Source organism: Myodes glareolus, chromosome 7 (genome assembly GCF_982192425.1).
Source record: "Myodes glareolus chromosome 7, mMyoGla1.1, whole genome shotgun sequence".
In the NCBI taxonomy this organism is placed as follows: domain Eukaryota; kingdom Metazoa; phylum Chordata; class Mammalia; order Rodentia; family Cricetidae; genus Myodes; species Myodes glareolus.
In genome coordinates, this window is record NC_142032.1 from 32,758,995 (window position 1) to 32,867,090 (window position 108,096).

General features: G+C 42.9%; 5 protein-coding genes and 2 long non-coding RNA genes across 10 annotated transcripts in view; 4 read left to right on the top strand and 3 right to left on the bottom strand.

Annotated features, from left to right (window-relative positions):
- Positions 1–22,936: 22,936 nt before the first annotated feature.
- On the bottom strand, positions 22,937–42,857 carry Cd274 (CD274 molecule). 4 transcript variants are annotated; one of them, XM_085693764.2, is made up of 7 exons: positions 42,837–42,857; positions 37,576–37,641; positions 36,279–36,614; positions 30,538–30,822; positions 28,374–28,475; positions 26,807–26,866; positions 22,937–25,727 (listed from the first exon to the last, which is right to left on the bottom strand). In XM_085693764.2, the coding sequence occupies exons 2-7, from the start codon at positions 37,625–37,627 to the stop codon at positions 25,705–25,707; spliced, it is 858 nt and encodes a 285-aa protein (XP_085549890.2). In that variant the 5' UTR covers positions 37,628–37,641; positions 42,837–42,857; the 3' UTR covers positions 22,937–25,704. The 4 variants fall into 4 exon arrangements, with proteins under 4 accessions (XP_085549890.2, XP_048294754.3, XP_048294755.3 ...); XM_048438797.3 differs by lacking the exon at positions 42,837–42,857 and adding an exon at positions 42,149–42,277; XM_048438798.3 differs by lacking the exon at positions 42,837–42,857 and adding an exon at positions 41,980–42,135.
- A 1,750-nt stretch (positions 42,858–44,607) lies between these two features.
- On the top strand, positions 44,608–47,004 carry LOC146893625 (uncharacterized). The gene is made up of 2 exons (XR_015003266.2): positions 44,608–44,742; positions 46,768–47,004. It is a non-coding gene; the product is annotated as an uncharacterized LOC146893625 (long non-coding RNA).
- Positions 45,203–48,672, bottom strand: LOC148121345 (uncharacterized). The gene is made up of 2 exons (XR_015738367.1): positions 48,511–48,672; positions 45,203–46,573 (listed from the first exon to the last, which is right to left on the bottom strand). It is a non-coding gene; the product is annotated as an uncharacterized LOC148121345 (long non-coding RNA).
- Positions 48,673–48,729: 57 nt separating this feature from the next.
- Positions 48,730–62,310, top strand: Plgrkt (plasminogen receptor with a C-terminal lysine). Its single transcript, XM_048438796.3, has 6 exons — positions 48,730–48,887; positions 49,726–49,792; positions 52,072–52,158; positions 59,828–59,958; positions 60,477–60,586; positions 61,907–62,310. Exons 3-6 carry the CDS (start codon positions 52,078–52,080, stop codon positions 62,026–62,028), a joined length of 444 nt encoding a protein of 147 aa, XP_048294753.1. The 5' UTR covers positions 48,730–48,887; positions 49,726–49,792; positions 52,072–52,077; the 3' UTR covers positions 62,029–62,310.
- An 18,385-nt stretch (positions 62,311–80,695) lies between these two features.
- On the top strand, positions 80,696–83,737 carry LOC125403368 (prorelaxin 1-like). Its single transcript, XM_048438674.3, has 2 exons — positions 80,696–80,897; positions 83,391–83,737. The coding sequence occupies exons 1-2, from the start codon at positions 80,696–80,698 to the stop codon at positions 83,735–83,737; spliced, it is 549 nt and encodes a 182-aa protein (XP_048294631.3).
- Positions 83,738–90,683: 6,946 nt separating this feature from the next.
- Positions 90,684–96,750, top strand: Insl6 (insulin like 6). Its single transcript, XM_048438795.3, has 2 exons — positions 90,684–90,993; positions 94,178–96,750. Exons 1-2 carry the CDS (start codon positions 90,720–90,722, stop codon positions 94,483–94,485), a joined length of 582 nt encoding a protein of 193 aa, XP_048294752.3. The 5' UTR covers positions 90,684–90,719; the 3' UTR covers positions 94,486–96,750.
- Positions 96,751–104,098: 7,348 nt separating this feature from the next.
- The window catches only part of Jak2 (Janus kinase 2), a 58,907-nt gene continuing 54,909 nt past the window's right edge, over positions 104,099–108,096 (bottom strand). The window contains exons 23-25 of the mRNA XM_048438791.3: positions 107,617–107,734; positions 106,037–106,150; positions 104,099–105,387 (exon numbers count right to left, since the gene is read on the bottom strand). Of these exons, the coding sequence (XP_048294748.3) occupies positions 105,280–105,387; positions 106,037–106,150; positions 107,617–107,734 (340 nt within the window). The 3' untranslated portion in view covers positions 104,099–105,279. The remainder of the gene's footprint in view (positions 105,388–106,036; positions 106,151–107,616; positions 107,735–108,096) is intronic.

Sequence of the window (108,096 nt, forward strand, 5' to 3'; positions counted from 1 at the left end):
TCAGTTGTAGAAAAACAGATTTAGAAAAATGTTTAAACTGCTAGTACTTCAAATACTGTGAGGGAGGCAATCTTGAGAGCGGTTTCTCAGGCTGATGAGATGGCTTGGTGGTAAAGGCACTGGCCTTCTGAGCTCCCTTCCTGTGATGTAAAAGTAGGAAGACAGAACTGACACCATGGGCTGGCCTCTGACCTCAGCACACATTCTATGACACCCCTCAACTCCTGCACAACATTAATAAAAAAAAAATCTAAACCCAAAATAAGAATGGTTTTCTCTCCAGTGAAACTTCTTTTTTTAATGCTTTGCCATTAAAAATTCTTTGCCACATAAAGAGGTTCAACAACAACAGCAAACACTGAAGGAGTAGGAGAACCCTGAGTTTGGGGTTTCCCTGTAAGCATAATTTCTCAGATGGAACTTGATTTTAAAAAAAAAATGTACCCACCGTCCCCCCACCATGGCAGACTCACCTACACAAACAAGATAGGAGTCATTCTCAATGCACTGCCCTGGGTCCTCCTAGCAGGCCTCGGCACAGCTCCCCAAGCAGGGAGGCTAGAAACAGCGTCAAAGAGCAGCTCTTGGCCTCAGACTCCCTTGAATCAAAACTGTCTGCAATGGGAATAGCAAGTGGATTCTCTCTAGTTGTAAGACAGGAAGGTGCAGTAAAACCATGCCCACATTTGAGATTCAGATAAATTCAGCAAGGGAAGAAATGTGCCGTTGTGATCCTTGAAGTTCTGTTTTCCTGTTAAACAGATTTAAAAAAAAAAAAAAAAAAGGAGGGCTGGGCGGGTTGTCGTTCAACCAGAATAACCATTCTGGGGAACTGAAGGATACTGCCTGCAAGCAAGATTAGGTTTTGCTTTCTGCACCATTGCTTCCTCTGTAGGGCTCTCAAGTCACAGCCCTGTCAGTCCCCTGGAGCTACTGCTGTGCCCCTGGTCCTCAGACAAACGGGGATTCTCCACAGCAAGCTGGGGGAATAGCTTCGAGACTGGCCTTATCACAAGCTCCGGGTCTGAATGAGAGACCCTGCCTCAGTGAATCAGGTGATAGAGCCATCAATGATGGTTCCCAACATCAACCTCAGGCTTCCACATTCATAGCACAAGTACATGTGCATCCACACAAAAGGGTGCCCACATACATGCACACAAGTTCACGTACACACATACATACACACACAGAGAGAGAGAGAGAGAGAGAGAGAGAGAGAGAGAGAGAGAGAAAACGAGAGCACTTCCCACCAAGTAGCCACTTGGTAATCCTGAGCATCCCTTGCCATGTGTAGCATCCTCCTTCATACAGCCTTTGTCCCTTCTGTGTCTCTGTGTGTTTCCTGTTTTTACAACGGCATCGACTATTACATTAGTGTCCACCTTTATCCGTTATAATTTTATCTATAAATTCCCAAATTCCAAGTAAATTCTGAAGTTCTAGACCTAAGATATGACCCAGAGGTGATGTGGGGGGCACTAACTCAGTACAGCATCTAGGTGGGCATGACCGGGGGCACTAACTCATACAGCATCTAGGTGGATATGACCGGGGGCACTAACTCATCAACATCCAGGTGGGCATGACGGGAACACTAACTCACCACAGTATCTTATCCTATTCACAAAGTCACTTCTATCCTAGAAACTATTGAACTAAGAGGAAATGGCCAAGATACAGCAATGGTTTCTTAGGTGCATGGCTGAATTTGAACTCATGCCCCATTATTCTATAATGTTAGGAAGAGCAAGATTCAAAGAAAGTGAAAAGAAGCAAAGGTGGAGTAAGTCAAATGTGGGGGCAGTGGCCTTCTTTTTGCACCCTGGGGAAGGGATGGCTGTCAGAGATGTAGAGCTGCAGGCTCAGCCAGGTCATGGATTTTCTTGCACGCTGCTCCAGGCTCCCTACCTCTCTGACCTCTGGTTTTTCTTCTGAAGAGGCAGGCTCTTCTTTCATACTTGTCTGCATGCTTTTTAAATATTAAAAAATAAAACATTTATTCTACTCTCTCCTTTGAGTAAGAGGGAATGATTATAAAACAGAGCTGTTGCCTCAACTACAGAAATGGGGAAACATGACAAGGGGAAGCCTGTCTGGGAGCAGTCCTCAGTCCTTCCTCTAAGCACTGCCTCCCGATCCTGACTCTAAGGTGCACTCTCAGAGTGACTGGGAGTTTAGCATCTATAGAATCCCCAGCCCATTCCCCACCCTCAGCCCTGGGTGAAGCATGTATCAATCACTCTTCAGGTCTCCTTCTGAGTTTCCTCTAGCTGCCTGTGCATCCTCAGTCTTTTCTGGATAGGTCTGAAACAGGGAGAGCCCAGGTCTCTTCACAGCAGAGCCAAAGCGGCTCAAGCTGGCATCTTAGCACCCTGACCTGCTTCGTCAATCTCTATGTCAGAGGGGCAGACACTGAAGCCCCCACAGAGCATGGGGGAGGGGGACACATAGAGGCAGTTTTGCAGTTTGCTGTTTACAGTTGCTCCTTCATCCTGTTCTATTGGATTCTCTGCCTGCTATGAACACACATTACTTTTTAAACACACAGAAAGAACGTTTTACACAAAAGAATAATGGAAAGTACTGTTAGATTGCTGAACAAAAACAGGAAGACATTTTAAGAACTTCGCAAACAGCTCCTGTGTTCTCAATTATTTAATAAAGAAGACACAACTGTGGAAGCCCTTAAATTAGAAACACTTGTAAGCGCTGTGCTTCGTTCACATTCACAAAGGCCTCAGGCAGAGAGAGAAAAGACAGACAGACAGACAGACAGAGAAGGACATACACAGAGACAGAGAGACAGATTGGGATTAGATCTCTCCAACATTGTATGGATATTTGGTAATGGAAAAATGACAAATTAGGTCAGAAAACATGCCATGATAATCTGAATGTTAATGATCGCATCAGTGTACAAAACTTAGCACAGTTTTACACTCTGTACAGACAAAAGCTAGTACAGAACAGAGAGGCTGTGTCATAACCGTTTCTGCCCTTCCCTAAGACATCTTATTCTAAATGCATTGTCATAAAGATGCTGTTCAATGTATGGACTTGAAGCCACCTAACAAGCACGACACAGTGTGAAATGTATGTCAGCCACCCAGAATGGTGCCTGTCACACAGCAGGGGCTCGGCCAGCACTGCCACAGTTCCTGTAGGTCTGAATTAATCTATCCCACCCTGCCCACTCTGATTGGCCTAAGGGAGAAAACACATAGCATGAGGATGCGGAGAAAATGGCTTTGGGGAAGCAATCAAAGGGCACGTGCTGGGGGAGCCACCAGACCTGTGCGGAGCCACCTACTCTACAATTGTCTTCCCAGCATCCCCAAAGCCCATAACCGTATCTGGAACAAAACAGAAGGGAGCAAGGCTAGCCTCCTGTAGAAAATGGGGACTTGTGGGTGGGACAGGGAGAAGACGGAGGTTCATGCCTGGGAATCTGCCTGAAAACTGGCCTCTTGGATTACATACAGCCCAGGAACTGGAGGCCAGTTGCTTTCTGGATGCACACTGGCTTGGGAGTCTACTAGATCTCTACCGAGGGAGGCCTGATCTCGAGGGGAGGGAGATAGACGCGTAGATTGAAGCTCTGGCTAAGGCAGCTGAGATGTTCGCTTCAAAGCCAGAATCTAGGTTTGGCTCATCCACTGACAAGGGCTCTGAGAGTTAAGTGACCGGGTTGGTGCTGGGCACGAGTGAAGGGTTTTCCTGTCCCAACTTCACCGCACCTGTATGGTGAGCAGAGAATAAGGTGATGGCTCCTGGCTAAAAGGCAAGTCACAAAACTCCTGTCAAATGTAGGTTAAATCTGCTTCCTCCAGAGGTGTCTCAGGAGCAGGGGTCAGAGGTTAAGCAGAAAGTAAGGGAGAAGAGATGGAACTTGTCTTCTGGCCTTCAACCATGAAAAATGGTTGACTGAAAATGAGGGGACCCATGAAATAGATAGAAGTTTCTGGGAGCCTAGAAAGGACTTGTGCCATCCTATTTCCACTCATTCCTGGACAGAGAAGAGAATGCCGGATGCACTATCCCGAAGTTTGACAGAGAGCTGAAAAGGCTTGCTGCCTGAAGCTTCCAAAGCAGCGAGTTCCCCACCCTGTCCATGCTTGTAAAGGGATACGGGGCCGTTCATGGGGATGAAGGAATGGAAACACCTTTGGTCCCAGGCCTGGACCACAGGAACTATAAAGCCTCAATACCTCCTGCAACAGTGCAGAAGGGAGGAACCCCCATGGCACAGGAAGATGGGGCTGCAAGGCCACTAACAGTGGATGGGATGAACGATGGCCGTGTTACTCTTCTGCTCCGAGGCAGGAAAGCTAGAAACTTAACTTGCTTTGGGAGTAAGTGCAAGTTGGAAGGATATAGGATTGGGCCTTTAAATGAGACTGACTCTGTCAGTTCCTCAAACCATAATGCAGGGTTCACGTCTGACCTATGCACAGCAATGTATACATAACAAGAGAAGTGAAAATATGTATCCGCGCATTCTACGTCAATGCATCATTATTCATCATAGTCAAATGGAAACAACCTAAATATCCAGAAACACAGTGCTCCCCACAATGGAGCATAACTCAGTCCTCAAAATAAATGACATACTGACATATGGTGTGATGATATGATATGATATGATATGGATATGGTAGGGTAAACCTTTAAAGAAAACTATGACAAAGAAACTGGGTACTAAGGACCACATGTTATATAATTCCACAGCTATGAAGCATCCAGAGTAGACAAATTCACATAGAGACAGAATACTGAATGACGGCTTAATATAGGAACGTGTCCTGGGAACTGCTCAAGGGCACATGGTTTCATTTGGGGATGAAATGTTTGCACTTTGATTGCAATACAGGTCACACTATCCTGCACGTAACAGTAGAGCCATTTATGTGGGTGAACTGTGAGCGTATGTGAATCAGATTCCCAGGAGCTGATAGAAAACACAAGACTAGGCTGAGCTGTAACAAGTGCCCTGGAAATGATGGGCTCAGGATGGGACACGATGAAGGTCTCTACTCAACACATTAGGAGGATTTGACCAACTGCTAGTGGCCACTTAAAAAATAAAACATTTCAGTGAGCTGCGTCACCTCAAATTGTTGGTCATAGAGTAGGAAGGACCAGGTAGCAACCCCCTATGCCCACTGTTTTCCTTAGAGCCTCTCATAGTGAGCTCCCCCATACCCCCTACCCCCATCTCTCTCTCTCCTCTCTCTCCTTCACCTGTCTCTATTTGAGAGACTGAAGCAATAGCAGCTGGGGAAGAAAGACTACCTTGGCTAGAGCCCTGGTCCTCATCCTAATCCCTTCCACAGTCTGAGCTGTGTTCACAGTCACAGTTTTATGTGGATGCCTATGTGTGTTTATGAATTTTGATTCAAGTAGATTAAACAGAGCCAGAAGAACCCCCGACCTCCTGTACCACGCTGAGCCAGGCCTGAGTTTGCTTGTAGGGCTTAGGGAAAGACAGCCAATCTCTCCAGAGCATCCCTCACCAGAGCTAACCATGGCTATGACATGTTCCGGGACCACACTGAGAAGGGAGTATAGTTCCTGCTACCTGAGCCTATATCCCATAGCCTTTAGACCCGGAAGTGGATAAAGGCTGGGGTCAAGCAGAGAAATCCTTTAGACTTAGACTCAGGTAAATGGAATCAGATTCTCATAGTGACTCTAAGGTTTCAGTTCAACCAAAAAAAAAAAAAATGAAGTGTTGATTTACCTCTTCAAATGAAGTCAAAGGTGGAAGAGGGGACAGCTGACTCATATGTAAGTGTCAAGTCAGTAGCTTTTGGTTGCTCGTCAGAAGTCCCTCAGGGAACTTGAAATGCACAGAGGTACCTGGGTACCACCCAGACACCCCAGTGAACACTCAGGAGTCTCTGTAGTTCTCCAAAGTTCGCAGGTGTCTCTGGAGAAGCTAATTTGGTGGCTCGGTGTTGGGAAATTCATGCGGTTGATGTCCACTGACAGCAACCAATGAGTCAAAAAGAGGAAAGAAAAGTGAAGCTACAAGATTTCGAGATGCAGCTCGTGTCTGCCTTCTCTCTAAGATGGACTGGTGTAGCAATCTCTAACTCAGCCATGCAGGAGGGGAATGATACTTAAATGCTGATTGCTCTCTCCTGGCTGTAGGCCACAAAGTTGTAGGCCTGCTCTTCGAAGCGATGCAGTTCTAGAGGAGGGGGTCGTGTGGAAATCAGACAGCTCCCAGTAGAGCCAGTCAGCCTCCCAGCCGTGTGGACTGACTGCTCAGAGCTCTGGCTCACCACACATGGCTTTGTGGGTTATCACTCATAATGTATACAGAATCTCTTCCTCTGAGTGTCTCATGTAAAGGAGGATCTACTGTCCCCGCTGGTTGACAAAAATCAGCAATTTCTCAGTGTCAGAAGTCTGAAGTGGGCATGCAGAAAACAGAAAGTTTAAAAGGCAGACGGGCTCATTCACAAACGCCACATCATCTGCGATTTCACAGTTCAAGGCTTCTTGTGGCTAACTCCCAATTATTTGCTCAACAGAGGATGCTCACTTACTGAATGTTCTTTCCCGGAGACTGGGGCTACAGAGGTTCATGAGATACTGTGTCTGCCTCAGGGACTTGTGCCCAGATGAACAGAATCATCACAGGGTGGTGAGGGACACAGAATGTTTAGCTCCCAGCCGGCTCTGACGACTTGCTGACCTGAAGACCCTGGCATATGTGTCCCTCAGTGTGGAGTCGGCTCTGTTTGGGTCCCAGAACCCTGGCTAGGGACAGCAGGGAATGAAGAAGGGACACACACACACACACACACACAGGGAGGCTGGGATCTAAGCTACCACTATGGCCACAACAGGGAACTTCAGCATGTTCATGAGGTAAAAGCACAGGGCGGCGGGGCTAGTTGTCGGGTAGGAGGTCTCTGTAGCCAGCAGTCTCAGGATGTAAACATCCAGGAGGAGGAAGCCACAGTTGCTAGCCCCTTGCACACACTGTTCAATTGTCAATAAACACTCCTACTTGGGCTCCTGAGGAAAGCCTTGCCAGTTTCCTGTGGGCCAGTTGGTTTTGGAGTCCTTGACAGGCTGTGCCTGTGTTGAAATACACATTCACTTAGAACTTCTCTCACACAGGGCTGCCCTACATCTTGGCCTGAAAGGAGGTGTTAATGGTGACAGCAGGGGAGTGGAGTGGCCCAGAGCCACTTCTAAATGGGATACCTCAGAAGATGTCCTCAGCTAACAAAAGAAGAAGCAAAACTGGGAGTAACTGAGGAAACAAGTGGCCAGCTGGACCCCAAGAGCTCCCAGGAACAGCAGTTTAAACCCACGGATTCCATTTCTGCCTTTTCCCCACCCCGTGCCTCTAGGTCCCACTCAGGGCTCAGGCCTTCCATGCCCCATGAAGCACAGCAGGTGAACTGTTGCAGCGACCCAAAGACCCAGAGTTGTGACTGTTGATTTGAAAGCAGGCCTCTGACCAGATAGGTCAATCTCCTCTGTGATGACCAGCTTTGGGGGACACCCAGATTTGTTTGTTTGCAGGGTGGGGCGTGCTACCATCCAGCTCAGTGCCTGTCTTCTTTAGAAATTTCTATGTGGTCTGTTAGCAAGGGTAGTTGTAAATTTGATCGTTAGAACAAGGAGTGAATATTATCGCTCTAAGGCCCCACCGTGTGGGGGAATGTAGAAAGGTCATTCCATGCAGAAGAGGCTATACCGCTGAGGTATTTTGGGGGGGTGAATCCCCTTTTAAATGGGGAAGAGTCATATTTCTACAGAAATTTCCACAGAATGGACAGTGACCTTCTAAAAGACAAGTGCTCCCGTGGTTCTACAGACCAGCTTCTCCGTGTGGATGTGGACACATACCCTTCCCGTGGATCTGCTGTCTGTCAGCTGTGCATTCACTGTAGAGTCTTGTGGGCTTGTGACAGCTAGGGTAGCACATCCTGTCACAGAACTGTATGTCACAATGTGTCACTTGCAGTCCTTCCTAAGGAGAGCAGCAGCAACAAAGACTGAGCTCTGCCAAGGTGTAAACACTGCCAGAGAGTGGCAACTGCCCTGAATACACCCGCCATTTCGCTATCACAACCCAAAGAGAGAGGCACCCTCATCATTCCCATTTATAAGTAGGGAAACTGAGGCCCAGTGAACAGACTGTTGAAGGCTGCACCGAGAGCATCATTTAGCTCTGAGTTTCTTTTACTCATCCTTGCTTCTCTTCATTGTTAGGACGGTGCTGGCCAGAAAGGCCACCTGTGGTGCCTTCTATCGGCCTCTCCTAAGAGGGCAGAACAGTCCCAGCGACTCTAGAACAGCTAATCTTGAACTCAAAGTCAAACCTCAAGAGTGATGAAAAGCCTCTCAGGATAGTCGTGCATGGTAATCCCAGCCCTCAGCTTGCAAAGGTCTGCAGAAACAAAACATAAGAACAGGCAACAGCAAAAACTACCACCATTTTCAAAAGTGGCTCAAACAAGGGCCTTGAGTGGAGCCCACCAGGCCTGGGAGAGGAGTGGGGGAATGGGCCAGCAAGTGGATTTGGGGCGCTATCCGACATCTGGGTGCTTTGCATGAGAAGTGGGATTGTAGGAAGGACAGCTTTGCTTCCACTCTTCCTCAGCTCTAGCTTCCCTTTCTGCTTGTTTCTGCTGCTTCTCTTCTCAGGTGAGCTCCTGCACAGCCAACAGACAGAGAGACAGACAGACACACACACACACACACACACACACACACACACACACACACACTTCTCCTGCAGGCACATGTTCTCTGGATCACATAAACACTATTTGTCTGCACAAATTTTCTAGAAGTGTGAGAAAGTAACCCAATTTACTCTGCATTTTAAAACACATGTCCAAGTTCAACACTCGGGAAAACAACTGGGTCAAATGAGCCAGGGTCCCTAAAGATGCCCCTCGGAGTGATGTGCTAAGAATGAAGAGACACAATTGTTATGGTTCTTATGATGGTCTTCCCTGTCACCTGGGTATCCTGTCCCTTTAAGAGATAGGCTCCATCCACTCCCAATCTCCCCCTTCCTGCTGAGGCAGGATGATCTCTGCTCTCTTCCCTTCTCTTTCTCTTTGTCTACTGTTCTTCTGAAGAGGCAGCTTTCTGTCTCTCTCCTCCCCTTTCCTTCTTCTCTCTCCTCTTCCCTCTCTTTCTCTCTGTTGCTCTATTTCTCTCTTTTTCTCTCTCTTCCCCCCATACCCTTCCTACCCTTATTCCCTCCCAATACTGACTAAATAAACTCTCCCTACCCAAGCTCTCTCTGTATGATGGATCTGTCTGTCCCTTACCCGCCATAGTCTCCCACCTGCCCTGGGATCCACCAAGGGTCACTCGTGCCATAAATCATAACAGTTATGACTTCTCTTATATTTTGATGGTTCGTGTTTGTAATCTCAGTACTTTGAAGACTGAGACTGGAGGGTTGTTGATAGTCCAAGCCCAGCATGCAATATATATTAAGTTTTAGGCTAGCCTCAACTATCATGCAAGATCTTGTCTTAAATATAAACACAATACATCATCTCATATGTGTTTACCTGTATAAAACCTACACCTATGAAAATATCACCCTTGGTGGAGAAGCTACTGGTAATTGATGACTACTGAGGGAAGAAGAGTCACATTCCTTAGGTCACATAGGTGCTTGTATAGATTTCACACCCAAGGATGATGGCTTCCCATCACATCTATATGGGCAGGATGAAATGGACTCAAGATTAATAACAACAACAACAAAGTTGGAGAGGAGACAGAGCGGGGCTCATAGGGGAGTCAGAGAGATGTAGTGATGAATAGATCACTATACATGATCAAAATGCATGTATAAATGTATAAAACTATTATTTTATAAAAACAGAATGAAGAGGCAGAAAGGTGAGCAAAGGATAAAGTCAGAAAACCATCATGCAATGGCCGGGGAGAAGAGTGGTACAATTTGAGGGATGCCTACTCTAGAGACAGGGCGTAGCACCCTTCTCTTATGGATACAGTGGATTCATTCCCTGACCCTGTGCACACTGGCAGCCACCAGCCCCTTTCTAGCCCCTTTCTCCAAGCAAGAGATTTTTATTGGCAAGACATGGTATTTTAACAGAAAAAAAAGAGGTTTGCTATGTCTTTGCTATGTCATCTTCTTCTCTTTTTGTCGTTGTTTTTGATTTTTTTTTTCTTTTTTTGGTGTGCAGAGGTACAGTTTCTTTGTGCAACAGCCCCAGCTATCCTGGAACTCACTTTGTAGACCAAGTTGGCCTCAGACTCACAGAGATGCACCTGCCTCTGCCTCCCAAGTGCTGGGATTAAAGGTGTGCGCCACCACCGCCAACACTACCTCTTTCTGAGGGGTATGGATGCTGCGTGCACATGCATGTGCATGCAATTCCCATTTCCAGTAACCTGAAGTTCAAACCAGAGCGATTCTTAGAATCGTCTCGACATTTGAGGAAGTAGCCTCCTCCTGTACCTCACCTCTCCACACTCACCCTTTGTCTATGGTTTCATAATCAAACTTGAGTTTTCCCAGCCCTCAAATTCCACAGAATTCCCCAGGGTCTCCCTTTCGCACAATCTAGGTAAGTATCAAATAACCTTTTCCTTGGCTACATGATCTACATTTAACCATATTATGTAGCTGTCATGCCCAAATCTGCAAAGTCCCTGAAAAAGCCAACAAGGAGACCAAGTCCCATATGTGAAAGCAAAGAGCAAGGTAGATTTTATAGACCCATTTTCTTTACAGTTCCCATTGTCTATACAGCTTAAATCTTTGTATCCACCCACCTAGAAACATGGCCATGTCTTTCCAGGCTATGTTGTGAAATTCTTACTTTTGGAACAAATACAGAATACATGTTCTAGGATTCAGAAAGGACTTAAATCATTACAAGGGTCCATACCATCTAACAAGGAACAGAGGCCAGAAGTAGGGCTAGAGAGAAGAGAGAAATACCGAGTCTGAACCAAATCACTCTCTGAGGATACACCAGAAGGACAAACTCGACGTCAGGATCCATGGGTTTCCCAAGGTTGCCTCCCTAGTGTCAGTTTTCCCCAAGCTTTGACGGGAACACCACCGCCCCCTGCTTCCATGGCCCCGCAACATTGTTTCCATAGCAGAGCCAGTCTCGCAGCCCTGTTGATAATACACCTACATAAAAACCTCCAAATGTTTCTCATTGCATTTAGAACAGAATCAAACTGTACTATGTACTTTGGGGACCTGCATGGCAAGCTTTGAACTCCCACCTTGCACCCAAGCTTTGGACTCTCACCTTGCGCCCAAGCTTTGGACTCTCACCTTGCGCCCTCCACACCCTTGCCCATCACTCTCTGGCTTCCTATGAACTTGGTAAACTCAACTACCCTTTATTAATGCTTTGGTGAATATTGTGCTTCTAGGGCTCTATCAGGTTATGAATAGGGGGTCGATATAAATGTGCTGTTTACAAGAAGCCCCTGGCCTGCCCATCCTATTTAAAGTTGGCTCCCAACTCTGCTACCCATCAGCATGGCCCCTTATTGGTTAGTATTTTGCACTGATGTGGCTGCTCAATTTTTGCGTTATTTATCTGCACATTCATGTCTCACCTAGAATGTGAGTTTCCCAGAGAGCAGGAGCTTTGCTCTTTGATCCCTCCAGACCTTCCTTCTTTGTTCTCAGTATAGGATTGGAAGCCTGACATCTAGTAAATGTCCGATAAATGTTACTTGACTGAAAGAATGAAACTACTTCTGGTCTTTCTAAGCCAAACCTGACAATATTTCCAAGATTTGGGGCCAAAGCAAACCAATCCATTACCAGTATTTTTACTTTTAAACCCCCAAAGTAAAATTTTTCTATTAAATTCTAAAACTAATGAAATAAAAAAGTGAAGAATTCTTCATTTATAGGCCTAGACTATAGATAGAATAATTTCAAAAAAATGTTTTGAGGCTGGAGAGATGACTTAGCAGTCAAGAACACTGACTGCTCTTCCAGGGGACTCAGGTTCAATTCCCAACACCCACAATGTGACTCACAACCTTCTCTGATTCTAATCCCAGGGGATCCAATAGGCACTGCACACACATACTACAACATAAATACATGTTGGAAATACTCATAGCATAAAATGATAAATAAAACTTTCAAAACTGTTTAAAAACTGTTATTGACCAACTAAAAAGACTCAGTAGAGCCTAAATTCTATAAAAGATTTTACTGTGGGCATGCACCACTCTCTCCAGGGCAATTAAGCTATCTTTCAGCTTCCTTTGTTAATGGGCTCTGCCAGGTGTGGCTAAAATTCCTTCCCAAGGAGACATAAACTTCTACTGTTCTTTCTAAGTTCCCCGTGACAGAGGTGGGATGTCATCTTTCTAAGTTCCCGCGACAGAGGTGGGATGTCATCTTTCTAAGTTCCCGCAACAGAGGTGGGATGTTGTTAGTTCACGCTGGAGGAAGCAATGAGTGTATTACTCTCATCCACTGACAGCAAGTAAGCAGTTAAGGGCCTTCAAGGGAACACACGGTCACACCGGAACTTGTGAACTCAGTGTAGATGGCTGCCCCGTGACTGATGACGCCCCTTACCAAGCCACTGCCCTCTAGTTCTTTCCTGGGGCCATGAGCAATTATGGCAGAATTGCACACAGCTGGGTGGAAGGTGAGGCTAGAGGCGCCAGTGAGAGTCCCATGACCCTCCTTCCCTCCCCCTCCTTCTATGGGGAATGTCAACAGTCAACAAACCCAGCTGCCGGGAACTTGTGCAAGCAGGCACAGCTGGACTCATGAAGACGATGACACAAAAGATAGTCCAGTATACATCATGCACTGTCACCCAACGCAATGTGAGGAAATTCTGTGTGCCCTTGTGAAAATCTTCTGCTGAGATTTTCTGTGTGTGTGGTCCAGTTATATGGAGCACTTCCAAGAAGAACTCAAAACCCTGTGTTAAAGGAACTTGAGCCCTTGTTCACCTGTGTCCTTGAATGACTACACGGCCTGCCAAGGCGGGTGTATTGACTCTGTTTGCTGATGTGAACTTTAATGCATGTCTAAGACTGAACATACATATGCTTTTGACCCATTTATATATGCTCTAAACAATGTTTTCACATGTGTTAACTCCTGCAATTTGCCCTAGTAACTCTTCTAGCCAGATGCTACCACTGGCTCCTATATATAGACGTGGAGATCAAGATGCACGCTAAATAAATTAATAAATCCAAGTTCAGATACATAGGCAGAAGCGTAGCTGTAATTCAAACCAGATCTAACTCTGGTTCATGATCATTCCACTGTTAATGTTTTAGAGTTTTGTTACATTCATTGATGATGTAATTTTTTTTAAATGAGCAAAATAAATAAATAATAAATCCAACTTTAGTCTTTCTAACAGGTTTGGGTTTCCAAAGACCTTGGAAAATACTTTGACGTTTGACACATGGCTTCTAATCCATCTAATCCTCTTGCAGCGTTTTAGTATCTATAGATCCTCATATCCACAATCTTAATCGCATTGCTACCTGCAAGACTCTCGACATTTGGTGTCACATTTTAGAAGTGAGAGGATCAGAGATAAGATTTCGTGAGTAGGGTGGGCACCTGGGCGCAAGGGTGAAGAACCCAGGTTCGTGATTGGCATGATTAGGTGGGGAGGGAACAAGCCTTTGACCTTAGTTAGCAGAGATGCAGCCTAGCTATGTTAAGAAACAGCCCTAGAGAAAATCCCCATATATGAATCAGTTGATGGACCTAATTGATAACCTTACAAAGACTAATCAGTCCTATAAACCACAGCGGCCACTATGAGAAAACCCCTAAGGATGCAGGAATAGCACACATATTTTAGTGGTAGCCAACAGCTCTCTAATTAGACTTAAAACCCACTCAACAAGAGGGAAATCCTCTTTAGTCCCTGAAAGGCTCATGTGTTGGAAGCTTTTTCTATGCTTGCTGGGCTATTAATAAAAACACAGAAAGTGGAGGCCTATTTGGAGGAAGTATGTAATTGGAGCGATTGCATCAAAGGGTATAGTTTATCCTTTCTTTTTTTTCTTTCCCTCCTGGCCAGCATAGAACGAGCAGTTCTCCCACGCTAGGCCTCCTGTCAGGATGTTCTTCTCACTACAAGCCCAGAAACAACGAGCCAATGACTCATGGACCAAATTCTCTGACACTGTGAAACAAAGAAGATATTTCCTTACGTTGATTTTTTTCCCCTTAGCTATTTTGTTACAGTGACCCAAAGCTGACTGTCATGATATACATGGATGCTTTGCCCTACCAGGGCAGAGTTGAGCAATCAAGACCCTCAAGACTGAATATTCCCAGTCCGGCCTTCAGCAGAAAATGTCTGCCATCTGTGTTATAAGGAAGACCAAGCTGTGCAGTGTGGTTTGCATCTTTAGTACCAGCACTCAGGAGGCAGAGGCAGGCAGATCTCTGAGTTCAAGGCCAACCTGGTCTATGGAGCAAGTTCCAGGACAGCCTGAGCTACAGAGAGAAACCCTTTCTCGAAAAATCTAACAGAAAAAAGAAAGACAAGAAAAGGAAAAGAAAAGAAAGAATGAAGACTAAAGGATGGGTAGGAGTCTGATCGCGGGGGTCTTGAATAGAGGGGCTACAGTATTCACACTTGTCTCTCAGTCAACAAAACCACCTAGGTTCCCTGACCAAGAAGAAGCCAGGAAGACAGAAGAGTGGTTAAGGATGCTGCTGACCTTTTCACGAGTATTTAAAAATGGAACTAAAACCAGGAAGCAGAAATTAGTTAGAAGCTGGCTACAATTAGTCTACACAAGGCTATTAGAATCTGGAGAGGGTACCATTGTCATAGATAACACTCAGACCCCATTGCCCATGGTGACAAAACCAAGACTTCACTCAGATGTCCTTCTCCAGGTAGCTCAGTGGAAGATGGTCTCATTCTGGTTACAGGGTAAATCCTTACGTATCCCTAGAATCATATCAAAGCTAATGCTGGTTACCAGGTTTTCCCAGCATCCCTCAGTCCCTACCTGTTACAGGGTCCTCCTGGATGGCAACCCCACCTCCTACCCTAAACTTCTCCAGCCCAGAAACTGGGCTGGGTTGCTCTTCCTCCAGCTGCTCTTGCCTATGTAACCCAACCATTTTGGCTACGAAGGTCCTTTTTTCCCCCCTTTCTTTTCTTTTTTTGTCTCTTGCCCTTTTAATCTCTTGGTTACTGCTCTCCTGGCCCCTTGACTTCTGGCACTCCCCTCTCCTCACATGGCCAGGTTCTGTTTGCTGGTCCTGTTCACTCTGGACTCTCCCAAATGTCTCTGCCTCTGCTCTCCCTTAAGTCTCTAATAAAAACCTGAATCCCTTAGGAGCTGTCAGGTCCTCTTTTCTTTCTTTCTTTCTTTCTTTCTTTCTTTCTTTCTTTCTTTCTTTCTTTCTTTCTTCTTTTCGCCTGGTCCTTCATCCCTGCCTTCGGAAAGTCAAATCAGCAGCTTGGTTCAGAGTGGCAGAGTTCCTTGGGAGGGAGCTCATTTATACCACAGTTTCAGCCATGAACAGAAATGAAGGAACTTATAAGAAATGAATACTTATTTCAATGCTTAGAAGAAATGAACGACCCACAGTGCGCTCTCAGCAAGTGACAGCCCAGTGAGTCAGCCAGTATGAGGTCAAGAGAACAAGGTGTTCACTTTGCGTGCTTCTGCATGACCCTAATGTGTACTGATATGGTCTCCTACAATACTGAGGCTGTGCACACAATTTCTAGGGAGGGATAATTATAAACACATTTGTAGGTGTTTTATACTGAGGCACTGAAATAAAAAAATCACCTCCTTCCAGATCCTGAATACCCAGCAAGCAGATTCAGGGAAAGAGCAGACAATGATTTTCAAAAACCCAAAGCCACCAAATTTTTAGGAAGAAAAAGCTTCACTGAAAGTCACATGGGTAATCTTTAAAAAAACAAAACAGAACATGGCATGATCTACTTTCTGTTGCTTTCATAATGGGCAAAGAGGAGAAGTGTGAAACCAAAACCAAATGATGAATGGCTAATTTGTTCTTATGGAGAGATGGACACATTTGTTCTTTTGGAGAGATGGACACATAGGTGAGAAGGTGAGAGACTGAATAAACGGGGAGGGACAGCAGAGAGGGAGGGGGTCGTCCTGTGCACCATATAAAGACCCACGGTGGGTTCCCCTGGTGGGTGTCATGGCACATCTATGGCTATGGTTGAGAGCACCAGACCCTTAAACATTACCTAGTCCCAGAGAGAGAAAGTTAAAACTCGGAAGTACTGCTTTAATAGAATTTTCCAGACACAAAAATAAATGAGGTGATCAATGTCATAGACAAAAAGGTCTGTAAACAAATAAATGATATAGACATACCTTCTGTCTTTTGTCACTAAAATAAAATGGGGAAATGATATTTTCAACATATAGCAAGTGGTACAAGGACAATCGGAACCACACACAAAAATGTGTTTGATCCCTGTCTTATATTGTATACAGAGTTCTGGAAGGATTTCATCTAAATGTGAAGCAAAGCATGAGCAATTTTTTTTAAAGGGGGGAAATAAGTCTTCATAAACTTTGAGTAATCACAAGCCATTTACAGCAGTATGCAAAAAAAAGTGCTATCCATACAGAAAAGGCTGAGAAGCTGAAATATGTACAAGGAATTTCTGTTCACCAAGTAATTCCATCAAGACAGGTAACAGGCAATAAATAGAACAACAGTTGCAGGGGAAGACAGTCTCAGTTCACCTATCTGTCCAGGAGTTGTATCTACGACCTCTTAAGGATGTCAACAAAATCACATAGATAGACACTCTATCCTCTTGTGTCTTTTCTTTTTTTTTTGTTTTTTTATTTTTTATTATGTATATGCATGTGCTTCTGTGTGGGGGTATGTGATGTGGGATTCCTCTCTGTATGCTATGAATATGTTTTATTACCATTGGTTAATAAAGAAGCTGCTTTGGCCTATGGCAGGGCAGAATATAGTTCAATGGGATAACTAAACTGAATGCTGGCAGAAAGAAGGTGAAGTCAGGCAGACACTGTGTAGCGCCCAAGAAGTAAGAGGTAACAAACCACGAGCCTCGTGGTAAAATGTAAAATAATAGAAATTGGTTCATTTAGTATATAAAAACTAACTAGGACTATGCCTGAGCCATTGGCCAAACAGTGTTGTAATTAATACAGTTTTGTGTGATTATTCTGGTCTAGGTGGCTGGGAGATGAAGGCACAGTCTCTGTCTACAAGTATGTGCACAGGAGTGCAGATGCAAGCAGAGACCAAAAGCAGCGAATCTCCCCAAAGCTGGAGTTACAGGCAGTTGTCATCTGGCAGACATGGGTGCTATGAACCAAACTGAGGTCCTCCACATGAGCAGTACATGCTTTTAACTATTGAGTCATCTCCTTTGACTCTTACGCCTTTCATTTGTGGGCTTCATGCCAAGACTCCTGTGGATGCCAAGACAGTACGTAGTACCGAGCCTTACATACACTATGTTTTCTACATGCATGCACATATCTACATGGCATACACATACATATATGTAATATATATGACAAATGTTAATTTATAGATGCATATAATCTATAAGAAAGATTAAAACTATGAGAACAGAATAATTATAATAATATGCTATAGTAAAATATAGGAATAGTTTCTCTTTCTCAAAATGTCTTATTGTAAAGTAGATCTTAGCAGACTTGGGATATGTTTTTTTTTCCTTTTTGAGTCAAGAATTTTTACACTTAAACGGAAGCATACTATGACTTCTTATTGATCTATATCAGCTTCCACCACCACCACTAATAGGGACTTTAGGACCATTATTAAGTGAAATAAGGGTCACTTGGACCCAAGAACTGCAATCTTGTGACAGCTGACCTGGTGAACCATACTACTTCTAAGTGACCTGTGGGTAATTAGCTACACAAGGTTTCTCTCAGAAAATTTCATGGCCCAGTCATAACAGAGATGGACAAGTGATTATAGATTCCCATGGTTTATTTTTGACAGTTTTCTGTCTTTTATACTGCTCAGCTTTTGGAGGAGAAGAGGCTATGCCCATAAACCTGAGAGCATATTTTGGCCTTCATGTTGTTGAAAATGGACATCTAAATCATTTATGGATTTCTCAAAATGCCAAGTGGGTACAGTACACATCCAGTGAACAGAGAAGAGAGAAGGTAAATTATCATTTATTGTGTGTCAATACCCTACTCCAGGCAGAAACCAGGTGGGTCATTGTTGCGTTCTGTTTGCTTTCTGTTTGACTCAATAATGTGTTTAATTTGAGGTCGGAAAAGAGGGATAGCTTCCTGCCAAAAAAGAAAAGCTCGTTGTTGTAAAACAAAGAATGAAGCATCTTTCCTAAAAACAAAATGAAACACGGTTTATCCCAAATCAGAAACAAAATGAAACGCGGTTTATCCCAAATCAACATTCACTGAATTACCCTTAATATACTATCCTGTCTATGTTTAGTTTTGCCAAAATTCAACACTGACACGAAATACCCAAACGTTTCTAAAGAAATTGATGCCAGAATTTAAATGCACAAAGTAAAAATAAATTCCAGTTAATTTTGACATTATCCAAAGTCACTGTGTGTCAATTTACCTCTTCAGTCTGCCACAGCTTCAGTTAGCATGTATCCTAGTTAGAGGCAGGTATAAGAGCGAAACACTTTGTGGGGTGGGTGGAGAGAAGGTTCAGTTGCTAAAAGCAGGCACTGCTTTGTAGAGGACTTGGGTTCTGTGCCCAGCACCCACATGGTGGCTCACAACTATCCATGACTTGAGTTCCAGGGAATCTGATGTCTTCTACTGGCCTCTGTGGGTACAAGAGATGTATGTGGGGAATTTACATGCATACAGGCAAAACATTCCTACCCATAACATAAAATAAATAAAAAAACTTTTAAACACTAACCTTAAAAAACATTTTTAAAACTTAATAAATTTAAGCTACCTTTTAAGTACTTCACAGCTTACAGAGCTTTTGGATCTTAAAATAAGTTAATAAATCCCTCCCTGAAATCAACAATACCAATCAATATATAGGTTTCTTGCTGCCTGATAATGCCAAGCAGTCTGCAAAACACTTAGACATTAAGTGGTTAGCCCTGACTCCATTTACCACAAGAAAACAGGTTCAGGGAAGCTAGAGAACACACCTAAGGTCAGGAGCGGCCTGGGTTTTTAAGGCATTCTCCTGTTCTTCCCAAACACACAGAGGTTTCTTGGTACAGACCCGTGCTTCCCTTTCACAGTCAGAAGAGTCCTGACCTGTACAGAAAGGTTTTTGTTTTGTTTCGGTTTGGTTTTGCTTTTTTATTAGTTCATTGTTTTTTTTTTTCCCAGTTTTTCCCTAGATGCCTGGTTTATTAAAATCACTTTGAAGTCGTCAGCACCTTCAAGTGTCCTAGAAAGAGATCGTTTTATTTGGTTTTGTATACATTCACATTCATAACTAGCTCGTGCTTACTAAACTGTATTCAGAAAGATGAGATGGCTGACAGGAAGGCTTGCTCTCTACTGGGTGCCGCGGCGGGAAGGATTTTGTTTGGTTCATTGACAGCTACTGTGGCTTGCTTGCTTGTTTGTTTTGTTCTGTTACAGATGTGCCCTGGCATTTTCTTCCATTTTCAGCACCGCAGCAGAAGTAAACAAGGACTTCAGCGCCGTCTATGTCGCTATCCATTGATCAACATCTCATCGACTTTCTCTTTTCCTTTCTCTCCACATAACAAATTTTTGTGTCTTTTGAAGGTTGGATACCTAATCTCAAAGCAGACAGATAAATTTGCCAGGAAGAAACCCAGATATTAAGTGAGAGGGAAAGCCTAGTCCTAGGGGATTTCAAGATTCAACAAAGGCCCAAATTACTGCTCTAAAAAGCCCCATCTCTGATTTGCTAAAATTCACTTGCAAGAGTGTTAAAACTCATTTCTCAGACTTCACAGACAGAAGTGAGGACCAATCCTGCAAGCTGGCTGTGCGCTAGATCTCTCAATTATTTCATCCATGGGAACGTAAACAATGGGCCAATATGGTGCCTTATTCTTCTGTAACGACCCTTATCATGCAGATCCAACCCTACAGCTGCATCATAATTAGATCCTCTAAATAAACAATCTGCTTGGGTGTCCACAGGTCAGAGCCTGTGCTGGGAAGACTTGTCAAAAATAGAAAAAAAAAATTCTGAAAGAAAAATTAATCGATTCAGTTGCGCTCAGGGTCACGCTGAAGTTCAAATGTCAGCGAATTAAGTTTTGAAATTCTCTAGCTGCTGATTTCTGGATTATCCTTATATATTAACAGTGAAGAAAAGTTTTTCTTAAAAGTGAAGGAAAGGAAGACCCTGGAAGGTAAATAATTGAGCTCAGACTTTTAGTTAGTTAAGCTTAGTTATCTAAAATGACAATATGGTTACAGCGTTCAAAAGCAGCCAAACGGTGGTCTATAGCTTGAATCCCAGCACTTGGGAGGCAGAGGCAGGCGGATCTCTGTGAGTTTGAAGCCAGCCTAGTATACAGAGTTCCAGGACAGTCAGAGATACCCAGAGATACCCTGTCTTGAGAAACCGAGAGAGAGAGAGAGAGAGAGAGAGAGAGAGAAGGAGAAAAAGAAGATTCAAAATGAAAAAGATACAAGAGATAGTAGGCTTATCTCTATAATTTACATTTACCAACTACAGTCCCAATTTGCCACATAAGGCATTTTCTATCAAGTTCTCATTCATCCATCTAAGCATGTGCTTGTTGCAAACACAAGCAAAATGCACATTTTTTTTCTTTTCCCAAATTGCAAAATTGGTATTTTCTGGACAGACACAAAGAGCTCATCATGTATAGATTAAGAGCACAGATTATCTATCCATAGTTAGCACCTAGCATGCGAATGAATATTCATAGGCTGCATATTCTATATATAATTAATATAATGCCCCAAGTGCAGTGTAATTTACCATTTCTTCTACATTTTTCTTAACAATAGATCCATCTGGGAGATTGTTCCCATATCGGTCCAAAAAGGATTCCTTATTTGTTTTTGTGGCTGTCCACTAAAGTATTCTACTGTTGTGCGGTACCTGCATCTGCTTGATCCTCTCCCTGTTAACAGCTGTTGGGCCATGTTAAACGTTTGATCATTCTGAATAAAGGTACAATGGCTAAGTTTATGTGTATGTGACCTATCCCATGTGGGAAGCTTTAGAAGTGGGAAACACTAGATCATGTGTAATCTGACAGAAACTGCAGCTTATCTACCATGGGTAGTGCCTCCTGACCTCCTCACCGTTCGTGTAAGTAAGCACCAAGGTTCTTGTCCCATTTACACTGTCTGGAAGAAGTCGCTTTTCGTGGCCATGATGACTCAGCTGTCCTCTGAAAAGAACTCTAGGCCTTAGGATTCACTCTGAGTTTAAATTTGAGAGTGGTTGTTTGACAAGGAAAAGAAGTCTCTTTGGCTAACGTTTTCAGGGGCTTCACAGCCCAAGCTGGCCCTGCACACCTGGCAGAGGCCTCTGATAGCGTCCAAGCATGGTGGGGTAGCATCGTGTGTCAGGAACACACTTGAGAGCAGTGGGCAGTGTGCAAAGGGAATCGGAGAGGAAGAGATGAAAAAAGAGAGAGCCCGTGAAGGAAACTGAGATTTCACGAGAACAGCCGTGATATGAACTAATCCCATCCAAACCATTCAAGAAAGACGTCAGCTTCCCGCAGTAACCATATGGGCCTGACTCACTTTCCACAGAAAACCATTAATGCCTCTTCAGGACCAGTCATCAGCTCCTAAAGTTTTCATCCCAGCCACACCGCTGCCTTGGAGACCAAGCTTCCAGCTGATGACAGTCTGAGGGACAACCTAGAACCAAGTCACACTCGTCTGTTCAGAACTCGCCATCTTATCTTCTGGCTGGCCCCAGGCAGCACGAAACTCTCACATTCTAACACACGAATTACCTGTCACTAACGTTTTAAACGACTGTTTACATTGTGTCTTCAGCGAGACTGCAGGCCCCTTGAAGCCGGGGAGTGTTTCTTCACAATTCCCAGCACAATGTAATTGTGAGTCACTGAGATATTAGCAGAGGAAGTGGAAGATTGATTTCTGAAGCTAAATGTTACTTTGTATATCTCAGCTTTGGGGTAGGTTGACCCTGAGATTGCCAAAACAGGAACTGGAGGTGGAAGGAACCATTCAGAGAAAAGACATTAATCCACATGTTGTTGGCACATGATCTGATCACGGAGCCTTCTGCTGGTAAACCCGTTGATTGTTCCGAGACTGACATAGACGGTGGGTCATTATTACTATAAAGATATAGATCTTCCTCTAAAAACATCCAGAGTCTGTCCTCTGTTATTAGGAACAGTCACCATGTGTTGAGAGCATCTGATTTCAAGAAACTATCCAAGGAGCCAAAGCTTCTTCAAGCAGAATTGTGAGGAAGTGGCCAAGAGAGACAAGGCACTCCAAGAGTCACACTTTCTTTAGTGGTGCGTGTGGTGGTGCTTGTCTATAAAGACTGTAGACGTTCTTATGGTTCCAGAGAAGCCTTGGGTCCTAGTCCTGAACTTTGCTTAGTTCTAGATTCCTCGCTTCCTTTACAGAACCTGAAGACTCAAGGGCGTGCAGCTTCGCGGTGTGATGCCAGCGCACACCTGAGCGTGCTCTCCAAGCAAAGCCCCTTCACTTCCCTGGTTCTCCCTTCATTCCCTGGTTCTGGGGGTTCCACTTTATCCTCCCACCCCACCCCAGGTCTCCAGTTTGGATGGAAGACTTTTGACTGATAACATGCCACGTAAGCATAAAAGTTGTGTGTGTATGTGTGGGAAATAAAGACAGGCTCTCAGATATTCAAAGTGACTCCTTCCCACTGGAGGTTAAACTGGGAATGGTTTAAGAAACAAAAATGTTTAATAAATAAGAATATTTTATTAAATTAATGCAACACAATGACAATTAGATGCAAAATAAAATTTACATTTAGGGCAATCCACAACACAAAAGTATAAAGTATAAATTTACATTTAGGGCGATCCACAACACAAAAGTATAAAGTGCAGTTACAATCCAACGCCGTGAGACGGTGTTAAGATTTCAAATAAAGTGAGTAAGTGGAGTCTCGCTCGACTATATATTTTCTTAAACTTCATACAAACAGAACATTGTCATGAGAATCATCCTGCAAATAAACGTGTGAACAGGTAACAGAAGAGTTCCCTTGGGGGTTCTGATTCATCAGTCTTACCTCTGAGAGAGGATTTCACTATGTTGCCCTAGCTGGCTTGGACTCTATGTAGACCAGGCTGGCCTCAACTCACAGAGATCTGCCTGCCTCTCCTCCCGAAGGCTGGGATTAGAGACTTGTATGCACCACCGCACCTGGCCTGTTTCTTCAGCCCTGACATGGGACTAAGGAGGACTGGAAGAAAGCTCTGGGCTCTTTCTCCCCTCCTCCCCCAAGAAAACATTATCTTTGAGGCCCCTGTGGCAATGAGAGGCAGTGACCTTCAAGGGTTCAGGCAGAGCTAAGGGGCTTTTCCTGAAACAAGGGTAGGTCCAGGGCAACCAGCAGGAGGAGCAATGCTGGGATTTCCAGGGAGAACCTGTAATGAGCAAGCGGAGCATCTGTGTTTAAGAAAAGAAGCAGAGGGAAAACAGCAATGCCAGCCCTGCTCCAGATCTGCATCTCTCTGAGTGACGGAGAAGGCTACCGACTCCTTGGTGTCGGGTTGATTCAGTGCACCCTGGGGACTCATGGCCTCCCTTTGAGCAGACACAAAATAAACCAAACACAAACTCAGTCAGCAAGTAAGTAAGTGCTCTATAAATGGTATTTTACAGGTAGGGAGAGCAGACACAGTGCCTGGCCTAAGCAGTATGGAAGGATGGGAAGGAAAACCCTAGAAAGGAGGCAGTTCCCTTCTTGGATCTTTAAGTAGGTTCCAGCAGCTGCATAAGGATCAGTACATTAAATAAAAAGGGCAAATATAGCAAATACACAGTGAGCTACTATTTAGGAATTAGAAAAATATAGGTACTCTAACATATATGTCTACCTATTACCCGTCTTTGGGAAAATATATGTGCAAAGAACAACACCAGTTGCTTCTGGGAAGGGGTTAGCAGGGCTAGGGTGATGGAATAGAGTTTTATTTTGTCTTTGGGACCGTTCTGAGTCAGCACCCTGTTGATATGTATTTGGATTGTATGTGTGTTCATGTAAATGTATGGTACATGTGTGTGTGCATGTGTGGTGCATGCGTGTGCATGTGTGTTGCATGTGTGTGTGCAGGCATCATTTCTCAGGCACTGTCTACATCATTTTTTGAGGTATCAGCTCTCATAAGCCTGGCGCTTATCAAGCAGGCTAGATAGGCTAGCCAATGAGAGCTAAGGATCTGCCTGTCTCTGCCTCCCTGGTGCTGGGATGAAACGCATGCAGACATACCCAGCTGTTTTTGGATGTGGGTTCTGGGGGACAAACTTGAGGTTTTATACCTTGTGAGGAAAGTGTTTTACAACTGAGCTGTCTCCCAACCCTCAATATCATTTAGATAGAAAAAGAAAAAAGAATTTTTAAGCAATGCTAGATATTACAAGGAGGATGTGAGATTGTATGGCGAAAGTAACAAATCATATGTAAATCCAATGCTAGACAAGGAACTCAAGAGTTACTTCCAGAGTCTTTTAAATATAGACTCCTTGTTAATGAACATTGCTTTGAGTATTGAACTTAAGCATATGCATATCCAACCAGTACCCTGGCTTGCATCTCTATGCTCAGGGCCAGCATGGTACACAAGGCTGTGTGAAATCAATGCTACTTAAGCAGTTTTTAAATTCATTTCTTAGCTACAAACTGTATCCTGAAAGGACAGTGGCTGAAGGACAGAAATCTGATAGCTGTTATTCTGTGGGCAAGTTACTTAATTGCTCAGCTTCTTGGGCTAGGAAGGGAATATAACAGAGGTTACCCTGAGGGTTGTTGCTATGGAGATGAAATGAGACTGTTGCATGCAGTATCAGACACTTGTAAAGCTGACACTTCAACGGAACAATTGCTACCACAGAGCCTCAAGGACTGAGAATAAAGATGATTCAAGTCGAATAGCAAGAGCCCTGTGGAACCAAGCATGTGTTCTCCGTGTGTCCCGCTCACACCAGCAGTCACAGAGGACACCGAGCACCTCACACGTGCGCATGCTTTTCTGCCTGTGGACAGGATGATAATCAGCAGTAGAGTCTGGTGACGTATGTTAACATCTATTATGTCTTTAGAGCGCATCACGCACAGCCACACTCCCACAACAAGCATACACACACTCAAAATAAATAGGAACACTCATCCTTCAACACTTGTGACTCCGCCGCCCATCCAGGCACCGAGTGGAGGGAAAGGGCACTTCTGCAAGGGCCAGATGTTGAGCCAGGGGTTCTCAGCCCACTTTTCCAAGATGATTAATGGGTAACTTGCTTGTTGGTGTCTCCTGCAGAAATGTCCTTTGTCCCAGTTTCGCCTTTTTCTCTCTTCTCTTGTCTTCCCAGGTTCCCTTTTTCTCCGTTTTCTTCTCTTCCCAGGTTCCATTTCGAGTCCTTGGACCCACATCCCAAGGGCCCCTTCATTCACAGACCACAGACTGCCAATCCCGCCTCGAAGATCAGAGGATTCCGTGATGCTTACGTCTCCTCGAACTGTGTATCTGGAGAGGGACAATAGTATAGTCATCTCACAGGGGCAGGGAGTTTGCGGGGAAATGCATGAAGACATGCAAGACAAACAAATGGAATATTGCTAATCATATGATAAGGTTGTAATAAGACAGAGACAAGTCTGACAACACTTGCATGCTGAAGGATGACTAAACACCCTTGTTTGTCCGGGGTTGCCCTGGTTTTTAAAATGGAAAACCTGCTGGACTGAGAAACCCTCAAGCTGAGCAAGCTAGGCTGGTTCCTCGGGTAACTCAGCAGCATAAATGGTAGTGCACTCGAGGGAACCTGTCTGGGTCTGCTCAAGTTCATGAGCCAGCTTTAATCCTGCCTGGGCTCATTGGTACCCTTGGGTTCTAACCACAGTAGAGTGAATTAGAAAACTTAATATAGCTTATTTAAAAATTTAGGGCAGTGAGGGTTTTCTACTCCTATAAACATGGACACTAACAGCAGAATGAAATGGAGCACACAGGACGGGTCTGAAAGTTCATGGCGAGGCTGAGTGTTCCTGCCACCTTATTTTATATTCTCAGCTCTGGCGTTCTCTACTGTAAAATGGAGATGATTCTCATATTTATAAGAGTGCTTGAGGGGCGGGTGATGAAATGAAATACCATATCCCACACATGGAAGAGTTAACGGCTGACCGCACAGCAGAATCATTTGCTTAATTACACATTCATCTGACTCAGCACTCTCTCTGGTTGCAGGGCTACCAAGGTATCCGCAGCTTAGACAAAAGTGCCCCTCCCGTCCTGTTCCCAACTCTTTGCAGCCCTGGGCTGGGTTTTACTATGCAGGATCATCCCAGAATTTTCTCAGCTGTGGGAGTTGTGAGGCAGAGGAGCCCCCGGTCCTCACAAACAGGCTCCTTTGGAAGGAGGGGAGGTCATGACTAGTCGATTTCTCTTGTTATAATAGTCTTTTCTTCTTCCTGTTTATGTTGTTTGCTATGTGGTTCAGGAGGCTTGCAACTCACTATCTGCCTACAGAGTGCTGGAACTGCAGCCCTGAAGGACCAAACTGCATTGTCCTTCCGTTTACCCATCCCTTCTGTCACACTTACCGTTTTGGTGTTTTGACTTTGTGTCTTCAAAGCCACATTTCTCCACATCTAGAGTTTTCACTGAATGAGAAGAAATCGATCTTAATTCCATAGACCACAAAACAACGACCCAACCCACAGTGACTCAAGTTTCAACTCAAGGTTTTTATAAGGCACTACTCAGTCTTAATCGCCAGACTTTTAGTCCATAAGCTTCCTTATTCCAGGTACAAAACCCAAAAGCTAATTATTCAACAACTTAGGACAGATACTCTCTCTCTCTCTCTCTCTCTCTCTCTCTCTCTCTCTCTCTCTCCCCTCCCTTTCACCTTCCCTTCCACCCTCTCTGTCCTCTTTCTCTCTCTCTAGGGTTGTCTACTTTGTTTCCTGTCCTACCCTCAGAGCTGGCCGACACCCTGAACTACTCTATTATCTACTGAATCTCTACCACACTCATTCTCCATCAATCCTTTCCAGACCCAGTTTGGCAACAACCACTTCCTTGCGCAAGCCCAAGTCTAGTCCTAGTCCAGATGGGTCACTGAAACCTAATGTCACATCTTGGCCACCCTCTTGGTTCTGGTCAGGGCCTGTACTTTGGACACAGCTGGTTGCTACCCCCTCAGTTATATGGCTTTCCGCAGACACTCATCCTCCAAAGGACTGCAGGGGAATTCCTCTGAAGACTGAAGTTCATTTCCACATTTTACTTCCCTATTTGACTTCAGGCAAGTCCATACATCACTGGCTCTCTGGGTATGCACTTCAAAGTTTTCTCTAAGTCATCTTACAAGGGGATGTCACTATTTGAATGCACTCATTTTCCTAGATTTAAATCATTCTTATGGGTAAATGTTGAAATCAATATATGAAAATTATTTAAAACACTATGTCATATTGATTCCAGAAAGTTTGCAAAAAAAATGCTTTGTGGTAAAGATAGCAGTTTTAGACAGAAATGTTTCCCTACTTAGGGTACCCAGAACCCAGCTCAATAGGATGTTGCAAGGAATTCAACTTGAATTCAACTGAGACCAGTAGGCACGATGGGTCTCTTCAAAGTCTGTGGTCATTTGCTTGGAAAAAGAAACCTTACAGCTGTCTTCTTCAGCCTCCACTGCGACCCGCCCTACACCTCGCCTCTGCAATGTACACGGCAGTGCCGCCCGAAAGAACACAGTAGTTCTACCGTCAACCACTGAACGGTGGACGCCACAGGGCTGCCTCAAAAGCTAAATCTTTTAGCTTCCCTAAACCCCTGTCCAACTCACACCCCTCCAAAGTACAACACAGTTCAATGGCACACTCCCCGGGAGGAGATGCTGCGGAACGGCTGCGTGAGCAGGGCTGAAGGAAGACTCGGCTCACCAGAGTCACAGCTCAACCTTACTTTGTCTATCTGAAAGTGAAAGGCACAACCTTCAAGGTCAAGTGTTTCCCAGGAAGGCTCTGCTAGCCTGTTGGGTCAGGCAGCTCCCTGTGGTACGGGGCTGCCCTTATCAAGTTAGTAGGTACTATCTCTGACACTGCCTACTCAATATCGCGGTAAGAAGACCTTCACAGACTTCCCCAGCGGTGAAGGGAATACCTCGTTTTCTTACGCAGAAGAAGAGGAATACAAGGAACAGCGGAAGCGCTCCCAGAAGTCCCCAGTGCGTCCTCTTATTTGGGAGAAATTCTGCAGGTGGTTCTGAAAAAACAGAATTGAGAGATGCTGACTAAAGATAAGGTTTTGCTTGAAAATAGTCAGGAGAATGGCCATTCTTGAAATCTAGTTGGGCTTTAGGGTAATCTTAATTACTAAAAGTCAATGGCCGGTCAAGGCTTGCACACATGAAACAGACTGAATGCTACTCCCGCAAATGGAACCTCCAAGACTGAATTCTACTGCTGCGGATTGACGCTGAAACCTCCAAAGGTTTCGGCCTATCAAACAGAGATGCTAGGGATGACTTGTGTGGCTATCTGGGACCTGTTTAGCATAGTGCCCCAGAAAGTGACTGCAATATTAAACAAGGACCTCGATGAAGTAAGTTCCTTGTGCACTCTTTAATGTAGACACTAACAGCCAACATGGCATGGAAGGCCCACTCTAGAACATGGGCGACCACTGGGCACTGTTAAGCAGCTTCTGCCTTCCACACTTGTGGTCATGATCAAGGACCAGTGTGTGGTTTTTATTCCCCCATGTTTGAAACTCTCTTGGCATTCTAGTCATTGGCTTCTCATGTCAGTGTCTCTGTCTGAAGTTTTGGGAAAGGTAGGTCCCGGGGCACAAGGATGCTTTGGGGTTGCCCACTCCCATCTCTTGTTGTAAGTCAGTTCCTGTTCGTCCCCACTATGAATCAACTGAGATCCACAGTCCTTAACTACACGGTTTATAAGGCCTGTTCACAAATATTGCATTTGCATTTCAAAGTAACAGATGTTAAACCTACCAAATAGTTCTTATAAGAGCAAACAAACCCAAGTTACAGACAAGAAGACAGCGGGGCTAAGTAAGTTACTCCAGGATGCCCCACAAATAAATTGTCATCAAACCGCTTTTGTTGTCTCATTGTGATGATGTTTGCTTGTTTTGTTTCTGCAGCAGAGTCTCTTGTGATCCATGCTGGCTTTGAACTTGCTAAGTAGTTGAAGATGACCTTGAACTTCTGAGCCTCTTGCCTCCACCACCCAAGTGTTTGGATCACAGGTGAGCCCTACGTCACCAGGCTTATCTGGTGCTGGGTGTCAGCTCTTTGTGGATGCTAGGCAAGTATTTCCCAGCCTCATAAAACAGCACTGAATGGCAGGAACCCAGTAAGACAGCTTTCATGAGGGAGCCCAACTCAGTTAGCCTTGTTTTTTACACTTGTTTGCTCTTTCTGGTTCCAAGTTCATCCTGAGCTGAATTTTCATATTAGTTGACTTTTCTGCGTAGTTTTATTTCTTTTCTCTAAACTTTCTAGAGCACCACTGTGGATGGACAGTGGAGAGGAGATGAAGCAGAAACAACTCTCCTCAAAATACCTTGGATTTAAGTTCTCCTAACGCTCTGAGCCTCTCACCTGGCTGTCCCCCATCCCACCTATTTCTGTAAGGTAACAAGCTTAAAAAACAGCTGAACTTATACAGGGCAGGATCTCAAAGGATTTCCATACACTACAGCTCATTTTATCTGTACGATAGCCTTGCCAGGTGAGTTACAACCCTTACAGGGCACGTGAACTACACAGAACTCTAGTAGGCTGCCAAAAGACATCAGCCTCATGTTCTATGCACAAGGCAGACTTCCTGGAGTTGAAACATCAGAGAATGTCCTGAATAGCAACACAGGGGGGAAGGATCCTTCATACTGAGAATAACACAAAAGGACAAAGCATTTGTTTCCTACTACAGAAGCCCTGGAGAGAAGACGGCAGCTCTGGCACACATTGAGTCCTTATCTCATGCTCCCATGGTTCCCCAGCTGCGACGGTGTTTCCTACATTGCAGCTGTGCCCTGTTCTCCTGGGGCACGGTGACTTTTGTCCTACTCTTCTGCGAACACTCGATGCCTACCATACAGTTTGTCATGGGCGAATACTCAATCAACCCTTGCTGAATGTTTTTTAAGTAGCGCTATAGCTTGCGTGCAAGAAAAGGAGGAAATAGCGTACATTTAATAAACATAAGGGTTGTTTATTCATGCACTCGGTCAGCTGGCACTGGATGATTAGGACAGACAGCTATCATGCTAGGGGACAAAGGGACAGAGTTAGGCAGTTTACCTGGGATGATCAACTCAGCGGTGTAGTTTTCCCCTGACTGTAATCTCCAAAACGTACAGTAGAAAACATCCTTGGCTGTTGCGTTGATCCTCAGAGTACTGGTCACATTGAAAAACTTCTCTTCTGTCTGGGAAGTGGTGACAGTGGTCTTGCCACTCAGGGACTGGTTGTTACTGTTTGTCCAGATGACTTCAGCTTCTGGGTAGCCCTCAGCCTGACATGTCAGTTCGTGCTCAGACGTGGTTGGATCCATGGAAATTCTGTGGTTGATTTTGTGGTACGGGGCTAGGTCATAAGCAAAAAGAGGTCAGGGCTCTCTCCCACCGCAGGTGCTGTCTGCTTACAAATGCTATCAGCTTGAGCCAGTTCTTGGGGAGCTAGGTCTCCAGCTCAGCTCTGGGAGTGTGTGTTAGTCCTGCCCCAGGTTTTCTGTTCAAATCTGGGCCAAGTTTGGGCTTAGGGAACAGTCACATTGCAGGAATAATCACACCGGTGAGCTTATTGGGCTCAGACTAAATGTCTCAAATAAATCAAGTAAATTATCATCTTGAAACCAAAGGTCTTTCTACCTAAATAGAAATTATATCTATTAAATCAATAATCATTGTTCTGCCCTCAATGTTTCAGTGAGCCGTTTAGAGCCTAGGAGAGAGACTTTATTACCTACTCCCAGACAAAGGTATAACAAGAGCGTTGCAACATAGTTTCACGGAAGTTTGATACAGAGCAGCTAAGTATAAGACAAACTGAAACAATGATATGATGTCTTGTTGCCCTTAGTTCAAGAAAATGACCACCAATAAAATCGGTATAATTATGATTTCAAAACACCAAAGGGCTTTTATGAACACTTGAGCCCTTAGTCTCGTATTTGTCATATTTAAGAACAACTAGAAATGAAACCAGTGATTATACCTTATTAAATAGGCACTTCGTGAAATAATGTCACCACAATAGAGTCTATCCCACATTGCACAAGATTTAATTTTTCCGGGAATTAAAGGTTTACATTTGAAATCACTGTCAATGGTAAAACATTCGGAGTGAAACAGTTGCTTTCTATTCTCACTTTTCCTGGGCGTTAGTTGAAGGAGAACATGGTGAACCAAAGGGTTGATTCATCCACACTGATTCAACCCCCAAAAGCTTTTGTCTCTAAGACGGGCACATGCACGAAGACGCAACATTAAAATATAAGACCTTCTACTGATGTGTTTGCTATAGTACCCGTTAAAGTATTTATGCCTCATAGCCGTTGATGGTAGTCACTGTATGTCACTGTCGGCCACAGGAAGGAGGGTTACTGTGGATTTTTCAAATTCTTCTTTTTTTGCTTGTTTGGTTTTGAGAAAGAGTTTCTTTCATTTTTTTTTTTTTTGTTGTTTAGTTTTTGTTTTTGTTTTCCGAGACAGGGTTTCTCTGTGTAACAGCCCTAGATGTCCTGGAATTAGCTCTTATAGACCAGGCTAGCCTTGAACTCACAGATTCACCTGCCTCTACTAGGATTAAAGGTGTGTGCCACCATTGCCCGGCTGAGAGTTTCAAGTAGATCAGGCTAGCCTCTTGAACTTGCTATGTAGCGAAAGATAACTCCATCCCTCCTGAATGCTGGAATTACAGGCAAGTGTGTGCCACCACTTCTGGCTTTAAACGAGAACGTCATGAATGGTAGGCAAACACTCTACCAGCTGAACTACAGACCCATCCCCATGTCTACTTTTAACTGAACTGACTTTTTTTTTTTTAAATGAGCTCATTCAAAAGTCTCCTTTTAGAAACAGAGGTTTGAAGATAAGGCTAACAATTCTACACAAAGCAAAACAAAATGTCAGAAGTGACTTCATCAACCACTTTCTGAAGTTAAAAACAAATACTGAGTTAGATACGATAAAGCATTGGCTAAAATAAGCTTCAAGATTATTGAGGCCATCTCCATTTGTTAACGGTGAATTTCATCATAATATATACCGATGCTGTCACTATTGCAAGACATCACAAATACTGTTTATTCCATTTAGTTCTCCTTTGGATGTCTATTTTTGTCCATTTCAAGAATAGATCATGAATTATGTTGAGCCAACTATATGAAATCAATGACAGCTATCTTCTTTTGATCTTCAAAATGACAACTTCTTATGAAATAAACTATGTGTTGGTGCCAATTTTACATTTTATAATCACATACAAGTTTATGGTGCTTTACAGAAAGGCTAGACAAGCAAGTTTTGTTTTGTTTGTTTTGAAAACTCTGGCTCAGATCTACAACACTCCACTACCTAGTTGGCTGATCAAGACCAAGCAAAGTTCAGTTTAGTTTAAAGTCATTGTACAGTTTGATGTACACTCCAGAGGCCCAAAGCTAGGCAGCAAAGCACAGTTAACAAGGACACAGATTTCAGAAACGAGCTAGTTAGGTTTAGGACCTGGCTTTATAATTTTAGATGCATTATTTCTTTGGCTACATATCATTGAATCTAAGATGCCATCCATTGAAAGACACGTTCAGATTTGAAAGACAGTAAGTAGGGGGAAAAAAAAAAACCCAGCATGGCCATGATCAAGGGTCTCCTCCACGGAGTCGTGTTAAAGATTAGATGAATTCATAGGAGCGAAAAGCCCAGACTCATGACCCAACATGTGTTAGGAGTTGCATAAGCATTGTGCAACCGCTCCTGCTACCACCAGTCAGACGAGGAGGACCAGGAACACAGCTGTTTCTCCGCTTTCCATCACTGCTTCAGTGGGTCTTCAGGAAGTTCTTACAGCTCTTGGAAAACAGTCTTGGCAATCAATTTTCCCTTACTCAAGTCTGTTCAGAGAGCAAACACCTTAAGCTAATGGTTTTTGAAACAACCATTTCTTCCTTCAACAAATATTATTCTCTTTTCTTGTTACACAGGAACATCGTCATATGCCAAGGCGTAGAGGCCCAACAATGAATAAAACAGACCCAACCCCTGCCTCTCCCATTTGTGTTCTAGACGAAGGAAAGAGAGAATAAACATGATATTCTGAGACATATCAGATGGGGATAGATGACAGAGAAAAGATTTAAACAGGACTTGGGGGTCTGGTGGGCCCTAATCATCTCTCCATATCATTAAAATGTTTCCTACAGCTGTCATTTAAGGTCCCAGAAACATTAAATGAACATTTACTTTTTTCTGATATTAATTTCAGTGATTAAAGCTAAAGATTTCAATTGAAAGCCGAATACCTAAGGGTCTTCTGTGACCTTTTGAAAGTATAATAGCACCCGAAGAGAACATGGCAATTGAGTTAATACAAAACTACAGCCTTTCACATTTCAGTTTTGAAATGCTTCACCTTTAAAATCCCAGGGTGAGTGCCCACCCTCCCAGGGAGCTTTACTGCCACGCACTTGCAGTGATGGGAAGAGAAAAGGGGCAGCAGCCTTACTGTGAAATCATTTGCATGGGGGATGACTCAGGAGTTCTACTTCCTCTGCATGCAAAGCACCTATGTGCCAGCCACCAAGGTGCTAGGGATGGAACCCAGGGTTCCGCACACGCTGGGCAAGCATTCTACCGCTGAGCTATGTCCTATGTCCTCAGCCCTGTTCCTATTCTTAATCTTTTTTGTTTGCTTGTTTGAGAAAGGGTCTTGCTAAGTTTCTCAGGCTGACCTTGAACATGATGTGTGTGTGTGTGTGTGTATCCCAGACAAGGGGTATATATCCCATATATATGTACATATGTGTGTGTATGTATGTATGTATGTATACACACATATATTCCAGACAAGGCCCTATTTTGCCCTATTTTGTGATTCTCCTGTTTCAGCCGCTCAAATAGCTGGATTTGAGCCCAGACACCCACCAAAGCCACAAAGCCCAGGTTCAAATCCTTGGTCTAGCTCATCTAAGCTCCCAAACCACTGGCTGCAAATGACAAGATGAGATGGGAATAGAACGCCAAGGTAGCGATGTCTAAGAGAAAATGAAACGTTCACACAAGCAGACCTTCAAGTTTGCTTGGTCATCAGCTTTGCCCCGTTAAATCTTCCTCCACAGAGAAGGAGATCCATCAGTTCCAGAAGGTTGCCTTTTGCCTCAGAGATTTTGTGGAGTGGATAATCTAGAAGACAGGCTTCCTCACCACAAAGTCAGCTACTCCCAACAAGCCACAAGGGACGTCTGGACACAGAGACTTAAACTCTGGACACAGAGACTTAAATTCTTCCTGACTGCTGGGATTGTTCTTTTGCCTTACCTCAGGTTCAGCAACCTTAACTGATCATGACCTTCAGGCTTCATAATGCCTTTAAATGTCTTGGAACAAAATAGACACCTCATATCTGCTGATGAGCTAACACGTGCTCAAGATATGAACAATCACATCCCTTCATTCATGGATGTCACAAAAGACAATGAAAATAAAGACAAGTGATGTTTTCATAACAATGGTAGCTTTAAGAGATCCAGCATCAGAGACCCATTCATATGCCATCAGTTGGACACATTATCCTAACTTCTACGTAACATTTTAGGGAATAGTTATCTTGATGTCTTATAAAAGTGTGAACTTTTCCTATTTTTTTCATAATTCTGACCTTCACACTAATTTAGGAATAAAAAGATTCCAGGAGACTATCTAATTCTAGTCAAATGTTTAACAGCTTATTATGAAAACCAAAAGAAGCAGGCAGATCATCTCAAACATACGCCTGGGGAAGAGAGAGTTCAGCTCACTATCAATCAGGGAGAAGTTTTGGCAGACCATGGAAGGGGGTTCCAAATTGAAAGGACGCCACTTTGGGAAGTATATGAAGCAAGAAGCTTTGGGGAAATTCTGGTCCTGGCAGGCATTTGGACTGCCTGTGTGAACGCTAGGGAGGGGTGCATGCAACTCTCAGTTCTATGAAACCCAACAGCGAAAGCAGGGGTGGTTAGTAAGGTAATTTCCTTCCCTTAGCTAGTTCCAATCGAGAACCTTAAACTCAAGTGACCTGATGATATTTTCTGGGAGTCCTTTTCCAGGAACTTATACCGGTAGTGCCTTCTCAATGTCTCCAAGTGACCCTGTTACAAGCCCTGGATGTAAGACTGGTGAGCATGGCTTGTACCATCTCTGTGGAAGAATGGCTTTTTCCGTACTTAACATCATCCTTCATAGATTAACCTTGTCTTTTTGAATGTGAATCTTACAGCAAGCTGTGTGTGTGTGTGTGTGTGTGTGTGTGTGTGTGTATGTGTGTGTGTGTACATATAAACATATATATTGGATTTTGTTTGGAGATACTCAAAGGAAGAAAAATGTGCTAAGCTTGATAGAATTTTTAAAAAAAATCCAATAAAAAGGTTCTGGAGGGATACACAAATAGTATATGCATGCCATGGATGATGGTACTGAAGGGAGGAAGGGCATTTTTATGATTCTATTCCTTTCCATGATATCCAAATTATTGATAAGTGTATATATTGCATTTCCATTTCCAATAATAAGAAGCAAACACCTGGCACTTAACCTTTGAAAGCTCACAGTGCTGCAGAGCACAGTTGTGCATTATCTGGTACTGGATCTCAAGTTACTCTCAAACACGAGATGCTAGGAGTATTCAATGGTGGAAAGTATGAATGAATCAGTCAACCAATGAATGGACGAACAGGCTGCTATCGTTCTGTGAAAAGTAGGTGTGGATTTCCAACAATGAAAAGCTCTCAGCATTACAGAGGTATCTTAAACATAGGTCAAGACCTCCTCCTCGGGAGGAATTCTTACCATTGACTTTCAGTGTGATCCGCTTGTAATCTGCGCCGCCATAGCTGATCATGCAACAGTAAACACCGGCGTCCCGCAGCTTCACGTCCGCGATGTGAAGCCCAGCATTTCCCTTTAAAATCTGTTCCTTTGGCAACGAGGCTCTCCCCTGGAAGCTACTATCTTGCTGGTCTGTCTCTCCATCTACAAATTGAATAACTGGACGGTCTTCCTTCTCCCAGTAGACAACTAAGGCGAGCAGGTCCAGTTGGTGTTCTACCGGGAATCTGCATTCAATCGTGACATTGCTGCCATGTTCTACCACGTACAGGTCCTTGGGAGCCGTGATGGTGAATGCTGAAAAGAAAGCGGACCGGCCTTCAGAAGACAGAAAAGTCCTCCAAACACATTTGGAAAATGGGTAAAAGGTTACAATCACTTTATTTGTTGAATTGCGTGAACACTAAAAGTCTTCTTTAAAATATCTTCACTGGGAAGAGCACAAGCAACTTAGATAGTATAGTCCCAGCCTTGTTTATAAGAAATCAATAAATACAAATATCTTATCAGTGGGCCATTTCCCAGGGATCTTTAGGAGCTGTCCATGGGAAATGAACAATCTTTTTGTTTTGTAGTAACTATATTTTTATATTCACCCCCCCCCGCAAGTCTTTGTATTTTTTTTTTAATTTTTTTATGTTTGCTTTTGTTTGGCTTCAGTGCTGGGATATGGAATCCAGAGCTTTGTTTATGCTGGGCAAGTGTTCCACCACTAAATTCTACCTACAGCTCCTGTATTTTCCTTCATCTTTTCCAGTGATACAAGCAACTTATTTACGAAGAAGGAAAACTAGAGTGTGCTTTTAATAAGCAGAATACACTCCCTTAAACTATTTGGGGGACTTGGGTGACCGTCCAGCAAGTAAGCTACTTGCTATGTAACATGAGGATCCGAGTTCATTCCAAAACCTATGTTAAAAGCCAGCTACAACAGAATGTACCTGCGATCTTAATTTCAGTTCTCCTATAGTGGGATGGGAGGTAGAGACAGGAGAATCCCCAGAAGGTTTGAGGCCATCTGCCTGCAGTCCTCAGCAATGAACAACAAATAAGAGAACTTGTCTCACACAAGGTAGAAGATGAGGGCCAACACTCAAGGTTGCCCTTTGACCTCCACATGTGTGCCTAGCAAATGCATGTGTGCATTCGCCCCCACCACACACACTTCATATACATACACACACAAATTATTTCAATTTTTAACTCAAGGTTACAATGCCAAAAATGCAGAACCCACTGAAAAGATTTGGAGACTTACCTCTTAGCAAGTGACAGCAGACTGTGAATGTGGCAATGGTAAATATTCTCATGCTTCTGGAATTATCTAGAAACGGGAAACACAGGAGTGCTGCTTAAGTAAAATAGCCAAACAGTGTGCCATCGGTAGAAGATCTGTCCTTCTCATATAGAAATAACCCCCAAGAGCCAGGATGGAACGCACAGAGAAGCCAGCAGGAACCAAGCACACTCTGTGAGTGTGGAGACAACTGCAAAGCTGAAAGGTCAGTACTTTCCTTTCGTACTGAGGAAAGGCTCTATGGAACCAATTTCAACCAGAAGAGAAATTAGTCTGGTAAGACGAACATCTTCACATTGAGTATAAGCCCTCCAAATCGATAATGTACATTCAAAATAGGCCAAAGGAAAAATACCTCCCCAATACCTCCTGCTGCACCACGCTTTTCAACATTGAGAATTATCTGTAAAGTCTGCCTTAGGCAAAGCTTCAAAGCAAAGAAAATCTGATTTTCACTTTCACTTTTCAATGCTTAAATTGAATTTGAAATCTTAAAATCTTAAAAATCTCCCCTCTGCCTCTTACCTACTGCAAATTATAATTCTTCTTCCCAATAAAGAGGGTAAGTATACCAATAACAGGAGTGGGAAGGGAGGAGAACTCAATTTGGCCCGTTTACTAAGGCCTGGATGCCTCAGGACCACTCTCTGAGATGTAACTGTCTAGATCCTGGTCTCTATTCTGCTGACATTTTTCGAATTCACTCAGGAAACACTGAATATCTCTTCTTGAGTCTGGCACTGTTTGGGGCACTGAAGGAGCAGTGAGCAAGAAACAGAAGACATTCTTCCTTGGAACTGATGTCCAAAAAGGGTGGCCAAAGACAGTTAGTACTACACCCCAGCCAATCTCTTCGTTAACATCTTCTCTCTTCTGTGTTACTCACATTTACAGCTTCCATAGGAAGGTCAGTTCTCCTTCCTAGCGTCTCCTTGGCCTTTATGTCTACACACAATCTATTTGACAGGCATATAAAGTAGAAGACTAGGGCTGTGGGCATTCACTCTCTACAACTCAGTAAGAAAACTATACGTGGGTTGGAAGGAAAATAAGCAAAAGTCCTACATAGTTCAGAGAATAATAAATAGAGACATAGGAAAGGACGCTCTTTCTAAGAAAGTATATTGAAGACTTATGATAACATTTTTGACCTTTTGCTCTTCCAAAATTATAGCTTCCTCATAGTTAGTGTTAGTGAAATACAGGTAGACGGGATTTCTGGACTTTCATTGCAAAGGATGTGAAACTCTTTGTACACCTTTTTAAAGATCTGTTGTGGTAATCTCTGTTAAAACTTTAACTGTGTATGTCATATGATCTCTTTTGCCCTGTCTTAGAAATCCACCGTAGGAAGACAAATAAACACAGATATAGCAGAGATGACATGGCTAACAATGGCCCCAGACTTGAAACACCCCATGTAGCCTAAAGGCGAATAAACCTGTATATACTCCGAAGACCATGAGGGGCAGAATTTAGTACATGCATAGGGAATGAGTTTGCAGAGTCATAGGAAGGAACTTGGAGGGCAGTGTATAATGCAAAATATACTTGTGGTTTAAAGAAACCCTCAAGCCCGTCTGAAGATACTGCCTGACCATGGTTATCTGCAGTAAAACGTGACTTTTACAGGGAACACAGGCAATGTGTTTGTAATTTTAAAGGAAGAAAGACAGAAAAGGAAAGATGGAACCATGAATGGTTTCTTTGTCCTTCATGTGTGCACCCAACTTTCAAATGAGTGAATAAACGAATTCTTTACTTTTATGGTTAGAATAAAATGAATGATTTCACCTACCAAACTTCCAAGTGTTTGGCAGATGAAGTGATGGAATGGCAAAGACCCTGACCCTGGAAAGGGAGTCTAGACATCTTCACTGATGCGAAATGACCACATCAGTTTATTTTAATGCTCTGCCATTGTTAGAGAAACTACTGTTGAGTCCATCACATACACTCCCTTCAGGGAGCATTTGGTAATATTGGCTAACAGGTTTGGCTGCCAAAGTTGGCTTGGGAAGGAGGAGAGCTGCTTCTGATGTAATGATATAGAGGCCCGAAGGCTGCCAGGACCTCTCCCAAGACATGGGACAGCACCTGACAGCAGAAACAGAGCTGGCCCACAGAGCCAAGGGTGAAAGACGGAGAAACTGTGGCCACTCTGAGCGTGTCTGTAGATAGTTTCCTTTCCGCCTTTTCCCCTACAATGAGACAGCTTTCCTCTACATGTTTAAGATTGATTCATTTCATGTGTAGGAATGTTTTGCCTGTTTGTATGTATGCATACCACATGTGTACCTGGTGCCCACAGAGACCAAAAGAGGACATCAGATTCCCTGGAAAGAGAGTTACAAGGGGCTGTGGGTCCCCCAAGAAGAGCAGTAAGGGCTTTAAACCCCTGAGCCATCTCTGTAGCCCCAGTTCTTCTATACATTTACTATCCATGTTACAGTGTAAGATTGTAAAAAAAAAAACAGTGTAAGATTGTAACATAATTTCTGTAAGTCTTGTATCCAATGGGCCCTTAATATTTAACTCCTTTAATGCTAGGTGTTGGGGTGTTTTTTTTTTTTTGGTCCTTTTTTCAAAATCCTAAGTACTTGTGTATTTAGCCAATGTTTAATGAGTACCTATTGGGTGCCAAGTCCAAGGTTAGGCCTGGAAGATAGATTTCCCTAATGAGAATTGCTGATCAAGGGAGAAAGTACTTTCCCAATTCGTGACACATTCTGAAAATTGGTACCATTGCATCTTCCCGCCATGCCGACATTATTTTTTTTAACTTTTTTTCTAATTCAATTCTTGAAAAATGCAGCTTGAATTTTTTTTTGAAGAAATGTTAAGTTCATGCTAATTATCTGATCAATTATTTTGTCTCTTAAGGTCATAGGCTTCTTACTGACTATTATAAACCCTTGAGGTTAGGAAAGGGCAGGATGTAACAGCAGCTGAGAGGCTGAGACAGGAGGATCTTGAGTTTGAGGTCAGCCTGGGCTACATTGTGAGACACTGTCTTTAAAAAGGGGGGGACATTTATCAGAAGACCAAAATAGAATGATTCATTGTCCTCTTGCTAACACTGGGCACATATTTAAAATCTTTCTCTCCAGTCATCTGCCCAAGAAGATGAGACAAGATGACATACCGAAGGATGCTGGGTTAGGTCTGATATTCACCTAATTCAGTACCATACCCTCTCTTCCCTGGCTCTCAGAGCACAGCTGTCAGCTGTTGGTGAGGGGTGGAGGAGAGGAAGTCCAGGGGCGGCGTAAATAAGTGTGGTTTTGACCTCTGAGCCAGCACCTCTTAGTTGGTCTAAGAACATAGGATCATCTTCTTCCTCGGGCAAGAAACTGTACTCTTTGATGAATTCCCAGCCGAGAGCACAGACAGGGCACCAAAGTATGAACAGTGGAAGAAATGACAGCTCATTCAAGATGGGGAAATAAGTTTGTCCCCGGGAAGTCCAGAAGAGCACCCTGGAGCACAGCTTCTTTGTCTTCCCACGGGGCAGGAGGGGAGCAGCCGCAAGCTTCCTTTCTCACAAGTAAGAGTGAAGATTTACCGAAGTTTCTAATTCTATCAAATGATCCTAAAACCTGAACTCCTTCCCTCTCATTCCCACTTCAAGACTGTAACTGCTGCCATGACCTCCTGTCTACGCTGTTCAGCTGGAAAAGGCTAATATTTTCAGAGTATAAAGTTCTCCCTAAATACTGCCAGTCACTGTCATTGTCAGCTGCATATACTTTCTGGAACGCATCTTCAGTTTATTTTTTCCATATAAAGGTCTTTCAGATACCCAGACATAACCAGGTAGCTTTAAGAGTTTATCTAAAGGAAATACCCAGCTATATATAAGCACATAGTGATGGTCAGTGAACGACTGAGCTAGTAACCCGCTATAAATAACCTGTGCATCTATCAGTGATGCCTTTAGTTATCCAGCACAATGGAATACAGCAATAAAAAACTGGCTATTTAATTAATAGGAGAGCATCCGCAATCATTTACTCAGATTAAAAATAAGTAAGATAGAACACTGTACTTAGAATAACCCCAAGCTAAACCTTGATATTGCCAAGGTCCATGTGTCTAAGAAATGACTGGGCATTTTTATGTTAAGTTCTTCTGCTCCTCTTCCAAGACTCCTTTAGGTCCTCTGGGCAGATAGAGTAAAAGTCTTAGGCTCCAGCATCCTGAATCTTGGCAGAGTTAAGGGACCGCAGGAGATGCTTCAAGTGGGACGACTTACCCAGTCATTGCTAATGAACAATCAAAGCCGCGAACTCCTCTGACCCAGCTACCTACCCCAAGAACGGATTCATAAACACATTAACGCGGATTCACTAACGCTAACGGTACCTTGTCACCAGACAGATTCTGAGGTCTTAGCCGTGCAGGGCTCTACTGCCTTTTAACCCATCGTGTTTCCCTGTTGCCTTCTCTCTCCATCCTTAAAAGGTCTAGGACTCTGGCTCTAATGTGCCCTGGAAGCCGCGGTCCCGGGACTCGGCGTGAAGACGCTCCCTACCTGTAGGCGGGGAGACAGGCGGCGACCTGCAGGTGCAGTGTGACTTGTGTGGCCCGACGCCAGCAAGTCCCCCAACCTTATAGCTCAGGCCCCGCCCACTCAGGGCGGGGCGGGAACCCTGAGCACCTCCGCCCCGAAACCGAAATTCCGAGCCGCTCTCGAAGAGCCTATCCTTCTGGAATTCCTGCTGAAGGCTTCAGGGTCAACTTTGGGATAAGATATTGAATTTATAGAAAAACGAACTAGGGTCCGGCGTGGTGACGCACGCCTTAAATCCCAGTACTCCGGAGACAGAGGCAGGTGGATCTCTATGAATTGGAGGCCGGCCTGGTCTACACAGCGAGCTCCAGGACAACCAGGGCTGCAATAGTGAGACCCTATCGCGAGAAAGAAAGAAAAAAAAGCAAACAGAAAACTATTTTTTAAAAAAACGAAACTAAAAGTGAAAGTGAAACTTGCCTTCGCTTTCTTGTAAATCAGGTTTCCTAAAAGAACCGCTTGTGAATCAACAACTATGAGCTGTTATTTGGGTGGCGGCGGGAGGGGAGGGGTAGGGATAGGAAGTGGGGGGTACCTGTTAAGGTCAGAGATCCACCCTAGGTTGTCTTCCTCTACACCCCCCCCCACCTTGTTCTTTGAGAGAGGGTCTCTTTGATCCAACTTCGCATTTGCAGCTGAATAGACTCACCGGCCAGTGTGCTCGAGGGATCTCCGCCCCTCCCCCCACCACACCATCTCACTCCGGGGTTCGGTCTCTTATTTGTGGGTGCTGGACACCCGAGTTTAAATCTTCCGTACTTGAGCAGTAAGCGCCTTAAAAACAAAACATCTCAAGTCATAAGATCTCAGACCTCAATTTTATCTTCAAAATCCAAATACCTTAATTACTGTCTGATTCCCCACCCCTTTCAAGCCCTTTCTGGATTTGTGACCATCTTGACGTAACTTTACGTACAGAGTTACACAGCATAAAGAGTTAACAACAGAACGAATCTTGGGTTTTAATTCTAGAAAGTAGGTGTGTCTATATAATAGGAAACATATTTTTAAATCGTGGATTTGGTAACTTCCTCAAAGTTCCTCGACATAGTGAAACTTAAGCTGCCTTGCCATTCAAGAACTTGCCATGTCAAGCCATGCCCTTTATGAATCTACTTCACTGCGCTCTCGGGATCCAGGTGGGGGAAGTCTAGTCTAGGTAAAGTTGAGAAAGCTCTTCTGGGAACTGGAAATGTGGGCTTTTTCCAAGACGAAACAATGGGAACTCCATGGAGTATTGTGTCATTTAAGCCTCTCACTGTTGGACCTCAAGGGCCTTCTTCACAGTTTGCTTTTCCCAGTTATTCACTAAAACTACAATTCTAAAGCAGTGCACTCAGAGATTATCGGGGTGCCCACTGGCTTGGCTGTAACTGGATTTCCAGGTTCTCAAAGCATCTCTAGTCTCTGAAGATGGTGGAGGATCTATAGAGAAAGTGGAACTCATCAATAAAATTGGAACAGACTTTGAAGCCTCAGCTGAGCTTCTACTCCCTCTTCCAGATGTCTTCTGAACCCTAATAGTGGAATAAAGTAGTTTCCTCAACTTTAGTGACTGACTAAAAATAAAAAATAGACTTTATATGTAGAAATCCAATTTAAACATATATATATATATATATATATATATATGTACACAACCACAGACAAACACATTTCTAGTTAACAGTTCTTCTCTCTATAAACAATAGCCAAGTCCCAGGGCACATTTATGATACGTTAGTGTAGTCTTACAAAAACTCAGGCCTATAGAAATTCACTCTAGAGACTCACTATTTAGCTGAGTTCTTTAGCTAAATGATGATTTGACAAGTGAGGATTAAGTCATAGTCCCTGAGTAGTTTCTTACCACGTGAATCATTTTTAAAACGACAAAGGGGAGGTGTTTTGTTTTTGTTTGTTTTACAAAAGCATTGATGAGGTGGATGTGCAGAGTCAACAGAGAAGGCCGGAGGTAACTGGAACTCACCCTCCTCCAGAGCCACCCCTGGGAACTGCAGAAGGCTCAACCTGCTGCTCGTACTGATTTGCATGTGAGTCGTCCCCAAAAGTCCCCTCACCTCTCCACCTGCCCCACACCTCAGACACTCATTTTCCCATGAAGAGCTCACGCTCTTTAATGAATTTGGTATCCTCCAGAAGGAGAAAAACAGGACGTAATTTTAATTTTAAAAAATTATTTTATCGTTTCAAAACCTATTGAATAAGCCAAAATAACCTAAGTAAGGGAGAAACAGCCCGGAAAGTGATATCAGTTTCCTGATTTGGACAAAATAAAGAGAAACATTCAGACAAGAGAAAACCAGTGGCTAGCAAAGACTGAATAGTAGAACACGGTGGCCATCTCTCATGTCTCCATTTCCTGTTCCTGTCTCATCTACCCTGTTCATCTGGGGCAGACAAAAACCTCCTTACCGCTCATGTTCTGCTTAGTTGACGATGAAGACTAACCACCGATGGTGAGGAAATGCACAAAGTGAATTCTGGAGAGAACCATGAGCCACCTGCAGGAGGGACAGGCTCAACAGACAGAGGAACCGGTGTGTGCTGTGAAGGTGAGGAGTCTGGTGAATTCTGGGAGCGAGCATTGCTGTGGCTGGAGTCTAAACTGAAAGGTTGGCGCTCGTCCAGGGAAGGGTCTGGAAGGTTGAGGAGGAAGGCTGGATTCTGGTTGTATGCACATCCATGGGATAGCTTCAGCCAGAGGAGTCTATGATGGTGTTCTACAGACAGCACGCTAGCCAGCTGAAGAAGGCAGGCTGAGGAGCCTGTGTTCACGGAAGCCAGGAGCTTTGAGGAGACGGCGTTATACTTCAATTCAATTCCAACACTACCTGTGGAGAACAAAAGTCGCACCCCACATGTCAAAGGGGGAGCCCCACAGGATGGACCCTATGGCAGATGCCAATCTTCAGTCTAGGCATCTAGAGCTTCTGATGGTCTAGCGATGAATTAGGATTTCCATGGCTCCCTCTGGTTTGCTGAATTAAAGTAACTTACAAACTGGGAGAAACGTTTACCTGTGAGAATCAGTTTATTGTAAAGGCCATCACCACTGATAGAGAAAGAGTACACAGGGCAAAGTATGGTCAGGTGGGAGCTGGAGGGGGCTTCCGTGCTTCCCCTTGGGTCCACTACCCTCTAGGACCCTTCAGATGGTCTGCAGCCCAGCTGCTTGAAGCTCTAGCTCAGAGAATTTTCACAGAGACTTCATCAGCGATCAGTTCAGCTTCCAGCCCTTCTCCCTTCTGTGGAGGACAGGAATTGGGGCTGAAAGTGTCAGACTCTCTCTGCCCACAGTCTGGTCATTCTGGTGACAAGGTCAAAACCAGGAACTCGCCAAGAGTCACTTCACTGGAACCAAGGACATGTCCATCCCTCAGGAAATTCCAAAGAATTAGTAGCTCTGTGGGTCATATTTCAGAACAAAAGATTATCGAGCACCCTTATTAATCAGACAATTATAACTGGTTTCTAAGAATTGTATGCCAGAGAGTGGAATGGAAACCAAACACACACACACACACACACACACACACATATACATACATACCTATATGTATATACATACCTATATGTATGTATATATGTATATATGTATGTATATATGTGTGTGTGTGTGTCTCAGGATATCACATGTAATCGGGCAGACCATTTTATTTTACTTTTTAAATTTTGTTGACTTTATATGCATGGGTGTTTGGTCTGCATATATGTGTGTGCTGCAGAAGGCTGTCAGCCCTTCTGGGACCAGAGTGACAGATAGTTATAAGTTGCCATATGGGAGCTAGGAACCAAACCTTGGTCCTTTGGAAGAGCAACCAGTGCCCTTAACTGGATGAGCTATCTCTCCAGCTGTCATTCTTAGAGTTCAGAGACTATTTTCTGGGGGAGAAGGAGAAAAAAAGGGGAGGAGGTGGTGGTGGTTCTCAGAGGAGGGGACCAGGCTGCAGGTCTTGGGACAGGAGGCTGAGATGGACAGGTTGAGAACAGGGTCATGTGAATTGCACGGGTTCCAGAAGGGGAAGTTAGCAGGGGTTTAGTCAAATGTTACTGTGACGTCACAGCTGAAAAGCACCCAAAAGGAGAATCATCTATGAGCTTCCTGCTCAGCCTCGGTACAGAGTATTTACATACAGCTGAGGGAGAAGAGAGGCCACGCCCGTATCAATCTTCCCTCGCGCGTCCCCAGTCAGGCTTGTGACTCTTGGGATGCTATGCGATGCTTCGAGTGAAACACGTGAAGCCTCCTCTGACTCAGGTTACACTCTGAGCTGTGACGGCCCCTGCTCAGAACAGCTTTCCTCGACTTTCTGCCCCCTCTTCCACCTCTGTCCTCTTCAGTTACTGCATTTCAGTGACTAACCTTGACAAGCTGAGCATCATCTAAAAAAAAAAAAGCTATCAGATTAATGAGATGAAATTGATTCATAAGATGCCACAATCACATGATTAGAAGTATCAGTGATCGTAAAACAGGTAGTATTTCAAAATGTCAGACTCTCGTCTACATACGAGACTACCCAACTTGGAGAACAGTCCTAGGAGCTTTACTTCCTGAAGTTGGCTCTTCTGTACAGGTGCTGAAATGGAGACCTACAGCTCATGTACCGCGACATGGAAACGATACAAGTGGGATTCGAACCCGGAACTCTGGCTCTGGGGTCTGCTACCCAGAGAACACCAGTGAAACGAGTGTCCTTATCTATTGCCATCAGGCTGTAAGCACACTGAATGCTCTTCAGTCCACTCGAACTCTGACTTACTGTATGTCCCAGCAATTCTACCCCTACAAATACACCCAAGATAACTTAAAATATGTTCACAAAACTAACAATGTTTTTCATAAGAGGCCAAAATAGAACCATCCAAAAGCCCATCGTTTCTGAACGAACACACAAAATGTGCTATATCCATATATTGGGCTATTACTTAGCCCCAGCAAGAAGTGGAGCAATGATTCATGCTATAATTTATTTGTCTAATTTTTGTTTCAAATTTATTGTGTGTGTGTGTGTGTGTGTAAGTGTGTGCATGTGTGTGTGTGCGTGTGTACGTGTGTGTGTATGTGTGTGCGTGTGTGTGTGTGTGTGTGTGTGTACAAGTGCACACTCACGAATGGAACACCTATGGATGTCAAAGGACAATTTGCAACGATGGGTTCTTCTCTCTCACATGTGAATCCCAGGGGTAGAACTGGGTGTCAGGGCGGCAAGTCCATCAACCCACTGACCCATCTCACCAGTCCCACGAACACGGAAAATAGTGTCAAAGAAGCCGGTAAAAGCCATTTTGTTTACATGAACTGTCCAGAATAATCAAGTCTTTGAAAAGGTAGAAAATAAATTAAGATGGATTCTGCAGTTTACCTGCATGTGACATCATCCATAAAGATAGGTTCTATAGATTGACTGAGCAGAACAAGCTCATGATAGGGGTCTGGGGGAGGATCTGATGTGGTCTCAGTGACACAGATAAAACAAAGGTCACCAGGCTATTAACTACCTCCTCCGCTCCCAGCCTCTGGGCAGAAAACGGCTTATACATCTCTGCTTTGAAGATACAACCCTGCCTGCTTAAACCTCTCTGGTTCCTGTCAGGCATTCTTGCCTAAGGACCAGCTCTCACCTTAGTAACCACCCTCTCTTCCTGGGCCCTTCCAGACAAGAGGTGACAGAAGCTCCCACTGTTGCCGGCTATGAGCTATTGAACGCTATCCAAGAACTGAACACCTTGCCTGCATCTAAGTCTGTTATCTCATTCCGCACTTACTATGCAATAATCAGATGGCTTCAGTCCTAACTGCAGACCGGAAGGAATCAAGGCATGGTTTGTCTACACGCACAAACGTTATCAGGGATCTGCTGCTCAGCATCCCTTCAAAAGATTTTAGTCTTGGTAGTACACCTGCTCCCACAAACAGAAAGAAAAATATTGTTGCAATTTTCCTATCCGGCTACTGAACAAATCATGTTTGAAATGGAGAATCTAGAAGAGTCTAGAAGTCAGACTACAGAGAACTGAAGTCGAGGGCATCTACACAAGCCTGGGAGGTCTGGGCCTGGAAGAGGTTAGATGCCTTCTCTAAGGTGTGGTGTCAGCCAAGGTCAAGGCAGAGGGCTCTTTCTAAAGAGCCTGTGAGGCACTCGCTATTTCCACAAACCCTTGGGTAGCGAGGGTAAGAATGCTAATGGGTCCTCGGGTGTTTCTTCAGAGGTTGGAGAGCCTTACTCCAGACATTGCTGGCAGGAGTACGTAATATGGGAAGGGCAAAAGGTAACATGGAAATTCTGATCACTGTTTTACTTTTGTTTCCTGTTTACCTTTAAGCCATTTGATGGCGGCATTTTTGCAGGGTCGGGACTCAGAGGACTTAGGTGGCATTTCCATGCTGCTTCCTTGACTTTCCCTCAAAGTCATCCAATAGCTGCAGGACGCAATTTGCGACTCTGACCCGCCCCACCCACCTCTCTGCTCGAGGCGCCGGCGCCGGCGCCGGCACCGGAAGGACACCCCAGGCCTCGGGAACCCGAGCCCTTAAAAGATCCAAAGGCCACGCTGATTGGTTGAAAAGCTCAACCCGCTGTCATAATCAGCCAATCCCCTAGGCTCTGGCAAGCAAAGCACAGTCCTGCCCTGATCGATCAAGGAGCTCTGGCTAGGGGCCTCCGCTGTTGTCACCGTCCCAGCACCGTGTCGCGTGAGTGCATCTGCATCTGACCGCAGGGAGGGAGGGTTGGTTCGGCTGCCAGGCCCCTGCTGTAGCTTCAGTTGGGGCAGGAAAGGCCTGGGCTCTGGGTTCTGCTAATGCCCCCGAGGCTGACAGATATTGCCAATCCGGCCCTGTGAGCGAGAGTGAGCTCTCCGTAGCATTGTCACCAAGTTGGTAAAAGTCTACAGAGCGCGGTGGACAGGGACATGGTGTAACTCTAGGCGAAATACCTAAATGACAGGAAACTGGCTCTCAGGGCCAGAGTGGAAACAATGACAGGAAACACCCCCAGAGACTGCGTGCTTGAAAGCTTAAGTTTGCTAGGGACTATAGTTTGGAAGATTTATTGAGAATGATTGTGATGTTGTGACCAATTTAGTTAATAAAGCAGGGCAGAAATCTGGATGACAGAAGTCACGAATTCTTTCTCTTTCCAAATCAAATCTTGGTTCCCAGGGCCACCAGAGAAAATCTGTCTGGGATTTTTGCAATCAACATTCCCCCCAGAAACACATCTTTCCACAGTAATTTGAATCATGGCTGGCAAGCTGGAGCAATAATACGCCCCCACAAAGCCACCCCCACATCACACTCCTGTTTTCTGTGTTGCCAGTAATAACGTCAATTCGAGGTCACTCTTATTCATTTGTTGATAATATTTTGTCTCTAGGAGAGAAACAATTGAGGTATTTGGAACACCCAAGGGAAGGGGTGCCAAAGACTTTGATGGGTATAGGGGAGAAGGAATTTGAAACACTGTTCAAGGTGAAGTTACAAGGCTGGTACACTCATTTGGATGCTGTTCCTGCTTTCCCTCTGTCTTTAGCCCGTCTACCTGAGATTTCCCCGACACAGCCAAAATCCAAGTCCAAGAGTCCAAGGCCTGGAAAGAGGTAAGCCAGAACCCTAGCCTTCCTAAGAGTTTCTCCTCTCTAGAAGATTGACATGAGAATTGTCCCACCACTTCAAGGGAGAGCTCACCCCTTATAAATATGAGTGTGACAAGGGACTGGGATCTGTGTGTGTGTGTGTGTGTGTGTGTGTGTGTGTGCGTGTGTGTGAACCAGAGAACAGTCGAATACTTTGAAGATGTTTGCAGCAGGTATAAAAATTCCACCTTCCACTCCTACATGCAGAAGGCAAACAAGGGATGCCGGGTAGCCTGAGCCAAAGGTTTTCTTGGGTGAAATCATTCCTATTCTGTGCAAGTGTTTGTCAAGTAGAAGCCACAGAGCCTATCAAGATGGCTGACAGTCTTTCCCCTGCAAGCTCAGCTGGAAATGACTCACTTGGGCTGTCACTGCTGAGATAGCAGAGTAACCTGCTAGGTCCCCTGCCCTCACAAGTGTCCTCTGTCTGCTCACGGGGTGCCAAGTGGGACAATGGCTGGCAGGAAAGAATCCTCATGACCTCCCAGGCTTACTTAGGGCTCTGCCCTTCCTTCCTAGTTTGTAGTTCACCCTCTGCCCAGCTCTGCAGCTCATGGGTTCAAGGTCACATAATTCCAGGGTGTGTTCTTTGTCGGAATACACGGAAGTCACTGACCCTCAGCTCCCACTCCTAATAGGGGAACCATTCCAGCTGATGTGAACACACACACACACACACACACATACACACACACACACATCCTCCTCCCGCTCACTTCCTGCGTTACTCTAGACCCAGATTTCCTGATGAGGAAAAATGTGGAAATAGCTGTTGTCTGGGATCAGAATAGACATAAATCCTGGCTGGAAAGCATGGAGACTGTGGTGTATTCAACAGCCGATAAAACGGCATTGAAGAAAGTGGAGAAGTCGTGGTGTTCCCCTGAGCCTTCCAGTCTTCCGAGAGAAAAACTGATACCTAATGAAAATGTTTGCTGCACAGACTCACTTGGATTTAGAACACAATTCGGAGTTCTGACTCACCTCCAGTTTACAGCCCTCTTAGGTGGTTGTTCCTGACAATAAGATGCAAACTGCAGGTGGTTGATGTGGGTGTGCCTGTGTGGCTCAGGCACTGTTTTTAAGGCATCAATGAGACAAAGGTAACATGCCTTCATAAAAAAAAAACGAACTTCAAATTTTAATCATTTCAGGGCTAGTAAAACAGATCAACCATTCTGTTTTCAGCTTTACTGTAATACTAAATAATTATATTGAGCACTTTATTATTAAAAAAAGATGTCTGTACTTAGCTGTAGGCTACTGTAAGTGTTGTGAGTACATTTAAGGTAAACCACGATGTTCAGTATATTAGGTGTAGTAAATGCATTTTCCCCCATGATATTTCCGACTTACAATGATTTTATTGGGCTGTAAATTCCATTGGAAGGAGAGGAGAAAGTCTACAGTGTGGTCATTTTAAAAACGCATTTCTGGGCGGAGGAGATGGTTTAATGTGTAAAGCACTTGCCATATAATCACAAAGACCTGTAGTGGAAGCTCCCAAATCAATGAAATTCTGCAGTCCCAGGGGTGAGACGTGAGAACCCATGGAAGGCTCCCGGCCAGCTAGTCTGGTGTATACAGATGAGCAGCAATTGGAATAGTCTGTCCCAAACAAGGTGGAAAGCGAAGACCAACACCCGGGGTTATCATGGGCCGTGGTACCTGCAAGAGCATGCAAGCATCTTCACTTCCCTCCTTTTGAGAGCCTCGGTGGCATGGAAAGAAGGAGGGCAAGGCTGGGAGGGGAGAGCTAGGGGATACCAGCTGCAAGACGGCGGGAATGAGATGTGTGTCGAAGAGGGATAGGAACGTGAGACCTCAGGAAGAACACTGACACACTGACCGTGAGACATGCCACCCTGAAAGCCCAAGTTCCAGCAGGATAGACCAAAGTCCTTCTGCACACACATCCTCAGGTGCAAGGCCTTACTGTCTGCTGCGCAGATGGTAAGAAGGTGGATCGCCTTAGATTTATGGTGGGGAGAAACATGAGGAAACATGGCACCGTGTATTGACAGAGCAAGGAGAGATGGAAAATTATTTCGGTCCACTGGTCTTGCTAAATAAATGATGCCAGCCCGGGTAAGCATGCCTGAGGTTAAACACCTAGAAAGTATCTACACTAGTCTCTAAATCAATGTTTTTCTCTCCTTTTACCTTGTTGATCATAACTTAGGGCATGTGTAAGGACGCACAGAGTCAGTTATTTAAAACTGCCTTGTGTTTTTATGCTTTAGGTCAAGATGGGGTTTATATTCTCCAAATCTATGAATGAAAACATGAAAAACCAAAAGGAGTTCATGACCATGCAGAGCCAACTTCAGGTACGTGTTAGTTAAGCTGTTATGTTCCAATCACATAGAATTTCTAGAATGGAATGTATAAGTGCTCTTCAAGGTCTCCCCTTGACCCCTAACTAAAATGCTCTTGGGCACCATCCTCAAAGATGAAGTGGACAATTGCCTAGTTGGTGAATGACTCACACCCCCAATCCAGATACTTGTTTCAAAATTTCCACACCACACCCTCAAGGTATCCTGGATTCCTAGAACCTGTGGCTATGTTAGGAATATGATACCTTACACAGAAAGGGGCTTTACTGTGTGTTCCTATAAAGAGGTGCTATTCCGGTTATTTATCCAGATGGGTTCACTGTATTCTCAGAGTCTTTTTTTTTTTAAAGATTTATTTATTTATTACATATACAGTGTTCTGTTTGCATGTATACTTGCAGGCCAGAAGAGGGCACCAGATCTCATTACAGATGTTGTGAGCCACCATGTGGTTGCTGGGAATTGAACTCAGGACCTCTGAAAGAGCAGTTAGTGCTCTTAACCTCTGAGCCATCTCTCCAGCCCTTCCCAGAGCCTTTTTAAGGAGACTCTGTGTGTGTGTGTGTGTGTGTGTGTGTGTGGTGTGAGGACGGGAGGGAGGGAGAGAGAACTCAAAGCTGTCATATTGCGCTACACATAGAAATCTTAATCGCAAACCCAGACTGAGCAGCCCTCTACCGGCTTTGAAGATGGGAGTCAGGGCCAAAGAGGCAGGCAGCCTCAATAAGTTGAAAAAGACAAAGAAACCAATTCTCCCCTGCTACCTCCAGAGAGACAGAGCCTTGTCGGCCCGTTTAGGCCCTTTAACCTCAGATAATAATTTGGTAAAGTGCATTGGGAAACTGCTATAGACTGTACACTTGACCTTGGGTTGTACAGTAGATGTTTAGAAAAAAATCAAAGAGATTGCTGAATTGCCTAATGTGAGTTGTCAAAGTAATTTTAAAACTTTGTAACTCACAGCTGAAAGTTGAGAAATTAGTCCCAAATTGTTTTGCTAAGATTTTAGACAAAGATCATGAAGGTCCTGTAGTCTGTCATGGCTCTAAGAGCAGACAGCACTACTCTTGGGCAGTGCAAATGAGAGGTAAACCAGACTGTGATTGAATCCATATCAACCTGATGGCCTGCAGTCTGTCCTTGGTCTCCCGGTCTGTATCCTAGAGCCAATGCGCCCTCCAGAGAAGCTCCAGGAAGGAAAAATTACACACAGCACATAGAATGTACGCCCTATAGAGTGTATAATATAATGCCTCTTGCTTATATTGCTGTCATTGCTATTAAAATCTTTTTTTTTTTAAGTTAAGGTCTCATATAGCCCAGGCCAGCTTCAAACCGATAATGTAGACTAAGAAGGCCTTGAACTTCTTTTTTTGGTCCTCCTGCCTCTGTCTCCTCTGTCTCCTCAGTGCTAGGGTCATAGGTTTATCCACTATACCCAGATGCCATTAAAGACTTGTAAGAGTTTCTGTGTAGGACAATGATTTCTTTGGGGAAAATGGAAAAATTAAAAGAATAGGCAAGTGGTTTTTTTGTTTGGTTAGTTTTTTGGTTTTATTTGGGGGGGGGCAGGGAGGGGTTACTGTAACGGAGCAGTGACTAGAAGTGACCACAGGACAGGAATCGGCCCCGTATGTCAGGAACTTGGAGCCACCTGTGTGTGGAAACTACGGGAGTTTCATTCTTGATCGGCCCACACGACCTCAGGCTCTGTGAAGACTTGGGGAGTTTATTCCTCTTGGAAGTTACAGAGTCCTACGTCAGAGGACTTCATCACTGTGCCGACGCTGCAGGAGGGTAATGCTGGTGTCACTTCCCCATGCTGCTCAAAGTTCACAGAGGTGACGGCGATGGGCATGGGTGTAAGTGGGTGCGCTACACTCTGTGGATGTAGGTCACGCATGGGGAACAGCAAGTGGAGGGGAATCCACGGCTTTTACCGTGAACCAGGAGCAAGAGAAGCACGGAGGCCTCAGCCGTGTTTCATTCTGTGGGGCTGTTCACGGACACACAAGCAAAGATAGCTCCAGTAGTGAGCCCCTCAAGGATGTGCAGGGGTATTTGTGGTCCCTGGTAGTCACCCAACTGACCAGAGGCAAAGCAGCGTTAAGTCCTCCCCAGTCAATCCCAGTGAGCAGTGAGGTCATCCGTCTTCAGTTTATCTAAATCAAGGGCGAGCCCAGCCTAGGAAACCAGCCCCTCCTGAGCCAGAGGCTTTCTCTCATTTGGAAGAAGACAGGATGAACTTTTCTCCAGAGCAACGACTCCTTCACTGGCACACAGCTGAGAGAAAGTGAGGTAGGACCTGGCCCGCTGCGACTTCAAAGACACCATCTTCAGTTGACCAGCCAACAGGCCCCTCCCTTGTACCTGTCCCTGTCTGGGACCCCCCAGCCCACAGTGGCGATGTCATACCACAAGATCACAAGGCTTCCACAGAACAAAACTTATTTTAAACAAAAGCTCAGCAAAAGAAGCAATGATTGTCTCGCCTCTCGAACCCTTCAGTTACTGTCTGAATTAAGTCCCCTCAAAATTTGTATGCTGGAATCCTAACCCTCACATCACTTCATTTGGAGATAGGGTCTTCACCGATGTAATCAAGTTAAAATAAATCCTAAGGGTGGACCTTAATCTGATACGTTGGTAATTTTTAAGAGGAAATTTGGTCATGTGCCCCCAAATATGGACGCAGTCATCTCCAAGCCAGGAGCAGAGGTCTCCTCATAGCTTGTCCTGGATTCGACTCCATTGATTTTGGATTTCTAGATTTTAGAACTGAGACAAAAGAAAAAATTCTATTGCATGAACTAGCCGGGCTGTGGCCCTCTTGGGGTAGAGGCAGCTTTAGCAAACCAAAGCACAGAGGACTTGGAAGTCGTGTCCAGAAGTGGGTGCTGGTGTACTGGGTAAGCCACTTCCTGCAGCTCAGCTGCAATCCCCCACCTTTCTCCCCAGCTTCCTGTTTCTATAAGCCCCCCCCCCACCAGAGGGGAGTCAGAGTTTGTGAATGGGAAAGATTTGGTCACCTTGAGTTCTCCATACAAACATGACACATCAGTTTCACTATACCCGACAGTGTCCTGAATTGGATCAGCCTCCCTTCCTTACTGCAAGCTTTGGTCAGACTACACCAGTTGAATTCAGTCCGTCTTCCCATTCAGAGAATGTAACGTTAAGTATTGTAGGGTCCCTGCATAGGTTCAGGAGATTATACGTTGTACAGACGGCTGGGGACTGGTATGCACGGGGTCTTTGTTTCTCCCCTCAGGAACCAGAAAAAAGAAGACTTTTCTATATTAAAAAAAATAGTTTTTGAGAATTTCATACAATGTGTCATGGTTCAGCGGTAGAGCAATTGCCTAGCGTGCATGAGGTCCAGTACAGCTAGCAAAAAGAGACACAGATAGAGAGAGACGGGGAAGGCGAAGGAGGAGGGAAGAGGATGGGGGAGGAGAGAGAAGAAAAAGTGAAGTTTGAGGGGTAAGGAGAGAAACTACCTCTTTCAACCCCTGTTGCTGAGGATGAGCTATACAGTTTAAAACGAGCATTTTCCCACAGTACCACTAGGTGGCGCAAATAAACAACTTTACAGCATTCAGATGTCTGGAAGGCTTGCTGTTCGTGAGGCGGGATGGAAAGGGAAGCCTCCCACAGAGAAAGATCGAAGACGCCACCAGCCCATGCCATGCTGCGCGGCTGCAGTCAAAGCGTATGGCCGCCATGCAAAGATTAGTGGGCAGTAAATGTTTATTTGTCGTTTGCTGTGTTCAGGCATCAACACGCGAGAAAACAGAAGTCAACGAAACCTGAGAGCCAGATCTTACCTGTTTGTGTGCTGAAAACTTCAGGTAGTGTAGATTCTCCTAGTTTTTGGTGAAATTAGATCTTGCAGAGAGAAGATGTGGTGTTTCCACCCTGGCTAATTTTTACTATTGGTTTGATACAGCCTGGCATCACCTGAGAAGAGGGAGACTCAGTTGCAGAGCTGTTCAATTAGGCTGGCCTGTGGCCATGTTGGGGAGAGACTGTCTTTACTGATGATCTCTAGGAGAGAGCCTAGCCCACTGTGGGCAGTGTCAGTGCTGGGCAGGTAGGTCTGGGCTGTACAAGAAAACTAATTGAACAGAAGCCCCTGGCTAGTAAACAATGTCCCTTCATGGCTTCTGTTCCCAGGCTCCTGCCTTGAGTTCCAGACCTGACTTGCATCAATAATGGATTGTGACCTGGCAAATAAAATAAGCCCTGTCCTTCCCAAGTTGCTTCTGGTCATGGTGTTTTGTTTTGTTTTTTTTTTTTTTTATCACAGACAAAAATCATTAAGAACAGTAATAAAAAAGAAACACTTCCAGGCACATTGAGGGATTTTTCTTAGCCATTGCCACAGTCGGACATTTATAACTGTGGGGTGCCCACTAAGTGCCACATGAATTGGGAGCTAAAATACCTTAGTGAACAGGTATTTTTTTTTTATGGCAAAAGGTATCTTTGTTGTAAAAGTAAGGTATCTTTGTGGCTAAAGTAAGCCACTGGGCAAGAAAATGCCTAATAAGGCAAGCAGGACACAAAACAAAGTTACTGTCAAACAGTCAAGGAGGGACAGCCCTTTAGAATATTCTGCTTCACGGGAAAGTCTATTTGATATATGCTAGCTTATAGGCCCAAACAGATGCCCCAACATACCTTGGGTGGCTGTCAGATACTTCTGTCATTTCTCTTATTTTTTGAAAGTTGCTTGCTTGCACTTCCTACTTATTCAGATAATATTATTTTCTTCTTTGGTTTCTGAGGAAGTTGAATTAGATAGTTATATTTATAGTTTTCCTTGTTTACCAAATGCAGAAAGTAAGTTATGATAGAAAGTAAATTAGGTACAAGACTTCAGACTCACCAAGATAGGATAGATAATAGAGTGTTTTCTCTGAATTTGTCAAATGCAAATGGACTAGACATTGTTGATGCATTTATTGCCAGTATACATTATATAGTTATTGTACATATTGTATATAGTTTTCTTATGTTAGTTATAGCCTTTTAAAATTTTAGACAAAAGGGGGAAATATGGTGGTATATTATTTGTGTTTTCTGAGGATCAGAGGGCAAAATAGCCAAACTAGTCAGTCATACAGGTCAGGCAGTGGTGGCACACACCTTTAATCCAGACAGAGGCAGACAGCTCTTTGTGAGTTCAAGGCCACCCTGGGCTACAGGAGATTGAGTCTGTCTAAAAGAAAAACTGCACACACAAAGGTGATCCCAGCACTTGGGATCCCACGCCTTTAATCCCAGCACTAGGGAGGTGGAGACAGGAGAGATATGGCTGGGCAGAGAAGGGAATATAAAGGGAAGAGATAGGAGCTCAGTGGAGTATGGAGTGTGAGGTGTGGAATCTTGAGGATTCACGGAGACAGGATCTCACCCATTTTTGGTCTGAGGTAGAGATAAGAGCCAATGGTTGGCTGCTTTGCTTTTCTGTTTGTCAGGTTGGACCCCAATATCTGTCTCTGGGTTTTTATTCTGCATGCTGCGGTACCGTTTCTGCCTGCTTAAATAGTTCCTTTCACCTTCATCCATCACGTGTTTCTCATGCAGTTACAGGATCTCGCCATAGTCTCATTCCATCTTGGGCATCCTCTAACTTCTTGACTGATTTGTAAAATTTTGATACATTGGGTTTACTCTTTACCATAAACTTTATGCATATGACAAGGAGAGGGTGTTCGGTGTTGACCCACAACATCGTAGTGTTTAGTCCCACAGTCTTTACAAAGCTCCCAGCCATCAATTTCAGACTTCTGTCTGTTTAATGTTTACTGGGGCGGGGGGATTATCCTGTGATAGCTCCCTTAGGCAGTAGTTCTCTGTCCTAACTGCACACCAGAACTACATAGACCGCTAGCAAAATGAAATAAAATAAAATAAACTTAAACAAAACTTATGCTGACCTTACCTCCAGTTAACACGTGGACTAACTGCTCTGGGGTGTTGGGATAGGATCTGGGACTTTGAAGAACTCCACAGATGTTTACAGCTTGGGGCACTGATGTTGGGTTTTTCTGTGTCTTTTTTTTAGTTTAGATACCTTTTTATATGAATGCAAATTATTAATTGCTGTATTTATATCACTTTGGGAGATATGCATTATTATATGAGTTTGGGAAATAAGTGATCTAGCAAGGATGGGGTTGCACACTCAATGTTCATGCATACATATTTATCTTTAATGGGACTCAAACAGATAAAGGTAAATTTTGGCAAGGCAAAGTGGCTTAATTGGCTCTTGCTCTTTCTCCTTCTCTGTTTACTTTTCCGTGGAACAATCTTGGCTTGGCCTAGGTGACCTCAGGTGGCATGGCCATTAGAGGAGGCATCTCTAGTTGACGGAAACCTCTCTGCTGTTGTTTACAACCACCTGGGAAACGAGGTGGTTTGTTCTGAGGGCGTTGATCATGTTCCAGGTACCTAGACTTTTCAATGCCGTGGATCCTTGAGAGCCAAACCTTCTCCCACCAGCTCTGGCTTAGTCTCTACCCAAGTGTCTGCTGTGAGTTCTCCTGGCCCTATGATTTCGTGACCCTCTGGTATGCCACCTGCTTCTAATTTTCAGTGACCTCCTGGGAACCTTTCCAGGTGCCACGGAAACCATGCAGACACCTGGGTAGCTGAGATTAACCTAACTCAGGTCTGCTCTGAACCCAGGCCCGCCCTGCAACCATTGTCTCTCTGCTTTGGTTTCCTCCTCCCAGAATCCTCCTTGTTTAGAGGCTTCCTGGCCCACCTGGAGTTTGGCTGACACTCTCCTGGGCTGGGGGTCGGGGCAGTGGCCAGGTCTTATCTTTCCACCAGTCTCCTCTCAGTTCCTGCCATGCTGGACCGAGGACATGGCTGGAAACTGAGTCACGTTGTTTATTTTTCTTCCGCCATGAACTCTCACTTTCCGTTTCTGAACTTTGCTAGTGATCTGTACTGTCAGGTGTTTAGAATTAAGAGGCTAAGAAGAAAGCAGGTTTCCCTCTGAAGACTCGGACTCTTCAAATCATGGCTTTGGGTTTTCATTTTGCTACCGCCGCTGCTCCCATGTGATTCTTTGAAAAGCCAGTCAGGTATTGTGTCCTGTGTTCTGGGCTGTTCAAAGCCAAGGCACTGACTAAAGCGGCAAAAGGCACAGGTGGTGAAAAGCGACCCCTCAAAGCAACTCCCGCCCCTCCATCCCCCTACCCCCCGTATGATGAGGATCTGGCATTTCAGTCTGTGGTTGGGTGTATCTGGAAGGCAGCGTAGATGGGAGGCAAAATGATTTCCAAGCAAATACTAACAACAGAGGCGGGCAAGGTGGGTGCGTGTAGTGGTCCATAGATCTTTCCTCACGGGAAACAGAAAAGGCTGGAAACATATCTGGGGCTGGGGTCCACCAAAAGTGCAGTCAGGACCTCAGCGAGCCGGAGCACTGGCTGTTCTGTGCCCAGTCGAAGGCGCTGTCACTGCAAGGGACGCTGTCACTGCAAGGGGACAGTTGCTCGGAGCTGTTCAGAGTGACTTAGTCAAAGTCTATTGTGATTTAAATGATAAAACACGCGTCCAGAGGAATGAAGAAGGAAAAGCAGATGGTCCTACCCTTCCAAGATGAAAGGTGAGTAACCCCCCTTTGTCTTTTGTGTAGCTGGAAAGGCAGCTGACCATGCAGAATGAGATGAGGGAGCGGCAGATGGCTATGCAGATTGCCTGGTCTCGGGAATTCCTCAAATATTTCGGAACTTTTTTTGGCCTTGCCACCGTCTCCTTAACAACTGGGTATGTTTACGATTTACTTGAAGCTCTCTCTGAAATAATCCAGTTTTGCCATGATTATGGCACTGTTCAGTTGGCTGAGGCAGGACTTTGAACCCAATGGTGTTCACGGAAACAAAAAAAACCTCCCTCCCGTAGCTTTCTCCTCCTCAAACAAGAGCAGTAACAGTTCCTTCTGCCTTTAGCTCCTCCGGTTCCTTCTGTCTTTCTCTAGTCTGTAAGTTAGAGGGCTCACTTGACACCAATAGATGTGCTTATCCCCAGAGGTCCGGAATGGTAGCTCTGTGCCCTTGTGTTCTTTAAAGGAAGTAATCAAAGCCTGGAAGTCAAAGAAAGATTAGCAAAGACTCTGGTAAGGTATGCTGGGCAAGGAAATTCAGTTGCTATAGAAGACTCGAATTAATGAAATGATTTATGAGGTGGAATACATTCTTCCAGAAAGCAGGTGCTTTTTTTCTTACAAGGACAAGATACTTGTGTGCTGGTCACTGTTGACGCCCATCTTTCTGTTTCTGAGACAGCGCAATAAAGCGGAAGAAGCCAGCCTTCCTTATTCCTATCGTTCCTCTCAGCTTTATCTTCACCTACCAGTATGACCTGGGCTACGGAACTCTTCTTCAAAGAATGAAAAGTAAGTCTTCCTAAACTAGTTTGCTTCCTAATTAATCTTCTGATTCAAGGCCTCCTCTCAAGGCTGGGAGATGGCTCAGTCGGTAAGGCGCTTGCTGAGCAAGCGTGAGTCTGAGCTCAACCCCCAATACCCATGTGAAAGAGCTGGGCGCGGAGTGGTGCAAGTTTGTAATCTCAGCACCAGGGAGGCAGAGACAGGCAGATCTCTTGGGCTCCCTGACTAACCAGCCTCGCCTACCTGGCAAACTCCAGGCCATTCTGAGACACTATCTCAAAAACAAAAAATAACAGAGTAAATAATGCCTGAGAACACTGGTGGTTAACCTCTGGCCTCTCCATGCAAGCGTACACACATGAACACACGCGAGCACATGCATCTCCTCTTTAAAAGCCTTTGACTTATGTAGATTCTGATAGGATCATTTTCTGAAGACTCCAGTGACGAACATCTCTACTCCTTCCAACAGGGTGGCATGGAGTCAGCTCCTACTAGCTCATAAGAACTGACTTGATAAATGTTTAGAAATGTTGCATGGTGGGTGGGAGGCATAGTTGCTTACTAAAATTAAATTAAATAGGAGTATACAGACTTATAATTAAATGATAATAAATACTAAATTACATTTAAAACAAAGGTATTAAGCACCCAGAATTTGTCTGTTTCTAATTATTTTTCCATTCTATATAATTATAGATTACGTATATCAGTTGCATCTGCATTATGCAAATGTAGAGGCAGCATACAGATGCAACAAAGGGCAGGCACAGCTTCAGCCTCAGCAGCATCCCGCTGGTGGCTTGAGGTTGGTCATGGAGAGAGCACGTACATGGTCGAAACCGGCAAACACCAAATCAAGGCTTACCCTGATCATCTAGACCAGAAGCTGGAAAATGTGAATTCTAATAATTTCTATAAGTGGTCTTCATTTTGCAGACAGCTTATTTATTGTTAGTGTTAACTTGCAATTGTTTGTATGTATGTGCTGTGTATTGGTCAAGCCCAGGTCGTTCTGTCTACCCCCTCCATGCAGTTATCATCTCCCCGTGATGCTCAGGCTGCCCTTGAACTCACCAACCTCTTGTCTTACCTCCTGAGTGCTGGAGTGATAGGTGTGTACCACGACACCCAGCTGCCACTGGGTTTCCAGAATCCATCGTTGTCTTTCCCCGAATGGGAAATAGACGGAATACTTACCTCTGGGATGTAAGGTCGTGGACACAGAGTGTCACACGCAGTGTGCCTCTGTAACAGCAATTAGGCCTTCTTCCAAAATGCTGATGACCCCTCCGTGGTCTTACACACTTCTGTATTTTATTTAAGGGGAAGCGGAAGACATATTAGAAACAGAAAAGGCGAAGTTGGAGATGCCGAAAGGAATGATCACCTTTGAAAGCCTTGAAAGCATCAGAAGGGAGCAGAGTCGATTCGTCATGGACAAGTGAAGTCACGTGTACCCTCAAAGCACAAGCTGCGACTCAAAGCACAGAAGTGTTGACTTGAATCACGGTGTTTACAGTTTTCTAAATGATCACAATTTTGATACAACGCGTTTTTATTTTAGAATATTAAAATTCAGAATGAATTTGTTGATCTATTTTAAAATAAAATTTTTAATGCTCAACCAAATCATGGCAGTATTCTAAATAACAATCAAATTTTCTGTGTGTGTATGTTGTACAACTATCCAAGTGCAAAATTAATAAATTCTATTGTTCTGAATTTGACACCCATGTCCTGCTGCTTGAGGGTTTTTTATACAGACTTTCCACTCGATAACAACTCTCATGGGCGTCTGTTGTCGTGTCCTGTCCCACGCAAAAGAACCCTGGTGACTAACACAAAATTATTTACAGCATTCAGGGTTGAGAAGAGGAGGAAGAGATGATGAAGTCGAGAGGTATAAGTAGGAGTCAGCAGGGAGCGTGCGGAGGAACATGGGGTGATATGATCTTATTTCATTGTATACATATATGATACACTCAAGCAGCAGGGTAAATGAATGAACAAATAAATAAATAGAAAAAAGAAATTATAGAGGGAAGAGATGGAGATTTCATATGATGGACCCACGCATAATGGAATACTACTGTAATATCAGCCATTCTGGAGGCTGAGGCAGGAGGCTCGTAAGTTTGAGGCCAGGCTGAGCAACATAGCAAGACTCACACACACACACACACACACACACACACACACAATCTGCATAATAGTGGTGAGCTATGGGTACCCAAAATGGTTCATCAAGTGTTTAAACTTTCGAATTAGATTTGCTGTGCCAGCTTTGCCAATGTCACTGCTCAGCAGCTGTAGTTTAAGGCCCCTTCAGGTGGTGTAAAAGATTCACAGAGGGCGGAGCTGCTGTGCGGTCTGGCCCGACCCTTGGCCGCATTTGCCTATCAGACCCTTCCTTTGAGCTCCCTGTCCTGACGCAGGCGCGGAGTTCGTTGGTGACTCATTTCCACACGTCCACTCCCTACCATAGTTTTCCCAAGTGCACAGAGCGGCAAAGCTAAAGCCACCGGGCTGAGCACCTGCTCCTAAACACAGCTGGGTTAAACCCCAGTTCAGCTGGCCTTAGAATCGCTGATTGTTCAAAACTTCTCGCCTATCACATCATCCTTTTAGAGAACCGACAACCGCTTCACCTGTCACTCCTGTATTATCTCAGCCGTTGACATTAATTAAATGTTTAGTACATCTCAATACACCTTTTAGTAAGTTTCCAAGGACTGAAACAGCCGTGTTCTCTCTTCAGTTAGCTTGTTATCCCAGACTTTGTGTGACTTCAAGAGGAATGGGAAAACGTATTAAGGGAGAGAAGAGACGGAAGTATCTTTAAGAAACAAAGAGTTAGAGATTCATAGTAACCTCACCCGCTGTCTTTGTCAATGGTCAGAGACAGAGTTGGTGGGCCAACTCTTTACTACAAGGCTTTCCTCGTCCCAAGATAAGCGGTCAGAGCAAAGCAAAGCTACACATATGTGACAAGTCTCCCCCAAGGCTGAAGGGCATCCGTGAGCATCCATAAGCTGCTGCTGCAGAAAGACTTTGTGAATAATTTTGTGATCATTACAACTCAATTGATGAGATTTTAATACTTAAGCATTATTTTTAAAGGTTTATTTATTTGTAATTTATGTGAATGGATAGTTTTGCTTGCCCCATATAGTTCAGTCCCACAGAGGCCAGAAGAGGGCCAGATCTCCTGGAACAGGAGCTAAAGAAGCTTGGCAGCCCCTATGTGAATGCTGGGTTCTCTGAAAGAACAGCCTGTGCTCTAAATCACTGAGGCATCTCTTCAACTCCCCACCCCCAAGCAATTCGAATGTTTTCAATTAACGTTTGGGGGGCTGGGTCTGTGCTTTTCCAAAACCTTTAGAAGTTTTACATCTAAAAAGAGAAGTTTCTACTAAACACTGGTGTCCAGAATCCACGGCGGGATCCTTTTCAATACAGCATGTCGGCTGTGACTGAATAGCATCCAGATCAATTTTTAAAACCAGTGGCCCAACTGGGAATGCAGCTCAGTGATAGAGTCTACACCTGGTGTGTGTGAGCCCTGGGCTCTCTACTTAGAATCACAAATGAAACAAAAAGAAGTCACAAATAGATGCTTAAAAAAAAAAAAGTCCCATCACCCAGAGCTACACAGCGAGTTCAAGAAAAGCCTGGGCTACATGAGACCCTATCTCAGAAAACCACAAAAGGTGCTTAGATTAGAAGAGAACAGGGAAGGGACAGACTTGGATTATGAAAATTGGGTGGGGCATGAAGTTCAGTGGTAGAGTGCTTGGCTAGGAGGTATGAGGTCCAGGGTTCAGTTCCTAAATAAAAGATAAACACACACACACACACAGACAGAGAGAGAGAGAGAGAGAGAGAGAGAGAGAGAGAGAGAGAGAGAGAGAGAAAGAAAGAAAGATATTATAGTAAAGATATTTTATATGGTACATATAGTGTGTGTGTATATATATATATATATATATTTGTGTATATACACACATGTCAAATTTCAACAATTCTGCAACCAATATGATCTAAATATAACCCATCTGAAATTGAAGTGTTATACAGACTCCAACAATTCCAATGTATGAATGTCCAAATGTGATATTCTAGAGATTCTAGCCAGAACCTATTTTTTTTTTCTGTCCTGACCTTCTGAGAAAGGAATGGGCTCCTGCTGAGAAATCATTATCAACACAGTCTGTTGTTACTCAAACATTGTGGTATTTCTTGCTCTTGGGGGATGTTTCTATTCTGTGAGAGGACTGAAAATATTCCCTTGGGTTTGGCCTTGTGGGCACCCGCAGGAAACTCCAGGAAGACGGTGCGCACCTCCAAACTGCACCCGCAGGAAACTCCAGGAAGACAGTGCACACCTCCAAACTGCACCCACAGGAAACTCCAGGAAGACGGTGCGCACCTCCAAACTGCAAAGAGCTGTGTCTGATATTTTTTAGCGCCCACTTTGGTCAGTCTGATGAAGACTAGAGCAGCTCTTGGTTGATGCACAGGCAGAACACAAGGCCCAGAAGGGGGTGAACAGGCAAGGGGGCTGACTTGAAAGCTTCCGCCAGTAGACAGGCCATGCAGGACTGCCTGGGTTAAGTCACCCCGAAAACCAGTGTAGGGAGTGGGGTCCTCTCACAGGACAGTTCATTTTTATACAGACAACGAAAAGTGTGCTACTTCAGACCAAAACGTGTGTGTGTTCCCACTGCTGTGACTCTGCAGAACCCACCGAAATAGTAGAACTATACTTCAGAAAATTAGCATTTTTTTATATTTTCCATCATCTAAGTTATCATCTAAGGTCAAAGAAGAACTTCAGGAAGAGTTCTACTATAAATTTTCTGCCGAATTCTGGTATTGAAATGGAACATCAGATGCTGCCAGAAGTCTTTGTTATGAACTCAGTCTGTGGCAATTCTCACTCCTTTCTGTTGGGAGCACTGGGCAGGGATGGCATCAGTCAGACCAGCTTTTCCTGAGCCCATTTGGTGCCCATTACTTAAACTGCGTCATTTGTTATCCACTCCCAACTCTCATTCCTCTCTGTCTTCTTTTGTTCTCATTTCTTAAGGAGAGATTCATTCTGGGAAATTCCCCTTTAAATTAAAAAGCCCATGCATTGTGATTCCATTTATGAAACCTAAGGCAACACTAACCTCAGCAGATCATAGCAGCATTTTTCCTGGAAAGCTGGGGATTGACTAGGAAGGGCTATGAGGCAAAATAGAACTGTTGTGTCATGATAAAGATTTGGAATACACCATTGTGTCCATTTGTCAAAATTGCATGCCTAATATTTGTGCATTTCAAGGTATATCATCTAAAATTATAGTAAATCTTGCCATAATTTTCACTGTCATAATTGAATGAGTCTGAGACTATATAAAGTAATAGATAGTGTCCATGTATGTATGTGCATGCATATATGCATGCACAGAAAGGGGGCAGGGAGAGAGAATTGTAGACACAAGAGTAGAAGATACTTAGGAAGAGTGGAACAATAGTCATTGAGACCCATAAGGGGGCATTCTCTATATGACACATATATCCATATGATGCACATTTCCATCTTTAAAAACTAAGGCATTCCTTAAATCTGTCAGATCAGAAATCTTGATTTTTCTGGACTTTTGAAACTACATGCATTAGAAAACAAAAGTATAATGTCGAGTGAAAAAAAACTAATATTCAGAGGAATTCATTCAACATGGTAAAATAAAAAATCCTGAAACACAACCTGGATCAAAGAGGTGACATCACCAAGATGATGCAGTAGGAGGTAGAAGCCTTTATCCTCCCAAAAAACAAAAAGTAAACAAATGAACAAGACATTTATAAAACAAAATAACCTTGAAAGGGCCCATTAAAAATCTTCAGAACAGCGGGGCAGAATAAAATGAAGCATATACATAGACAGGCCTGTTGATGCACATCTGAGATACCAGATTGGCCAGAAGCGAGGAAAGGTTGGGGGCCAGTCAGCATTCACTGTGCTCCCAAGAATCTTGTTCCTCACAGGATGCCAGGATCTTTGTCACAGAGTACTTAGCAGTCATTCCTTCCTAGAAACCATAGAGGGGGAGACTGACTGCCTATTCCCCACCACCTCCCCAAGTCTTGGGAGACCCCAACCCACACTGCTCCAGAAATGTCCACATTCTAGATCTACACTCCTTGGCTCCATTGCCTTGCTCACATCTCAGACACCAGACTCATTGATATCCAGAACTAACTTGTACCTGTGGTGTAGGAGGTCCTTCTTTCTTTGTGTTGCTTTCATTGGTTAATTAAAAAAAAAACTGCTTTGGGCCTGTTGATAGGGAACTTAGGTAGGCAGGGAAGACAGAACTGAATGCTGGGAGAAAGAAGGGTGGGGTTGGAGAGACGCCATGGATCCCCTGGAGACAGACACTGGAAATTTTACCTTGTAAGCCACTGCCACATGGTGATACGCAGATTAATAGAAATGGGCTAAATTAAGATGTAAGAATTAGCCCAATAAGAAACTAGAGCTAATGGGCCAAGCAGTGATTTAACGTATACAATTTCTGTGTGGTTATTTTGGGGCTAAGCTAGCTGGGCAGCCGGGATGAACAAGCAGGCCCTTCCTGTTACATACTTGGACACCAAAATTTCTCCATGCATACCTACGCTCCGGGTATCAGTCCTTCTACACTGACCCTAGGGTCACTGAACCTCTAACTTGGTGTCCACCTATGTTTTTATTCTGGACTGCTTGGCAGGCTCACCAATATCTAAATCCTGTACATTATTATTGAAAGTTTGATAGTCACTAATACTGTCACTGTTCCAGACCCCAGAACTGTCATGTGCTTCAGGACTAAGCTCTATGGAATTCCATAATGTAGTCATCACTAGCAAATGGAGAGCAAGCCAGACACAATGCCTAAAGGGATGCCTTCAGTCACAATTTCTTCAGTGGAAGAAAAATTGGAAGGATGTTAGGGACATTGCCACTGAAGACTCCAACAGCTACCATCATGACTGTGGACAGCCTCAGCCTAGGCTGCGGAGGATCTCGGCAAGGTGGCCAACACTGAATATCATCTGTCAGGTGACAGAAAGCCTATATAAGAAGCAAGGAAGCTGAATTACATTTCAGAACAAGCAGACCTCCATTCCTCCCTCAGCTGCCAAAACCACAACCCTAAGAACTGTTCAAGGAATGTTCTGCATGGGAGATCATGTGCTAAGTCACAAAACACATCTTAATTCTTCTCAGAAGATTAAATTCATATCAAACATATTTTTGACCATCATAGTTTGAAACTAGAAAATAATAAGATGAATCATTGGAAATTAAGAAACTTGTAGAAATTAAACAGTATGTTCCTGACCTACAATTGTACCTGAAAAGAAATTTTTAAAAAGCATGAAAAATTAAAATAGAAGTACAATGTTCCAATTTTACAGATGTTACAAAAGCATTTATAAGAAAGACGTTTATTGCAACAGATGTCTTGGAGAGGACCACAGTTCACTTCCCAACATCCATGTAAAATGACTCACAAGCGCCTGAAACTCTGGTTCCAGGGAATCTGAGGCCTTCTGACTTTCCTATATACCTGCACTCATGTGCACATTCCTCCCTCTAGACATATGTACACAGAGTCAAAAATGAAATAAATCTTAAAAATCAAAAGAGAGACGACTATAAATCATTACCGCAGACAAACTGGATAACCTTGAAGGAACAGGTAGATTCCTGTGAACACTGAATCATGAAGAAACAGAAAACCTGAACAGGCCAATGATGAGTAAGCAGACTGAATTAGCATGCCACATTAATAATATAAAAGACGGAGCACACAATCATTTCAACAGATGCAGGAACGGCATTCAATAAAATTCAATGGTCATCCATAGTAAGAATTCTCAACAAATTAAGCATAGTAGGAATGTACCTCTGTCCATTCAAGTCTATATACAACAAGCCCACAGCTAACATAGTGATGTGGAATTCCCCTTTGTATGCTGTGAATACAATTGGTTAATTAATAAAGAAAACTGGCTTGGGCCTAATAGGACAAAAGAATAGAGGTAGGCGGGAAAAATAAACTGAATGCTGGGAGAAATAAGGGCAGAGTCAGAGAGAAGACAGACGCACTAAAACTTTGCTGATAGGCCATGACCCCATGTTCAGATTAATGGAAATGGGTTAAATTAAGATGTAAGAGTTAGCCAATAAGAAGCTAGAGATAATGGGCCAAGCAGTGATTTAAATAAAATAGTTTTCTGTGTGATTATTTCAGTTCTGGGCAGCCAGGATGAACAAGTAGACCTCTTACTACAACATAGGTGTTTCGGCTACTTATCACTGTGACCAAATGTCTAACAAGAAGCAACGGCAGGGAGGAAGGCTATATGGGCTTGTGGTCTGATAGGGTACAGTCCATTAAGGTGGAGAAGGCATAGCAGCTATGACAGTGGTGGGACCGTGTGTCTGGCATTTCATTTGTAAGTTCAGTCTGGAAGAGGATTGGCCAGTAACTGTTAGGTCTGCCTTCGTGGTCCTACATCTGCCAGCAGAGTTCCATGCTCAAAGATCCTACAACCAATAGGGTAGGAGAGATGCCTGATGTGGAGCTTGCCAGCCTGCTGTAGGGCTTCCGGCTGGTGAAAAACTCCAGTGACAAGCAGTGAGCTGCTGCGCAGAGGGTCCACAACAGGAACAGCATCTCAGATGCTGGGGAGCTCCGGAGCTCTGCGTGCAAACAACCTGGAAACTACACTTGCAAGCCTCAGTCATCACCCTAAGAACCAGAAGTTCTGGCTGCAAGTCAAAGCTATAATACAATACTTCAGTTAAAAAGGCTTCAGCCTGGGACTGGAGAGATGGATGGCTCAATGGTTAAGAGCGCTGACTGTTCTCCCAGAGGACCCTGGTTCAATTCCTAGTACCCACATGGCAGTTCACAACTGTCTACTGTAATTCCAGTTCCAGAAGACCCAACAACCATGGCAAAACATCAATGCACATAAAATAAAAATAAATAAAAATTTAAAAACTCACAATTAAAAAAAGAAAGAAAAGAAAGGCTCCAACCAGAAGAAAAGGACAGAGAAGTACTGGAGGGGAATAGAGCAATGGGAGCCTCATCCAGTTCCCAGCAGGAGGGACTGCAGTCCGCTTTGAAAGACTTGTGGGCAGTTTTCTCTTGGGAAGGGGTATGGGAAAGGTTGCAGGGATCTTAGACTACATTAGGAAGTCTAAAGCAAGACCTATACTTCTGTCTTAGGGTTTCTATTGCTGTGAGGACACACCATGCCCATGGCAACTCTTAGGAAAACATTGAATGGGGTGGTTTACCGTTTCAGAGGTTTGGTCCATTATTATCATGGTGGGGCATGTCAGCATGAAGGCGGATGTAGTGCTGGAGCTGAGAGCCCTGTGTTTGATAGGCAGGTAACAGGAAATGATCTGAGACACTGAGCATGGCTTGAGCATATATGAGATCTCAAGCCCAACTCCATAAGGACACCCTTCCTCCAACAAAGCCACGCCTACTCCAACAAGGCCACACCTCCTAATAGTGCCCCTCCTTTTGGGGGAAGTTTTCTTTCAAACTACCTCACCCCATAGGAAAAAACAAAGAGGAGGAGTTGGGTAGATTGTAGGAGTAGGCAGTTTGAATTGTCTTCTGATTACTTTGCTGGAGAAGATGGGTTTCTCCTCTTAGGGCTATGCAGGTGACCAAACATGCCGACTGGTAGTGAGCAGATAAGAGAAACAGCAGACATTAAGCATACAGTTCCGGGATTGGAACGTGGGCCTTGTATGCGGTCCTGGACCACACAGGAGTGGCAAGCATGGAAAGACTGACTAGGCAAGGTCTGTGTGTGAGACAGGTTTTTGTCCTATCGAGATGGTGAAGCAGATTCCCATGACAGCATGTGATTGACTCATCTGAGTATTCTAGCAAGCTGGCAGAGGATTGAAACTCACTACACTGGGACAAGCAAGAATGGCGCTGAGTTCTCTCTACAAGGAGGGGTATTCAGCTGCCAGACTTCAGCGGTGGTAGTAGAGGGGGGGAGAAACTTCTAGACAGGCCAGCTGAGGCCCTTCCAGATTTACCTGGTATCAGGGTAGCATGTGATATTGCTGGCCATTCATTTTAGGCCTTAGACCCCAGCTGACCCCTTAATGACTTGATATCAATTTAAACTTTGGTAATGACTCATACTTTCAGGGGGAAAAACCCAAAACAAACAAAAAAACCCAACTGCCTCAAAGAAAGTAAACCAGACATTTGATTCAAAGAAGGACACGATCACAATTGTTATAAGGACTATTTCTGGGGACAGCAACTGACTCCACTTTTTCAGGGACAGTCAAGGGAAACCATCTGTGGTTTCCAGGATTCTTGGTATAAAACATGTTTTTATTCAAGTGAAGTGCCGTTGTCCTTGTCCAGTACTGGTGAGCCATGCACAATAGGGTTTAGTTCTTTGGAAATGAAATGCTTCCACTTCAGGGTCCAACCAATTACCCAGCATGCAGCATCGAGGCTAACACTCATGAGGCATATGGCTGGCAGGTTTTGGGTGTATGGTTCTCAGTCAGTGCTGCTTGGTACTACATCAGTGGCTCTCAATATGGCTCCTGAGAGTTCTATTGGATGCGAATCAAGAAGGGCTTGTGGGAACAATGTGATCAAAAGCACAGTATATTGTCTGGGGTCCTGCTTACAGGCACTTGTCACCATTTTCTTTTCATTTTTTTCTTTTCTTTTTCTTGTTTTTTGATTTTTGCTTTCGGTTTTTTGAGACAGGGTTATTCTCTATAGCTCTGGCTGTCCTGGAACTCACTCTGTAGACCAGGCTAGCCTCAGACTCAGAGATCTGCCTGCCTCTGCTTCCTGAGCACTGGGATTAAAGGCATAGGCCACCACTACCAAGCTCCCTTCAAGGCCTACTTAGTTACTAGTAATAGAGCTTCATAACCTTAAGTAGGAGATCCAGGTTCTGTGACAGATCATCACCGGGCTCAGGTACAGACTGTCTGTGGTTGGCAGACTGGGGAAACAGTAAGAACTGACCAGAAAACGCAAGGCCCTGGGAAGTTATTAACAGCCAACTTTAGAAGAGTAAGTAGCCCATCTTTTAAAAACTGTGTCTCCCTTTCCCCTTAGAGCCACTGGCCAAGCCTGAGGCTCCTGACTGGTGACGAAGGAGGTCAGAAGCTGATTCAGGAAGAAGACCTTGAGGAGAGGAACTGAGGTCAGCCAAGGGAACACAGAGGCTCCAGGCATAGAGGAGACCTGTGCTCTACAGAACAGTGAGGTCAACACAAACGAGTCAGGACAATGGGACACAGGTGACATTCTGACACAGAAACGGCCCTACAGATTCAGCCCTGCCTATCTCCTGCTTCCTCTCCAAACAAGGAACTTTAGACAGAGCTCACAGCCTCAGAATAAGCATTCACTTACAGGACTGGGTTTTATGTGCTCTCAAGAAGACCCATGGTGAACCATTTGGAAGAAACAGACAAACAGTTACTTCAATCTTCAGAATATTATCATAACTAATGCATGTACTGCTCAAGTATGCCTAAAACCTTTGTGTGTGTGTGTGTGTGTGTGTGTGTGTGTGTGTGAGAGAGAGAGAGAGAGAGAGAGAGAGAGAGAGAGAGAGAGAGAGAGAGACCAGTGTATACTCGACTTAATGTTTTTATTTAAAAAAAAAATGTATTTGGAGCAAGAGCAAGATGGCTGACTAAAGGTATCTAATACTCGGCTCCTGGTCCAATAGGAAGAATCAGAATAACAAATACATAGCTGTGTTTTGAAGAGAGCGGTGCTGGACACAGGGAAGGAGAAACAGGAACCCTGGAAGACACAAAGGTCAGAGAGTGGAACAGAATGTGGGAACCTGAACCCCAGTTTTCCTGGTGGGGCGGGATACCACATAACAGGAGAGAGGGTGAATGGGGGAGTCCAGCAGATGGGGACTTCTGACACAGCCTTGTGCTGGCACTGGGCCTGACAGTATATCAGTGCTGATGTTAGCACCAAAGTTGGCTCAAACTGTATAGTTAGCCTGAGCTACCTCTAGATGCAGATACGGGTCCATGCTTCCTGTACCACCCGCCTGTACTACATGACATACGGTACTACTCCCATATTGCAGCCTGCACTACAGGACCATTCACGAGCTGGGCAAGGACCTGGAGATTTGAACACACAAAGGCACCCAGACAGAGACACGGGTCATCCTTGAAACAGGAATGCCCCAAGAATGTCCCCCTTATTGTGTCCAGGAGCAGCTTATATAGGGATCCTTAACTGACAGTCACGCCCCCGCCAAACCCACCAGAAACCACTCCCCTGCCATCAGGAACTCCCGAGGGTCTCGTGCTCAGAACAGCTACAGGCTGCTCAGAGCAGAGGAAAACAAGTTGTTTACAAGAAATTCAGAATCTGCAAGTTCACAGCTCCCAACAGTTTCCCACCCCCAAAACTGCTGCCATGCATAGCCCCTACTCAGCCGAGCTGCCCCACTGAGGTGGCTATGCTCCACACCTTCCCCCGTCTGAGATCTTCCCACACAAATGCCTCACCCCCACAGCTGTAGGGCCACCCAACTCGAGCTCATCATGAGCCCGGAGACAGAAAGGGTCTCCAGCTCTTTTAACCACACACATCATACCTATCCACAGCCATCGACCACAACGGAAGCTGTAGAGGGCCCAACCGGAGCAGAAGGCAACTTGTCTTACCAAACTGATAGCACACACAAGGTGCTCCAAAAGCCACAAGAGACCCATCAGTGCGCAAATATCAGCTCCAGGTCCAAGACATACGAAAAGACATGACGCCTCTAAAGGAAGACACGAACAACAGACCTCGGCACAAAGGGCACTGGCGAAATGCCCGGTAAAGAATCCGACTTCAGAGAACGAGTACAGGGAAACCGAGCAGCACTGAAGCCAGCGCAGTGAGAGCCAAGTTAGGAAAAGAAGCTGCGAGGAAAGAACCAGTAAGTGTGGTGCTTGAGGTCTTGGGAAAGAGCCAAGCAGATAACTCTAAACGAAGACCTCAATCAGTCGCCTGAAAAAGAAGGAAGAGGCTGGAGAAATGACTCAGCAGTTAAGAGCACTCACTGGCTGTTCCTCCAGAGGACCGGGGTTCAATTCCCAGCACCCACATGGCAGCTCACACCTGTCTGTAACTCCAGCTCCAGAGTATCCAACACCTTCACACAGGCATACATGCAGACAAAGTACCAATGATTGCAATACAAAAATAAAAGAAAATTTAAAAGAAGGGGGAGAGAAAAGAAAATAGTGTCTCTGAGACATTTTTTGTTATTGTTTGTTTTGTTTTGTTTTGTTTTTGAGACCTAGTTTCTCTGTAACTTTGGAGCCTGTCCTGGAACTAGCTCTTGTAGACCAGGCTGGCCTCGAACTCACAGAGATCCACCTGCCTCTGCTTCCTGAGTGCTGGAATTAAAGGCATGCGCCACCACTGCCTGACTCTCTGAGACATTCTTAAGGAATAAGTACATTTGGCCACCAGAAGCCTAAGAAATAGAGACAAGTATTAAAAACAAAGAAGCAAGCAAAACCTTTTAAATAATAGGCTGGAAATAGTTAGAAAATACCCCAATCTCAAAGATAGACATGCACATATAGAAGACACGCGGATCCTCAAGTAGGATGGTCAGAGTTGACCCTCCTGTGGCATAGTTAGTCACACTGTGAAAAATACAAGGTAATTCCAGCTCTGGGGGACTAAATATGGTCTTCTGAGCTCCTCAGACACCTGCATGCGCGCGCACACACACACACACACACACACACACACACACACACACCTTTAAAAAATTATTTTAAATCTTTAAAAACGAAAGAGTGGGAAGTACAAAGTTCCATTCATGGCCCATCGGTCCAACAGCTTTACAAAAGAGACCTTCAGAGCAGGAGGGAAAGGAACGATTGATTCCAAGTTCTGGAAAAAAAAAAAACACTTGATAACCGAGAAAATTGTTTTTGACAAAGCTGTTATTAAAAAATGAAGGAGAAAAATGAAGATCCTAAAGAAGCAAAATCAAGGAGTTAATCACCACTAGAACAAGTTTCATCAGGCACTTGGCCGAGTGCTAAGCCAGAAAGAAAGAAAAAAAGAGAGGAAGAAAGGAAGGAGGGAGGGAGGGACGAAGGAGGAAAGAAGGGACAAGTGAAGGAGAGAAGAAGGGAAGGAGGAAGGAAGGAAGGAAGGAAGGAAGGAAGGAAGAAGGGAAGGAGGGAAGGAGGGAGGAAGGAAAGAAGAAAGGAAGGAAGAAAGGAAGAGAGGGAGGAACGGAGGAAGGAGGAAGAAAGGAGGGAAGGAGGAAGGAAGGAAGGAGGGAAGGAGGGAGGGAGGGAGAAAGAAAGGAGGGAAGGGGGAGGGAGGGAGGAAGGAAGGAGGGAAGGAGGGAGGGAGGAAGGAAGGAGGGAGGGAGGGGGGAGAGACGAAAGAAGGAAGGAGGGAAGGAAGGAAGGAGAGAGGGAGGGAGGGAAGGAGAGGGTGGGAAAGGAACGGAGGAAGGAGGAAGGAAGGAAGGAAGGAAGGAAGGAAGGAAGGAAGGAAGGAAGGAAAGAGGGAGGGAGGAAGGAAGGAAAGAGGGAGGGAGGAAGGAAGGAAAGAGGGAGGGAGGAAGGAGGGAGGGAGGAGAGAGAGGGGGAGGAGGAAGGAAGGAGGGAGAGAGGAAGGGGGGAGGAGGAAGGAAGGAGGGAGAGAGGAAGGGAGGGAGGAAGGAAGGTACCACCATGAGAGTGCTGAAAGAATAAGCTCAAAGAGAAGTAGGATGAAGTGCACTCTAACAATATATTAAACCAAAGCAAACAGAATAACATAGAAGACATAAACCAAAAAAAGCAAAATAACAGGAGTAAGTCTTTAGCTATTAATAATATAAATTAAATGTAAATAGACCCCTCGGGTTAAAAAAAAAACACTGCCATCTTCATAGGAGAAAGAAAAGATGGTATTTCTTTTCCTGTGCATGGGCTATTTCATTTAACACGATGTCTTCCAGTTCTATCTACTGCTACAAAATGATAGCATTTCATTCTCCTGGTGGCTGGATAATATTCCATTGTGTATCTTTACTATATTGAGTCTGTATCTTGACTAATGTGAACTGTGCACATTGGTTCACAGGTATCTCTCTGGCACAGTAATTCTATTGTTCTGGGTTATACACCCCAAAGGGAGTTAGCTTTATCCTTCCTTCCTAAATATCAACAGAACAAGACTTTTAGTTGTTTTAGTTGCTTCCATACTCTTTCTTGCCAAGCAGTGTATAATGTTGTAAAAAAACAAAACTAGATCTGTGTGTAGAAAACTAGAAGTTGGAAGGAGGGTAGGGCTGGACAAAGAGAGGCTGGATTTGATGAGTACATGCTGTACAAAGGGGTTGAAATGTCACACTGAGACACGTTAATACATAACATTAATGTGTTATCAAAAATAAAAAGGAAAAATTATTTCTTTAAAAAAACTACTAAGATATAGCCTGAATGGATTAAAAGATGAAGATCCAAATGATCTTAGAAATAAATACCTCAGTAAGTCACCCAATCTAACACTATGCTGCCTACAGGAAATTCTCTTCACCGATACAAACATACAAACATACTGTGTAGACAGAAAAAGACATTCCACGCTAATGAAAACCAGTAACAGGGAGGAATACCTATACCTACATCAGATAAAATACATTTTGAAATAAACTAGAAAAAGAGACAAGAATGAGATCAATTCAACAAGAAGACATAAAAATTATAGATGTAAATTCACCCATACTAAAGGATGGAATCTATAAAGCACTAAAGGGGGAGATAATCTCCAATACAATAAGAATGGGGACTTCAGCTTCCTTCTTTCAACATGGAACAGACAACTAGATACAAAGAAACACCAGCGTTAACACACACACAGATACTAGTGGAAACTCTCAACCTAGCACCTGCCAAATACACACTCATTTCATCCGCACGTGGAGCATTCTCTACATTAGGCAAAACAGAATAACAGATTTTTTTAAAAAATCAAAATCATATCATGTACTTTTTCTAGTCATAATAAAATAAAACTGGAAATCAAGAATAAAAGAAACTAGGTGGGCAGTGGTGGTGCACATTTTAATCCCCGTACTTAGAGGGCAGAGGCAGTCGAATCTCTGCAAGTCCCCTGTGATGACAGCCCAGTCTACAGAGAGAGTTCCAGGACAGCAGGGCAGTCACACAGAGAAACCCTGTCTGGAAAACAACAACAACAAAAAGGGTAAAAGAAACTTCAGAAATTATATAATTATATGAATATATGAAGACTGAACAAATGATACTGAGCTAACACTAAGTCATTGAAGAAGTAATGAAGAAAATTAAAATTGTTTTTAATCATGTCTATATACTCCTAGAACAAAAAATAATAAAAAATTATACTATGTTATATTGGCCATATTGCATCTCTCTTTTCTTAAACAATGCAATGTAAAACAATAAACTTTTAGCCTAAAATAAGAAAAGTTTTAAAACTTATGAAGATAGAATCAACATACCAAATGTTATAGAATTTTAAAAAAAATAGTATCAAGAAATGTTTCAGAAGAAGGATAAGATTTCAAAAACCAGCTTAAGTGTGCATTTCAAAGTCCAGGAAAATCAAGGACAGGTCAAATCCAAAATAACAATGACCAAAGAATAAATAGAGAATAAAATATAGTTGAAAATATAAATGAAATGAAGAGCTGGTTTTTGAGTAGACAAAAATTGAGAAACTTTTAGTTAGAATAACTGAGACAGAGAATAAAGGAGATGCAATTAATTAAAATTACAAACAAAGAAGGGTGCAATAAAACCACATGAGGAACCCACGGAATCCTTAGGGTCTGGTGAGCACCAATGCACCAACAAACAGAAAATCTCAGAACGTGGCTTCAGGGCAGCTGCTCATCTGTTCCCTGGGAGCCCTTCTTTCCGACGCCAGCAACAATGCCACCCGCTCTCATGCAGCTGAGACAGGACATACTTTATTGCTGGGTTAAAGAGTCAAGTTCCTTGTGTATGTCTTTAAGAAAAAAAACCAAAATGTCTTGGTACTGTATGAAAACAAAGCTTGCAGTGGGCATTAATTCAGGGTCCATGTGCAGCAATGATCCTAACGTTCAACAGGTCGACCCACCAGACACATGATTCCCTGATGGGTGCCCCCCACACCTTGTGGTTATGGACTGTAATTGACAGTTGTTTTCTGCTTGTAGCTTTCTCAAGGGCCCCTGCTGTGCCTCCCAGATAAGAACAGCTGTCCTTCCCACATTTCTTTGGTGGTGTGTTTTTACACTTATTGGGCACACATCTAGCTGTGGATGATTAGGAAGATGATTTTTGCTGTATGATTTTGATGAATAGAAAAAAGACTAGGCTATTTTACATCACTCAGACTGACATAGGATTCTCAGTCACAAAGACAACCTTTTACACGGACTGCTAACTTTTGACTCCAGAACAAATTCAACGCAGGTTAGTTGTCCCTGGGGACAAATATCTGCTTGGCCTTAGGGACAAACATAGGAAGTCGTCTTCCCAGATGTTATTTTGCTGAGCGAAGGTCGTAGCTTGAAGGAATTTAGGAGACATAGCTTCACTTTCAGCACGTACCCCTGCTCCTCGAGGTTCAGCCAATTGCTTAGTGTCTGGGGACCCTCATCCACTTCAACCTACGTGCTGGACCAGGCATTATGACAGCCCCGGCCTAAGAGAAACTACGTGATTTATCTTGTATTATAAGAATGGGTAGGGTCCTGGAAATGTAGCTCATAATTTTCCAGCGTTTGGCTGGAAATGGAAGAACGGAGAGGAAGAACTGGGCTGAGTGTGAGAAGGGACTGTAGAGGCCTAATTAGGAAGCTGTAAAAATACCTTTGTAGCTGTGTGGGGACAGAGAGATTCTCAGAGCACATTTTTTAAGAAGAAGTAAAAGAGAAAAGTACCATCGGGAAAGTGTGTGCTTGTTCCTTTTTTCTTCGGTTAAGAGCAACCCTCAGATAAGAATTTTCCTAAGCCCTCACTACTCGGAGGTTTTCTCTTACTATGCTGGAGCAGACCTGGGAGTTGACCTCCCGTGCGCTGTGTGACTTGATGCTGTATGAAAATAAAGCGTGCTGTGGGGTTTGGAATAATGCTGTCAGCGGCTGGGTTTCCTGCTACCAGTATCTTCATATGCTAAACATCCCTACACATGTCTAATGAAAAAGAGAGATTGAGTTTTCTGATTAAACCAAAACATACAAATGGCTTTGAAAACATTAGTAGTTGTAACAAAAGAACTATATGTAAAGAAAGTGTGACTATCATCATCATCATCATCATCATCATTATTATTATTATTATTAGCATTGTAGGGGTTTTAACTAAAATATCCTCTAGTTTGCTTAATTTTCAGGTTCATTTTTTAAAAGCACATCACAGGTTTTTGGATCTTTAGTCTGATTAGACCTCCAGACTGAATCCCCAAAAACTGAGGGAGTTTGCTCTTTTAACTGTATGTCTGCTACTAAATATTATAGTTACATCACTGAAGATAGTGTAAAAAATCCGAAAAGGCCTTATATGCTACGTACAATATCTAATAAATCAATTTCATTTAAAATTTTAAAAATGAAAGAAAAAATTAATTAATTTCTAGATACAGATAATTTACCAAAATTGAACCATGAGGATATAGAAAGCCAAAATAGAATAGCATAAGTAATGAGACTGAGTAACCAAGAAGTCTCCCAACCAAGGACAGTCTGGCCTTAACTGGCTCTGTAGCAGAATCTTACCAAATTCTTAAAGAAGCGTCACTTATTCTCAAACTATTCTAAAGAATCAAAATTCATTCTGCCAGGTCAGCACCACCCTGTACCAAAAGGAGACAAAGACACAATGAACAAAACTATAAACCAATGTCATTGATAAATACAGACACAAAAACACTCAACAAAATATTAAAACATCAAAAAATCTTTCATGAACCATGATGGCTGCATCCTAGAGATAGATGTACGGATGGTTTACCATTTGCAAATCGATAACTGTAATATATTCATCAGAATGAATTACAAAAATCATTAAAATAGAAGTGGGAGAAACATTGGATAAAATCCAGCATTGCTTCATGATTTAAAACAAATGATAGAAAGTTCATACCTAACATAATCAAGAGTTTATGACAAGCCACAACCTGCATCATATTGGCAGAGAAGCTAAAAGCGTTTCTTCTGATATTTAAAACAAGAGAAGGATCATGTTCTTGTTCAAGATAGCCGGGAAGAGTTTAGGATGAACAATAAGTCAATAAAGAACACAGAAAACAATTACACGGGGAAGAAGTCAAATGGTGCAGATTACATGATTCTATACAGAGAAAAAAGTGTACTCCATTATGACTAGCAGAATCTCCACTCTAGGGTCTAAAACCAACATACAAAACTCAGCAGCATTTTAAAACAGCAAGAAGGAATTTGCCGAAAAGGAATCGCAAAAGCAGCCCCGTTCACATCAGCAAAACAAAACAAGAAACAAGTTTCAGTGTTTTCTACCAGGATTCGGGTGAAAAATCGTCAGTTTAGTCTGTCCCTGTTACAGTTTCTCCGAACTGACAGGCCGTCTAGGGTTGGACAACTACAGCCATTACTGGGGTTGGAAGGTAGGGGGCACATGTTCGTACTGGCAAGCCTTGGTTTGTAAGAAGGTGGTCTCCGTATGAACAGTGGCCATGCTTTATTCTGGAATCAAGGAAAAGTCTCAAATCCAGAGTAATTCTGGAATGTAGAATGGTTTGAGGGCAAAAGCAGAGAGGAAAAGTGCGGTGAGAGGGATAAGGACAGACCGGTGACGCAGTGAAGGAAAGGTCGGCAAGGTGATCAAGATGGACCCAAGAAAGCAATGCCTTGGGTGGGAGGAAAGAGGGTGGAGCTGGAACCATCTACCCAGGCGCTAAGAGCGCCCAAAGGATATAAAAGCCGGTTCGAGCACTAGGAAAGCAGCAGAGCCCAGTCCCGCCAAGGCTGAGCATTCCAGAAGCTGCCCAGACCATGATGTCCCGCAAGTTCCTGCTCCCGCTCCTGGGGTTCTGGCTGCTGCTAAGCCAGTCTTGCAGGGCACGGGTCACGGAAGAGTGGTTGGACGAAGTCATTAAGGTGTGTGACCGTAGATATGTCCGAACGGTAATCGAAATCTGTGGCACCTCACTGCTAGTAGACCGGAAGGAGCCAGCTCGGCGACAAAGGTCAATAACAGGTGAGCATCCTTGGAACTCTCCCCACCTTTCCTGTGCTGTGCGTCCCACCGGCTGCCCCAGTCGGAAAGACCTAGCCCTCTATGGTTTGTGATTCCCCAGCCTCAGGTTTGGTTTTTGTAACTTGCTTGGATTAAAGAATTTCAATGAGAACCCTTCCGAGGGAGGTAGACATGCAAGCAGCTGCCAGCAACTTCAAACCAGGGTAGCGCTTGATCCAAGGGGGAGCCTAAATCTGTGCTGTGGATTATGCCTGGGAGAACTCCTGCTCCCTGCTTAAGGCATGTCACCGAGCCAGCCTTGTCCTGCATCTTTTTGAATTAGGTCTTGCAGTTCAATCTAAAGGGAAGGGGAATACAAGAGAAACCCTAGAGAAAAGTGAAGGAGACCAGCAAGAAGGGAGGCTAGCCTTCAGACTATCATGGCCGAACACTCATTGGTGCTATATAAAACTTCAGTGATTAAAAAGCATGTACCTGTATGAATTCAGTTAGATTAAAATGTAATATGAGTCTAGTAGCTACAAACTAAAAATATGGATTTCAAAATAAGCTAAAAATTATTTTAAATAAAGAATTTCAAGGCACAAAAACCTGTAAATTAACCCTGACCCAAACTATAACTGGCCTTTGCTTGCAAGTTCTAAGTTCATAGAAAGTAATCATCAGTTTCGCTTGGCCACCAAGAAAGCCCTATCTGGACAGAGTTTTAGAGCAAGGAGGGACCAATAAGGTGAGTTAAAGTTCAAGAGTCTTACTTCAGGAAAGAGCTAAAGCTTCTGATACACACACACACACACACACACACAATCACCCAGAATGTCACCTGCATGGCTGATTTAGATGGCGAGCTAGAGGGGAGCAGTGAGAAGATGAAGCAGCGATAGTACTATTGCTTTCTCTCTGCCAAATTCCAGCTGCTGAGGCATCTTGCTGTCTCAGGGAACGACAGGACTCTCAGGAAGGAGCTTTGTCCCAGCACACCCCTGTATAGGTGAAGGGTTTGGCTTTCTCTAAAGGGTAAGCGTCCATGGCTACCCAGGCATCTCCCTTCCACACTTACTATATCTTTTGGATTCTTTAGCTTTCTTATTTCTTATTGGTAATGAAAAGTTGAAGAAGAACAGCAGCAAGAACTGAGCCATTGTTCTAAAATTTGAACGTAACCCACATTTCTAGTTTCTTTGTTTGCTAAAACTCTTAATTTGGGCATTTGGAATAGGTAAAAGTCAGGGGAGGGTTTGTATTACTATAAGGGATTTTTGTGTGTTTGTTTGTTGTGTTTTGTGTGGGTTGTTTTTTTTTTGGCAGAAAATGTTTTCTTTTTAAATTCCTAACTGGCATTGCCACATGGAACAGTCAGGGCATGCTGAACTGTAGATAGGTATAAAGAAGGCAGGGGCCAGGTGGGCCTAGCAGCATTTCCGACTGGGCAAACACCACACTTAACACGTTGGCACATGTACCACGGGAGACACTAATCTCTTTGAGAAGCACATGGTTTGGGATCGGTGTTCTTTTAAGCAAGCAGTTCTCAACCTGTGGGTCGAGACCCCTTTGGGGGGGCACATATCAGATAGCCTGCATATTAGATACTTGCATTACAATTTACAACAGTAGAAAAGTCACAGTTATGAAGTAGCAATGAAAATAATTTTACGGTTGGGGGTCACCACAAGATGGGGAAGTGTGCTAAAGTGTCGCAGCGTTAAGAAGGTGGAGAACCATTGTTTTAAGCTGCTTCTCTCTTGAATATACAATGTCATTGGCTTGGAGAACATGTTATGGAGAAAGAAGATAAACACAAGTGTTTAGAGACATCCATCCTCCTGGTCAGAGCTGAACTGTTGGAAACTCTGTCTTTTAAACGCTATCCTGAAGCCGTACCTTGACACTATGGGACACTTAAGCTCTTAAAATCATGAAAATATTTTTCAAGGATTCCTTTCATGACTTAAAAGCAAGGAAGAAAATTACTCAGGCTAGAAAACATGTATATGAGTGGGGTTTTGTTTTGTTTTGAGAGAGGGTCTCTCTACCTGGTCCTGGCTGCCTGACACTCACTCTGCTTCCCTGGCTGGCCTTGAATTCACAGAGCCTCTGCCTCTGTCCCCCAAGTGCTGGGATTAAAGGCGTACACCACCACACCTGGCTAGCAAATGTGAACACTAACGTTTTCAATGGCCAATATTATTTCAGAAAAAAAAATAAGAGTTCAATGCCAAAGGGTGAAAATTACTGTGATAAAAAGCAAGACAGGAGTGATGAAGAAAGATATTGGAAGGCCATGGGTAAAGAGAACCCTGGTAGAATCATAGCACTCTGAACTGTCCAGCAAGCAAAACCATTTAGATATTCAATACTTGCTGATTCTGTTTCAGTGTTTAATTATATTCCGGCAAAATAGTTTTGTTGCTATTCAAGTGTCTTTAGTTTCCCGAATGCTCTTTGACATGAATATTTTCTCCCCCACCCACTTTCTTTTAAACATCACAGAAACTGTGCCATCCTTCATCAACAAAGATGTGGCGCCTTCGGACACGATGCTTAAAGACCTCCCAAACTGGTCACAGGAGCTCAAGGCGGCACTGCCTGAGGGGCATCTGCCCTTACCAGAGCCGCAACAGCATGCACCTGCATTGAGCAAGGCAGCTGGCAGCCTGGAAGGCTTGAAGGAACGTTTCCATAAGACACAAGGTGAAGCAGAAGCCAGCGGTGCTCCAGAAACCAAACGCTTGCGCTCGGATTCTCTTGCACGGAGAAAGAGGCAGTCCCGTCTATGGCTGAGTGAGCAGTGTTGCCACTTTGGTTGTCCCAGAAGAGCTATTGCTCAGTTCTGCTAATATGGAGCCAGCTGTGCGCATTCTTGCCACCTGCTTGACGCCTCTTTCTGTTCCCTTCGGTTATAAGAATCCACGAAGTTGTTACTTACATTTGAATTTGCCATTTGAGTGAAAGAAATGTTCTTTCCATTACTGTTGTTCTGTTAATAATACTCTCAATGCAAAACTCATTTTGCCTTTTTAACAGTCTTATTGCTTTCGAATGATAGTCATTTAAAATGGCTATGAAATCTTACCACTTAAGCATACATAAGAGCTCACCTCAATAAATGTCCTCTTAGGAAGTCCTGGGCTCTCCTCTGGCCTCTGCAGGCACCACAATACAAGTGGTGCACAGACATATACGCAGGCAGGACAGTTATATAGATAAAATTTAAAAGTTAATAAGATAAAATAAATTTAAATATTATTTAAGTTAATATAATTTAATAAATCCATTCAACTGTGCTAATGGTAAATAGCAGTTAAATGTACTTTTTACACAATAGATACTTATTATGTCCAATTTAGGAGGCACTAGATAATAAATACGAATAAAAGGTGACTCTATTCACTAATAAGCTTTTAAGAAAAGATTTTAAACTCTAAGCAGCGTAGCAATAAACTAAAATGATAACAGAAGTAGGGAAACGGTACAAAAGAACTCATAAATTCTCATTTATTCACTTATTCATTAGTTTACCAAATACTATACACTTACTATCACTTAATTCATTATTTGTTGATAGTATTATTAGTTGTATCTTTTACACTAAAGCACTGTTAAGAACCTACTGTATTCTGGACACTGTTCAAGGCAAGGAAGGTAACATGGTAAACAAATCAGATGAAGATTCTTACCTGCCTGGAGAACACATTCTGTTAGGAAGGGAGTAAACAAAGAAGTTACATTTACCACATGTCGGTTTATAAGGGGCAGCATGGGAAAATACAAAGCAAGACAATAAGGTTGTTATTATTGCTAGGATGAAACACCATGCCCAAAGCAACTCGAGGAGACAAGGGTTTATTCGACTCATGTTTCCATATCACTGTTCATCACTGACGGAAGTCGGGACAAAGCTTGTTGTCTAAGTTTCTGTCCTGCTCAGTTTCTGCAGCCATTTAGTCCCAAAGAAACACACAAAGGCCTACATTAATTGTAAACTGATTGGCCTATTAGCTCAGGCTTCTTATTAACTCTTTTAACTGATATTAGCCCATAATTCTTGTCTGTGGTGGCCATATGGCTTGGTACCTTTTTCAGTGAGGCAGTCACGTCTTGCTTGCTCTGTGTCTGGCTTCCTCTCTGTCTGGGTGACAACTGCAGATTGCAATTTTCCTCTTCCCAGAATTCTCATTGCCCTGCCTCAACTTCCTGCCTGGTCACCCTGCCTATACTTCCTGCCTGGCTACTGGCCAATCAGCATTTATTAAAAATAATACAAGTGACAGGATCAAAGATCATTGTCCCACAGCAAAAGCTCAAACAAGGCAGGAACCTGGAGGCAGGAGCTGATGCAGAGGCCATGAAGGAGTGCTGCTTACTGGCTTGCTCCTCATGACTTGATCAGCCTGCTTTCTTTAGAACCCAAGACTACAAGCTCAGAAGCAGGACTACCCACAGTGGGCTGGGCTCTCCCCCATCAATCACTAATTAAGAAAATGCCCAACAAGCTTGCCCACAGCCCAATCATATGGAGGCATTTCTTCAACTGAAGGTTGTAGTAATAAGGAAAGACACACCTACATCAGAAGGTCTCTCTAGCTTGTGTCATGTCGACATAAAACTAGCCAGAACTGGTATAGCACAGATATCACATAGATCAGATTGTCTGGCACATACAGTTTGAGTCTTTATGTCTCCATCTATCTATGCTGGGTATGTTCTTCTCTCAGAGTGTTTCCTTGAAAGGGTTCTGACTAGAACATGTGGCCTTGTACAGTTGAGATATTAGTTGTTTTTCAAGAAAAGTGCTGAGATTGTCCTAATCTGTATTAATATCATCTTTTAAAACTCCACATTTCATTGAAAATGATAAAGAAGGCAGTTGTTAATGCAGAGACTCACAGTGGGCCAAAGTAGGGAGACTAAGTGACTATTGGGTGGTTAGCCCTAAACTGGACATCTATAGCACCCCATGAAGGTCCATGAAATGTTGGGGAGGAGTGAAGTGGTAATACGTGTGAAGTGTTAGAGAATGGGGAAGTAGGCTCTGAAAGGCTGTTTTCTGGACATAGACTGCACAAAATTGGGCCCTTGAGCATCCCATCATGGATCAGGAAATGGGTGGGGTGCTTATGAGATCTTATCCCTCCCTGAGAGGGGTCAGGGAGGTGTAGTTCATGGTAAGTTGCCCATGCTACCGGAAGTAACTTAACCCACGCTCATTCAAGCCACTCAGTGAGTCAAAAGAAAAGATTGATTCAACATATGCAAATAAATATGTGTAATTCAACACATAAATGGCTTTAAGGAACAGAAACCACAAGGTCATCTCAGTTGACATTAAAAAAAAATAGGGCTTCTACAAAGTTCAGCATTCCTTTCATTGTTGGAGAATGCCCCTAGCTTTGTTCCTGGCTGCCCAGAACGGAAATAATCACACAGAAACCATATTAATTAAATCACTGCTTGGTCCATTAGCACTAGCTTCTTATTGGCTAACCCTTACATATTAATTTACCTCATTTCTATTAACTTGTGTATTGCCACAAGGCTGTGGCTTACCAGGAAAAGTTCTGGTGTCTGTCTCAGCGGGGCTACATGGCTTCTCCCTGACTTCACCTCCTTTCTCCCAGCATTTGGTTCAGTTTTCCCCGCCCTACCTCTGTTCCCCTATAGCTATGCTATAGGCCCAAAGCAGTTCCTTTATTAACCAATGGTTTTCACAGCATACAGAGGGAAATCCCACATCATTTCATGATAAAAGTCCTGCAGACACTAGGAATAAAATGAACATGTCTCAGCCTAACACATCTATAGGCAATATTATGCTAAATGAGGAAAAAACTGAGAGTATTTACTCAAAAATATGAAACAAAACAAGGTCATTCTCTATTGACTTGACTGTAATGCTTAAATTTTTAGGATCAATGAGAAAAAGAAATACAAGAGACACACATATAAAAGCATGAAGTCAAAGTATCCCTACTTGCTGCTGGTGTCATCTTATACCTAAGAGATACTAAAGACTGTCTAATTTCTTCATCAATTTCTAAAGATAGTTTTGTTAGACACATCAATCTTGGTCAGAAGTTATTTAATTTCAGTTCTTGAAATGTATCCTTCCATGCTTTCCTTCTTAAGATTCTTGCTTACAAGAGTGCTGATGTCACTGTTTCTGTCTTTGTTGGTGAGCTGGTCTTTTTGCTAAGATTCTTGCTTATAAGAGACCTAATGCTATTGTTTCTATCTTTGTTGATGAGATGGTGGGTTTTATTCATGCTTTTAATATTGTTTTTCACTTCCTGTTTTTGATACCTTGGTTATAATATGTCACAGAGGGGTTCTTTTCTTGTTCTGTGTACTTGAGTTCAAAATGCCTCTTGTGCTTGGATGTCTTTTTCTCTAGATTTGGGGAATTAATGCTACAATTATGTTGACTATATTCTCTGTGCCTCTAGTGTTTCTCTGCGACCCTTCTTCTATTGTTTGGATTCTGTGGTTTGGTCTCTTGATTGTGTCCCTGAGTTGTTGGATGCTGTGGTCATGCTTTTTAAATCTCCTTTGTGTTTGAATGCTACTACATCTCATTATCCTTAACTACCTTTTCTCATTTTCTTCCTTCTGCCTACTTGAGTCTATTAGTCAAATTTTTCTCTTTTTTCTGTTTGTTTCACTTTGATATTTGACTCATTAAGGTTTTCATTTCCAATATTTCTTTTTTCTTTCAAAATTTTAATCCTTTGCTGAATTTTCTTCAATTTCGCTGTCTTTTTAATCCATACGGATGATGTTTGCCTCTGTGTTGCTGATTTTCCTTTCTAGATTCTGGATTGACGTCATCTACTTGTTCATAGTCACTTTCAGACCACTGGTCATTTTTATCAGAAACATCTGAAGTTCTTCACCTGGCGTTTGACTTATTTCAGGATAGGTCTTTGGATTCAGAAGTTGAGTGTGGGAGAGTTACAATGCTTTGCTTTTTCATGTTTCTTGCATTCCTGTGTTGCAATCTGTACATCTGTTTGTTTGATACCACTTCTAGATTTAGTGGTCAATATTCCTATTGAGCAGCCTACTCTTGAGGGCTCAATCTCCAGCACCACTTGGCAAGAAAAAATTAAATGCTGTATCAGCAATGACACCAAACCATATGAGATATGCAAATATATTTGTATAATATACTAATATATCACCAATGATCATAAAACTGAAAAACTACTATAGAATGTATTATGAATACATTAAATATCTTCACATTATTATAAAGTAAAAATTATTTAGGGTAAGTGTAAAAATACTAAACCGATAAGATAACAGCATAAGATGCTGTCAGAAAACTCCAGGAAATGATGAATATCTTCAGCGGAGTAGCAGGACAGAATCAGCACACGAGAATCAGTAGCCTTAATACAGATCAGCAATGAATTCATTGAGGGAGGGAGTTCTCATTCCCTGTAACTTCTGGATACTAAACTAGTTAGAAATAAACCAAATGAAGGAGATGAAAATTTTCTACAGTGAAAACGTTAAGACACTGAATAAATTGGAAAGGATAGTAGAAACTAGAATGCCCTCCCATGCTCAAGAACAGGCAGAATAAATCTGCAAAAATGACTATTACCAGTAAAAGATGTCTACAGATTCAATGCCACACTCATCAAAAATTCTGCTGCCATTCTTGACAGCCCTGGAAAAGATAACCCCAAAATTCCCGTGGAAGCACAGAAGACCCCGAATAGCTGAAGCACTGCTTACCAGGAAGAGCAAAGCTGGAAGTATTACAGTACCTACCAGAGAGATGCCCGCTTGTTCATTGCGGCACGACTCAAGCTAGCTAGGGAGTAGGACCAGCCTAGATGCCCTTCAGCTGACGACTGCACAGTGATAACATGCTGGTCCAGGGCTCGGTGGTTAAGAGCACTTGCTGCTTTTCCAGGGGACCTGAGTTTGGTTCCCATCACCCGTGTCAGGCAGCTCATAATCACTTGGACCTCCAGCTCTAGGTGATCTGACACCACTTTTGACCTCAGTTGGCACCCACACTCGAGCACACATACCCACACACATATTTAAATTTAAAACCTACATTTTTTAAAAAGAAATGTGGTAAATATACACAATGGAATTTTTATAGGTTCATCAGGAAAAAAATGAAGTTATTACCTTTGTAGGAAAATGGATGCAATTGTAAATCACGTTAAATAAAGTATGTTTGACTCAGATAGACAAATGCTTTGCATATTTAGAATAATGTTCTAGAATGGTTAATAGCACAGGATACTAATAAATAAGCCTGATATTAATTTTATAATATTAGAACTTATTCACTCAAAATTAGTCATTTAAATAATAAAGTTTTCAGCTAAAGAAATCTATTTAGAACCGGGCGGTGGTGGCACACGCCTTTAATCCCAGCACTTGGGAGGCAGAGACAGGCGGATCTCTGTGAGTTTGAAGCCAGCCTGGTCTACAAGAGCTAGCTCCAGGACAGGTTCCAAAACTCCAAAGCTACAAAGAAATCCTGTCTTGAAAACCCAAAAGAAAAAAGAAAAAAAAAGAAATCTATTTAGCTCTTACACTGGTCATGAAAACGTGTAGCAGTTAAGAACGTATTTCTGGGCAGTGGGATACCCTAGCAGGTTAAAGCACTTGCCACCAAGCCTGAGAAAGTGACATCAATTCCTGAGGCCCACATGGTGCATGGAGAGAACTGGTTCCAACCTCCATGCACACACATTGTGGCACCCCCCCAGTAAATAAGTATAATAAAACAATAAAAAAAAGATTTAATGTAAGTAGAATGTGTTCAGACAAATAAACTAAGGCAAATTTTTATTATCAGGAGCAGAATACGAATCTAGATTTAAAACTCCATATTTGTGTGTTTATATATGTATATGCTTAAATATGTGTGTTTGTAGATCATGAAACTACAAAGGGGAGCCCAAGAGGGATGAGTGCGTAAGAAAACTAGGTAACAAAAAAGTGAAAGGGGGAATTATTGAAGAAAGAAACCCAACCCGTGGGAGGTATGGTCAAGTACAATCAGGGAACGGAATAAATGAAAGCAAACATAATGCCATCCATGTGAGAAGATGCCATGATTAGGCCCATTATTTTGCATGCTAACTTAAGAAATTAATACTTTTTAAAAGGTCTATTTATTTTATTTGATGTGTATGTGTGTTTGCCTGCATGTCTGTATATGCACCGTGTGTATGCCTGGTACTGATGGAGGTCAGAACTGAAGTGACAGACTATTGGGAGATGCCATGTGGGTGCTAGAAAGGAACCCGAATCCTCTGCAAGAGCAGCAAATGCTCCTAAGTGCAGAGCCATCTCTCTAGCTCCATCTCTCTAGCTCCAGTAATGATTTCTTAAAGTTAAAAAATATAACCGCATGAAGGAGATGAGAGGATGTTCCTCCGAAGGGAAAAGATATCTCATGTAACCACTAGGTAAAAAAAGGAGTTCACATTCCAGATGTAGTTTGCAGCATCTTCCAATTAGAACATTTTTGGTTACTCAGGGTCTATGTTTTCATATTTTAATGGCAGTCTCTTGGCCAGGAAGAAAAGGAAAATGAGTAAAAGCCAGGGAATGGAGACATTCCTTTCTTATTTCTGAGAGGAAAAGATCCTGTTTTCTTCAACTTCCTGCAAGTCGGAAGTCCAAGCAAGCCTGGAACACCACACACCTAACCTCAGTGTTCTGGAAAAGATAGCCAGGGCTGCGTGAGCGGGGCGGGGCGAGGGGCGTGGCGTGGTGGGGAGGAGGCGGGGCGGGGCGGGGCTACGGCCGTTGCAGCGCCTGGTTCGGCGGTGGAGCCCAGGGATGAAGCAGCTGTGCTGTTCAGGGCGTGTGCTGTGGCTTGGACTCGTACTGGCTGCTTTCTCCCAGGAGCAAGAGAGCAAACCTAGGAGGCTGTGCGGCAGGCACCTGCTGGTAGAAATTACAAAACTGTGTGGCCAAACTGACTGGAGCCAGTTCGAGTTGGACGACCAAAGTCCTCTGACCCATCTCTCTCACCACTTCTTACAGACTGAAGTCAAAACCTTCAGCCCTGACCAAATCCCTTCTTCAGCCTGGGGAAGATTCACAAACCCAGGTAAAACTCTGAAGGGAGGGTGTGCGTTTGCTCGCCAGTGAGCATTTCTTAGACCCTACTTTGCTCTGCCCGTGAGTTTCTGCAGGAGATAGAAATCTGTGCCTAGAATACTGTAAAGAAAAATTTTAAAACATACAATCTAATATGAATATCTAGAAGAAATAATATGGCCAGAGTAGGCCTTATTAAAAAGGTAACATTTGACAAAAGAGGTTGCAGTGATTTGAATGTGTGTGCAAATTCCATGTGTTAGAAGTTAAATCCCCCAGCTGCAGTGTTAGGAGGTGAAGTCTAGTGAACGGGAACTAAATACCTTTGAAGTGGATTCGGGCCATCATCACAGACGTGGATTATCCTGAGTGAATCTGTTGCAAAATCAACTTCGTCCTCCTGTCGCCTCTTGTTCCCACACTCGTCTTGCACCTCCACTAGGGGATGATGTTACAGGAAGGTCCTTGAGCACTGTGCCATCTACAAATCATGAATTAAGTTCAGTTTTGTTCATTTGAAATTATCCACCGCCAGGCATCGCGTTGTGACGGTAGAAAATGGACTGAGGGGCGAGGGTGTTTGTTTACGGGAAACAGCAGGGAAAGACAGCTCTATCTTAACTCTACTGGGAACAGCAAGGAGGTCTGGGTGGCCTGTATAGGAAGTGAAAGAATCAGCGAAGGTCAGGAAGGTTCCTTCAGAATGGCTGATAGTGGAAAGAACACAAAACCAAAGAGCAATCCGTGTGGAGTGGAAACCAATAAAGGACATTGGGAAGGACCGGAGTGGGCAAGAGCAGATGAGCCGTCCTGGTGTGGCTAGTTCATCTATGCAGAGAGGTGGGAAGGGAGGTTATATGGGGACAGATGTTAAGAAATGAACTCAAAATGGTGAAAAGTCTGCTGATTGCAACAGCTGCTGGCTGACCGTAAATTAGCGTTGACACATTTTGTGACTTTGACCTTTCTGATCTAAGCTTTTCTTCTATGTTTGTAAAATGTATTTTAGATTTACTTAATTAATTTCATAGTTTCTTTAAACTCTGTTTGCAAGAGAAATGACTTATGAGAACCTTAAAAAAAAATAAAAAAAACTCTCAGTCTTCTTACCAGATCTGGAATTATAGGGATTGTTAATGAGCTCCCTAAAATGACACGGAACTGTTGGTAAATCACTGTTTTTTTAGAAATAGGTGGACCCCACCTCGAAGACCCTCTGTGTGCATCTCCTAGGGGGTGACTGGTTATGCTCTTGATTTCTTTGTCATTAAATGACTTAAGTTTTGTGTTTCTCTGTGGATTTAGTTTTTCATAGGATTCCATTTCATCTTGATTCCAAATGTTTAATGAACGTTTCTCCAGAATCTTGCTTCTCTCCACACTTTTCCTTCTCTTCTCACTGTAGTCTGTTCCCTTGGATCTTTGTTTTCTTGTTTAGTGTGGTTATAATTCTGTTTTATTAATCGCAGTAGCAGCAGAAAGGGGGAGTCCTCTAGCTCCAGGGACAGAGTGTCCCTGGCAAAACCTCACAGTGAAAGAAGAGGGGAAATGAAAACCCAGCAATGAATTCAGAAGGCCCAGCTTCTTACACCTCCATCCCCTCCCTTTCCCTTTCTTCCTCCTCCTCGCCCCCCCTCTTTGCTCATTTGTATTATGTCCTCTATTCTATGACAAGCCTCATAAAATCTTTTCAGTCTTGAATCGCACTAACTCTTCTTTTTCTTATTACTTACTTCTAATTTTAAAATCCAGGAATCTAAGGGGGCCGATTAATTTTCCCATATGCCATGAATCATCACCCACCATGTTAGAGTTCTTTCTTTGAGCGTACAATGGAGTTGCGTAATGCACATCATGGCTCACGAAGTTGAATCTGAGGTTAAGGCCTTGGAAAAAAAAGGTCCTCTTAGGAAGAACTGAATATGACCACAGTGAACATCCACAAAACCTCTGCATAATTATATTCAGGAGTTATTTTAGTTCCTATAATCCAGATCCAGTGTCGATTGAGTTCAGAACAATATAACAATAAATCTGTACATCTCAGCTTCTCACATTCTTCTATTTTGCTTCTACTGCTTAGTTATAACCTACACATAAAAAGGCAATCTGAGCCCGGCGATGGTGGTGCACGCCTTTAATTCCAGCACTCCGGAGGCAGAGGCAGGTGGATTTCTGTGAGTTCGAGGCCAGTCTGGTCTACAAGAGCTAGCTCCAGGACAGGCTCCAAAGCTACAGAGAAACCCTGTCTCGAAAAAAAAAGGCAGTCTGACTGGGAACTAACAAAGGCAACCAACAAACAATAAGAATGAATGTGAGATTTAATGGGTATTTCTCCAAAGATGACAGACAAGAAGCCCATGAGAAGATGCTCAGAAGTACCACGGTGTTGTGGGGATGCCATGGAGCACGACCCCAGGACCTAATGGTTCCATTCCTAGGTTTATCCCCCAAAGGACTGAAAACATGAACACATGAAAATGTGGGCGTGAATATCCATGGCAGTGTTATTCCTAATAGCTAAAACCTGAAGACAACCAAAATATCCAGGACCCAATAGATGAATGAGTGGAATGTAATATGGGAAAGCCACACAATGGGAAGTTATTTCGCCATGAAAGGAACAAAGGAGGAGCATGTAGAAGAACATCCTGGATAAAGATGGGGAATATTATGATAACTGATAATTGAAAGACAGACAAAAATGACCACACAGCAGAAGCTACCCCTGTGTGAAATGTACAGAGTAGAGAAATTCATGGAAAAGAGAACAGACGATGGTCTGCCCTGCGCTAGAGGGAGAGCGCATGGGAGAGACTGTTGGTGGGGGCTTCTGGCTTGTTTGTTTGTTTGTTATTGTTTTTGAGAGATGAAAGAAATGTTCCAGGATGCGATAGCGCTGATGGTGGCACAAGCTTGTAGATCTGCTAGGAACCACGGGTTTCCCACTGTTGTGAAATGCTGAATTCTACACCACGGGAGTGGTATTGTAATAAAAATACCACAAAATAGTTGAAGGTGGCTCAGTCTTCTATTTTAGTTAAAGTGTGTTGCCTCTGGACAATTGTACTTCCCAACCTTTACTTCAAACGATTTTTTTTAAATAATTAGCTGATTTTAGTATTCTAATGTTAAAGTCACACCTAATAGAAGATTTGAATAAATAGGATTTTTTTTTCCTTCTCTTTCAACAGTCCCCATATCTGCCTCTCAGGAGAAAGCAATAAACACTTGGGAACCCCAGCTCTCGCCTGACTATCAGTTTGAAAAGTCCAGCTTGCTTCCTGAGAAGACAGGAGTGTTTGCATCTCGCGATGTGCATCCCAATGTTGAGCGTGTGAGACTTCAGGAGAAAGGAACAGACAAAATCAGCGCCTTCAGCCGTTTATTTTGGGGGATCCACCCCCAGCGGAAACGCAGAGGTTTCTCAGATAAATGCTGTCTTAAAGGGTGCACAAAGGAAGAGCTGGCTGTCGCATGTCTCCCGTATGTTGATTTTTAAAACTTAACGATAACACAAACATCCCTGGTGACTGAGATGTCCAAGCCATCGTAGACACCATGCTAGCTTAATAAATACGTTCTGTGTCTAATCTACCACTTATTAGTTCCTGAAGTTATGCTTGTAGGCTATGCCTTTGTGAACTAAACAGGAGAACATTCATGAGCAGTTGACAGTGTCGCATGGTGGTCAGGCATCTAGGTAGTTAGTGGCTCCTTTTTGTCATGCGTATTTTAAAGGTGATGTCACCATAAGTGCCACAGTCCATGCAGACATTTAGAAATCACCTATTTGGGTTTTGTCTTTATGGTTGAAAATTCTTAGGCTACATTTAAATGGAATATGGAACGTTATACATTCTTTCTGTCTAATATACATATCCACGTCCATAACTACATGCTCATTTCCGGAAGTCAGTTTGTCTCAGCAACTTAAAGCCGCTGACTTCCCCTCTCAGAGAAGCTATTGTACTGCAATAGCAGGAGGCACATTTTTAGGTCCTGGAGTTTTATTCATGCCCCTTTCCCTGCTGAGCCATCTTCCCAGCCCCGGGTGAAATAATTTTAATGATATAAAGCTGAGCAAATCGTAATCTGAAGGTTCCAGAGTAGAATTCTTACCCACTCATTGGTGGGTTAGAGTCAGCCAAAGCTTTCTCTAGATTTCTTCCCAATTGTGCCGTGTAATATTCTGCTCAGTGGACATTTCTATTCCTTTTCGGCTGCATTATGTCTTTGAAAAAACTTCTCCACGCAAACATCTATTTCTTGTGTATTTGTAAACTGTTTTTCCTGCTACTTTCAGAGTATAGTCTGCAGTTAGTTACTTTGTAAATGGAGAGAACTACCAAATCTGATACGAATTTATGTCTAGTCATGCTTGAGTAGGTCTACAAGGCTTTAGATTTAGAAAATTTACCTTCAGATTTGGACAAAACCAGATTTGTTAAGGAAATGGAACCCTAACATCAGACCTAGGCATTCCAGTAGGGAGGGACATAGAGTGGCCCAACCCATACAGTAGGTACAGTGGCCTCTACCCCTAGCAAAACTTTCAGCCAAAGAGTAAAGAAAACAGGTTTCACCAAACTGCAGAGGTTCACAGCCTGGCACGGTTAAAGTTAAAGAAGAGAGGTCCATGGTTCACCAAGGGAGGTCCATGGTTCACCGAGCAAGCAGGTGCTGGAGAAGGACCCTGCACCTGCCAGCTTGCTCACTGGCCCTGGGTGGAGATCGATTTTAAAAGAGATCTTATTGTCAAGCCTTTAGCTGGAGGAAACAGGAGTTCCTGCCATTTTCAAAAAATGATTTTTGTTTTTAAAAGTAGCAAAGTATACATACAGTCATGGTTCTATAGGGAAACAGAACCAATAGAATGGATATACATATATTAAAAAAGGATTCACTGGAATGGCTTACATAGTTCAGTCAGGGCAGTCCAACAGTGGCTGTCGTCACACTGGAGATGCTGAGATCATAAAGCTGGATGCTTCCGCAGTCCCAGTCTGGTACTGAAGGCCTGGAGGATTCCTAGGGAGCCGCTGGTCTTCAGTCCAAATTACTCTCCATTGGAAGCTTGAAGAAGTTGGGTTCTGACATCAGCAAAGGAATATAGTGGTGGCGGCGGTGGTAGCAGTGTAGATGAACTTACTAACAAGGTAGAAGAACTGTCAGACAGAAGGCGAATGGGCAAAAGCTAAGCCTTTCCCCTTAGGCCTCTTTATATCTCGGTTGCCACCAGAAGGTGTAACCCACATCGAATAGATATTCCCACTTGAGAAAGTCCTTCACAGTCGTGGCCAGATGTTTGCCTCTTGGTTGAACCCAGGGCCAGTTAAATTGACAACCAAGACTAAGTAAGCATCCAACAGAGAAATGTATGTCTCATTATTGCCCCTCCACGCACATTTTGTTTCTGTTGAGCCTCCTCCCACATGCTGCTCCCTCATCCCATTGCTCCCCTGCCCCACCCATTCCCTTCTTCTCTCTAATACCCCCCAATTCTACCTTTGAGTTGAGTATATTCCATTACTCTTTCCCTTCCTTAAGTCTTCTCTCCCCAACTCTTCCCTTCCCCAGTTACACTTACATATGTAAATGTCAAAGTCTACAACCACTGTACAAGAAGAAACATAGTGTTTGTATTTCTGAGTCTGGGTTACTTTGTTTAATATAACAATTCACAGTCTCATACGTTTTCTTGAAAATGCCATAATTTTATTTTTCTTTAGAGTTGAATAAAACTCTGTTGTGTATATGAACCACATTTATTTATCCGTTCACTTGTCCATGACCACCTAGGTTAGCCATTGTGAACAGTGCAGATATAAGCATGGGCGTGCAAGCATCTCTCCTATATTGACTCTGAGTCCTTTAGGTATATACCTAGGAGTGGTATTGCTAGGTCATATGGTTGTTTGTTTTCCAGACAGGGTCTCACTATGGAGTCCTGGCTGTCCTAGAACTTACCATGTAGAACAGGCTAGTTTCAAACTCAGAGATCCGCCTGCCTCTGCCTCCCCAGGCTTGTGCCACCACCACCCAGCCAACAGTGTTCTTTTAACTTTGTGTTTCCTTATGCATGTTTTTCTTCCTAGTTCTGTGAGGAATGTTTCTGAGATTTTGATGGTAATTGCATCGATTCAGCGAGGACTTTAGACACTGTAGCCACTTCACAACATGCTGTCGGACTAGAAGCACAGACGATATCCCTGTCATCCCGTGTCGTCTTCAATTCCCATTTTTAATATCTTAAGGATTTTATTGCAGAGATCTTTAACCCCCTTCATTAGATTTATTTATAAATATCATTATATTTTTGTGAAGCTACTATGAATAGATATTTTTCATTTCTTTCTCGGCCAGTTTATTGTTGGTGTATAGAAAAGCTACTGATCTGGTCTATATATTATGGCTTTGAATCATGTAACTTTGCCTGAAAGCACTTATCAGATACTACACTTACCTTGTGGAGGCTATAGATTCTTTTAAATATAGTATAATGTCATAAGCAAATAGACACTATTTAATTTTTTTTCCTTTCCTACTTGTATTCTTTTCAATTTTTTTTTCCCTCTGGTCTCCTTTGCTCTAGCTAAGACTTCAAGTGCTAAAATGAATATGAGTGGGGGGGGCAGATTTGTCTCATTTCAGATTTTAGAGGAAATACTTTTTGAGTTCTCTAATTTTACATAATATTAGGAATACGTTTATATACAACTTTGATTGTGTTGCGATACAGACATTCAATTTCTAATCTTGGGGGGACTTTTTATCAAGAAGGCATGTTAAACTTTGTCAAGACCTTTTCTTCATCCATTAAGAGGATTAACTGATTCCTGTTCTTCAGTCTACTTATATATTACATTTACTGATTTGCATATGTTGTACACACACTTTGTCCCTTAGATGAAAACAACTTGAACATGATTTATGATCTTACTGTGCTCTTGAAGTCAGCTTGCAAGTGTTTTCATTGAGAACTTTTGTGTGTGCGCTCAGCAGGGATATCGGCCCACAGTTCTCTGTTGTTTTATCTGCCTGTGGCACATTCGCTATTTCCTAGGACAGTACTAGATCTGAACAATGAGTTTAGTTGTGTCCTTTGCTTTCTACTTTGTGGAATAATTTGCTCGGAAAGTATTTGTATTAGGTCTCCTTTAAAAGTTTGCCAAAGTCAGCAGCGAATCTGTTTGGTTTGGGACCTGACTTTGTGCTGACAATTACTGCTTTGTTCCCATAACAAACAATGCGGATTTGGGTAGCTTTACGTGTTTAGGAATTTATCCACTTTTCTAGGTTTTCCAGTGTGTTAAAAATTAAGTTTTCCTTAATGATCTTCCTTATTTCCTTGTAATCCATCGCTGTAACTTTGCTTTCATCTCCAATTTTACTTTGTCGTTTGGTTAGTTTATCAATTTTGTTTCTCTCTTCAAGACATAACTTCGCTTAGGTATTGTTCTGTTAACCTATATTTCAATAATTTCAGTTATGACTCTTATCTCACTGGATACTGCATTAGGACTTGGCTTCTTCTTGTTCTAGAACCTTGAGGTGTGTCATTAGGTTGAAGTTTCTCTGATTTCTTCTAAAATTTGAGTACTAAGAAAACTTCCTCTTATAATTTCTTGGCCGTATTTGAGAGGTTCTGGTGGCTTGTGCTATCATTTGTATTCGAAGCTAAGAATTAAAAAATATCCTCCACTGTTCATACAAAAGTATATTTGATATTCAAATATTTCTGCAGTTTCTTTGTTTTCTCTTGCTGTTAATACCTAGTTTTATTCTATCATTATATGTTAAGATACAAGGAATTATTTTTAATTGCTTTGCATTTGTTAAGGCTGGCTATATAGACAGTCATGATTGATTTTAAAGAAGCTTTTATTACTACTGAGAACATATAGGTCCTATCTATGAAATATTCTGTAAATCTGTTAAATCCAGTTGATTTGTGGTATAGTTCAAATCTGTGCCAGATTTTCGTTTAGAAGATCTATCCAAAGGTGAGAATGGCAACCAAAATATTGTATTGTATCTGATCATGTCTGATTTTTCATGCTTTTTAGTGTTTGTTTTATGAAACTAGGAGCTCCAAGATCTGGTACATAAATACACATTCTTGTATCTTCTTGGCAACTTGTTCCTTTCTTTAAAATGCATATTGATATTCTCTCTTCTAATTAGCTTTATTTCAAAATCTACTTTATCAGATATCAGAATTGTTATATTAACTTGCTTATGGCTTCTGTTTGCTTTGTATACTGTTTTCCATATTCCTAGTTTTTGAATATCTTTGCAAATGAAATGTATTTGACACATAGTTGGATCTTATCTTCTAACGTGGTATGTCTTGATTTTTTAGTTGGTAAGTTGAAGTCATTTGCATTTAATGTTATTTTAAGAAAGGTTTACTATTTCCTATGGTTTTGTTGGTTGTTGTTCTGTTTGGTTGTGTCATTGATAATTCTTCCCTTCCTATGCTATTAGTATTGAAATTTTACTGTTTTGTGTGTTGGAAATGATGAGTTCCTTCCAGCTCTCCTCTGATTATCTATTCCTCTCATCAAATGTTCTTTTTCCTGCATCCTCATGGATGAGACTGACTTTGTCTTTTTGTATAGCATTCATTTCTTAAGTATTTTCTGCAGTGCTGGCATGATTGTCATGAACTGCCTTAATCTATATCTTCAAATGTTAGTATTTCTACATCAATTTTAAGAGGTAAATTTGAGAGGTATAAAAATCTTGGCTAACGGGGATCAAAATATGTCATTCTGTGCATTCTTGCTTTAATGCTACTAATGAGATCTGGTGTTATTTTGATGTTGTTGCTCTTATGAGTTTGTACTTTTCTCTTACAGATTTTACTGGTTTTTTTTTTGCATCTTGATTGACTATATATTGGAGAGAGGTTCATTTCTGTTCATGCCTACTTGATATTCAGATTACCTCTTGTGCTGTGTATAGTGGTACTTGCCTTTAATTCCAGCACTACAGACGTAGAGGCAGGCAGACTGCAGTGAATTCAATGGCAACCTGGTTTACATAGTGAGTTCCAGGCCAGCCAGTGCTAGAGTGAGCTCTTGTCTCAAAAATCAAAAACAAAATGCTTCTTGTATTTGGTTGTCCTCTTCTCTCTGTTTTTAGGAAACCTGCTGGTGTGATTTCACTGAATAAGCTACCTGTGCTTTATCTTTATGCCATGTTTATCTCGACAACTTGTACTTCTGCTTGGTTTTGTCTGTTGATGCTTTTCGTTTCACCGATTCCTTCTTTTATAGAAATCCTGTTTGGTTCTTGTTCAGAGTCCCTATTTCCTCATTTAAATTTTCTGCCATGTTTCTCAATTTCTGCTTCAAAGTATTGCCCATTGTCCCACTTTGGTTAGATTCTGAACTGATTTCCTTACTTCTTTCATTAGTCTGTATATGGTCACTGATCTTTCTTAAGAAAAAAGTATGACTCTGAAATCTTTTTTTGGCATCTATCTCGTTAGCCACGAGCTCCACTGTGGAGGCACTGTGAGCTTAAGAGAGTGCTGTCATGATTTGTTGAGCCGTTTTGTGTGTTTACTTTTTGTTGTTGCTATGATTTGCACATCCGTTAGGTTGGATGTTTCTTCTAGCTTTTAGTTTTCTCCTTTTCTGCCTTTCCTGTTGTTTTATTTCACATGAGCTCTCCTGTGAGGCGGCTCTTTGGGTCAGGATACTTGCTGTTAAGCCTGACCACTTGGGTTTGATCCCTGGAGCTCATATGGTAGAAGGAGAGAACTTATTCCTACAAGTTGTCCTTTCAACTTGCCTATGGCATGTAGGGGTCAGGTATGGTGGCACGTCTTTAATCCCAGCACCTGGTAGGCAAAGGCAGGTGGATCTTTGAGTTTGAGGCCAGCTTGTTCTATATAGCAGGCTGTAGGCCAGTCAGGACTATATGGTGAGACTTCTATAAATCAGGGACGTAAGAAATCCTTCCAAATACATTCTAAGAACCCACTATTACTCTGACACCAAAACCAGATAAAAAGTAGACAGGCAAACAAGGCAGGAAGGCAGGCACACCCCCAAGATCTTAAAGGGCAGGCTAGGGGAAGGAATATGCAGAAAGAAAACTAAAAACCTTTTGAAAAAGCTATATGAAAGCCTACTGTAAAAGCTTCTTAAATATATACACATTTTAAAAAGTTTTAATGAAGCTGTACTACAAGGATAATACGCCAAACTAGTATACCAGCAAAAACAAACAAAAAACCAATACCAAGAAAACCCACTACCAGGAGAAGCTCACTTCTTTGTAAGTTATTGACAAATGGGATCCCATAGATAGTCCTCCCTCCAACATTACAGGCTACTGCCAACACTCTTGGTAACCCTCCAGAAGTTGATAGTAAGACCCCACCTACTGCAGACTCCACAACCTGGACTGACAGAGCACTGAGGAACCACGCAGGGACTCACCCAGAAGTTCTATCCCTACAGTTTCCTTGCTCTGGGAGGTGATATTTATGCTACCTGAAGGGAAAAAAAAGCCATCAGTTTCACTATATAGTCCCAAACGTGGCTGGGTAATACAAACTGGACTTGATGGAGGAGAGGAGGGGCAAGGAGGTGAGGCTGGTAAAAGGAGGCTCGGGTGATTATGATCAAAATATATTGTATAAAATTCTCAATAAAATAGTTTTTAAAATCATAACATAGGATCTGGAGAGATTGTTCAGTGGATAAGACCATCTTCTGCCCTTACAGAGAATCCAGGTTCAGTTCCCAGTCCCCACATGTCAGCACACAACTGTCCATAACTCCAGTTCTAGAGGATATGACACCCTCTTCTAGCCCCTGAGAGTATCAGGAACTCGTGGTGCATATATATAAATGCAGGTAAATACTCATAAAAACAAGCTTAAAAGACTAGATGGAGAAAAAAATCTTTGACAAAATTCAACATCTTTTTATGACATAAGTCCTAAAGAAACAGAACTATTACGCCTTAATACGAAAGGCAATGTATTTGTGGTTTCTACTTAACGGTGAAAACTTAACAGTGTTTCCTCTAAAATCAGAAATAGCACAAAGGTATCAGTTCCCAGTCTTATTCAAGAGTAGAGCTTATAATTCTCAAATGCTTAGCCAGAGCAATAGAGAGATAGGAATAAAATGATAGCAACAGGCATAGATATAAAATACCCCTGTCGGCAGAGTACATGATCTGATATTCTAAAGATTTCATAAAGAACCTCACTTCTAGCAAACAATTCAGTAAAAGAACAAGACATAAAATCAGCGGTTTTTCACACACCAGTAAGAAACTGGCTTAAAAATAATTCAGCAGCCAATCTCCTTGTAACATCCTCAAAACCAAACTGACCAAAGATGTTAAAGTCCTCAACAATTATAACTACAAGCCCTGAAGAAGTTAGGAAAATAGCAGAGCCTCCCATGTTCATGGAGCTTAAGAATTATTGTGCAGTTGACAAATTAGCAAATGTGATCTACAGATTCAATGCAGTCCTCACCAAATGACCTAATTCCAGATGATACCAGAGACAGTAGCAGCAACCTGATCTTTACAAAAGGTACCAAATGCACACTCTAGGGGGATAGATTCCTCAAGGCAGTTGCTGATAAAACTAGACACCCAGGAGCTAAACCTAGGAAGATGAATCCCTTTTTGTAAATTGCACAAGTCAATTCAAAATAAATCAGAGACAGTCTACAGAGTAGAAGGAAGTCTTTGTCAGCTATTTGATGGGATTAATATCCAAGCAACTAAAAAATAAACACCAGAAAACAAATTATTCAGTCAATAATTATCCAGGTAAATTAAACAAATAAATAGTTCTCAAAACAAAGTATAAATGGTCAATGTATACACTGGGGAAAAAAATCAGCATTTTAAATCATAAGAGTGATGCAATTCAAAACAATAGGGCTCCATCACTGAGAAACACCACTGCCCGATAAAAAGTTAAATTAAATAAAAATATCATTCTCTTATTCTTTGGTGAAAAACACTTTCATCTATACGTACAACTGTGATTGGCTGGGTGACTACACAAAAGAAAATAATTTATTATACTATTATAGCAGCCTTCCTATTTTGTGGGAACACTCAACGGTCCAATGAAGTAATCAGTAGCCAACATGTGGAGCACACAGGCGACCCCGGGGTGGACGGCTCCCTAGATACAGAAATCCAGACATTTTCTTATCGCTATTACTTAATACAGCTATTTAGATAAAACTTACATATCAGAAGTGACTACTATAAGAAGCTCACTAACTTTAAGGCAGAAAATGGCTGGAAGAAGGCTACTCCTCCAGAGTAAATTCTTTTGGTGCTACTGGCAGCATGTATATAACATAAAAAAATAAATATTTTCTACAGCGAGTACCCATGGTAATATGGGATTATTTACTAATGATTATCAAACAGCACCATCAAACATTTACATAACTATAGAACTCTGGAGAAACCTTTTCTTAATTTTTAAGAAACAGTAACTTGAAGAAACATTTTATTGTAACTGACACCTGGTCCTCATATGGAACCAAGCAGCTAAACTTGGGAGTAATTTCTTTATATGTATTGTTTAAATCAAGATTGAAAAAATTATCAACTCTCAATGAAGTCTCTTAACAACTTAAAATTTTCGAGTAAGATTGTATGTGGGATTCTTTAAAAGTAAAAATTCAAGTATTTTAAAAAGCTTAACAAAATGTAGTTCATACCACTATTTTTAAAAATAGGCAAAATATTATGGACCTTTCTGAAAAATCTGCTGTTTTACTATAAAAATCCTAAAACAGGATCACACTATGTGACACAACTTTCATCTGAAATGCTGTAGAATTAGTATCAACTGTATTTTGATTCAGAAATTACATAAAATATATCTAACTTCCATTAAAATATTAGAATTTTTAAAAACAATAGCCACGAGTCTCACTCCCCTAGCTGGTCTCTGTATCTGCTATCTATGAGAATGTCGCAAAGAATGTGAGGAGCATTTCTTGCTATTCCTTCTTCAGCAAAATCAAAGCTCTTAAGTACAGGAAAAATAGGATATACCACTGAAAATAGAGAATTTTTAAAACAAATTACCAAAATATTTAAAATCTTGTATAAATAACACACAAAAATCTTGTTTTATTTTTTGACATGACATTGTCTAAAACGGAGCAGCACTAAAGTAGATAACAATTACTCATACTTTGAAAATATGTACGCGCTCTCTCCCCTCTTCTAACGATGTACATTGCAGACTTCTGGCATTCGTGGACGGGCTCTCACTCCCTGTCCACGTGGGAGACTCTGGTGAAGGCACATTTGTCCTACCACCCCTCACACAGTCTTTGTTCATATTCTAACCCATTATGCATCTTAAAGAGCTTAAACATTTTACAAATTATTTATGGCTTATACTTCAATATATAGTGACAGGTCGCAGGGATTGAAATGTCTTATTGGCAGTTAACAGTTCAAGGGAGCAAAGTATTTCTGGCACTTTAAACCTCAAAAATATAAAAGAGTACTAGTCACTACAGTCATAGAAAAAGTTGGAGACGGTTCTATGTAAAAACACAATTACCATAAACAGACACAAGAAAAACAAATAAGAAAATAGATTGTGCTATGTCTTTGAAAGATTGTTCCATTTCAAAAGTCTTTAGGGTTAGATTTACTATACAAATAAAACTATACTTTTGTTTCTTTTGCTTTGAAAAATATTTACAGTGACATGGAACTACAAGCCCTGACACAGCAGCACAGAAGCAAGAAAAAAAGGTATTTATTCAACTTTCTGAGCATTTTCATTTGTATCATGAAGTTATAATAGATCAACTATGGAAAAATTAGAAAACATTAATAAACACCAGCCCTTGTGTAAATCACACAAGATGCCAAAGTATTGTACACTCCACGTGGTAAAAACTGTACATGTATGTTGTGTGAATCTCTAACACTGCAAAATTTACATTATAATTGTTTCATTTTTCAAAACGCTGAGTTGAAAATGTCTATTCTCCTCCTGTGCCGGAGGAGGAGATGTGACGACCGTGCCGTGAGCTCCATGCAGCTCTTTACAAGCTTCTTGCAAGACTGTTTAGCAGTGTCTTTTACAGATGGTGTATGAAAAAATTCATAAAATTTCCGAAGTTCTGAGCAGACAGCCTGACATTATCTTCTGGCTAGCATTATGATAGAAATGCGTGGATAAAGGTCGACAGCAATGTGGCTACAGAGCTTTACTTTGATTCTGGAAGTCTACTTGGTCTCTGAGTAAAGGCCATCTCATTCACGCAGCCAGACTGTCCCGGATCTGATCCACCCGAAGTGCGAGGTCCCTGAAAGAGGGACGCTGATTTACATTGTTGTTCCAGCATTCTGTCATGATCACATAAATCTATAAAGGGAAAAAATTAAAACAAAATTAGAATGAACACTAAATTTCATGCTAATGAGAGGATGATATGAATTTAGAAGTCTCAGCTAATTTGCCTAAGCCAGTAATAATGCTAGGGTTATGCTTTGAAATACATCATCTGTATGTTTTTAATAAAACAAAAGAAAATGGGTAATTACTGTGGATTAAAAAACTGCTGGATCAGGGAGATGGCTCAGTGGATAAAAAGAACGAGACATTAAAGCCCGATGACAAGAATCAATCCCTGGGACCCACAAGAGCCAGGCACAACAGCACTCCTAACACAGAACAAGAGACAGACAAGAAAATCACGTGGAAAATAGTGAGGACCAATCAGCCTGGAGAGCACAGTGCAGACTGGAGAAACAACAGAGACTCTCTCAGCAAGGTGGAAGGCAAGAACCAATTCTAGAAAGTTTTCCTCTGATTCCAATGGACACTGTGGCTTGTATACTTGTACACACATGCGCTCTCTCACACACACACCACCTACACACAAACACACACACTCAAACACACATATGCACACATACCTCTTTCTGACACATAAAGAGACACAGACGACACTCATATTCACATCACACACACACACATATACATGAGAAATTAATTAATTAAAAATTGTTACCTCATCTGGGCACCCTTCTGGTCTTGGTAATCTTCCATTATTCTTCAGAAGTTCTATCAAATGGAACACAATCATTTGTCCTTGTTTATCATTGCCAATCATTCGCATAAATTCCTGAAATGTAAACTTGTTTTAAATGACTTCATAAATATATTACACTAACAACAGAAATGCAAATTAAAACAGATATATCAATTTTTATATTAAGTTGACAACATTTCATTAATATTCTGATGATGAGTACAGCAAACTATTCATGCCTGTCACTGCTGCGAAGACATAGTCTGACAGAGCTTTGCTGTTGAAACAATCAAAAGTGATCTACTAGCTCATAGCCTCTAACAGTTACACTTTTCTTCTAACATGATAGTCAAAAGTAAAACTACACATTTATGTATAAAAACTGTAAATGATTACCTAAAAATATACAACTTATAACAGAATGCTACTGGGCAATTATAATCATACTTGCAGTAAGTAATTACAGATAAAGTAAAATAAATACACGCAATGTAATAATTAACAGGGCAGCAAACACACAGGAAGCTTATAAAACTCAGCTTTAGAGAGCAATAGTTATTTCTTTGTAAAGTTTCACATTTTATATAAAATAAGTTTGAAAGAAAATGCCACAGTATACTGGGCTGGAGAGATGGCTCAGCGGTTAACAGCATTGCCTGCTCTTTCAAGGGCCCTGAGTTCAATTCCCAACAACCACATGGAGGCTTACAACTATCTGTAATGAGGTCTGGTGCTCTCTTCAGGATGGCAGGCACACACACAGGCAGAATATTGCATACGAAAGAAAGAAAGGAAGGAAGGAGGGAGGGAGGGAGGGAGGGAGGGAGGGAGGGAGGGAGGGAGGGAGGAAAGAAAGAAAGAAAGAAAGAAAGAAAGAAAGAAAGAAAGAAGAGAGAGAGAGAATGGCACAGTATTAAAATGATTATTTTTTTCATATTCCATATATTGAAAGAAACCTATCACAAACAGCATAAGTTACTTCTGAAAGTTCATTTAGGTTGTGTGATGCTCCAGAGTAAATGTGCATACTTAATGTACTTTAAATGCCATTTAAGAGGCGTCCTGAAGGCCTGGTCCCTGGCAGTGCTGGAATAGTGGGCTCTTTGAGAGATCACTGCTGGGCTCCCTGAGTGTTCCAGCTCCTGGGAAAACAAGCTTTTTCATAGGAAGTGGAATCCTGGCCTCATGGCTCTTGGTCTCAAGTCTTGACATGTGATCTTTTTTGTGGTCAGTCCCTTTCTGCTTATTTGCTATGTTGTGATGAATCCAAAGGGTCATTGATACTGGCCTTTCAATCAACTGTGAGCTAAGTTAGCCCTTTTCTTTATGAAGTCCTCAGTGTTATGTATTTTGTTACAGTCATAGACATATGGCCAAGAGAACACTGAATTTAAGTTTATGCTATTTTGTTGGGTATTGTTGAATATTGTCACCAGATAAACAAGGGATTCTAAAGTAGGCCCTGGGCGTGTTATTCTTTTTTGTGTAATGCCTTTCTTGTGCTTAAAACAAGAGCAATAGGAAGGGCTTGGAGAGCATTAAGCAATTAGAGAACTGACCACTGGAGGACTTTTACTCTTCTCAATGTATGTGAAAAGTTCATACAGAACCACGCCAAAGCTCCACACATCCGAGGCCACAGAAAACTTGCTCTCTGTCAGGGATTCTGGGGCATACCTGCAATATACAGAAATCATTTAAAAGATGAGTTATTTGATGTGACAACTCATCATACTGAAGGGGAAAACAAACAAACAAACGACAAACTCTCCCAGGGGATACAGAAGGCATCGGCACAGCAGGCTGAGGTTGTCCTCAGAAGGCTCCTGTGCAATGCTGACTCTCGGCTGGAACTGGGAACTTACTTCAGGGGCTGTGTGTGTGTGAGGTGTGGGATGTGGGATGTGGCTTACCGCCGTTTACACACACAATGCAACTCAGTTGGTATGTGCTTTCTTCCTGGAGTCTGGGATTTTGTTACACACCAGGCAGATGGTGCCTATGAAACTAGTCACCATAAACACTGGCACCGAGGTTCT

Bases quoted from the DNA above. Each gene is read 5' to 3' on its own strand.
- Cd274 (XM_085693764.2), bottom strand. From the start codon at position 37,627: ATGAGAATATTTACCATTGCCACATTCACAGTCTGCTGTCACTTGCTA. The intron at 36,615-37,575 runs GTAAGTCTCCAA...CTTTCTTTTCAG, and splicing joins CTGCTGTCACTTGCTAAGAG to CATTCACCATCACGGCTCCC. The intron at 25,728-26,806 runs GTAAGTGTGACA...GTCCCTCTCCAG, and splicing joins AAAGTCAAAACACCAAAACG to ATACACAGTTCGAGGAGACG.
- Insl6 (XM_048438795.3), top strand. From the start codon at position 90,720: ATGAAGCAGCTGTGCTGTTCAGGGCGTGTGCTGTGGCTTGGACTCGTA. The intron at 90,994-94,177 runs GTAAAACTCTGA...CTCTTTCAACAG, and splicing joins GGGAAGATTCACAAACCCAG to TCCCCATATCTGCCTCTCAG.
- LOC125403368 (XM_048438674.3), top strand. From the start codon at position 80,696: ATGTCCCGCAAGTTCCTGCTCCCGCTCCTGGGGTTCTGGCTGCTGCTA. The intron at 80,898-83,390 runs GTGAGCATCCTT...TAAACATCACAG, and splicing joins GCGACAAAGGTCAATAACAG to AAACTGTGCCATCCTTCATC.
- Plgrkt (XM_048438796.3), top strand. From the start codon at position 52,078: ATGGGGTTTATATTCTCCAAATCTATGAATGAAAACATGAAAAACCAA. The intron at 59,959-60,476 runs GTATGTTTACGA...TTTCTGAGACAG, and splicing joins ACCGTCTCCTTAACAACTGG to CGCAATAAAGCGGAAGAAGC. The intron at 60,587-61,906 runs GTAAGTCTTCCT...ATTTTATTTAAG, and splicing joins TCTTCTTCAAAGAATGAAAA to GGGAAGCGGAAGACATATTA.